The following is a 124817-nucleotide window of genomic DNA, read 5'->3' on the forward strand; positions in this document are numbered from 1 at the left end:
TAAACATTAAATGTTATAAATAATGAACAACTTCCATACTGTAAGTTGACCGGCATTATGCTGTAAATGACGTATTTCTTCCTTACTGCAAGTAAACGTTAAATATTATTGTTAACTTTTCTTCTACAAGTTAACCTAAATCGTTAAACTGTTTTTAAACTATTTTTGAATGGGGGGTCAAAATTATACTAGGACACCTATAGAATCAGACTGCAGAGCCCAAATTTGAATTAAGTCCCCAATAAACTTTTTTGGGGGGATTTAAAAATTAATTTTTACTGTTGCTCTGGTCATTTTTACCAGATCAAAGGGTCTTTTTTTACTTCGTGTAATATTGTAACTTATTGAACAATTTTATATAATTCACTTTATACTGATACAATAAAAAAAACATTACTCTGTTCAATGGAAATAATTTTTTTTCTAAAACAATTAATTTCATTGAAAAAACTGACATAATACAATAAAAAACATTATGCTGAATTTAAACCAATTAGAAATTAGAATTTCCGAAAGAGTGTTTTCACAAAGTGACTTATTTCAAACGTAGCTAAATAATTTTATTTAATAAAAATGAAAAGAATGAAAACCCTACTCATAAAAGATACATACTTTTTAAAAATATTTTTAAAGATATGTTTGAATAATCTTATTTTATATCATATTTGTATAAATGACAAAAATAAATTTGTTGTATTGCATAAACATTTGTTGTCATCTTAATTTATTTAACCCTTTACAGCCAATTTTTATGTGTTTTAATGTATAATAAACATGAAAAAAATTTATGTTAATTCATTGATATATTGTAAAGAATTAATTTTTAATTAGTATTGATAGATAAAATCAAAAGACCTAACTTTACTGTATACTAGCATACAATATTTACGAAGCAAGACACTCTAAAAGCTGAGTATTTTACCTACAAAGGGAAGAAACATCACGATTCAGTAAAAATTATTTAATCCATAGTAAAAAATAAACTTTAAAATCCTAATAAAAATTGATGTGGGCAATTGTTCTCATTTTTGGCTTTGCAGTATGAATCTACAGATGTCAAAGTATATTTTTAATATACCTTTTAAAAATAGTTTAAAAACAGTTTAAATAAATAAAGTGTTTCTTCCTTACTGTAAGTAAACATTAAATGTTATAAATAATGAACAACTTCCATACTGTAAGTTGACCAGCATTATGCTGTGAACGACGTATTTCTTCCTTACTGCAAGTAAACGTTAAATATTATTGTTAACTTTTCTTCTACAAGTTAACCTAAATCGTTATCGTATTTAGTAAAATAATTATTTACCCTGTACTTATACTATTCATGTAATTATTTTTGTAAGCAATAAAAAGTAAACAAAACATTTTACATATTTTTGTAAGCAATAAAAAGTAAACAAAACATTTTACATATTTTTATTATTTTTTTTTACTGTTATTTTTTTTAAAAAAAGTAAAAGTACATAAAATTTTTGTATTTAAGATATTATACATGTAAACTAATGATTAAAATTTATTTTTATGTTATTAATGTTAAATGTATTACATTCATTTTTGATTATTAATCAGGAAGTGATCTTGGAAAAATGAAGAACCTCGAAACGCCTGAAAAGAAAATTAATTGTAATTGCTATGTAAAAATATTCTTGCAATCTTTACATCGTCCTTCTTGAGAGGGGGAGGAATGTTGCAAATATTCTGCAACATTGTAAAAATGTCTGGCGCTTCACGCCGCTCTGACCAGAACAAGAACCATGAAAGGATTGCAAGGCAGTGTGTTTTGAAATGTGAAATTGTCTATACTTCAATGTTGTTAAGAAGAATAAAGGCTTGAATACAAAGTTTTCTTGAGTTATATGAAATGTTTAATTATATCAAACATTGTACAGAAAGCTTTTTCACATGTATCACAACAGTTTGGCTTCTCCTCTGTATGGATCCTTTTGTGTCTCGTTAAGACAATACTGTCGGAAAATGCCTTATCACAAAAATCACATTTGAATGGCTTCTCTCCTATATGAATTCTCATGTGTCTTATTAAACTACCGTTTGTAGAGAATTCCTTGCAGCAGATATGACACTTGTTCATGATGAATTATTAATTGTTCTTGCACCTGAAATAAATATTATATAAAGTTATAGGTAAATGGTTCGTACAAAAAATTTAAAAAATATACTTATACTTAAATTAAATTTTAATTATGAAAACAAAAAAGTATGAGAAAATAAGAAATATATTTTGGTTAACTAACAAAAATTTAAAATGTATAATAAAAAATACCAATTTTTCAAATATCATGATTTTTTCTTTAAAATTGATTTTGAAGAAGCAATATTATTTACACATATAGGTAATCAAATCTTAAATATGAACAAATCTATAATACAAAGTAGAATGATGTCTGTCCGTCTGTCTGTCTGTCTGTCTCTCCGTTTGTCCGTCCCTTAAGGTCTTGGTAACCACTGAACCGATCGGATTCTACTCTTCAGAGAATATACCTACTAATCCTGTGGTGGTTTTAGGCTATTTTCTTGGGGGGTGGGACACCCCCAACCCCTTCAAAAACAAAAAATCCCCCCAATTTTTTTTTTTAAAGAAATTGTTGAAGATTTTCCTGGACCTTTAACGAATTTTGCCAATTCTTTTTTGGATCACCTCTTGGCAATTTAGGTTTATTTTTTTATCAAACACTAGCAGCTACGCCCCTTGGAGGCCTCTAGGGACATTTGAGGAGGGGTGAGTTCAATCCTAACACCCAAATTATTTCGGGGGGGGGGGGAGGTACGACCACCCTCTCCCCAACCTAATCTTTTATTTTCGTTTAAAATTTTGGGATGGTGGTGGTAACCTCCTCAACATAGTTAGTAACCTTCCAGGGACCTATGAGAAGCTACCTTGTTAAGGAGAACTTGATCAGTTCAGCAAGTAGTGAGATCCTTCGCTATAAACATACAGACAAACACAAACAGACAGACACACAAACATCCTGTTACTTTATTTTCATTTTTATTTACTTAAACAAATTCTACACTCTCAATTCCTTCTTCCTCCTTTATTTCCTCTTTTATAATTACTTCCACACTTTCAGCCTCTATATTTATAAATACAGGATCTTCATCAAGGGTTTCTTCTACTTTCTTCTCTAATTTGATATTAGCTTCGCCACATTTAACAAAACTGGTAGATGTAGAGGGTGAAACTGTATTTTTAGTAGATTCTAACTTATTGAGATGTCCAGCAGATTTATTGTGTCTTGTCAAGTTTGATCTATCATTAAAAGATTTCTTGCATAATTCACAAGAGTATAGCATCTCTTCTGTATGGATCTTCTTATGACGAGTTAATGCTCTCTGTTCTACAAAAGCTTTTTCACATGTATCACATGAGTATTGTTTTTCTCCTGTATGGATCCTCTTATGGACAGTTAATTGAATAAGTTGTGAGAAACATTTTTCACATTTATCACAAGAGTATGGCCTTTCTCCTGTATGAATCCTTTTGTGTTCAGCTAATGTATCTTGTCGTGAGAAAGCCTTTTCACATGTACCACAAGTGTATGGTCTCTCTCCTGTATGAATTCTCACATGTCTTCTCAAATCACTCTTTTGAGAAAATTCCTTCAAGCAGATATGACACCTGTTCATGTTGAATTCTTAATTGTTTTAGCACCTGGGATAAATAATATTTAATGTAATACCTTTGTAGAATTGAAAATTATAAGTTTAAGCCTTTATTATTTTATAAATCTTTTTTAATGTATGGCTTTATATTTACAGCATCTCAATATTTAAGGTTGTGTTCATAGGTCTGTCACTGTGTAGAAAAAAATATTGTATTAAAGCTCTCCTCCTTACATCCATATCTTATTTATATAGCTCCTCTATAGGGGTGTGTCTGTCATTATGTACAACAAAGTACTTAAGTTACTTATATTTTTCTTTAAAATGTTGTTAGTTAATTTTTTTCTGTACTACTTAATTATAGATAAAATTATCATTGTATTTATAAACTTACTTACTTTTTTTTCTGAACTACAATCGAAGTTTTATTTCTCCTTATATTTCAATTGACTTGAGCTTTGCATTCTTGAATCTACATTCTGTCTGAAAAAAAATATTTCTGTTAAAATATGTATTTGAGGCTAGTGACTCAAGGGACTGACTGAAAGATATCCTCCTAGCTGATTCACACTCAGCTGCGTATACATACTATTGGTGAACAATTGATAAACTAGTTTTGATACTCAATATGCATATAAAAAAAATTAGTACAACTCTTGGCCTTAGCTTCTCTATAAAGATCATTACTTATTTGTGATTGTATTTCATAAATCCCCATAATACTGTTATACATTGGTTTTTACTTTTTAGTAGGTAAGAAAATAAAAATGTAATTCATGAATAGCAAAGCTATACAATAAAAAAAGACAAGCAAAGCAAATGGAAAAGAAAAAAACTGGGCAACAGACTGAAATATCATAATAAAGTAATTGCTATGGTTATATACTATATATCAGATTAATTTACTTAAACAATGTTTTTTTCATCCTTTATAAAATTGATATCGTATTCTTTCTTATTTTTTACTTTTAAGTGTTGATTTATAGGTATGTAAGTGCTTTAAACCTCCCACATATACAAGCTTACATCCTAAATACATCATCAGAGAAATCTTTCATCTCTAATAACCAATAACCTCATTTCAATGACAAGCCTTATTAATACGCAGTGTTCAAACATAGACGTCCAAGGGGGGGGGGGGGTAAGGTGGGAATTACCTCTCCCCAAAACGAATTTGTGCCGTGCAAATTAAAAAATCTCTAACAAAATTTTTGCGGGCTTCGCGCTCATTTTCAATACTAAATATTTAATAAAATTTAAATTACCCCCCCCAAAAATTTTACCCCAGGGGTAAATTTGGGGGGGGGGGGGGTAAACAAAAGAGGGGAGGGAAATGTGGTGACTCATCACACGACATACCAGCAATTTTATTTTGGGTGCTACTCCCTTAGTTTTAGAGATAATTGGGTGAAATCCTTTTTATTGTGTCACTAATTACCCCAGGTTTTGGTATCTTTCAAAATAAACGGCGGCGGGACCGCCGCTCCCGCCGCCCGCCGCCGTTTCCCGCAGCCACCAAAAAAAATTTTTTATTGTATTTCTCGCAGAATTAGGCAATTTGGAATCATATGAGACCATGTTATTTTTTCAAATTTTTTGGGGGGCAGTGGCGGAACACGGCGGCGGCGGATGGCGCGAGCAAGGTTGCTTGTAAAAGGAAAATTTTTGAAAAAAACCACTTGGTATAATTCCAAATTGCCTATTTCGGAGAGAAATACAATAAAAATTTTTTTTGTGGCGGCGGAAAATTACGGCGGACGGCGGAAGCGGTGGTACTGCCGCCATTTTTTTTTATTCAAATATTTTTTCCTTACCAACCTAAAATATTTTGTTTCAATATCTTCATAATCACAGGAGAAGTATTGTATTTAAGATATACCTTGACAAACGAGAATTTGAAAAAGGCAGGGGTGCTTGTAAGGGGAAAAATTTTTGAAAAAAATAACATGGTCTCAAATGATTCCAAATTGCCTAATTCGGCGAGAAATGCAATAAAAAAAATTTTTGTGGCGGCGGAAAACGGCGGCGGGAGCGTTTATTTTGAAAGATACCAAAACTTGGGGTAATTAGTGACAGAATAAAAAAGATTTTACCCAATTATCTCTAAAACTAAGGGAGTAGCACCCAAAATAAAATTGCTGGTAGTCGTGTGACGAGTCACCACATTCCCCCCCCTCTTTACCCCAGCCATTAGATTTCAGGGGGGGTTATTACCCCCCAAGCAAATTTTACCCCCGGGGTAAAAATTTGGGGAGGGGGTAAAAAAAATTTGCGGCGCGCTTCGCGCGACATTTCAGCCCCCCAAAAACAAATTACCCCCTCCCCCCTTAAAACTATAATTTCATGTAACCAAATTTCATTTTTGTGTTCTGAAAATATAAAAAATAATCAAGAAATAAAAGGGGGACGTAACTGAAGCTTTTTTGATGCTGGGGGGGGGGGGTTTTCTCCGGAACCACTTGATGAACCGTGCAAATTTTTTGGACTTAAGCTTTTAGGGGTATGAACATCTTATGGTTTCAAAGTCAACCCCCTACCCCCACCCCCTAGCCCCCCGGGGCTCAAAACCCCCCTAAAAATGAACCTAACCTTAATTTTCTCAAAAACCATTTGACCAATAGAGATGATTTCTTAAACTTAAGCTTTTATGGTTATAAATTAACTTCTAGTTTAGAAATCACCCCCCTGCCGCCAACTCCTAGCCCTCCGGGGCTCAAAAAAACTCTAAAAATGAACCTAACCTTAATTTTCTTAGAAACCATTCGGCCAATAGAGATGATTTCTGAAACTTAAGCCTTTATGGTTTTAAACTAGCTTTTGGTATAGAAGTCACCCCCCTGCCGCTAACCCTTAGCCCTCCGGGGATCAAAAAAAAACATAAAAATTAACCTAACCTTCATTTTCTCAGAAACCATTTGACCAATAGAGATGATTTCTTTATACTTAAGCTTTTAGGGTTATAAACTAACTCCTAGTTTAGAAGTCACCCCACTGCCACCAACCCCTAGCCCTCTGGGGCTCCAAAAAACCCTAAAAATGAACCTAACCTTAATTTTCTCATAAACCATTCGACCAATAGAGATGATTTCTTAAACTTAAGCTTTTATGGTTATAAACTAAATTTTGGTTTATAAGTCACCCCCCTGCCGCCAACCCCTAGCCCTCCGGGGCTCCAAAAAACCCTAAAAATTAACCTAACCTTAATTTTCTCAGAAACCATTTGACCAATAGGGATGATTTCTTAAACTTAAGCTTTTATGGTTATAAACTAACTTCTAGATTATAAGTCACCCCCCTGCCACCAACCCCTAGCCCTCTGGGGCTCCAAAAAATCCTAAAAATGAACCTAACCTTAATTTTCTCAAAAACCATTTAACCAATAGGGATGATTTCTTAAACTTTACAACCTTTTCCAAATTTTTGTAGAGAATAAATTAATGAAGTTAAAACGTACATCCCAATCTGTAAAGGAGACCGCCATGCCTCCTCATCAAGTGCCACTAGAGGCCTCTATGGGCGAAGCGGCTAGTCTCTAATATCCTATGAATTTATTTAAATGCCTAACCCAATAACAACGATCATCCAGAATGATACCTGTTTTTATTTGTGATATTCGTATTATTCCATGTAATCAAATTTCATTTTTATGTTCTGAAAATATAAAAAATAATCAAGAAATAAAAATTATATGTACAGAAAACAAACAAGAATTATAGATTTACACACAGAGATAACTTTAAAATCCTTATCTAATCAATTTAAAAGTAAAAAAAGTTTTTGTTTATATAACAAAGAAAAAAATAACTTGGTAGGTACGTAATATATATTGTCTTTTTATATACAACAATTTAATTTACTGAAAATTGATCTTTCTTATCAACTTACATTATATCATATAGTTAATCATATTCAATTTTATGTTCGACTATGTCAATATTTTCTATCATTTTCTCATCAGAATTCTGTTGTCAAGAAAAAGAATCGTTATCCTGAATTTCTCCATCTATTTCCTGTTTTATAGCTTCTTTTACATTCTCAGTCTCCATGTTGATAGACAGAGGATCTTCATCAAGAGTTTCTTCTTCTTTTATTTCTAGTTTAATATCAGCTTCACCACAATTAACAAAACTGGTAGAAGCTACAGCTGGAATTGTATTCTTAGTAGATTCTAACTTCTTGAGATGTCCTGCTGATTTATTATGTTTGGAAAATTCTGAATTTGATTTATAATATTTCTGGCATAATTCACAAGAGTATGGTTTTTCTCCTGTATGAATCCTCTTGTGTACAATTAATGCACTTTGATGCGAGAAAGCCTTATGACATGTATGACAAGAGTATGGCTTCTCTCCTGTATGGATTCTCTTATGATCAACCAATGAACTTTGTTGTGAGAAAGACTTTTTACATGTATCACAAGAGTATGGCTTCTCTCCTGTATGGATCCTCTTATGGTCAGTTAAATAATCTTGTTTTGAGAAAGTCTTTTCACATGTATCACAAGAGTATGGCTTCTCTCCTGTATGGATCCTCTTATGTTCAGTTAAACTACCTCGTTGTGTAAAGGTCTTTCCACATGTATCACAAGTGTATGGCTTCTCTCCTGTATGGATTCTCCTATGGAGACTTAACTCACCATATGTACGGAAATCTTTTTTGCATGTATCACAAGAGTAGGGCTTCTCACCTGTATGAATCCTCTTATGGGCAGTTAATGTACCTTGTCGTGAAAAAGCTTTTTCACAAAAATCACATTTGAATGGCTTCTCTCCTGTATGTATTCTCACATGTCTTGTCAATTCACTCTTTTTAGAGAATTTCTTGCAGCAGATATGACACTTGTTCATGATGGTTTCTTAATTGTTCTTGCACCTGAAATAAATTATTTTTAATGTTATAATTGTGTAGAATTGGAAAAATAATCTTAAAGCATTTTTAATTTTCAATAGGTAATCATTTCAAATACTAGAATTCTAGAATCTGATATACCTTCTGTATGAAAACTCCCCTCTCACACTTATTCTTATCCCACTTTCTCTTCTATCTACTCACATGTACATGACTATAGTATTATTACCCGATCTACTGTTGATGTTTAATTCAATGTCCATCTTTAGATTTTATTTAAAAGACATAATATAGAAAAACCATTCCAAACTACATTATTACAGAAAACTAATTTACTTTTATGACAGGCAGATAGACATCGTACATCTTTAATATTAATATTCTAAAGATTCTGCTACATAATATTTGTAATATAGAAATCTAACTTACTTTACTTAGCTAAACTCAAATATCTCGTGTTTTCTTTTACCTTCTTTGTGTTTTCTTACTTTTAATAATTTTAGAGTCTCAATTCATTTTATATTCAGTCTGAAAATATATATAATAATATTTTTACAAGTTACACATTTCTAAAAATGAGATCGAATTAATTGAATATAAGAAAATAAATTAGGGAACAAAAGTTACATGTACAAGGTAGCCCAGTAGGATTAGAGCAACGCAGATATATGTTTATACTAGGGATGGGAATCCGTCGAATTTTTGGGCCGGATTCGGATTCCGGATTCTGAAGGAATCCTTAAAAAAAATGACGGATTCTTGCGGATTCCGGATTCTTATTTTTGGCGGATTCCGGATTCGGATTCCGGATTCTAGCAGTATTTTAAAAGGCCGTCCGTCACAGAGGGATAGCTTTTTTCGTTAATTTATCACTATGTCACTTGGTTGAAGCCTTGATTTGTTTAAAGTGTTGACTTCCAGCATAACTAAAACATTTACATCACATTAGTAATTATTAAAATTTGTTATGTAGAAAAAAATTTAGGAGGGAGTTGTAAGAAAAAACTCAAGACGGTAATTTTAGCCTACCAATTTAGAATCCGGAATCCGCTATAAAAAACGGATTCCGGATTTTAAACAAATTCTTCACTCTCAATTCCTTCTTCCTCCTTTATTTCCTCTTTTATAATTACTTCCACACTTTCAGCCTCAATCTTTATAGATATAGGATCCTCATCAATAGTTTCTTCTCCTTTTATCTCAAGTTTAATATCAGCTTCACCACAATCAACAAAACTGGTAGAAACAGGAGCTGGACCTGTATTCTTGGTAGATTCAAACTTCCTAAGATGTTCAGGTGAACTATTATGTCTTGACAGGGATGAACTTAAGTAATAAGATTTCTGACATAATAGACAAGAGTATGGCCTTTCTCCTGTACAGAATTGTGGTGAGAAAGCTTTTTCACCTTTATCACCGGAATATTGCATTTCTCCTGTATGAATCATTTTATGTATTCTTAAATCACTATTTGTACGGAAAGCTTTCTCACATTTATCACAAGAGTATGACCTATGGGTCCTCTTATGACTAGTTAAAGCACTTTTTTGTGAGAAAGCTTTTTCACATGTATCACAAGAGTATGGCTTCTCTCCTGTATGGATCCTCTTATGTTCAGTTAAACTACCTCGTTGTGTAAAGGTCTTTCCACATGTATCACAGAAATATGGCTTTTCTCCTGTATGGATCTTATTATGTTCAGTTAAATTACCTCGTTGTGTGAAAGTCTTTTTACATTTATCACAAGAGTATGGCTTCTCTCCTGTATGGATCCTCATGTGTAACGTCAAACTACTCTTTCTAGAGAACTCCTTGCTACAGATATGACACTTGTTCATGATGGATTCTTAATTGTTCTTGCACCTAGAATATAAACAATATTTAATGTAATGGTTGAATAGAAATTATTGATTTTTAATCTTATTATTTCATTTTTAAGCTACTCTATAATTGAGATGTCCGCACATCAGTCACTATGTAGGAATAATTATTAGGTAGCTTATCTGGAGATTAATAGACCAAGATTCTACCTAAGTAAATCTCATCCATAGACTAGATATAAGAAGAAACCGATATAATAGACCAAGTAGAGAGACCTTATAATGATGTTGTAATAGACCAAGAAATATATATCTAATGAAAATCATGTTTTCAACCTGGATGAATGATTACAATGTGCTGAGTCATGCTATTTTATTTGTCCTTTCATTAGTTGCACAAAATTAATTTGAACTTGAATTTAGTAAACCACATTTTTTTTTGTTCAATTAAACTACATTTGAAAGGATTTAAATTTTCTACCCATATTCTACAAAAACATTTAAAAGATTCACTACTTTAAGTAACACATTAAATGCAATATGTGAAGAAAAGAACTTGTGAAATTTAAAAAAAAAAAAAAAAAGATGGTATGTTAGAATTGTTTGTCATCAAACTTAGAAATGAAAAGTTTGTCTCAAAAAGTAGTCTTAGTATCAACAAAAATATGATAAGAAAGAGTATTTACAAAAATAGACTTGGTGAACAAAGTCATCATTCAAATCATTTCATTTCATTCTTTTATCTGAAAGAAACATTAGGAGAAGTAATATTATTTACACATTACATCAAATCTTAAATACAGACATAATACAGCTCTTGCTAAAAGACGTTTGCAATAAAATCGCAATCTAGGTTTATACATTTATTAAACATTTTCATTTTTATCTACTTAAACAAATTCTTCACTCTCAATTCCTTCTTCCTTCTTTATTTCCTCTTTTATAATTACTTCCATACTCTCAGCCTCTATCTTTATAGATACAGGATCCTCATCAAGAGTTTCTTCTTCTTTTATTTCTAACTTTACATCAGCTTCCCCACAATCAACAAAACTGGTTGAAGCATAAGGTGAAACTTTATTCTTTAGTTCTAAGTATAGCAGATGTCCAGCTGATTTTTTGTGCTCTGACAGGACTGAGTTTGAGTAATAAGATTTCTTGCATAAATCACATGAGTATGACTTTTCTCCTGTAAGAATCCTCTTATGGACAGTCAACTCACCTTTTGTACGGAATGCCTTTTCACATGTGTCACAAGAGTATGGCTTCTCTCCTGTATGAATCCTCTTATGGGTAGTTAACTCATATCTTGTCCCGAAAGCCTTATCACATGTATCACATTTGAATGTCTTCTCTCCTGTATGAATTCTCACATGTCTTGTCATGTCGTATCTTCTAGAGAATTTCTTACAGCAGATATGACACTTATGACACTTGTTCATGGTGGATTATTGATTGTTCTAGCACCTGGAATAATTAATATATAATGTGTAGAAGTAAAAAAAATAATAACTTTAAGCCAGAATAAATTTAATAATTATTTCAAATACTGATTATAGTGTAAGGTATGTCTGTCCTTATGTAGGTTAAACGTATTCCAGATGTACTGTATGAAAACTCTCCTCTTCCATCTAATTCTTATCCCACTTTCTCTTCTATCCACTTATATGTATATGACTTATTACCTAATCTACTTTTGATGTTTCATTCAATTCCTATCTTTAGCTTTTATTTAAAATACATACTATAGAAAAAACCATCCCAAACTCCAACTTTTTTCTTTTGAAATATTTTTTTTATTACAGACAGACAGACATCCTACATCTTTAAGATTCTGCTACATAATATTTGTAATAAAGAAAACTAACTTACTTTACTTTGCTAAACTCAAATTGCGTGTTTTCTTTCTTTTTCTTATCGTAGTCTCAATTCATTTTATATTCAGTCTGAAAAAAAATATAAAAATAATTTTAAAAGTAAAACAGTTCTAATAATGAGATCTAATTAATTGAATGTAAGATGAATAATGTTCCCCATTCAATGGGAGAAGAATCAAAATAGTAAAACAACAAAATCGATACAAAGTAAGGTTTAACAGAAATTGCACAGGAGTAAAATTGAAATAGTTCTGGAATTAATTACATAGAATAATGAAAAGTATGAAAAAATATAAAGTGAGTTAGATATACATGATATCATTTGTTTAAAAGATTTGTGATTAAGATTAAATCTAGGTACTAAAAATGTATACTTTTATAAAAACATTTAGTTTATGATATCTCAATCTTGTGTTTAACAATGGCTATAGTGTTGACTATATCCTCCTCAGAATTCTATTCACATGAAAGACAATCTTTTTCCTCAATTTCTTCTCCTTCTATTTCCTGTTTTATAGTTTCTTAAACATTCTCAGCCTCCATGTTGATAGAGAGAGGATCCTCATCAAGAGTTTCTTCTTCTTTTATTTCTAGTTTAATATCAACTTCAACACAATCAACAAAACTGGTAGAAGTAGAAGGCGACACTGAATTATTAACAGAATCTAACTTCTTGAGATGTCGAGCAGTTGCATTATGGCGTGACAGTTTTGATCTTGATTTGAAATATTTTTGGCATAATTCACAAGAGTATGGCAAAGAAGGTGGAACTGTATTCTTAGAAGATTGTAACTTATTGAGATGTCCAGCTGATTTTTTATGTTTTGACAAGTCTGAACTGGAGTAGTAAGATTTCTGGCATAATTGACAAGAGTATGGCTTCTCTCCAGTATGGATTCTCTTATGAAGAGTTAATGCACTATGTTGTGTGAAAGCTTTTGTACACATATCACAAGAGTATGGCTTCTCACCTGTGTGGATCCTCATGTGCGTTGTCAGATTACTACTGTCTGAAAATGAATTTCCACATGTATCACAAGAGTATGGCTTCTCTCCTGTATGAATCCGCTTATGAGCAGTAAAATTTTTCTGAGAGAAAGTTTTTTCACATTTATCACATTTGAATTTCCTTTCACCTTCATGAATCCTTCTGTGTTTTATTAAATTACTTCTCTCTGTAAATGATTTTTCACATAAATTACATATGTATATATAGTATTCACCTGTATGAGCCCTCACATGTTTTGTCAAATCACTCTTTTGAGAGAATTCTTTGCTACAGACAAGACACTTGTTCATGATGAATTTTTAATTGTTCTTGCTCCTGGAATAAATAATATTTAATGAGTATCTGTGAAGAATTTAAAATTATAATTTTAGGCCTTTATATTTTATAAATTTTTTTTATTGCATGTCTTTATATTTACAGCAAATCTATTTTTAAGGTTGTGTTCATGGATCTGTTGTGGTAATACGACAACCAGACGGACAGGCAGTTTACAGAGTTGCTACGCTGTGACTTATCATAACAAACCCACTGCACTAATCTTATTATATCACCATCTATCTCATGACCGATGTTGACCCCGCTATCTAGCGGTCAAACTGGCCTGCCTAAATGTGGGGAGGGGCTCAAACATGCAGCTATCACGCGCCCCTCACGCGCTTATATAACCGGGAGGCGCTGCCTCCCCTTTTACCCCCGCTGCCCCCACAGCCTGTCTACCGCCGGGAGCTAAGCCCTAGCGTCCCACACCCCCTTCAAACCTAACCATTGTTATAATCTGTTGTATATATATAGTAAACATTGCTTGTAAATATTATTCAGTTAAATATATAATTTCTGTATGACTAAATCCTGCTAGTTTGTTTTGGTAGAATAATTCAAGGCTAGGGCTCGTTGAACTCGAACTCGTTACCCTGTGGGCCGAGAACGCTCGGCTTACCAGAACTTGGTGTCAGCGTGTTTCAATCGAGCCTTACAGAAACTAGCCTATTCTACCTCTGATTGGACCCTTTGGCAAGTAAGGGGACAATCAGCCGCCAACTGAGAAGCCAACTGACCCGCGAGACGGCCTTTTTAGGTCGAATTTCCATCATTTTGAACGCAATATGTGGGCCTCTGGCCTACGGCAAGCAGATTTAGCCTGCTAAAAGCGCCAGTTAAGACGCTTTTTCCGTACCGTGTAGGAGTAGCGCTAGGTGCGCAGCCACGGTAATCGGATAATTTAGCTCAGACGGCTACAGAACTGAGTCTAAATTGGCAAGTGTAGCTGGGACAAGCCCCAGGACACCCAGGCCAAACCTTCGAGACAGACAGCTGGGTGCTGGTCTCCTTGAGAAGGCAATGTGTGGCTGCGAAGCTTCAGCACACAAGTAAGCCCTACCACTGCGACGGATAGCAGATTTTGAGCCACAGGCACGGCAGGACGGGACATTCCCTGCCGCTGCCTTCCAGGATTCGAACCCGAGGCGCTGCAGGACGGGCCATTCCCTGCCGTCATTTTCGGGATTCGAACCAGCGGCGCTGTAGGACGGGTCATTCCCTACCGCCGTCACCCCTCTGAACCTTGCAGGACGGACATTCCCTGCTGCCAGTGCTTCCAGAATCACACCTAGAGCTCCTAGTGATAACAACACATAAGTGTGTATAAATGTCAACCAAGTGATAAAAATAAATATAAAATTGTTGACCCAGTGATAATTAATAAGCTCTAGTGATTCGAAGCTACAGTCTAAGCCACCATGGTAAGCGATACCACCATAGCTGCGGTTCGGCCACCACCGAAGTTTCTGCCAACCCCAGCCGAACGGGAGGCCCCCTTGTCTCAAGGGCAGGACCTCCACTTCCCCTGCCATATCAGGGTGAGGTTTCCTACTCCTGACCCTGCCCAGCATGTACAGGTTGATGCCATGATCGATTCTGGCAACCGTGTACCAGGGTCTGCTGTAATTTCTGAACACCTCATGCACGCAATGGGCGTGCAGCGCATGTTGATTCCGGACAACACCCAAATCCTGACTGCTAACGAGGAAGGCCAGCCCCTCCAGGTAATAGGAAAATTGAAAGAATTATATATGGCAGTCTCACACACCCTTATACTCCATCTTTACCACGTGACTGTGGTCCGGAACCTCTCACACCCTCTGAACCTAGGAGGGTATTTTCTCAAGGAGTTCGGAACTAGGCTCTGTTTCGACATGCAACCACCTTGCTTGTGGGTGCGTGGGGAGTTTATCCCACTCCGTGGCGTCCCCATTGACCGGGAGACAGCCGAGAGAGAGCTGAGTTATGAAGGGCCTCTGCCAGGCCCACTGCCAGAGCAGCCGCGTGTGGTCGAGAAAGGCACGCACTGGGTGGATGCTGCGCTCAACGCCCATAAGGGGGCCAACCTGCTAGCCATGGGGTTGCCCCCAGTGCCCAAGGTGCCGCGGGAGAACCTGCCAACAACGTTCCCTGAGATTGCCAGCCCTCCAGAACCAATCTTCTCCTCCGACACCTTTATCAACGGCCAGCCGTGTCCACCTGGCCCCCTCTACCTGGGACCCCCAGCCAGTCAACCAGCCAAGCCCGAGTCCAGACCCGTCAAGTCGCGGTTTGATGCACCCGGAGCCACACTCAACTCCCAGGAATCAGCCTCTCCTAGCGCCGAGCCCGTCAAGTCGCGGCCGGACGCCCACGGAGCCCAGGCTGGACCCAGCGCCTTGGCCTCTCCCAGCGCCGAGCCCGTCAAATCGTGGCCGGACGCCCTCGGAGCCACACTTGGCTCCGACACGTCAGCCCCTCCCGAGGCCGAGCCCGTCAAGTCGCGGCCGGTGGCTCCCGGAGCCGAAGCTGACCCCACACCAGCCACGTACAGGCTAAGCGCTGTCACTCCAACTGACGGCCAGCCACCCCAACTTCGCACGGCCAAGCGGGTGGTCTTGCCTGGCCGCGGTGTCATGGCGGTCCCTGTTGAGTTAGTAGGCCACCGCACCCAGGATGCCATCCAACTAGCTGCCCCAGAACAGAGGTTTGGGGAGGATCTTGTCATCCCAGAAGGCCTGTATGCCCACAGGCCTGGATCCGCCACTGTGTTTCGAGTGCTGGTGGTAAATGAAGGGGAGACGCCCCTCCTGCTGGACGCTGGCCTCCCAGTGACAGGGGAGCTGGTCAAGCCCGACATTTTAGAGGTTTCTGATGAGCCTCCTCCGAGTCTCCACTCGTTCCAAGAGCCTGTTGAGCCCCCAGACATGCAGGAGTTGTGGGAGGCCCTTGAGATGGAAGACAACGAGTTCCTGCGCAAGGATCCCTTGCTCAAAAAGGAGGTTTGGACCATGTTATCAGAATACAGGGACGTCTTCTCCAACTCTACCCCCGGCTGCACAGATGTAGTCGAGCTGCAGCTGCGCCTCAAGCCAGGGACCCAGCCGATCCGCCAGAGATTTAGGGATCTGAACCCGCGGCAGGAGGCTGAGCTGGAGAAACAATTGGACACTTGGCTACAGGAGGGAGTCATAGAGCCGTCAGACTCCGCCTGGAGCAGCCCCTTGGTGCCCATCAAGAAGAAGGACGGGAGCACCCGCTGGGCCGTCGACTACAGAGCCCTCAACAAGTGCACTGACCGCCGCCGCCAGTTCCAGAGCCCCCCAGAGACGCCATCTGGAATCCTGATACAGACATGGAGCACCTGCCAGCCAGCAGCGAGCCTGTAGGAGGAGAAGCAGCTGTTGCAATGGAAGAGGCCGCCCCAGAGGACGAGGCTGAAGCCATGTGCCCCCTGTTGATGACAGCCATCCCTATCCGGGTAGGAGCTAGGAGGCCAAGCAACCTGAACCAAGCAGGCGCCCCCATGGAATTTTATGCGCCCTCATCCATCGTCATTCCCCCCTTGGGAACCACCAGAGTTAGCCTAGGCCTCCGTGTCCAGCTACCCGCTGAGGCAGAGCTAGTCCTGCAGACGAGGCAAAATTTCCAACGCCGGGGCCTGACCGTCGCCAACCCCCGTCTAGAAGCCAACCAGGAGCTGACAATGCTGATATCCAACCACAGCCAGACCGAGCAACGAGTGTCCCGTGGAGCCTGTGTAGCCAGAGCTGTCCTCCATCGAGCTGTGCCCCAGGAAGAGCCTGTCCTGCGCAGACATAGGTTGTCGTATCCCCAGGTTCAAGGCCTGGTGGCTCGAGAGCCACGCAACCCTTGAAGGGGAGGTTGTGGTAATACGACAACCAGACGGACAGGCAGTTTACAGAGTTGCTACGCTGTGACTTATCATAACAAACCCACTGCACTAATCTTATTATATCACCATCTATCTCATGACCGATGTTGACCCCGCTATCTAGCGGTCAAACTGGCCTGCCTAAATGTGGGGAGGGGCTCAAACATGCAGCTATCACGCGCCCCTCACGCGCTTATATAATCGGGAGGCGCTGCCTCCCCTTTTACCCCCGCTGCCCCCACAGCCTGTCTACCGCCGGGAGCTAAGCCCTAGCGTCCCACACCCCCTTCAAACCTAACCATTGTTATAATCTGTTGTATATATATAGTAAACATTGCTTGTAAATATTATTCAGTTAAATATATAATTTCTGTATGACTAAATCCTGCTAGTTTGTTTTGGTAGAATAATTCAAGGCTAGGGCTCGTTGAACTCGAACTCGTTACCCTGTGGGCCGAGAACGCTCGGCTTACCAGACTGTCACTGTGTAGAAAAAAAGGATCAAAACTCTCCTCCTTACATCTATATCTTATTTACAGCTTCTCTATAGGGTGTGTTCGTCACAACAATGTACAAGTATAGTATTTTGATAACACATAATCAATTTCAACAGTTTCTTAAATTTTCCATTAAGATTTTGTTTTTTTTTATTATGGACAAGATTATAATTTTACTTGTTATAAACTAACTTACTTTTTTTCAGAACTCAAAATTGAAGTTTTATTTCTCCTTATGTTACAATTGACTTCAGCTTTGTAATCTTTAGTCTAATTTCATTTTATATTCTGTCTGAAAACAATATTATTATTAAAATGTGTATTTGAGGATAGTGACTTAAGGAAGATATCACCCTGGCAATTCTCGCCTCAGCTGTGTTTACATACTCTTGGTTAGTAAATAAGTGTCTAGTTTTGATAATCAATAGGCATGTAAAAAATATATGTTCAACTCTTGGCCTGAGCTTCTCTGCAAAGATCATTATTAGTTATTGCATTTGGGACACCTGCCATACTCAGAGAGGAGTGGTAATTGATTGATTGGGAGGTAATAAAGAGGTGCTCCTCTAAGACAACATATCTAGAACTGATGTGCTTAAACATGGAGCTTGAGGCTGCCAAATTGATAAAACTTTATGAAAACTATGGTCTACTAAAGTGTTAGGGTTACCTAGAGGCTAGGTAGCTAATAATAATATGAATATTAAGGTTTGAGAGGTGTCTATACATATATAGGTACCTAACTAATAATACCTTAGAAATGTGGTTTGAGAGGTTAAATACAAAAAGGGGTTCCTACTTAATAATACTTATGAGAATGTTGATGAGGTTTGGTAGTATAACTCACTGCTTTAATCAATTTGAGTTCAATTCTTCTTACATGAATGACATATTCATTTACAATTTGTCAATAATAGTTTCATGCAAGCTTATTTATGATGCATGTAGGTTGGTAACTCTACAAATTGAACAAATTAAATCAGGATTTTCCTAATTCCTATGAGTGTGCTATTCAAAATGGAACACCTGCCATACTCAATAAGTCCAGGGTCACAGTGGCCCTGCAGCGTAGTGTAGTGTATCTTTTGTAAACAACTTTAGTCGACGCGATATTTAGGCCAAATCCCGACAAAATTAATCCTTTTAGTAGAACTGTTAAAAACATCATATCTTTGTTCTTATTTAAGATAAATTAATAATTTTTTTTGCATAAATAGTTTAATTATGACCTCATTTATCGTTTTTTATATAAAAAAATTAATATTTAATTTTTCTTCAGGGCAATTTAAGCCATTAAATATAAGGTATTTTTGAGCGTTTATTATAAGCCTAAAAATAGAGATATCGTTACACGCAGAAAAATGCGGCAAGAATATGCGCTTATTCGTGATTGTGCAAAATTTTCATTACATTTGAACCGTGGGAAGTTCACCCCCTCTCACCCCGTGTGAGTCATACTTTAATTTAGCCGCAATTTTATGGTGATTTTTCACGATTTGCGCTATTTCTCAGTGTAGTGTTATATAAACGGGAGATTATTATTGTATTCTTAACATTATATGTCTTACTATAATTGAATTTTTATGGAATAAAAAAATTGTTTATTAAAGCAAAGATTTTCCATAAAGGAGGATGTGCATAATTCCCATTTGGGCAGGGGGGGGGGGTTTACTCGAGAACCCTTAGAGCTAGAGGGAGCTAATTTTGGAATTAAGCTTCTATAGGGCCAAAGTTACTTTTAAAATTATCTTCGACCCCCCAACCCCCCCCCCAAAAAAAAAAAAATTATCTCTGACCACCCACCCAGTCCCACCCCCCACCCCCAAACCCCTAATTTAGGGGGAGGGGCAGGAGGATTATATTATAGGGTGTTTCTCAGAAACAACTTGAGATAAATGGAGCAAACCTTAGGATAAAACTTTTGTAGGCCTATATTTGATTTTAGAATTATTGCTGACCACCCTCCCACCCCAAAACCCCTAATTTGGGGGGGGGGGGGCGGGTGGATCATACTATTGGGGGTTTCTCAGAAACGACTAGAGATAAATGGAGAAAACCTTAGGATAAAACTTTTGTAGGCCTATATTTGATTTTAAAATTATCGTTCACCACCCACCCACCCCCAAACCCCTAATTTAGGGGTGGGGGGGGCGGTTGGATTATACTATAGGGTGCTCCTAAGAAATACTTGCGATAAATGGAGCAAAAACCTTGGGATAACACTTTAGTAGTCCTATATTTGATTTTAGTACTATCGTTGACCAATGACCACTAAGAATAACTGAACTAAGTTACAATAACATATTTTATTTGGGTCTTTCCTTCTAGGGGCTTGTGGAGCAAAAGTCCCCAACATTAAAAATAGGAGTTCTCAGCTTTTTTTAGCTGGTGCCTTCGGCACCTCAGGGCTAAAAAAACAAGTTTTAATCTCATAATTGTACATTCTATATCCGCGGAAAGCATGTTATATTATGATGCGAGAAATAACTATTCTTTGATATCTTTAGTATAAGCTTAGAACTCCTATTTTCAGTTTTATGGGGTCTTTTTGTTCAAAAGGCCAATGATGAAGGAAAGTCCCAAAATAAAATGTGTAATGCTTACTTAGTTCAGTAATTTTGATAAAGTTTCTTTTAAAAAATCAGGTTGATATCTTGAAAAAGAAGCTCAGAACTCAAATTTTTAGTGTTTTAAGGGGTCTTTTGCTCCACTAGCCCCTAGAAGGAAAAAACCAAAATTCAATTTTCTAAGTTTTACCAATACATTCAGCAACATAAGAGACTTTACAAAAAGAATTAGGTTGATAACTCACGGTTGGACCCTCAGATGTCAAAACTTTATTTTAGTGTTTGGCCAAAATGACTTAGCAATTGTATCTGTAAGTACGTCTAATAACACCCTTTGCTATTTTTAAAATCCTAGAAATTTTTTTTTGCAAGAAAATTGCATGAATTCGCAACCTTTTTTAGAACCACTACATAACTCGAGTTTTAAAACTTTTTATATAAAATCCTTTTTACAAAAAATATCAATAATTACTTAAAATTAAACCTGAAAGAAAAAAAATCTCATTACACGTGTTAATTTGCATGTTTTAGGTCTTTTTTTGAGGAAAGTATAACTTCCACATTTTTGACAATAATTATATTTTTTTAACATTTCAAAGTAAAATATAATAAAACTTAAACGATTTTTCTTGAATTATCAGTTGAAAATTTCATGAAACATGCAATTTGAGTGATGAAAATTTAATAAAATCATTTTTTGAATGTTTAGAATTACCAATTTTCTACATTTAAAACAAAATGTTAACAAAATTTAAAAACATTTTAACATATAACTTAAAAAATCAATAACATTTTATAAAAAGATGTTTCAAAAAATAAATCATTAAAAGGTATTAAAATGCATTTGAAATTACTTAAAATTAAAACGAGAACATCTTTTTACACTGTATTCTGTGTTATAGAGTTTAAATGACATGATTAGTGAATGAAATATTTCCTAAACTCATTAAGCCTTTTTGTGACTACATTAAAAATAATTTATTTTGTTTTATATTATTTTTTTATTCAAATATTTGACAAAATTTTCCCTACGTCAATAAAATAAAGTCAGTTTTTTACTGTTTCCAGGTTTTTCTTTATAATTATAACAATTAAATATAATATAAATCTTCATTATCTTTTATTTGAATTATCATACACATTAAAATGTAAAGTATAAGCTAGAATAGCACTTTTTTCAACGTATATTTTAATGACATTATATCAAAATAATTCCTCTTAAATATCACACAACATATGATTGGGAAGTATAGCCATTTCTTGGAGGTATAATATTTACAAAAATACCATTAATTCTGTTTTTATCAGAAGTTAAAAAAATTGAACAATTCTAAAACAATGGTTGGCTGTCTAGATATTGAGTACACTAAGACTATGGCTCTGTTCTATTGAAATAACGTTGCAAAAAGAGGGGTTCTGAAAGTAATCTACCTAATTTTTTTTAAAGAACCAACAAGTACTGTCAGTATCTTTTTTCTTGTAATCTAGCAGACAATCAAATCATAACACAATTTTCATGATAAAATATTCAGGTTTCTACTTCACATTTTAAAAAAATATTGATCAATAAAATGTTCAAAATTTTACTTTGTACTAATTGAAAAAATATGTTGTAATTCTTATTTTAAAGTTACATTTTTATCCCTGACAAAATCATAGACGACTTTTAAAGGCATCTTATCTAAACTTTTTGAAGAAAAACTTAAAAACGTTAATTAAGTATGAAAACTATTTTCTTCGATTTTTCTGAAGTTATTATCGCATTCTATGGGTTTTTTATTATCATTTACTTATATCGAAAGTGCCAAACATTGTACCCTAACTTATTCATTTAATAAAAAACCAACCATGAACTAAAAAACAAGCATACACGTACCACCCAAAATTTGGTAATGAATTTAATTTCCTTCAAGTGTACAAACTTCCCTTCCTTAGGGTCAGTCCATCCGTCCAGAATGGATAGCTTTTTTTTGTTAATTTAGGCATGTTAGAATTGTCCTATCAATTTCAAACTTTGCATGGTGATGCCCTTAGTAGTGAGGTACAATTTAGAAAGCGTAGAAACTCTATAAGCATTACTGGTATGTCCGTACATCCATTTTGAACATGCTGATTTCTACATTTTACTAACAAATTTTTATGTGATATAATTTATCTGATTGACCTAATTTATGGTATACTGATTCCTAGGAAAACGCAAAGCAACTCTATAATCAAGTCCTAAAAATGTAAGTATGTCCAAAAACATTATTCTGTATCAAGCAGTCTTTCAACAATTTTGCTTACAATTTTGATTATCCTCTTATACATTTATATTCTGATTGTTCAGTTCTGACACTATACACGGGTTAATGTCCATTTGTCCTACCATTTCTGTGCTTTGCTTTTATGAATGTTGTCATCCTTGTAGAATACAAATCTAAAATCAAGGAAAAATCCAGATTTTAAAATTTTTGAGTTCTATCCCTAGTGTTTTTTTTTTTTTAAACACAAAAGTTTGAATAGTATTAACCACCAACCCTTTCCCCTTCAGATTAAGGGGTTTTGAGGTTGGGTGGAGGGTCAATGATATTTTAAAAGCCACTTTAGGCCTACAAAAGTTTATTACTAAAGTTTGATCCATGTATCAGATGTGGTATATGAGTAGTACACACTAGTATAAAATAGTATTAGGCCTACTAATGTTAAATCCAAGGTTTGCTCCATGGTTCTCAAGTGGTTTCTAAGTTATACACACTAGTGTTAAACACCAGCCTCCCACCTTTTTCCTTTGCCATAAGAGGGTTTAGGGGTGGGGGTGAGTGGGGGGTGAGCAATATTTATTTAAGTATTAAACCAGCCTCACAGCTCCCCTCAGTTAAGTGGGATTGGGGGTGGGTAAGTAGTCAACGATAATTCTGAAAATAACTATAAGCCTACAAAAGTGTTATCCTAAGGTTTGCTCCATTTATCTCAAGTGGTTACTGAGAAACACCCTATAGTAAAATCCACCTGCCCACCCCCCTAAATTAGGGGTTTGGGGGTGGGTGGGTGGTCAGCGATAATTCTAAAATCAAATATAGGCCTACAAAAGTTTTATCCTAAGGTTTGCTCTATTTATCTCAAGTCGTTCTAAGAAAAACCCTATAGTATGATCCACCCGCCTCCCCCTAAATTAGGGGTTTGGGGGTGGGTGGGTGGTCAACAAAAGTTCTAAAATCAAATATAGGCCTACAAAAGTTTTATCCTAAGGTTTGCTCCATTTATCTCAAGTCGTTTCTGAGAAACACCCAATAGTATGATCCACCCGCCCCCCCCTTAATTAGGGGTTTGGGGGTGGGTGGGTGGTCAGTAATAATTCTAAAATCAAATATAGGCCTACAAAAGTTTTATCCTAAGGTTTGCTCCATTTATCTCAAGTCGTTTCTTAGAAACACCCTATAGTATAATCCCCCTGCCCCCTCCCCTAAATTAGGGGTTTGGGGGTGGGTGGTCAATGATAATTCTAAAATTAAATATAGGCCTACAAAAGTGTTATCCCAAGGTTTGCTCCATTTATCTCAAGTCGTTTCTGAGAAACACCCTATAGTATAATCCCCCTGCCCCCTCCCCTAAATTAGGGGTTTGGGGGTGGGTGGTCAATGATAATTCTAAAATTAAATATAGGCCTACAAAAGTGTTATCCCAAGGTTTGCTCCATTTATCTCAAGTCGTTTCTGAGAAACACCCTATAGTATAATATTTTGTAAAAGAATTTTTTCATTAAGTCAAAAAAAAATTTTTTTTTTATACCTGTCCAGAGAGTCGATCTGGAAGTCTGCAGGATCTGAACCTGGAGGCCTATCCAAAAAATTCCAAAACTTGTAGATAATATATTATATAAAAAAACTTTTATTATATTTAAAACTATCATCTAACTCAAAAGATAAAGCCGTTACACCATGTTTAAGCAAATTTGTCAGAACTTCTGTAATGTGATTTGCGTAAAAAAGTACGATTTTTAGTCAAAATTTGGCATATTTTGCTAAATTAACAGTAGAATTTATAAAATAAATTATTTTTTTCAGACTTTCTAATTAAAATACATGTTATCCCGTTTCTAAAATGGTAAAATTAAGTCATAACTCCTAAAAATAAAAAAGTTATGATGTTTTCAACTGATGAGGTCACGATTTTTAAGCAAAAGATACGCTAGGGCCACTGTGGGGTGATGTAATAATTTAGTAGCTTTCAGAAGTAACTTATGTGCCAGAGGCTTGCCAATATTACTGTATACTTAATTAAAACAAAAGAGAATTAGGGCTATTCATCATATTGAAGTTTTCAAAATATAAATCTAAAGAAAATCCCATAAATTCACACTATCACCTATATGCCCTACAGATCACAACCCCCAATTAACAATGGCCATTTAAGTTATTCCAAAAGGGATAATTGCATTGCTATGCATTCAATGAGTTGTGGTACTTGGAGTAGTGTACCTTAAAATGGTTTTGTAGTATATGATAATTTTAGGTATGCAATATAAATATTTGAAAACAAATTTACTTTTACCACACAGTTTTGGAGGTACACTTTAAAAAACTAGTTTGTAGTTGCTAAGGTTGCCTTTTCAGAAAAATAATTGCAAGCATAAATCACCAGAATACTGTAATATATTAGTATTTCATAGGGAAGAACATAATGAGAAAAAAATGTTGGGCCATTTTTTTCAAGTTTTATTTCATGTAAAAAAAGCTATAAAATTATATTAAATATTTACAAAAATAATAAAATATTAATAAATTATAAAGAAAAAATAACATTTATGATGTAAAAAATAATATACAATCAAATATTTCTTATTTCTATATGCTTATAACCATAATTTGTAATTGATTAGTTATAAATAACTGTTTTGTTATTTGAATTGTTTGTGAAAAATGCTTTGTTTATTTACTTCGTACAAATGCCGCATTATTTATTTATTACTAAATGTCGTCTTCAAAAATTGTTTGGTCGGAAAATTCTAGGACATGTTTTCCCACTGAACATGATTTATTTTTTGATATTTCCATAATTTCTTTAAAAAAATTAATTTCATTGGCTGTTTAGAGTAAGAATAAAATTTAAAAATCAAACTGTAAAGGATATTTTGATTTGTAACCTTTTTATTTAAAAAATGCAAGGGGAATTTTTTACATTAATTTTTGTATAATAAAAGACGACATTTTAAAGTCCGCTTAAATTGTGGCATTTGAGCATTGTTTATAAACAAATATTTTTGAATAAATCTTTGTTACTGTTTTCTTCAATGGAAATTATAAATATGAACCATAAATTAACAGCAGCAAAAAGATAAAAAATCGTTTCAGATTTAGTGATATTTCATCTAATTCTAGATAACAAAAATAATTTGTATCTTTTCAATACTTTAATTCTTACTATTTGACTTGGAAACATCAATCAATTTAAGTTTATTATTTTTAAAATCTTTTTTTAAATTGGAAACTTATAGAGAACAGCTATTTAAGTTTAGATAATACAGATGCTATTTATAATGAAAGGTTAAAATTTATAATTATATGATATATTTGATTTTTTTGTAATTGTTTTAAACATCCACACATTTCTATGATCAGCACTTATAAAAAGTATCTAGTCATGAAACAAAGTATATAATTCAATCACAATTGGTATGGCAAAGCAACTTTTTAATTTGGGTGCACAAATTTTTGCCAGTCTTATATCTTTTTGAAAATGTAATTAAGACAGACCTGCATTTAGAGGAGGGGGGGGGGGGGAGGTAGTGTGAAACAGGATATTTTGAAAGCTAATAAATGTTGTTTGAAAATTTTTTAACTAACTTCAATACATTCTCAATCTCAGAAGTTTAATTAGTTAGGTACCTCCGTTTTGTATATATATGCATACAGCAAATATTATATATTATCTGTAGCTGGGCAGTCTCAATTAGTTCATTATAACTTTTCTTTTAGGGTGAAATATTGTTAGGTGAGCATGCCTTCTTTTTAGTTTATGGAAGTGTGGATGTAGTTGAAAGATGACAACATTCTCTGGTTTCCTCCTCTAACCAATTAAAGATATGTCGGCCATTTGGCTATTTAGCCTCAAATATTTTACTGAATTATGACTTTTTGAGAATAGGTACCTAGGTAATATTTTTTTGTTTAAATACATGGAGTACAGCTAATCCAATTTTATGTCTTCTTAATCCTATAGTAAACAGTAATATCTTGAAAATTAATGTTCAAAATTATTATACTTTTCAGTGAAGCTGTAAAAATCTCAAGGAGTGTAGGCTATTTATCTAATAGTATAAGTTGCAATTTACATTCACAACCACAGGTTTATCTCTACTTTTCCTAGCCAGCGGGTAAAGGCAAAAAGAATTCGGCTGGAAACGGCGGTTTTTGGCGGGAGCAGCGGTTTTGCCGCCATTTCTACAAAATTCTATATTGCACCTCTTTAAAGTAACTGCCATGCCTAATCTCAGAGCTGTAACTCTTTATTTAGTGAGTTCCTTTAACTTATACTTTAAGTTTCAAGTTCTAAAATTGTAGGTAGGTACGTTTTTTTAGTCAAAAAACGAAAAAAATAGTCATCTTGTATTTGAACATGCAGACACTATATTTCTGCAACCTTGCTGTTTCAATTTTTCATTAGGTACCTCTGAATACACAACTGCGTCTTCACCAGCTTGTTATTTTCAGGCAGCTAAAGCTTGATAAGCAGACCAAGGCTTTTCATCTTCAGGTTTAGCATTTGGCCTGGTTTTAATCAAGGGTATTATCATATAAATTAATTTTGTAAACACATTTGAGAGTTATGAAACAATTCAAATATAGTTTATGTGAAAAGACTTTTTGATGATTAAGGCCATTAAATTGTTATAAAAAAGCAGATTCTTACAGTTGTGTTGTCATTCAAATGTTATTTATGTCACATTTTCTGAAAATAGGAAGTTTAATCCAAGGTAGAACAATGTCTGTGAATCTGTCTATCTAATAATTAAGATCCTTCTAACCAATGCCGAAAAATGTAATATCTTGGGATGAAAATATCCATTTATAGTAAATATTGTGTTAGTAAATAACTCATTTAAATTATTTTCAGACTGAATGTAAAATGAAATAAGACTCAAGATTATAAAACTAAAGTCGGTAGAAACATAAAGCTATAGAAAAGACATGTAAATTGAGTTTAGCAAATTAAAGTAAGTCAGTTTTTTTTTATATATATAAAAAGTTTGAAAACATCCATAAAAGCAATATAATTTAATATCAGATTGTTGGACATACAAAAATTTCTTGAATAGATGAAAAAGTTTTAAAAATAAAGTTACATTTTTAGTACTTGATAATAGGGATGCTTTGCTTACAACAATCTACATTGTTGTCCTAGGAATTATCATTAAAAAAATCATATGAGTAAAAAATCAACATATTCTAAATTTTTATGTACAGAAATACTGGTAACAATTATGGAGTTGCTATGCTAGTTAAGATATTAATATAAGGAGAAAGTTTTCATAAAATACAATTTCCTACGTGTTGAAAGGCCTTCAGACATGATCTTAAATAAATCTTAAATTCATAGGTAAAAATGAAATGTTTTAAAACTGATGATAAATAGTTGGAATTATTATCTTTAAATGTAAACTGGTATTACTATAAATATTATTTATTCTAGGTGCAAGAACTATTAATAATCCATCATGAACAATTGTCATATCTGCTGCAAGGAATTCTCTACAAATGGTAGTTTAATAAGACACATGAGAATTCATACAGGAGAGAAGCCATTTAAATGTGATCTTTGTGAAAAGACATTTTCAGAAAGTGGTAACTTAACTAAGCATGAAAAAATTCATACAGGAGAGAAGCCATACTCATGTGAAATATGTGAAAAAGCTTTCCGTACAAAGTATGATTTGAATCATCATTTTACTGAGCATGGTGAGCCATTAACTCTACACAAGTGTAATATCTGCTGCAAGGAATTCTCTACAAAGAGTAGTTTAACAAGACACCTGAGAATTCATACAGGAGAGAAGCCATTCAAATGTGATTTGTGTGAAAATGCATTTACACTACAACAACATTTGGTAAGTCATATGAGGATCCATACAGGTGATAAGCCATTCAAATGTAATTTGTGTGAAAAAGCTTTCTCACGATCAAGTTTATTAACTTTACATAAAAGGATCCACACCAGTGAGAAGCCATACTCTTGTGACTTATGTCAGAAATATTTTTACTCCAGTTCAAACCTGACAACGCATAATAAATCCGCTGGACATCTCAAGAACTTAGAATCTACTAAGAATACAGTTCCAACTTCTGCTTCTACCAGTTTTGTTGATTGTGGTAAAGCTAATATCAAACTAGAGAAGAAAGATGAAGAAACTCTTGATGAGGATCCTATATCTATAAAGATAGAGGCTGAGAGTGTGGAAGTAATTATAAAAGAGGAAATAAAGGAGGAAGAAGGAATTGAGAGTGAAGAATCTGTTTAAGTAGATAAACATAAGAATGTTTGATAAATGAATGAACCTAGTTTGCGAATTTGTTGTAAATTTCTGTTAGCAAGTGCTTTGTTTTATATTTATGTTTTTATTTAAGATTTGATGTAATGTGTAAATGATATTACTTCTCTAAAATCAATTCTAAAGAAAAAAATCATAATTCTTTGAAAAAATGTTATTCGTAAAAATGTATAAATAGGTAGTATCTTATATATTTTGTTTGCTTTATTGTTTAAACATAAATATGTGTCGTCCTAACCCTTCAGGGCTATCTTGTACAGAGTGAGTCAAATAAAACTGAGTTTTCCGATTTTCAGAAACAACCAGATAGAATACAGAAAAAATGATTATATGTCCTTGTTCTCTGTACAAAAGCACATCAAAATTGTAAAAGGTGTTTTTCATTATCTCTAAAAATGCGGCCTCTATGATAGGTGTATGGTGTCAAAAAATGCCTTGTGTGAAAAATGTTGATCAAGAAAAATTAAAATAACTCATCTATTTTGTATATAAAAATCTTAAAATTTCAATATTTATTTAGAAAAAGGTCTAAGAAAAGTACTTTAATGAGTTTTATAGGTGAAATGATTTTTGGCTCCTTACAAAAGCATTTTTAGAATACTGCAATTTGTCATTTTTTCATATTTCTTGATTGTGATGCATAATCTTCTATAATAACGTAGCTTATAGTAAAAAGAAAAAAAAATCTTTTTATTTGACAAAAAAATCTCTTAAGATAAAAAAGTTATTAAGGTTTGAATTTTTAAGATAAAAATGCCTTTTAGAAGCCCTACCCTATTTAAATGAAGTTATTATAACACACAAGTATAATTTGTCAAAAGGGGGCGGAGATTTTTGAGATTAAATCCGGTCATAGTCCAAATATAGAGGAAATTTAGGGGGAGGGGGGAGGAATTTAGGTAACAAGATGAAATATTTCTGGTCATGAGCTGGTTTTCCGGTCATGAGCTGGTGTTCCGGTCATGGGGTGGTTAAATCTTAAGAATAGTTTTTCATTTACCTTAGTTTTAATTATACCTTAAAGCTATCAAGTCATTACAATGGTTCGTGCACAGTTTTCTCCTGAACAAAGGACTAAACTTATGCTTGACTATTCTAATTTAAGTGTGTTAAAAAAAAACTTTTGGCCAGAGCTTAACCAGCGGTATATGGAAGCATTTCCCATGTCTCGTCTGCCTGCAAAGAACACAGTGAGAAATCTTATGAAAAAACAATTGTCAAAGTTTACAATGCACAATTGTAACAGTAAAGATTCTCCAGGCAACACTCATAGTGGCCGCACACGCACGGTTGTGACAGAGAGAAATAAGCGTAGGGTTAAAAGGTTGATGGATAGAGATTCTGCAAAGGATTTAGGCCGTATTGGACGAGACCAATCACCAATCAACTCAGGCCGACGAAATAAACTTAGTATTAGTCAGACCAGCTGGCGTAGAATATCTGCCGAGTTGAAATATCATCCGTACAAGGCTGTCAGGCGCCAGAGACTATTGGATACAGATCTTCCCAGGCGAATCAACTTTTGTAACTGGGTTTCTAGACAAAGAGTGAGTGAAATGAAGAATATCCTGTTTTCGGACGAGGCCTGTTGTGATTTGAAAGGTCATGTTAACTAACAGAATGTGGGAATGTATGCTGAAGTAGGGAAGGGGCGACCAGAAAACCTTGCACATGAAAAATTTGTTTTGGAGAAGCTGCTTGTTTTTTGTGGAATCAAAGCATCTGGCTTATTTGGTCTCAAATTTTACCGCAATGAGACAATGAATGCAGCAAAATATAAGTCACTTCTCCAATACCATGTGTTGCCTGAAGTCAGGGCAAATAATGGTGGCAACCTAGACAACCTTACCTGGACACAGGACGGGGCTCAATGCCACACAGAAAGAAGAAACATTGCTTATCTTCACCGCCAGTTTGATGGCCGACTGATAAGCAAGGGAGCTGAAAGAGAATGGCCACCAAGATCACCAGATTTAAATCCCTGTGACTTCTTTCTGTGGGGTTATTTAAAAGCTCGGGTTTATTATCCTAAACCTAACAATCTGGGTGAACTGCAGGCAGCTATTCAACTTGAGGTTAGGCAGATGGATCCTGACATGTGTCGTAGAGCAGTTTTAGATATCAGAAAACGTGCAGATCTATGCTTAAATAATGATGGAAAGTGCTTTGAAACATAGTCTTTGATTACAACAAAACGTTTGATTTATAATGTGATATTTTAATTTAAATACATTGTATTTTTAAGATGTTAAATATTTACAATCTGTTGAATAAAAATTTTAGTAATCAAAATATATGGTTGTTTATCTTTTTAGGATGGTAGACATTTTTTATTATAAATAAATCTACCTAAAAAGTACAAAATAATGGCCGAAAAAGTCATCACACACACTTTTTAAAATCTTTATGCTCTAAAAAGCGCCGTTGTTTTCAGTGATATTCAAAAACACCTTTTCTATGTTTAATGTATATTTTTATAGAGAACAAGAACCTATAATTGTTTTTTCCATATTCTAATTGGTTGTATCAGAAAATCGGAAAACTCAGTCTTTTCTGACTCACCCTGTATATACCCAATTAACCCTAACCTAAGTTTGAGGAATACTAATTTATATAATATTGTAAATTTTTTTGATATTTCCACTAAATCGTGTAGATGCTGTTTCTGTCTATACAATTTTTCTGTACTTCTCTTGAATGCAAAAATGTGTATTCCTTCTTTAATTCAATTAGATCTACTTATAAAATAATAATTTTGTCTACTTTCAGACAAATATAAAATGAAATAAGATTTGAAACTGAAGTCAACATAAAAAGAAACAAACCACGCACAGTCTCAGTTAACAAAATTAAAGTAAGTTAGTTTTTAACAAGTACAAGAATAAATATGTCCATAACAATAAATAAAATAGCACAGCATATTTTGATTACTTTTATTTACATATTAATGGACTTGGACACACCCAACATATAGGGTAGCTATATTAAATAAGATATGGATGTAAGAAGAGATAGTTTTCATAGAGCAAATATGGAATACTTTTACCAACATATTGTCAGCTGCACGAACACATCTTAATTATATACTAGCTGCACAAATTATATACTAGCTTTTTTTAACAAAAGTCAGTATTTAAAAGGATTATTAAAAAATATGAAGGCTTGAAATTATTATTTTCAATTACACACAGGTATTACATTCAATATTATTTATTCTAGGTGCAAGAACAATTAATAATCCATCATGAACAAGTGTCATATCTGCTGCAAGAAATTCTCTACAAAGAACTGTTTAACAGTACATATGAGAATTCATACAGGAGCGAAGCCATTTAAATGTGATATTTGTGAAAAGGCATTTTCAGAAAAAGGTAATTTATTAAGACACAATAGGATCCATACAGGAGAAAAGCCATTCAAATGTGATACATGTGATAAGGCTTTCTCTCAACAAGGTCATTTAACTGACCATAAGAGGATCCATAAAAGGGAAAATCGATACTCTTGTGATACTTGTGGAAAGACTTTCCGTCTCAGTAAAGAGTTGACATTACATAAAAGGATGCATACAGGAGAGAAGCCATACTCGTGTGATACATGTGACAAAGCTTTCCGTACAAAGTATGAGTTTAATTATCATTTTACTGAGCATGAGAAGCCACACTCTAGTAAATTAACTCTACACAAGTGTCATATCTGCAGCAAGGAATTTTCTATGAAGAGTAGTTTAATAAGTCATATGAGAATTCATACAGATGATAAGCCATACTCTTGTGATACATGTGAAAAAGCTTTCCTATATCAATGGGAATTAAATAACCATAAGAGAATCCATACAGGAGAGACGCCATACGCTTGTGATACATGTGACAGGGCTTTCTCTCATATAGGTAATTTAACTATGCACAAGAGGATCCATAAATCCAGTTGGAATTTTGTCACACCTTCTGCTTCTACCAGTTTTGTTGATTGTGGTGAAGCTAATATAAAGATGGAAATAAAAGATGATGAAACTCTTGATGAGGATCCTATATCTATAAAGATAGAGGCTGAGAGTGTGGAAGTAATTATAAAAGAGGAAATACAGGAGGAAGAAGGAATTGAGAGTAAAGAATTCGTTTAAGTAGATAGAAATAAAAATGTTTGATGAATGCATGACCCTAAATAGCGAATTTGTTGTAAATGTCTTTTAAAAAGTGCTTAATTATGTTTATTTATGTTTGTATTTAAGATTTAATAATATGTGTAAATAATATTACTTTTCCAAAAATAAAAATAAAATGTGTAAATAGTTAGTATCTTGTATATTTTGTTTGCTTTATTGATTAAACATAAACATGTGTCGTCCTAAGATTTGTTGTAGTGTGTAAATGATATTACTTCTCCAAAAATTATTTTAAAGAAAAAAATCATAATTCTTTGAAAAAAAAACGTTATTTGTAAAAATGTGTAAATAAGTACCTAGTATCTTATATACTTTGTTTGCTTTATTGATTAAACATAAATCTGCGTTGGCCCAACCCTGTGGGGCTACCTTGTACATATACATACTCAATTTACCCTAACCTAAAATTGAATACTAATTGATATAATATTGTAAATATTAATTGCATTTCCACTAAATCATTTAGTTACCGTTTCTGTTTTCTATCCTATTGAGCAAGGTATTTCTACCATTTATAATTTTTATCATTTCTTATTTTCAATTAGTTCTTATAATTAAAATTGTGTTATTTGTAAAATTATTATTATATTTATTTTCAGACTGTATAAAAAATGAATTGAGACTCAATGATTATAAATAGAAAGAACAACCGAATTATTTGAGTTTACAAAGTAAAGTAAGTCAGCTTATATATAATACAAATATTACGTAGCAGAATCTTTAAAAGTCATAAAAGTGAATTAGTTTGCTGTAACAAAAATATCATTAAAAAACAGTTGGGGTTTGGGATGATCGTTTTCTATAGTATGTATTTAAAATTAAAGCTAAATATAGCAATTAAATAAAACATCAGAAGTAGATTGGGTAATAAGACAAGTACATGTAAGTGGATAGAAGAGAAAGTGGGATAATAATTAGATATCAGAGGAGAGTTTTTATAGAGTACATCTGGAATACTTTTACATACATAGTGACGGACACATCCTACATATAGAGTAGCTATTAAAAATGATGTTGCTTTAATTTTTTATTTTCAACTCTACACAAGTATTACATTAAATATTATTTATTCCAGGTGCAAGAACAACTAAGAATCCATCATGAACAAGTGTCATATCTGCTGCAAGGAATTTTCTATAAAGAGAGACTTAACAAGACATATGAGAATTCATACAGGAGAGAAGCCATTTAAATGCGATTCCTGTGAAAAAGCTTTCTCACAACAAGGTACATTAACTGTCCATAAGAGGATCCATACAGGAGAGAAGCCATTCTCTTGTAATACATGTGAGAAAGCTTTCCGCTCAAATGGTGAGTTAATTGTTCATAAGAAGATTCATACAGGCGAGAAGCCATATTCTTGTGATACATGTGAAAAGGCTTTCTCACAACAAAGTGCATTACATATACATACGCGGATTCATACAGGAGAGAAGCCTTACTCTTGTGGAACATGTAAAAAGACTTTCAAGCAACAAAGTGAATTAACTACACACAAAAAGATCCATACAGGAGAGAAACCATTCAAATGTGATTTATGTGATAAGGCTTTCTTACAACAAATTCATTTAACTCATCATAAGAGGATCCATACAGGAGAGAAGCCATACTCTTGTGTTACATGTGGAAATACTTTCTCACGACAAAGTGCATTATATATACATAAGCGGATTCATACAGGTGAGAAGCCATTCTCTTGTGAATTATGCCAGAAATATTTTTACTCTAGTTCAACCTTGAGAAATCATACAATTTCAGCTGAACATCTCAAGAAAATAGAATATACAAAGAATACAGTTCCACCTTCTACTAGTTTTGTTGATTGTGGTGAAGCTGATGTTAAACTAGAAATAAAAGTAGAAGAAACTCTTGATGAAGAAGATCCTCTCTCTATCAACATGAATGTTGCAGAAACTATAAAACAGGAAATAGAAGAAGAAGAAATCAAGCATAAAGATTATATTAATATCGTAGAACATAAAATTTAAATATTATGGAATACCAAATTTTGTAAATATTTTATTATTTTTAATGAAAAAGGGGGGGGGGGAGTTTTGCCACTTTTGCTTAACCCATACTTTTTTAAGCTTGATATTAATGTTACACTATATTTTAGGTTATTTGAAATAAATTACTTTTATGTTATATTGTCTAACATTATAACCTTTCCTAAAATCTCGGAGTAAGTGAAAGTGGCAAAACTCCACTCCCCCTCCCGAACATTACTTTATCTTTATGAAATCTGTATATATTATTTTTCTACTTTTTCTGCTTAATTAAGATTATTTATTTAAAATAATTTTTTTCTATTTTGCAAATGAAAACTTTTGATTTTTTTCAGATAATGGATAACAATGAAATGAAAGTAGAATTCTTGCAGCCTTTATTTGAATAAAGAGCTAAGGTAAATGTGATTACTTTCATTAATTGTGCCAGAATTATTTTTCAAAATTTCTCGCAGAATCAGACAATTTGGAAGCATTTGAGATTTTTTTTTATTTTAGGTTTTCCCCTTACAACTAACTCCTGCGAGACAAGCTAAATCTTAATTTTATTAGTGAGCTACTCACTTCATTTTAAGATGTTTAAACAAAATAACTTTTTCTCTGACATTTTTACAGTGCAGCTACCTTTGTAAGCAACAGCACTACCCTTGCAGTAGCCAAAGAGTCCACACAGGGGTTAGTTATAATAGATTAGATTCAGAATCAGAAGTAAGTAAGTTTTCAACATGTGTACTAGGATAATTTTGTCCATAACATTAAATAAAACACCACACCATATCTGGAATACTTTTACTTATTTATTGATGGACTCACCCAACATATAGAGAAGCTATACTAGTTTTCATAGTGACAGACGTACAAGAATATTTTGATTATAAAGTAACTAAAATTATTATTTTTAATTCAATACAAGTATTACATTAGATATTATTTATTTCAGGTGCAAGAACAATAAATAATCCATCATGAACAAGTGTCATATCTGCTGCAAGGAATTCTCTAGAAAGAGTGTTCTGATAAGACATATGACAATTCATACAGGTGATAAACCATTCAAATGTGATACATGTGATAAGGCTGTCCGAACAAGTTATGAGTTAACTGTCCATAATAATTTTGTTTATTTATTATGATATATGTAAATGGTAGTATTCTGATTTCATTATATTAAGGAGATTAATTTTACCTGTTCTAATCCGTACTTTACAAAAATGTTCAATTCTAAAAAAGTTATAATCATAATCAATCAAATTTGATTTTAGTTCTTTGTAATATAGAAAATCTATTTTTCTGAATATTTTTTTATTTCAGGTACAAGAACCAAAAAATTCACAATGGACAAGTGTGGTCTCTGCAAGAAGAAAATCTCTTCCAAGGGGAACTCGACATTACATATGAGAATTTTTGAAGGAGAAAAGCTGTTCATTTGTGAAAAGACTTTCTCACAGATAGATCACTTGAAAATTCCAAACACAGATGAGAAAATATACAAATGTGGAATATGTAAAGAAACTTTCCATACAAATTGTGAGATGACTCTCCATAATTCGATCCATACAGGAGATTACTCTTGTGATACATGTGAAAAAGTGTACCGTACAAGAAGAGAGTTAACTGTCCATAAGAGGTTCCATACAGGAGAGAAAGCATACTCTTGTGAATTATGCAAAAAATCTTTTAACTCATGTTCAAACCTGGCAACACATAATAAATCCGCTGGACATCTCAAGAAGTTAAAATCTACAGTTCCACCTTCTGCTTCTACCAGTTTTGTTAATTGTGGTGAAGCTAATATCAAACTAGAGATAAATGAGGAAGAAACTCTTGATGAGGATCCTATATTTATAAAGATAGAGGCTGAAAGTGTGGAAGTAATTATAAAAGAGGAAATAAAGGAGGAAGAAGGAATTGAGAGTGAAGAATTTGTTTAAGTACATGAACATAAAAATGTTTGATAAATGAATGAACCTAGTTTGCGAATTTGTTGTAAATGTCTTTTAACAAGTGCTTAATTATGTTTGTTTTAAGATTTGAAAATACGTTTAAATAATATTACTTCTCCAAAAAAAATTTTAAAGAAAAAATCATAATTATTTGAAAAAAATGTCATTTGTAAAATTGTGTAAATAGGCAGTCTCATATATACTTTGTTTCTTAATAGATTAAACATCTGTGTCGTCCTAATCTTAGAGGGCTACCTTGTACATACTCAATTTGCCCTAACCTAAGCTTGAGATTGATATAAAATTGTAAATATTAATTACCTATGAACTAAATCATGTAGATACTGTTTATGTTTATACTTTTTTTCTGTCCTTCTCTTGAATGCAAAATGCGTACATCTTCTCTAATTCAATCAGACTACTTATGAAATAATAATTTTGTCTATTTTCAGACAAAAAATAAAATAAAATAAAATAAGAGAAATAAACCACGCATAGTCTTAGTTCAGAAAATTAAGGTAACTTAGTTTTTAGCAAGTATAAGGATAAAGAGGAAAGTAGGTTGTGCTAAAATTCCGTAAAGATGTGAGTTTTAAGACTTAAAATCAGTAGTAAATCGATAATATTCACTAAATATGTGTATTCCTTATTGAAAGAACTCACGCTTTGTTTTTTATTAAATGAATAAGTTGGGGTACAATGTTTTGCATTTTCGATATAAGTAAATAATAATAAAAAACCCATAGAATGCGATAATAACTTCAGAAAAATCGAAGAAAATATTTTTCATACTTAATTAACGTTTTTAAGCTTTTCTTCAAAAAGTTTAGATAAGATGCCTTTAAAAGTCGTCTATGATTTTTTTCCGGGATAAAAATGTAACTTTAAAATAAGAATTACAACATATTTTTTTAATTAGTACAAAGTAAAATTTTGAACATTTTATTGATCAGTATATTTTTTAAAATGTGAAGTAGAAACCTGAATATTATATCATGAAAATTGTGTTATGATTCGATTGTCTGCTATATGACAAGAAAATAGATACTGACAGTACTTGTTGGTTCTTTTAAAAAAATTCGGTAGATTACTTTCAGAACCTCTCTTTTTGCAACATTATTTGAATAGAACAGAGCCGTAGTCTTAGTGACTACAGCCAGCCAACCATTGTTTTAGAATTGTAAAATTTTTTAACTTCTGATAAGAACAGAATTAATGGTATTTTTGTAAATATTATACCTCCAAGAAAAGGCTATACTTCCCAATCATATGTTGTGTGATATTTAAGAGGAATTATTTTGATATAATGTCATTAAAATATTCGTTGAAAAAATGCTATTCTAGCTTATACTTCACATTTTAATGTGTATGATAATTCAAATAAAAGATAATGAAGATTTATATTATATTGAATTGTTAAAATTATAAAGAAAAACCTGGAAACAGTAAAAAACTGACTTTATTTTATTGACGCAGGGAAAATTTTGTCAAATATTTGAATAAAAAACAATATAAAACAAAATGAATTTTTTTTAATATAGTCAAAAAAAGGCTTAATGAGTTTAAAAAAATTTTCATTTACTAATCATGTCAGTTAAACTCTATTATACAGAATACAGTGTAAAAAGATGTTCTCGTTTTAATTTTAAGTAATTTCAAATGCATTTTAATACCTTTTGATGATTTATTTTTTGAAACATCATTTTATAAAATATTATTGATTTTTTAACAATTCTAAACATTCAAAAAATGATTTTATTAAATTTTCATCACTTAAATTGCATGTTTGATGAAATTTTCAACTGATAATTCAAGAAAACCCGTTTAAGGTTTATTATGTTTTACTTTGAATCGTTAAAAAAATATATTATTGTCAAAAAAGGAGAAGTTATGCTTTCCTCGAAAAAAGACCTAAAACATGAAAATTAACACGTGTAATGAGAATTTTTTCCTTTCAGGCTTAATTTTAAGTAATTATTGATATTTTTTGCAAAAATGATTTATATAAAAAGTATCAAAACTCAATTTAAGTAGTGGTGCTAAAAAAGGTTGCGAACTTTTGCAATTTTCTTGCAAAAAAAATTTTCTCAGATTTTAAAAATAGCAAAGGGTGTTATTAGACGTACTTACAAATACAATTGCTAAGTCATTTCGGCCAAACACTAAAATAAAGTTTTTACATCTGAGGGTGGAACAGTGAACAATAAACAAAATTTTTTTTATTAAAGTTAACATAAATTTTATCGTTCTACTACTGTTTTTAAGCCTTAAAACTCACACTTTTACTGAATTTTAGCACAACCTACCTCCCACTTTTGTCCATAACATAAATAAAACAGCACTGCATGTTTGGAATACCTCTACTTACATGTTGATGGACACACCCAACATATAGAGAAGCTATACTAGTTTTCATAGTGACAGAGTAGCTGTACTAAATAAGACATGGAGGTAATGAGATAGTTTTTATAGTGACAGACGTACAAGAATACCTTGTGAGTATAAAGTAACTATTATTATTTTTAATTCTACAAAGGTATTACATTATATAATATTATTTATTCTAAGTGCAAGAACAATAAATAATCCATCATGAACAAGTGTCATATCTGCTGCAAGGAATTCTCTAAAAAGAAAAATTTAACAGTGCATATGAGAATCCATACAGGAGAAAAGCCATACTCTTGTGATACATGTAAAAAGGCTTTCTCTAACCGATGGTTTTTAAGTAACCTCTCTCCTTCCACCGGGAGACGCCCTTGTACTTGGAGACTTCAATGCACATGATAACTTATGGCACTCGAGCATTCAAGATACACGTGGCTCAGAAATTGCAGATGATATTGGAAATTCATCTTATTGTGTTATTAATGAGAATCTTCCCACCAGAGTTCCATCCAATGGTCAACCAACATCACCTGACATATCTCTGGCATCAACATCCATCGTAACTAGTACAGAATGGAAGACTAAAACCTGCCTGGGATCAGATCACCTCCCAATCATTATAAAAATTAAAACATCAATCAACCACACAAAAAGTGACTTCAGAAACTTTATCAACTTCAATAAAGCAGACTGGGAGAAGTTCACTAAAATCACCGAACAGGAAGTTCTGAAGCTACCTGACCCTACATCTACTGATCCTACCACAGGACTACCTATCATTAATATACACCAAGCTGAAAAGGCTCTCAGGAAAGTTATCAATAAAGCTGCCAAAAGGACTATACCTGGCGGCAGAATTAAAGACATAATTCCTGAAATACCAACAGCAACAGCCAACAAGATTAAGACTAGAGATGAATTAAGATCAAATGACCCAAACTCTCCAGAGATTGCCAACCTTAACAGAGACATCCTGAAGGAAATTAATATACATCGCAAATCTAAATGGAGAGAAAAAGTCAATGAAATCCACAAAGGTTGCTCTTCAAAACTATTCAAATTAATTAAAAATCTGAATGGTAAAAGCTATGATAACCACAACAATCAAGCTATAAGGTTCAAAGGTAAATATCTATCCACAGCCAAGGATATTGCTTTTGGTTTCAACAAGCAATACTCCTCCATCGTGAAACATCAAAGCTCTAAAGGCTCAAGAACCATCTCTAAGAATATTAAGAAGAACGACCTAGAGGACAACATCACCTTCAACTACATGGATACTAAGAAAGCCATAAAAGCTTGTAAAGCTTCTAAGGCAGCTGGGCCCGACAATATTTCCAACCTCCATCTTAAACACCTAGGAGATAATTGTATTAAATACCTAACCAAGATCTTTAACATCTCAATGAGCACCAGCATCATCCCCGACATCTGGAAGACCTCCATCATTATCCCTCTTCTTAAACCCAACAAGCCTGCAAATGAATCTGACTCCTACAGACCTGTTTCTCTCCTCTGTCCTGCAATTAAAATCCTTGAACGACTTCTTCTCCCAACCCTCACCAGCAACTTAAACATCCCTGTCTTCCAACATGGCTTTCGTAAAGATCATTCTACAGTCACAGCTCTAAATGACTTCAATATCCAGATATCAAATGGTTTCAATGAAAAAGCTTCTATCAAACCGGATAGAACAGTGCTACTCCAAATTGACCTTAGTAAAGCATTTGACATGGTCAATCATGACAAGCTGCTTAAAGACCTCAACCAATCCAACATCCCTGGTGCCCTAAAAAGATGGTTCTGCTGCTATCTAAAAGGACGTCAATCTAAGGTTAATTTCAGAAACCACCTCTCTAAAAGCAGAAATATTAGAGCTGGAGTACCACAAGGAGCTGTCACCTCTCCTATTTTATTCAATTTTTACCTTCGCCATCTACCAAACCCACCCAAGAACATTGTGGTTGTCCAATATGCTGATGATATTAGCATATATGCTACAGGCAAACCACATGCTGCACTCGCCGAAGCCATCAACACATACATACCAGCAGTGCTAGATTTTCTTGAAGAAAGGGAATTGAAAGTCTCCCACTCCAAGTCCACGGTCACCCTGTTTACCCCCGACACTAAGGAGTTTAAAGAACATCCCACAGTGGTAATTAAAAATGAAGTAGTAAAACTTGAATTGAAACCGAAACTACTTGGTGTCACTTTTGACACCATGTACACTTTCTGTCATCATATAAAAGCAACCGTTGATTCAGCTAAGACCAAGGTTAACATCATGAAGTCCCTGGCAGGCGCCACCTGGGGGCAAGACCAGGAGACCCTGTCCATGACATACAAAGCTATAGTCAGGAGTGTGTTAGAATATGCTGCTCCAATATGGAGCCCAATTATTTCTGACAGCAGTTGGCAGAAACTTCAATCTGTCCAAAACCAAGCCTTAAAAGTCATCACAGGCAACTTGGCTATGGCATCTGAACAACATATACATAGGGAAGCCAAAATCTTACCTATAAGAGATCATTGCAAAATGATTTCCAAACAATTCCTGCTGACCAACCATGTTCCTGGTCACCCTGGATACAAACATGTCCATAAACCTCTACCACCTAGATCTCATCTAAAACCTACCATCCAAAACATGAGACAAGACATACGAGACCTGCTACCTGTATCCAGAGACAACCTTAAAGCTAAGCAGAAAATTATACACACCAGAGAAGTTACCAAAATTCTGGCCAACTACCCACCAAATAAAGTCCTCCAGGCCAACCCCCCAGAGGTCAACAAAATGGAGGCTAATTTAACTAGATCTGTACGTTCCCAACTATCTCAATTAAGATCTGGCTATAGTAGACTTTTAAACTCATATCTACATAGAATTGACGAGAATATTGAAGATAAATGCCCGCTCTGCAACCAAACACCACACGACACTGTTCACCTGTTCAACTGCCCCAACAATCCAACGCATCTTACAGTTTTATCACTATGGACTCAGCCTGTTTTGGCGGCGAATTTTCTTAAACTTGACGAGGGCGTAACTTGAACAGAAAACACAGATTCATTCCACTGACGAGATTTCCCCTGGAGGCTAATCAATCAATCAAAAGTAACCATAAGAGGAGACATAAATCAAAATCTGTTTCTATCAGTTTTGTTGATAGTGGTGAAGCTAAAATAAAGATAGAAATAAAAGAAGAAGAAACTCTTGATGAAGATCCTCTCTCTATCAACATGAAGAATGTTGAAGAAAATATAAAACAGGAAATAGAAGAAGAAATTCTGTATAAAGATTTTCTTTCTTGTGAACAGAATTTGCATCCAGAACAAAAGTTAAGCTACCAGATAAAATCAGAGAAGAAAGAAGAAGAATCTCTTGATAATGATCCTCTCTCTATAAAGATGGAGGCTGAGAGTGTGGAAGTAATAATAAAAGACGAAATAAAAGAGGAAGAAGGAATTTAGAGTGAAGAATTTGTTTGATATTAGAATGAACCTAGATTGCGAATATTTTGTGAGCATCTTTTAGCAAGTGCTTTATGTACGTATTTAATATTTGAAAAACATACTAACTTTAAAATAGGGGTAGATGTACGAAATGCATTTGAACTTGAATATATTGAACCAAATATATTTTTTTTCAAATATCTTCATAGTTAACCAGTATATATCTCATATTTTATAAAAACATTTAGAGGTTCACTTCTATAAGTACCCCCAACTCGTTAAATGCACTTCGTGAAACTGTCCCTTATAAAAATAATTTTAAGCACAAAATCATGATACTGAAAATAAATGTTATGGGCACCTAGATAACCCCTAAAGATAAAAATGTTTAAATAAGTAGTATCATGTATACTTTGTTTCCTTTATTGTTTAAACATAAATCTGTGTTGTCCTAATTCTGCGGGACTACCTTGTCCAAATTCATTTTAACCTAACCTAAGTTTGAAGAATACTAATTGATATAGAATTTAAATATTGAGTATATTTCAACTAAACTATTAAGAAATTGTTTCTGTTTATACATTTTTTTCTATCCTATTATGCAAATTTTGTGTCTACCTTCTTTAACTTATATTATTTCTCATTTCATACTTTTAATTTTTCAGAAATCATTATTAGAAATGTGTAAAATGTAAAATTATTAAAGTTTATTTTCAGACTGAATATAAAATGAATTGAGACTCAACGATTATAAAAAGAAAACAAACGAATCATTTTATTTTAGCAAAGTAAAGTAAGTTAGCTTTTGTATTACAAATATTATGTAGCAGAATCTTTAGAATATTAATATTAAAGATAAAGGATGTCTGTCTGTCTTTAATAGAAGTGAATTAGTTTTCTGTAATCAAATTATTATTCAAACAGTTGGGGTTTATGATGGTTGTCTTCTATAATATGTATTATAAATAAAAGCTGAAGATTGACATTTAATAACACATCAAAAGTAGATCGGGTAATAAGACATATACATGTTTATGTGAGTGGATAGAAAAGAAAGTTGGATAAGAATTAGATGTAAGAGGAGAGTTTTCATAGAATAAATCTGGGATACTTTTACCTACATATTGACGGACACACCCTATAGAGTAGCTATACTAAATAAGATATGGATGTTAGGAGAGATTTTTCATACATACATTTGGAATACTCTTAGCAAGATAGTAACAGCAGCACGAACACACCTAGTTCTATACTAGCTGTTATACTAAAATAATTATTAAAAATCATCAAGCCCCAAAATTATTATTTTTATTCTACACAGGTATCACCTTCAATATTTTTTGTTTTGTTTCAGGTACAAGAACAATAAATAATCCATCATGAACAAGTGTCATATCTGCTGCAAGGAATTCTCTACAAAGTTTAATTTTACAAGACATTTGAAAATTCATACAGGAGAAAAGCCATACTCTTGTGATACATGTAATAAGACTTTCACACAACAAGGTCATTTAACCGAACATAAAAGGATCCATACTGGTGAGAAGCCATACTCTTGTGAATTATGTCAGAAATCTTATTACTTAAGTTCATCCCTGTCAAGACATAATAGTTCAGCTGAACATCTCAACAAGTTAGAATCTACTAAAAATACAGTTCCACCTTCTGCTTCTACCAGTTTTGTTGATTGTGGTGAAGCTGATATAAAACTAGAGATAAAAGAGGAAGAAACTCTTGATGTAGATCCTCTCTCTATCAACATGGAGGCTAAGAATATTGAAGAAACCATAAAACAGGAAATAGAAGATGAAAGTCAGGATAAAGATTATCTTTCTTGTGAACAGAATTCTGATGAGAAAATGATAGACAATATTGACATAGTCGAACATAAATTGAATATGATTAACTAAATGATATAATATCAGTAGATAAGAAAGATCAATTTTCAATCAATTAAATTGTTGTATATAAAAAGACAATATATTACTTACCTACCAAGTTATTTTTTTCTTTGTTATATAAATAAGAACTTTTCACTCTATTTATTTTCTTTTATATTTTTTAATTGATTAAGTAAGGATTTTAAAGTTATCTCTCTGTGTATAAATCTGTATTTCTTGTTTGTTTTCTGTACATATCACATTTTATTTCTTATTTTTTTATATTTTCAGAACATGAAAATGAAATTTAATTACATGGAATAATAAAAATATCAGAAATATAAACAGGTATTTAACACTCTGCAGGCATTGAGTTAGGCAATGAATTGAGGCCATAGGTTATTAGAGGTGTATTTAGGGATGTGTTTAGGATGTAAATTTGTATAAAAAAAGTTGTATTTTTGTGCCCAATAAGATCTTGTAAACGTCTAAAGATTTATTTTATTTATTTCTAAAACGGCTAAACGGCTGAGCTGTTAACTATTACTTTTCCAAGTTTTGTTCGATTTATGGAAAGTATACCTGCCAAGGATTAATCATGCCTAGTTTCATAACGAAATTCGGATTCTAAGTGCCATTTACACACTGATTACGAGATGGTTGCATTACCCTCCCCCACACCCTTATCCTAGAAAAAGTAAATTTCGAAATATTTTTCATTTACTTTTATAATAGTTAAGTAATATGGTATTTTTGAATGTGCATTAATAAGCACTAAGGACTAAATTGACTGGGTATATTCATAAAAAGGACGCGCACCAACTATTCTATTCCCCAACAAGGCAAAAAATCAACACATCAGGCTAAATTGACTGGGTTCTCCAGTAAAAGAAAGAACTTTAAAGGTACTTGGATGGTGGTAGGATAAATTATTTTGGAATATATTTAATAGTTAATAGGGATACTCCTCGCATTATATCATAAATTTTTTAATCGCTTACTATTTTTTATTTCATGTAAATCTATCAGAAATTTTTATTATTTTATGAAAATTTGACTCACATATTGATTTATGTTATATTTTAAATAAATGGATATTTTTAATCCTTTATTGTCCGTATATAATTTTGATTTGTTTTAGGTACAACTGATAAATATGGATACTCAACATACAAAAGAAAAACCATTCAAATGTGAATCATGTCCCATGACATTCTCACAAATTGATAGCTTTAACCGACATAAAACAATACATGGTGTGAGACCATTCAAATGTGATTTTTGTGAAAAGGCATTTTCAGACTGTAGTAAATTAAAAAGACACAGAATGATCCATACTGGAGAGAAGCCATACTCTTGTGATACATTGAAAAAGATTTCCGTTCGAATAGTGAGTTAATTATTCATAAGAGGAACCATACAGGAGAGAAGCCATACTCTTGTGATACATGTAAAAAGGCTTTCTTACAACAAGGTCATTTAAATGAACATAAGAGGATTCATACAGGAGAGAAGCCATTCTATTGTGATACATGTGAAAAAGCTTTCCGTACAAATAATGAGTTAATTCTGCATAAGAGGAGTCATACAGGAGAGAAACCATACTCTTTTGATACATGTGATAAAGCTTTCTCACACAAATATGCGTTAGTTTATCATAAGAGAATTCATACAGGTGAAAAGCCATTCAAATGTGATACTTGTAAAAAGGCTTTCACACAACAAAGTACATTAATTGAACATAAGAGGATCCATACAGGAGAGAAGCCATACTCCTGTGATATATGTGAAAACGCCTTCTCACGACAAAGTTTATTAACTAAACATAAGAGGATCCATACAGGAGAGAAGCTATATTCCTGTGATATGTGCCAAAAAAATTATAAATCAAATTCAGAATTTTCAAAACATAATAAATCACCTAAACATCTCAAAAAATTAGAATTTAATACAGTTCCACCATCTGCTTCTACCAGTTTTGTTGATTGTGGTGAAGCCAATGTTAAACTAGAAATAAAAGAAGAAGAAACTCTTGATGATGAAGATCCTCTCTCTTTCAATATGGAGGCTGAGAATGTTGAAGACACTGTAAAACATGAAATAGAAGGAGAAGAAATTAAAGATAATTATTCTATCGATATCATACAACATAAAATTGAAACATGATAAACAATTGGCTTTCTTATATGAAATACCAAATTTTGTAAGTATTGTATTATTTTTAAATATTAAAGTGGGTGGGGGGTGGGGGGGGGGGACTTTTGCCACTTTCGCTTACTCGGTCATTTTTAGGCTATATATTAATGTTATTTGGGTTAAAACTTTATCTTTAGGTTATATTGTCTAACATTAATACCCAGCCTAATTATCACGGAGTAAGTGAAAGTGGCAAAACTCCACCCCTCCCCTGCCAACCAATATCTGTATATATTATTTTTCTTATTTTGCTGGTTATTTAAGATTATTTGGTTGGTGGGTAAAACATATTTTTTTCTATTTTGCAAATCAAAATCATTTTTGTATCTTTTGATTTTTTTTCAGATAACAATGAAATGAAAGTACAATTTTTCCAGTTTTTATTTTAATAAATAGCTAAGATAAATCAGGTAAATGGGATTACTTTCATTAACCATTAATAGTCGGGCCCCTTGCCGCACCTTTATAGGTCGGAGCGGGGGGCATACAACGCCCCCTCCCCCCTATTATCTCAGCTACTATTAGATCTAGAGGGCTAAAAATTGTTGTGAATGTCCCCTGTTTCATGAATTTCTGACTATTAGTGAGTCAAAGTCAATTTTCGCTTCCTTCACCCTTTTATTTAGCAACATTTGTTTTTAGGTCCTTTTTTACTTAAACATAATTTCTAGAATACTAGCGGCTGATATTCAAAGACTTTATTCAAAGTTGAACATGCAGTTATCTAACCTCTTTAAGACAATGGCTAATAGATTGACAAATATAATTACACCTCTTTTAGATTAAAATTAGTGGTTGAAACTTTTAAACACTCAACTTAATAAACCAATCATCCAATCAAAATTCAGTAAAAGTCCCCAAAAGTTGTTAAGCCAGCCAAATAATAATTAAATGTTATTGGGAAACTTTGGAAACTATTTTAATAAACAGCCCTTTGTCCCCTCTCTTGCATCTTTCGAACTTTTATCGAAGATATATTGCTCAAGTTTTATGTAAATTTTCTGACATGCTGTTTTGTTGAGCTTGGCTTTTATACCTAGATGTTGTCATTAATGTTTTTCTTCTATGACAACAATTTATTTCCAGTTCTATGTGAATGTATTTATTTATATTCACCGCCCTAACTCATGTAAGTCCTGGGATGGGGGTAAAGGGGTGCTTACCCCAAACTTTGAAATCCCTTAATTTATTCCCCTGCCTAAAATATTAAATTCTAACTCCGCCCATTTATCACTGATTTAGAATAATTAAAGTAGGAGGAGTTGCTAAATATTATAAAAACTAAATCTGGGGAGAGGAAGGGGGTGGTTGGGTTATATAACCCAAAGATAGGGGGGAGGGGTAATAAAACCGTATCAACTTCTGTTTGTGTCATCCTTGTTTATTACTTTCTTTCTACAATTTTAAAGCGAAGCTTTCTTACATTTGTCTTTACGGCTATAACAGTAGTTCTTATCGTACATTTAGGCATTTCAGAATTATCTTGATGAATCCTTTAACACTAAGGTACAATAAATATGTAAAATTGTGACTATAAAAGTCGTTTGTACTTTATAAAGATGATTATTTAGCATTTTAAAACAACGACTTTTTCTGAAAGTATCCGTAAAGTTTATGTGTTATAAGTTAAAAACAGTAGTAGATAAAATGATAAAAATTTATTCTAACTTTAAAAAAAAATTTTGTCTACAGTTCTTTTCAATAAGAAATACACATATTTAGTGAATATTATCGTTCTACTATTATTTTTAAGCCTTAAAACACACACCTTTACGGATTCTACCAGAAATCTACCCCTCTTTCTATCGTTATTGTTTTAATACTAAATCATAAAAATAATTTCAGGAGATTGAGAGAGGATATACCAGCATGAATACTTGTGATGTTTGTAACAAGAATTTTACGCGGAAATATTCTTTGGTTCTTCATATGAGGGTTCATGCTGGAGAGAAGCCATACTCTTGTGATAAATGTGAGAAGACCTTTTCTCAAATAAGTAATTTGACTGTACATAAAAGGGTTCATACTGGTGAGAAGCCATACTCTTGTGATCAATGTGTAAAGACATTTATAACTGGTGGTGAATTGACTCTCCATAAAAGAATCCATACCGGAGAGAAACCATACTCATGTGATCAATGTGAAAAGACTTTCTCTGATAATAGGAATTTGACTAGACATAAAAGACTTCATACAGGTGATAAGCCATATTCATGTGATCAATGTGAAAAGACTTTCTCTGATAATAGGAATTTGACTAGACATAAAAGACTTCATACAGGTGATAAGCCATATTCATGTGATCAATGTGAAAAGACTTTCTCTGATAATAGGAATTTGACTAGACATAAAAGACTTCATACAGGTGAGAAACCATACTCATGTGATCAATGTGAGAAGAACTTTGCAACTAATAGTCAATTGACTATGCACAAAAGAATTCATACTGACGAGAAGCTATTCTCATGTGAACAATGCGAAAAGACCTTTAACAGAAGTAGTCACTTGACTGCCCATAAAAGAGTTCATACTGGAGAGAAGCCATACTCATGTGATCAATGTAAAAAGACATTTTCTCACAATGAAAGTTTGACTTACCACAAAAGAGTTCATACAGGAGAGAAGCCATACTCATGTAAACTTTGTGACAAACATTATACCTTTAGTTCCTTGTTATCAACCCATAATAAAACCACTAAACATTTAGAAATGATGAAAAGCAGTAATTCTACAGTTCCACCATCTGTTTCTATTAGTTTACTTAAAAGTGAAGAAGTTGATGTTAAAGAAGAAATTAAAGAAGAAGAAATATTTGATGAAGATCCTCTCTCTATCCAGATGAGAGCTGACAATATTGAAGAAAATATTAAACATGAAATAGAAGATCCTCTTTCTTGTGAACAGAATTATGATGAAGATAGAATTGCTACTATTGATATTGTTCATCATAAAATAGAAATATAAACATTTTATTGTCATAAGATACAAATGTTTACTTAGAGAGACATGATTAATGCTCAATAATAAATTCTAAATCTCAATTACACTGTTAAAACACCGCAATTGAATCTTTGTTTATTAAAAAAGAAAAATAACTTTTGGATAAATATCTAAAAAATCTGATTTTTGTATTATTTTCAATTGATATGTGAATTTTCTTGTTTAATGCTATCTCTCTTTTTATTTTGCTTACAACTTACTTTTTAACACATACATACATACATAAATATTTAAATACATAAAAATGCCCCAAGTATATATAGCAATGTTACAAAGAAAACAAGTTTCCTAACAATATTGTTTCTAAATACACAGGTTATTTATTTTTATTCAGACTAAAGGCTCCACCTTATTCTCTAGGGGCTTCACCTTAAACTGTTGGTTCTAGAAAGGGGGAGTTAGCTTTCGCAAAATTCCGCCGCTCCCGGCGATTTTTTTTTTCGCGTTTTCTCGCCAAATTAGACAATTTTGAATCATTTGAGGCAAACTTTTTTCCCTAAAAAATTTACGCTATATTTTCTCCTGGCACTTTTTTTTTGTAGAGTTGGGACATGTTTTTAATATTAAAATAAAAAAAATCAGAGCAAATAAAAGGTATTCTTTATTAGAAAATAAATTGGTGGGACATACCGGTTTTCGGCGTCCGAGCGTTTTTTTTTCCCGCCGTTTCTTCACAGTTCTGTATTGTATCATATCAGAGCATTACTCACACCATTACGGAATTTTGCAAAAGCTACCTCCCCCTTTGTTAAATAGATATTAATTTCCATATTTTTTATCGTAAATATCATATAACAATGATGAAAACATCCATAAAAACAAAGTTCTAAAATCAGAAGATTATATAAATAAACATAAATGCTTGTAAGAACTTAACAAGAAGAATATGTATAGTACAGGTGTAAACAAAATTGTATTTGTTGCAAAGTTGCTAAAATATGCTGACACCGTAAAAGACCTAATCTTACAAATGACCAAATTCTACAAAAGGCCTAAATTACAGCATCCATAAATCTGGAGGCCCTAACCCTGCGGGGCTACTTGACATTACTTAACCTAACTTAAGTATGTAAGTAGGGTAGACTTGGTCTTTATTTATTCAAAGTCTTTTTTTTCATAAAGATAAAAATAATTTCCCACCTGAATTAGGATTAGGTATTAGTAGGAGTCTGCGTTGAGCGAGCATCATAATTAATTAGATGGTTTAGCTTTATTTTTATAAATAAGTTAAATATTGTTTATATTTTAGGTTGATAATTTTATTTATATCAGTTAGCAACTAACATTCACAGTGAACATAGAGAAATCTGCAGAGGAATTTTTTATTGTGGAATCAACTCATAAAAGGTATTTTAATCTCTCATTATATTTTATGTGCAAAGTCTTTATCCCATTTTGACTGTCTGTCTATATTAAGTTCACATTTATTCTGTTTGAGCCGCTAAATTACAATGAAATTATATGGTGACAAAATAAAATACTTATATTTTAAAAATGTATATCATCAAATAATGCATGATAGATAATAATTTGCCGCCAGAATCTTTAATCATTATAAGATAACATTACAACCTTTTAACAAAAATAATTGCTTGTCCAGTTTCTCATGGGAAGTGGGAGGAGTCCGCGCATTGAGCATCATATTTGAGTAAATGGGCGGAGATTTAGTATAATATAACAAGGGTTAGATAATGTTTATGATTTAGGTTGACAAAAGTATCATTGCCAGTCAGCAACTAACTTTCACTGTGAACAGAGAGAAACCATTTTACAGATCTTATTTTTATTATAAGGTATTTGTATATTTATTATTTAACTGCGAAGATTTTCTATATTTATGGTCGGCCCGTCCATCCGTAACGATCAGCTCTTTTCGTTAATTTTTACACGTTAAAATTGCCCTTTAATTTCAAACATTGTATGGGTATTCCTGTAGCGTAGCAACTGTATAATCATTACCAGAATGTCTGTACGTCCATTTAAAACATTATGATTTTAATCTTTCTGACATAAAAAATTTATGTTGTATACATCTGAATTTTGGAATACTGATTCCTAGGACAACAAATACAATTTTGTTTAGACTTATACATTTATATTCTTACATTCTTAATGTGTTAAAGTGCATTTGTCCTACCGTTTAAGAGCTTCGCTTTTATTGATGTTGTCATACTTGTTTTGTAAATAACTTGCTGTCAATTTCCTAATTTAGCACCTACTCTATATATCACTTGATGTATTGGTCTGTATTCGTCTGTACTACTCTGTTTTAAAAAAGAGGACAATGCGAATTTTCATTACAATTAAACCTAAGGTTTTATAATAACTTTTTCTTATTAGTTTGCTTAACAACTTTTGGGACACTAGTGAATTTTTATTGGTTGATTCATTAAGTTGAGTGTTCAATTGTTTCAACCACTTATTTCAAACTACAAAATGTGTAATTATGTGCATCATCATAGGGAATGCACATAATTTTATTGACAATTGTCTTATACCTTTAGATCCTTGGATTTTTCTTCTAGTCTGGTTTATTTGAGTTTGGCTTTTATAGATGTTGTCATCAATGTTTTTCTTCTATAAATAAAAAATATTTCCAGTGAAAGTATTATTTATATTTACCGCCTTAAATCATAGACGTTCTAGGTTACCACCCTTACTCATATACGCCCTGGGATGGGGGCAAAGGGGTGCTTACCCCAAACTTTGAACTCCCTCATTTTACTCCCCTGCCTCAAATATTAAATTCTAACTCCGCCCATGTATCATTATTTTAGAACAATTAAAGTAGGAGGAGTTGCTAAATATCAAAAGAAATAATTATAAAAACAAAATCGGGGGAGAGGGGGGTTCGAATAGGTTTTAAAACCATATTGACCTCTGTACACAAATATAAATGCTGTCATTCCATGTTTATCAGCTTTGCTTTTATCAATGTTGTTATTCTTGTATATTACTTTCTTTCTACAATTTTCAAAGCGAAGCTTTTTTACTTTGTTGATACGTAAAATTATTTAGCTTTATTGACAACAACTTAAATATAACTTTTATTATTTTTATTGCTTGTCTGACAGGCTGTTTTTTCTTGCTTTGCTTCTATGGCAGTTGTCATCCTTGTTTCAGTTTGAACCTGAATGTTGTGATTATTTAAAAATATCGGAAAACCAATTTTGTGTTTTTATTAACAAAACTAATACTTCAGGAGATTGAGAGAGGAAATACCAGCATGATTACATGTGATATTTGTTACAAGAATTTTACACGGAGACATAACTTGGTAGTTCATATGAGGGTTCATACTGGAGAGAAACCATATTCATGTGATCAATGTGAAAAGACATTTGCACGGAAAGATAAGTTGATCTTTCATGAAAGAATCCATTCAGGAGAGACACCATACTCATGTGACCAATGTGAAAAGACTTTTACAACTAGTAGCAACTTGACTGTCCATAAAAGGATCCATACAGGTGAGAAGCCGTACTCATGTGATCAATGTGAAAAGACTTTTTCTCAGAATAGTGCTTTGAATTTACACAAAAGATTACACACAGGCGAGAAGCCATTCTCATGTGATCAATGTGGAAATAGTTGTAACTTGAATGTCCACAAAAGGATCCATACTGGTGAGAAGCCATACACATGTGATCTATGTAAACAGACATTTACAAAAAAGGGTGATTTGTCTAAACATAAAAGGATCCATAATCTGATCAATGTGAAATGACATATTATCAGAATAGTGGTCTGAGTAGACATAAAAGAATTCATAAAAAGTTATCCCCTGGACATTTAGAAATGATGAAAAGCTGTAATAATACAGTTCCAACTTCTGTATCTATTAGTTTAATTGAATGTGAAGAAGTTTATATCAAGGAAGAAATTAAAGAAGAAGAAATAAATAATGTAATATTAAATTAACAATATTTTTATTGTTTTTTAGTTTAAAGACACATCATTAATTTGTTTATTTATAGTAGTAGTACAAATAAAATATTTGTCTAATGTAAATATATTATTTTCAGATTAATCTATAAACAAATAAAAATGCACAGAGTATAGATATGAATAAGAAAGAAGTTTTCTCCTATTTTTGTTTACAAACACACAGGTTATTCATATTTTTTATTACTAAAGAGTAACAACTCCCTTCACCTTCCTAAGAGCTTAAAAGCGATATTTTTTCTTATTTTTGGTCAATGCTAAACTTCCCCAATTATTGTAGCTGTTTACGAGATCTTTGTCTATATTAAAATTTAGCCAAGTAAGGGGCTGTAAATCCTTGCAGATTTAAATGATTGTCAAGGACGTCAAAGTTTTTTTTAAAGAGGGGGTAATTTAAAATTGGTTGGGGTAAATTGCGGGGAAAAAAATTTATACCTGGGGTAAACTGAAGGGGGGGGGGGATTAATTCTAATTTTTGTGACGGGTAACAACCCGCATTTTAAAATGGATATTGTACCTACTTATTTGCTAAAGCCAAGGGCTTCTTACCAAGGTGAGAAGTGCCAGCAAATGTTTTTGAGGGATTTCCAAACATTATATAGTGCTTCACTCCTTCACAAACTTACCTATAATATTCATTCAATTTAGATGACTTTTTCGTGTCACTTTTATTAATCCATTTCTTTTCTTGAACCTATTCAAGTTTCTCATTTATCTAAACAATAATTTGCCGCCAGAATTTTCTTTAAAATAACTCCACACCCTTTATAAATAAAACATTTGCTTGTCCAATTTCTTATTTAAAAAGGGGAGGAGTCTGCGTTGAGCATCTTGATTAAGTAAATGTGCGGAGATTTTGTGAGGTTTTATTATTAATAAAGAAATAACTATTGTTTTTAGTTTAGATTGATTATAGAATCATTGTCAGTCAGCAATTAACTTTCACAGTGAACAGAGAGAAATCCGCAGAGGCATAAACTCATAAAAGGTACTTTAATTTCTTATCATATTTTATGTGCAAAGCCTTTTTCTGTGTAAAGCAAATCTATAATATTTTTTTCCTTTGCATTGGTCTATACATACACAATAATATTACATTTGTTCTGTTTTAGCCTCTATAATACATTAATCTAATATAATAATATATTTACATTTAAAAACCTACTCATGTAATAATGAATAATAAACAATAATTTGCCGCCATAATTTTTATTTAAATAACATCACAACCCTTTAACAAAAGTATCGACTTGTCCAGTTTCTAATTAAAAGTGGGAGGAGTCTGTCTTAAATATCATATTTGAGCAAATAGGCGGAGATTTTGTGCAATTTTATTTTAATAAAACATGAGTTAACTATTGTTTATGATTGAGGTTGATAATTGTATCAAAGTCAGTCAGTAACTACCAATCACAGTGAACAGAGAGAAACCATTTTACAGATCTACTTTAAATCATAAGCTAGATATTTATAGTTCTTTTGTTATTTATTACAGAAATAGTTAGGTTTAGATTTGTTGTCTGATGTTTAAAGGGGGAGGTAGGTTTTGCTAAAATTCCGTAAAGGTGTAAGTTTTAAGACTTAAAAAAAGTAGTAGAACGATAACATTCACTTAAAATGTGTATTCCTTATTGAATAGAACAATAGACAACAAAATTTTTATATATTTATATTTAGTGAATATTACCGTTCTACTACTGGTTTTAAGCCTTAAAACTCACTTCTTTACGGAATTTTAGCACAACCTACCTTTCAATTTATAAATATAGATAAAGACTCAGTGGTGGGAACCTTTTTATTCTGATAGCAAATTTCTTTTTCCTCTTTTATAGCTGTGTTATTATTTCCGATGTTATTGGCTGATTTTCAAAGACCCAATTGACAGTCGGCACAGGTTTCCGCCCCATATTCTTTTACTTTATTATTTTATATGAAACCTGCATTAGTTAAACTATTATCAAAAATTGCAAAATATCAAAATATATTCCGGATTTAACAATTTATGCCTTATTTAAAGTATTTGATTTTAGCATACCAAGCTAATTACTCTTATATTGAATTTTTAAAGTCTTTTCGTCCATCTATTAGAAAGAAATGGATAGAATGGGGGAAATGTGAATTTTTTGGCTGCTATTCAATTTAGACTATTTTTTGTTTGTGAAGATTCCCTATTTCAATGAACATCAAATATTTAATTTACATGGCCCTTGGGTCTGTTGGTAATGCTCTGGGGAATACTAAATTTCTAGAAGTTAAATTTATTGCGGATTTTTTTTTTGTGGTGATAGACAATCTAATTTAAACTCACTTTCTTATTATGTTAATTTCTTTTCTATAATTTTGTCATGTTACAATTGTCCTATAGATTTCAAACTTTTCATGGTGATACCTTAGTGGTTAGGTACAATTTAGAAAGCGTAGCAATACTATATTATGTCCATACGTTCATCTTAAACATGTTGATTCTTAACCTTTCTGACATAAATTTTTTTTATGTTACAGTCTACGTTACAAAAAAGGACCGGTCTTTAAAATGCTATTGCCCCCCTTCTAATAAAGTTTTAACCATAATTTTTGTGTGTGTGCTCTTTATACATATGTATGCTTGTGTTTGTTGCGGCTAATGAGATTAAAGAACATTTACCCACATTTGGCAGGCTATAAAAGAAGATATTCAAAATGTCAAAAATCAACCAATTATGTATTTTGAGTGAATTTTTTCCTACCTCTACTGAAGCGGTCTCACTAAAAGTTGTCTCAGCGCCTTGATAGTTGAGATATCAAGCTACCAAGCTAGGATAGTACACTGAGATACAACAGTGAGATGGCAGAGAAGACTAAACTCCAATATCTCAACCCTAGCTCCACTTAGAGCGAGCTAAAGTCAAACCAAAGACTCATATCTGGAATCCTGAAAGTTGAAAATTGAAAATGTCTCGATTCTAGCCTATAAGGGGCCCTAAGGGTACTCTAAAGTCATTTTAGACTATGGGTTCAATTGGTAACTGCCTTTTATTCCTTCTGCCATTACCAAAAAGCTAAAGAACTTTTTTCTAGCCCTTCTGTGGGCTGAGATCTGAAAATTGGACACCCTGGGCACAAAGCCAAAATTTCATTGATTTTGAGTTCTTGATACATGCTTTTTGTGCTCAAATGACTTGTATGAGAGCTAGGAAGCTAAGTAAGGTGTCTATAGAAGCAGAATTTTATGCTTAAGATAAAACTCTGAATAACCCCTAGTCTAAAATTAATTTCACTATGTGATTTTTGGGTTTAAGTAAAATTCTCTTAAAATAATAATAGGTTGAATTTTGACATTTTTAATTTTTTCTTTTATAGCCTGCCGGATGTCGGTAAAAGTTCTTTGATCTGATTGACCACAACACACACAATTATACATATATATAAAAAGCACACATACAAAAAATAGGATTACAACTTTATTAGATGGGAGGCAGGAACATTTTAAAGACCGGTCATTTTTCGTAATGTATACTGTATAATTATCCTATTCATCTGAATTTTTTCTCATTACAACAAGGTACAATATTAGAAGGCATTTCCTGTAGTTAAGCAGTTTTGCAACAAATATACTTACAGTTTTCTTTAGACATATAAATTTATAATCGGCTTTTTCAGTTCTGACGTCCATTATGTGTCAACTTTTGTCCTGCCATTTCAGAACTTCAGAACCTTTATGAATGATGTCATTCTTGTTTTATCAATGTTTCTAAAAATTTGCAGTCAATTTCCGAATTTCGCGCCTACTCTATATATCACATGATGTGTCTGTCTGTCTGTACTACTCTAATGCAAATTTGTATAAAAAATAGGCCATTCCTCAGCTTTTATAAAAGATAGATTGCAGATTTTTCTCAGAGAGACTCTGGGGACATTAGTGAATTTTGATTGGTTGATTCATTAAATTCTGTGTTCAATCGTTTCAACAACTGATTTTAATCTATAGAAGGGGTAATTATGTGCATAATTATATGTAATGCACAGCAATTTGTTGGCCAATGTCTTATCCCTTTAGATGCCAATTTTTTTGCTTTTGATCAATGTTTTTCTTGTATAAAAATTATTTTCAGTTAATTTTATTTATTTATATTTACCGGACTAACTTATATATGTCCTGGGATGGGTATAAAGGGGTGCTGACCCCAAACTTTAAAATCCCTCATTTTACTCCCATGCTTCATATATTAAATTCTTACTCTGCCCATTCATCATTGATTTAGAACAATTAAGTAGTAGGAGTTGCTAAGTATTATAAGAAATAATTATAAAAACTAAATCTGGGGAGAGGGGGGGGGGGGTGGTTGGGTTATATAACCAAAAGATAGGGGGGGGGGGGTAATAAAATCGTAACAACCTCTGTTCTTTGCTTTTATAAATGTTAACATCCTTGTTTATTAATTTCTTTCTACAATTTTTAAAAGCGAAGCTTTTTTACATTTTTCTGTATGTCTACATATACATATACATACATATATAACACTGTGACTGAAGATTGCTTAATGCATGAAACATGATGTTTTACAAATAAACTTTTGTTCATTCTATGTGGACTATAACACTGTGACTAGCTCTTATCGTAAATTTATGCATGTCAGAATTGTTCTGATAATTCCTTTAACAATAAGTGAAGAATCTTTTGTCATTGTAAAAATATTTAGCTTTATTGGCAACAACTTGGATATGACTTTTATAATTTTCTTGCTTGTTTGAACGCCTTTTTTTTCTTGCTTTGCTTCTTTGGAATTATCATCTTTTTAGTTTTTACCTGAATGTTGTGTTTTTTTGAAAATACTGGAAAAACTATATTTTATGTTTCTGTTAATTAAAATATTATAATTATATCAGGAGATTGCGTAGGATATACCAGCATGAATACCTGTGATATTTGCAACAAGAATTTTATACGGAGAGATAACTTGGTTGTTCATATGAGGGTTCATGCAGGTGAGAAACCCTACTCATGTGATCAATGTGAAAAGACATTTGCACGGAAAAATAAGTTGATCCTTCATGAAAGAATCCATTCAGGAGAGACACCATACTCATGTGACCAATGTGGGAAGACATTTTTTCGGAATGGTGATTTGACTAAACACAAACAGATCCATACAGGTGAAAAGCCATACTCATGTGATCAATGTGGAAAGTCATTTTCTCATAATAGTGATTTGACTAAGCACAAAAGGATCCACACAGGTGACAAGCCATACGCATGTGATCAATGTGAAAAGACTTTTACTCATAAAAGTAATTTGACTGTCCATAAAAGGATCCATACAGGTGATAAGCCATACTCATTACTCATGTAATTTTTGTAGCAAACATTTTGCCCATAGTTCAGCTCTAGCACAACATAAAAAATCCTCTGGTCATTTAAAAATGATGAAAACCTTTAATAATACAGTTTCAACTTCTTTATCTATTAGTTTTATTGAATGTAAAGAAGTTTATATCAAGGAAGAAATTAAAGAAGAAGAAATATTTGAAGAGGATCCTCTCTCTATTGAAATTCAAATGAATGAGAGTGTTGTACATAATTGCATTATAGAATTATAAATATTATTTTACTGTCTCATATAAAAATCCAAACATACAACTTAAAATATCATCCAGTTTTATTAATATCGGTAAAGCTTTAATTAATCATATTACTAAATACATCGTCCCTTGCTTAAAGACTTTTTCTCAGTTTAATACCAGACTTCCTAAATTAGTGAATTGTTTATCCAGCCGTTTATGAGATGAGAGTATTGACCATGCATACATACATACAGAAAGACATCCTATAATAAGGTATTTGTATTTAAACTTAGAATTAATTTATTGATAATGACAAATCTTTTGTTTTAATTTTGACGACAATAAATAATGTAAAATTAATGAAACTTTATTTTTATGTTTTTTGGTATGAAAACGCTTCATTGATTTGTTTATTTATCTTGTAGTGTAAATAAAAAAATTGTTTAATGTAAATATATTATTTTCAGATTAATTTATAACAAACACAAAAATGCACAGCGTATAGATGTCAATAAGAAAGAAGTTTTCTACTAATTTTGTTTAAAAACACACAGGTTATTCTTTTTTAAAATCCTGACATGCGTAAGTTGGTACGTCCGTTCCAATGTTTAAGTAAGTTAACAAAAAACTCTTAACTTTGACTAGGTATACTAGGGCTGGAAGAATGGTTCTTTGAGCCGGTCATTCATATGTCGATATGTCCTTCTGTGATTATAGTTTAGTATAGCTACAAGAATGGATTTTACATTTATAAAATCTATCAATCAATCTTGTACACTTCAACCATCCGCATTCTGCCATTTGTATGTCCATCAGTCCATCTAATAGGCATACGTTATGTGCAAAGTAAATATTATTGTCTGTCAGTCTGTAATCATTAAAATAAACCTTGAATTGATGAAACAGCAATAATACAACATAAATTGACATGTGTAAATTTTAAAAACTATTTCATACAAATAGACAATAATTTGCCGCTTGAATTTTTAAAAGTAGGAGGAGTCTGCGTTGAGTATCATATTTAAGTAAATGGGCGGAGACTTTCTTTATTTTCATATAAAACAATAGTTAATGATTTTTTATAGTTTAGGTTTATAACAGAATAAATGTCAGTCAACAACTAACATTCACAGTGAACAGAAAGAAATCCACAGAGGAATTTGGATTGTGGAATAAACTCATGAAAGGTACTTTAATTTCTTATCATATTTTATGTGCAAAGCCTTGCTCCAATTTTGACCGTCTGTCAGTATAAAGTTCACATTTATTCTGTTTGAGACGCTAAATAACATTTATATTAAATAATGTAAAATGATATATGTACAGTACCATGTACATTTTAAAAACCTATATCATGTAAAAATGCATGATAAAAAATAATTTCCCGACAGAATCTTTATTCTCTTTAATAATTGATTGTCCAGTTTCTGATTAAAAGTAGGAGGAGTCTGCATTAGCATCATATCTAAGTGAATGGGCGGAGATTTCTTTTTTTTTTACATAAAAAGAGAATAAACTATTGTTTATGATTTAGGGTTATAATTGAATCATTGTCAGTCAGCATCTAACATTCACAGTGAACAGAGAGAAATCTACAGAGCAATTTTGATTGTGGAATAAACTCATGAAAGGTACTTTAGTTTCCTAGGTATTGTATGTGCCCAGTTTACATTTGTCCTGTTGGAGATGCTACATTATATTAAAATACATATATGAGGACAAAGTGGTTCATTTTTTCTCGTATTTTCCGTAAAGGTGGGTGTTTTAAGACTTCAAAATAAGGATAGAGGAGTAAAATTTGGCATGGAAGTTGCTTTAATGGGATAAAACATGTATTTTTGAAAAATTGCGGCTTAACATCCGCTCCTGCTAAAAACCGCCAAATTTTAAATCATTTGAGACAAACATCCATATATTTTCTCCTTACACTTTACACTTAATATTAAAATAAAAAAAAATCACGTAGGTATGTCCAGAGCAAATAAAAGGTCAACTTGATGAGAAAATAATAGGTTTGTCTTTAATAATTCAAAGTGTAATTTAGCGAGAAAAGAAAAAAAAATTGCGGGATATACCAGTTTTCGGCGGCAGCGGCGGTTTTACCACCGTTCTATATTGTACCATATTAGAGCAACTATATACTTATTTATACCTTATAAAAATTTATATAATGTATTAGTAATCAATTATAGACAGTAATTTGCCGTCAGAATCCTTTTTGCTTAAATAACATCACAACCTTTTAACAAAAATAATTGCTTGTCCAGTTTCTGATTAAATGTGGGAGGAGTCCATTTTGAGCATCATTTTTAAATAAATAGGCGGAGATTTTGTTGCACGATTTTATCAAAACATGAGTTAACTTTTGTTTATATTTTAGGTTGATAATTGAATCAATGTCAGTCACCAACTAACATTCACAGTGAACAGTTTGAAATCCATCATACAGATCTACTTTATATTATAAGGTATTTATAGTTTATTTTTTACTTTTCGTTATTACTTCAGAGATTGTTAGGGCCACCCACCTAGCCCGCTGGGGTCGGTCCCCGACTTGGTGGATCATCTAACTTAAATAAAGTCCTCATTAATAAACACAGTTTATTAAAAAAAAACTATAACAATATAAGTAAGTTTCTAGATTAGGTTAGGTAAATGCTCTTAAGCCCTGCAGAAAACCAACCCAGCCCGGGGGGGGGGAAGCTTCAGGTTAGTCTGATGCTAATTTTCGCTCAGAATTTGAGTTCTTTGACCTAAAAACCTATAATTTGATGTATCATAACATATATATTGGGGAAAATACACTTAACCCCTGCGGGCAACCCACCTAGCCCCCTGGGGTCGGTCCCCGACTTGCTGAATCATCTTAAATAATGTCCTTATGAATAGACACAGTGTATTTAAGTTTAAACCCTAAGAAAAAACAATTAAAGGTAAGTTTCCACATCAAAATAGACCAAAAAAGCCTAAAATTCCCATTTCCGCAGGGTTTTTCATACCTAACCTAACTTAAAATTAAAATTTTTTGGATTTTTTGCCATTTAGATTTAATACCTATAGGACTAGGCTTATATACCAAGTTTGAAGGGTGTAGCTAAATATTTAGACCATTTTGCTCACGGTTTAAGAATACATGTCATTACGCCCCCCCCCCCCTTTATATATAACTCATATACGTCCTAGAATGGGGGTAAAGGGGTGCTTACCCCAAACTTTGAACTCCCTCATTTTACTCCCCTGCCTCAAATATTAAATTCTAACTCCGCCCATGTATCATTATTTTAGAACAATTAAAGTAGGAGGAGTTGCTAAAACTATTATAAAAACTAAATCTTGGAAAAGTGGGGCGAGGATGGTTTGGTTATAAAACCATATCAACCTCTGTACACAAATATGAATGCTGTCATTCTATATTTGTCAGCTTCGCTTTTATTAATGTTGTTATCCTTGTATATTACTTTCGAGACAGTGCAACATGACACCAAAAAAATGACGTCATACGATAAAATAACCAATGATAGGCAAGTGGATGTTATGTTGGCCGCTTCTACGCAGCACATCTACCTCCAACATCAGCAGCAACACCATCAGCAGCAGACGTGGAGCCAAGAGCCAACGCTTACAATCTCCCATCCTTCAACATGGGAATCGTCATCAAATCCACATCCAGAGGTTTTTTAACATCAACGACAATGAGGCTCACCCCTCAGCTGAACTATATTTTTAATTTGTACGACAAAGAATAAGACAACTCCAGCCTGTCTTGTTCGGCTCCTTCTCATCCGAGCTGGTATTGAACAGAATCTGGGTCCCTGGTTCTGCTCAGTATGCAACAAATCTGTTGGCTCAACAGCAGTTCAGTGCTCCAAATGCTTGGCCTGGCTCCACGTCAAATGTTCTCAACTAAAAACATCAAGTGAACGCAGAAAATACACCACCTGGACCGGAGATCAATCAAAAGATCAACCAACATCGGAAGAACAAGTGGCACGAACACCTTGCCAGCTGTAAACAAGGATCCAAAAAACTATGGTCAACAATCAAGAGACTAAACAACAAACCTCAACAACCTGACAATCAAGGTATATATTTTGATAACAAGGATTTCACAGATGCGAAGAAAATAGCAAATAAATTTAACCATCAATACACACCTTCATCCAACAAAAAACCTCTACAACAGCTGAGGAAAACTCTTCGTTCTCTGAAAAAGAAATCAAAACATCAACCTGTTGTTTTCTCTTCTGCCCAGACACTAGCAGCCATCAAGAAAGCCAAATCATCTAAAGCGCTTGGACCTGATGGGATCTCACCCATCATGCTAAAAAATCTTGGACCTAATGCCATCAACTTCCTTACCAAGATTTTTAACAAGTGCATGGCTACATCCATCATTCCCAGTATTTGGAAAACCGCCAAGATAATTCCCCTTCTGAAGCCAGGTAAAGCTGCAGATCTCGGTCCAAGCTATTGTCCTGTTTCTTTACTTTCACCTGCCATCAAGATCCTGGAAGCACTTCTTCTTCCCATGATCAATGATGCTGTTGTACTTGCCGACCATCAGCATGGCTTTCGGAAAGGGAGATCTACCAACACTGCACTGCAAACCATCCTTGACCATATTAACACCGGTCTGAACCGCAAGAAACCTGTCCACAGAACCGTTTCAGTAGCCATTGATCTTTCACGTGCCTTCGACACAGTTGACCATCAAATACTCCTGGAAGATATTAATCAGCTCAACATGAATGACTACATCAAAAGGTTCCTGTGTTCATATTTACGTGGTAGGCAGACATTTGTTATGTTTAGAAACTCAAAATCTAAATATAGGAAAGTTAAACAGGGTGTACCACAAGGAGGGGTTCTCTCACCCCTGCTGTTTAACCTCTACATGTCCAAAATGCCTTCACCACCTGGAAACATCAAATTAGTATCATACGCGGATGATGGTAACATTCTTAACTCTAGCCCTCTGATTGAACCTGTTGTTAAGGAGATCAATGAATATTTGATCACCCTTGATTCATGGTTTATATCAAGGAATCTCTTCATCTCCCCCTCTAAATCATCAGCCACAGTGTTTTCAACATTCTCTGGTGATGTTGGAAGAGAGCTTGATGTTGAGATTAATGGAGAACCTGTGCCTACTGAAAAGAAGCCTAAGATCCTAGGAGTCACTTTTGACGGTCTTCTTTCCTTCAAAGAACATGTCAGCAACATTAAGACCAAGATCCTTGCTCAGAACAATGTTCTGAAAGCTCTTGCTGGCTCCACCTGGGGGAAAGAAAAAGAGGTAATAATCAACACCTACAAAGCAACAGGTCAGTCCCATCTTAACTACTGTTGCCCTCTTTGGACCCCTTCACTTAGCAAGACATCATGGGATGAACTCCAGGTAGCTCAGAACCACGCCCTTAGAGTCGCCACTGGCTGCCACAGGATGTCTAACATAGACCATCTCCATGACGAAACTAAGGTGATGAAAGTGCGTGATCACTGTGAGATGATCAGCAAACAATTTCTACTTGCCACCCAGAAACCTGATCATCCCAACCACACTGATCTCAGCAGACCTCCCCCCCTCCGCCAGATGAAACAATCCCTATCATCTAAATTTGGCAATGAAATAAAGACAATTGCTCGCAATCTGACGGAGGGAAACTACAAACAAAAACTCAAGTTTATCCACACCAAATCTGTAAAGGAGGCCCTTAGCAGATATGACAACAATAAAGTTCTGCAAACACGACCACCAGAAATCAACGGATCTGAGAAAAGCCTCCCCAGAACCACCAGATCAACTTTGGCCCAACTAAGATCTGGCTACAGTAGCTACCTAAACAGCTACAAATCCCGCATCGACCGCAGTGTAATAGACAAGTGCCCCCACTGCGATAATAGTCACACTACTGCCCACCTTTTTAATTGTCCAGGCAACCCCACAGACCTCACTGTCACCAGCCTCTGGAACAAACCCATGGATGCCGCCAGATTTCTCAACCTGGCAATTGATGACGAAAATCATGAAGAAGAAGGATAAGGGCTACAGAAAGAAAGAAATGATAGGCAAGTATAAATTTTACCATTGGTCAATTACAATGTAGACTGGCCTATCATTGGACAACTTTATTTTATGACGTCAAATTTTTAGTGCCAATTTGCGCTGTCTCATTACTTTCTTTCTACAACTTTAAAAGCAAAGCTTTTAAAAATTTGTTTGCATATACGTTTATAACACTCAGGGGCGTCCAAGCTTTTTTATTTGGGGATGGTAAAATTTTTTAAGGGGGTGTGGTAATTTGCTTTTGGTGGGGGTAAATTTTTTTACCCACCCCCCCCCCGCCCCAAAATTTTTACCCCGGGGGTAAAATTTGCTTTGGGGGTGTAATTACTAGGGTGGGTCGATTTTGGAATTTCACATTAGCAGACATTGGCAAGGGTTACTGGGCCAGTATAAAAACCTGTGAAACTTGAAAGAGGTTTTTTAATCCAAAAACAACGGGCGCGCGGGGGGTATAAAATGTGCCCGCCCCCCTATAAAACCAAAAATTGAAATTCCTTCAAACACAGGCATGTTGCATATCAAAATGACCGCATTGAAATGCTGATTACAGATCTGAAACCCGTTTTGAAAAATATTGATTCAGTCAGAAATGATTTTCAAATAACCTACCAAAATGAACAATTTTGACCAAATCAGCTGTTTTTAGGTACTTAATGAGATCTTATTCGAACTAGGAGCAATATTATTCAAAACGGTTTTCAGATTCGTAATCAGCATTTCAATGCGGTCATTTTGATATGCAACATGTCTGCATTTGAAGGAATTCAAATTTTTGGTTTTATAAGAGGGTGGGCACTTTTTAAACCCCCCGCGCGCCGGCAGCCATTAGAGCAAAGTAACTTTTGAAACTTGAATGGGGCTTATCATACATATATATGACTTCCACAACTTATGATAACATGAAATCTAAAAAAAGGGTGAAATAGGCCCACCCTAGTAATTACCCCCTCTGAAATCTGTTGGCAGGTGTAAATATTGTTTAACCCCCCAAAATTTACCCCTAATAATGTATTAATATTTTGTACCTAGTAAAAATGCGCGCAAAGGGATTTTTATTTTGTGGGGGGGGGGGGGTATTTCCCCCCCTAAAATTGTTTGTGGGGGGATGTAAATACCCCCTCCTATATGGTATGGGTAAATATTAAATGGGAGGGGTAAAATGAAAAATATTTTTGGCACCCCCAACTTCGTTTGGTGGGTTAATCACCCCTTAACCCCCCCCCCCCCCTCTTGGACGTCTATGATAACACTAACTCTTATTGTAAATTTAGGTATATCAGAATTGTTCTGATGATTCCTTGGATATGGCTTTTAAAATTCTTTATTGTTTTTTTGGCCGTCGGCGTCTGCTTTTTCTTGACTTTGCTTCTATGGAAGTTGTTATCCTTGTTTCAGTTTTAACCTGAATTTTGTGTTTATTTGAAAATATTGGAAAAACAATATTTTATGTTCTTATTAATAAAAATAATATTTTAGGAGATTGAGAGAGGATATACCAGCATGAATACCTGTAATATTTGTAATAAGAATTTTACACGGAGAGATAGCTTGGTTGTTCATATGAGGGTTCATACGGGAGAGAAACCATACTCATGTGATCAATGTGAAAAGTCTTTCTCTGTTATTAGTAATTTGACTTCCCACAAAAGAATTCATACAGGAGAAAAGCCTTTCTCATGTGATCAGTGTGAAAAGTCATTTACAACTAGTGGTAAATTGACTCGGCACAAAAGAATACATACTAATGTGAAGCCATACTCATGTGATCAATGTGAAAAGACTTTCTCTCAGATTGGTACTTTAACTGCCCATAAAAGAATTCATACTGGTGTGAAACCATACTCATGTGATCAATGTGAAAAGACATTTTCTCAAATTAGTAATTTAACTGCCCATAAAAGAATGCATACTGGTGAGAAGCCATACTCGTGTGATCAATGTGAAAAGACATTTACAACTGGTAGTAATTTAACTAAGCACAAAAGAATCCATACTAGTGAGAAGCCATACTCATGTGATCAATGTGAAAAGACATTCAGACAAAGTAATGAATTGACTAAACACAAAAAGATCCATTCGGGCATTAAACCATTCTCATGTGATCAATGTGAAAAGACATTTAAATCTGTTTGGGAATTGGCTGTCCATGAAAGGATCCATAGAGGTGAGAAGCCATACTCATGTAAACTTTGTGACAAACATTATATCTCTAGTTCAGATTTATCAAGACATGAAAAATCCCGGGGACATTTAGAAATGATAAAAAGCTGTAATAATCTATCTATTAGTTTCATTAAATGTGAAAAAGTTTATATCAAGGAAGAAATTAAAGAAGAAGACATATTTGAAGAGGATCCTCTCTCTATCCAGATGAGAGCTGACAATATTGATCCTCTCTCTATTGATATGTAAATGAATGAGAGTATTGTAAATAATTTAATCGGAGAATTATAAATACCTATTATTTTACTTTCTGATATAAATATCCAATACAACATAATTTATTAGATAATTAAAAAAATATCCGTAACATTTCTACTTTATAATATTACTAATTGCATCGCCCCTTGCCTGTAAGGATTTAAAGAATTTTTTCTTCTTAGTTTAATACCAAACTTCTTAAATTAGTGAACAGTTTGTCCAGCCGTTTATGAGATAGTATTGATCATGCATACATACACAAAGAAAGACATCCTATTAGTTCATATAAAATTTGTATTTAGAATGATAATTATTTTGTTTTTATATTGACAACATGTTTCTGTAATGTACAATAAATATTGTATAATTAAGTAAACAATTTTTTGCTTTTCAAAGCTTTTCTATAACTAGGTTCTGTACGTCCGTACTCACGACACAGTTAGCTCTTTTCATTATTTAGGTATGTTAGAAATGTCAGGTCGATTCCAAACTTTGAAAATGAATTCTGTAACAAATAGGTACGATTTCAAAAGCATAGCAACTTTATAATCTTTACAAGAAAGTCCGTATTTTTGACCATAGTGATTTACTTTTCTTAAAACAACTTTTTATTCCACAAGGTAAATAATATTTTAAGCGAAGATTCTCTATAATCAAGTTATAACTTTAAGTATGTTTTAAAACATAATCCTGTTTATAAGCAGTTTTGCATCGAGTTTAAATACTATGCTAGCGGCTACGCAACTAGAAGTCAAAAGGGAGATTATATCAAATAATATTTTTTGGTGGTAGAAGGCTCTTTTTTATATACTAAAACTAATAAAAACCATCACTGTATAAAGGAGAGCCATATCGTTCCAGCAGTTCTTGAGATTTTTCGGTGCAAACAGACATAATATGTTAGTTTATAATATTAAGTTCATAATTAAGTTCATTAAAAGAAAAAAATATTTTTTTAGGGGGTGATACATTTTTTTCCAGGGGATATATATTTCTTCGGATGGTGATGATTATTAATCTTTCCTGGACTTTTGAGAAGCTTCTTTGTAAAGGAGATCCATATCGGTTCAGTGGTTAAGCAAGATCCTTCGGTACAAACAGACAAACTAACATAATGTTACTATATAATATACAGATCAATAACGAAAGTAAAGAAACAGTTTGAAAAAAATGATATTAATAAAAAACCTGTCGTGGAGGTGTCGGGTTTGAGACTGAACTGCAAAATACTAGAGACATCAAAAATGCCATGAGTAGTAGGTGAATGCGATGGCTTGAAAACAGGCACTACCATGCACAGTTAGGACCTTCAGACAAAGGTGGTACAATCAAAGGGTTGGTTCTCAAGGATGACAAAATCCATGAGCAGGAAAAAAACAGAAATATATAACAAATAAAGTAAACACTTGTAAACAATAAAATAAATTATCTATTAATATTTTAAAATTGTGTCTTTTATTTAAAACAACACATTATTTATGATGAATTATATACAGAATAGTTCCATAGCAGATAATTTACTTTTTAAAATTCAAGATAATCAGCGATAAAAAGTTACTAACTAATCTATGTAAATAATGAAAATACATATATCACAGGAGAATAGGTATTCCAGAATGGCTTCGAAACCGATTAATATCCGCTGGATTAGAACCGGTTCTTAGCCATACTTAAAATCATGTGTAGCATGTATTACAGACAATTTTTCACGAATATAATAATAAAAATTTGGGTATAGTCCCTTTCGAGGCGCAACGTCGAGGCGCATATATAATTCTTCATTTTAATTTTTAGTTGTAAATTATAATTACAAGGTCTAGCAATAGCATTGTTATGGAAAATTAACTGACATCATATAGATATGTGCGTACTTTTTTTCCTTAATTTAAATTAAATTTACACAGTGGAAATTGACGCAATCGCAATTACCTCATATATTACACAGTTTATTTAAACACCTAGGCTTCAGTTCATAAATTGCTAACGGCAGCGACACTTTTTTTTTTACAACTAAACTTAAAGTTGTTTATGCAAACACCTTATATTTTGTCGAATAGATTAAGTAACGCCAAAGTTTACTCAGCCGAATTAAATACTTATTAACAGCAAACAAAAATTTTTCTCTTCTTTTTTCAAACGAACAAGATTAATTAATTATAGAGCAGCTTTGGATATATCTATCTAATAAGTTAAGTTTATTTAAACTCTCAGGCCACAGTTCATAACTTGCTAACGGCAGCGACATTTTTACCAATTAAAAGTTTTTTTTTTTTTTTTTTTTTTTTTTTTTTTTTTACGCAAACACTTTATATTTTGTCGAACAGATTAAGTAATGTCAAAGCTCACTCAGCCGATTTAAATACTTAGTAACAGCAAACAAAAATTTTCTCTTCTTTTTTCAAACGAATTAGTTTAACTATAGAGCAGCTTTGGATCTATCTATCCAACAAGTTAAGTTCAACAATTTCATTTAGTCGCAGACGTAAACAATCCATAATTTAATAATTATTAAATCGAATCTTTCATGGTGCTAAACACTCAATAACAGTGGACTAAGTATAATTATAGAATAGCTTTGGATCTATCTAACCAAAAAAGATAAATATTTTGGATGACTAGTTTTTAGCCGAATGAGTCTTTATTAATATTATTGTTCGTTTTATTATTATTATTCATATAGGAGTATTCAAATTAGTTTAATCATTCTGGTACATAATAGGATGGTGAATATATATATTTATTTGCTTTAATATGTTAAATAAACTAATCCAGAATCTCGACGCTTGGCTCGCGTCGCTCCTCGTGTTCTGACTCGGAATCCTCCTCGAAGGTGGGGCCGTCGGAATTCTCGGATTCAGCACGGGAGTCGGCGTCGTCTCCAGCGGCATCGTCTCCAGCTTCGCCAATATCGGACCTAGCTCCGGCGGACCCAGCCTCTGACTCAGAATCCATGGACCAGTCATCATACTGGCCATCCAGGCCGGGCTCGCTGTCACTGATCTCAATGGTCGACTCGAGGTCCAGCACAATATCATACGCAGAGGTAGCCATTAAGACCGCCTCCTTGTAATCATTGCACTGAGCCTCGAGGACCGACAACTCATGCTGGTTGTCTTCACGCGAGCGATCGACAGTAGGCATCGCATCGCCTAACAAGCGGTGCAGCCGAATGCCTTCGTCGACAAGTCTGAGCGACTCGCGGTTGGGAATCTCTTGCAGACCTGCGCGAAAAGCTAACCTGCATGCATCGCGGAAGCTAGTGCGCAGGCCCTTCCCAAAATAATACCAATCAGCAATTTCACTTGAGTAAACTATCGGCGGAGCTGGCAGAGGATCTGGAACCGCAAAGGGAACGGGGCCGCCAACATCGGGTTCGGGAGAGGGAGCCAAGACTTCCTCTGCAGCGTCGATCAACAGTCGCAGGTTGCTATGATCAACCATGACAGAAAAACTTATTATTTAACTTATCGGCAGATTTAAATTAAACGTAACTTGATGGTAAACGTATGAACACCGGAAGAGCAATGATTAGATAACAAGAAAGTCGCAATTAAATAGAATTAATCATGTCACGTGACATGTCCCGGCAAGCCTTTACAAATAGGTCTAATTTACCCCCATTTTTCATATTAAATAATAATAAACAAAGACAGAAACCGGCCGGGTCAAAAATCAAATTGCGCAAAGGCAGCTTCCTCCCCCAATGTCGGTATTTTTTCTCCACCCCCTTTTATATTACCACCCGGGTCAACCATTTTTTCAAGACGACACTTTCGGCTTCTTTGACCTCACTGACACCTCTAGTGAATATTAAGTCTTGTTGTCAAAGGGATAAAGGGGAAGGGATGCTAGGGACGGATTTCCCGGGAAGCTAGCAACAACAACAACGCATGCCTATAACATATGGGTCGTATGCTCGTCAAATACATCGTTGTATAAAAAACGAATGCGTGTGTTTACGTTTATGTGTATGTTTTTTGTGTTTGTGCGTATACAATAGCCTCACTGGCCACCCAAAGCTCCTTAGCCTCCCCAATTTGCACGTTTCCTGCCCCACCCCAATACTAATATTAATATCATCATACTACCCAAAATATTTTAAATTCCTGGAAATGATAAAGGTTAAATTGAAATTCAACGAATTTTTCTACACATATTTTTCAATTCTTTAAATATGTTTTACAAAAATCTAGCCCAAGGTCAATTTTTTCTTCATTCTTTGCTTTAGTCTCCACAAAAACTTCAATATTCTAATAATTTTAAAAATGTCTTAACGATGCCTTGAATTCAGAGATCGAATCACCGCTACACAATTTACAATTTTAATCAAATTAATTTTAGTCGACACTGGGGGTCATGACTCGGTCACTTCTACATGACCGAGCCAAACATAACCAACGATTTCACTAGGAACCCCACCTCCAACCCCCCCCCCCCCCCCCCCCCGTCAACCCACCAATGGGAAACCAACGGTCATATGGTCACACCGTGTTCTTTGACGCTTGGATCTGGTGCACGTCGCCTTTTTCAGGATAAGGACAGCACGGTGTGTGGACTAACCAAATGGCATGTCGGTCCTATGGACCATAATCACAGCAGTGATTGGTGTGATATTGACATATTATCACAACCACGACATCCCCTATAGGCAACCAGTAGATACATGATATATGGATGCAATTATACTTTAAATATAACTTATAAATTTAACTGTAAATTGTAATAGTACTCTTGTAAACGGATGGACTAACAACACGCACAGTGTTTTTACTCTATCCGTATAGCCACACGGCTATTTTCCATTGTAATCATTGTATTCTTCTGTTTTTCCGAAATAAATTATATTATATTATATTATATTATTTTTACAATGGCTATAAAAGGTTATGTTAGTTTAGGTTAGGTTATATTGGGTTAAGTGATTGCCCCGCAGGCTTAGGCAATTGACCCTGCAGGGGCTTGAAATAGGAGAAAAGCTAATGTGAAAATACGAAGATTTGCCCCTCAAGGGGCGTTGTTACTAAAGGGACTATACCCAAAAATTTTAGGATTTATACCAGTTTTGTTAGCCTGGGTCTTCGGCCCCTAAAAGCTTTTAATATCTGCGGAAAGCTTTGAATAATACGATGCAATAAGTAGTAAGATAGATTAAGATTAAAAACCTTATTGTTTAATTCTGCGTCTGAAAATTGAAATAAAACTTTTAGGTAGCTAACATGGAACTCATTTATTGGTCATCCAGCAAGAGAAGAGGGGATAAGGCAATGGGGGTGGGAGTATCGTTATTTCAGCCTGCTGCAAGTATTACTTTATCGGGGTACATGAAAATCTGGTGTAACATCCAAGTAATAATATATCTATTTATTATAAAAATCAATGCTATGGCCTTCTTATAATTTTTCTTGCGTCGGGGTCTTGTGTCGTCGGAAGTGAATAAAACACTACCCTTCTCCTCCACTGTAGACTTTTTGTGCTTCGACATATCCTAGATAGATAACTAGGTAAATAAATGGATAGATGGATAGATAGATAAATGGATGGAAAGATTGATGAATAAATGGATATTAAGGTAGGTTGAACAGGTAGACTCCCCTACTCCTCCCTCATGTTTTATTTATTTTTTAAAAAGTGGATAGGGGTTTCAGTGCTCAACAAGGTACTTTGTATGAAATCGCCAAAGATATTGCAAGTTTTTAATTTACATTCTGTTCAGACGAGCTGTTATATATGGTTTCATAGTCAGTTGGCCGCGGATGTGAAAATAATAAAAGGATTTATTTCATGATTTTGTCTATGCTTCTGTGGACAGTTTTACAACAACCCAGTGTTTTATCACCTTGCAGAACTGATTCATATCCAGTGGATATGAATCAATTCCGGAGGAAAAAATGTCTAATTTTAAATATTTCTTTTTTGCTTATCTTCGTTTGAGCAAATAAGCAAGGTTTTTCTTTAAAGCAGAGATACTCTGTGGGTTATTTTTTAATATACGTCTCTCTCTTCCTGTATTCATCTCTCTCTCTCACTATCCTCATCTCATTTGCTTTCACTCTTTTTTGCCTTAATTCTCTCTTTCACATTGCAAAAAACATAACACTCTATATTGCAACAAAACTTTGTTAGCTGCGCTACTTGTAGACATGTTAGTCATTGCAGTATTTGTTTAAAATAAGGAACATAGATAGTTCTTCAGAAATCTTAATCTATTTAAATCATGTAGAGTTAGATTGTTTACAAACTTTATCTTGATCATATTTCCACAAAAAATGTGTATTAACCCTATAACTTACATTTGTCTGTTCTTTTGTTAAAGTGCAATGGACATCATTTGGAAATGTTTTTAAAATTTTAAGATAAATTTTTTTGGTGTGTAATCCCTTTACAGTGTTTTATCTACTGTATACATTATTCTGTCTGTTTGACTGCCAGTGGTTTTCCTCAGAGGACCTTGTCAAGCACAGCAATCCCCCCCCCCCCTCCTTTTTTCCTTTTTATTTGATTTATATTAAAAATGGGGGGTAGTTGGTTTATCTTTTGTTTAAATTGTATCTCCCCTCCTTTTCCTTAAATAAACTCTTTAAAAAAAAGAGAAGGTAGTTTTTATTGCTAAGCAGGCACTTTTATTGTTAATGTTTATTTTAGATAAAGTCATTCTTCATTTGTTTTTACAAGGTTGTGTCAATTTAAAATTACATTTTACAGACATATACGTTTTTCACATAATATTGTGAAAGTTGGGAATAATTTTCATTTTTTTATCTTTATTTTGATATTCATGAAAAATTGTCGGATCTACTGCAGTTCACGGTAAAATATTGCTGGTAACGAATATTGCCAAAAATCTATGAATTTTAAAGGCTGCTAGCTGCCAAACTGCTGAACGTACAGATCATACCCGCACACCATTTTAAGCGGCATAAGAAGGCCTACAAATAATCTGGAATAGCCAAGATACAATGTTGCACAGGGAAAGCTTCACTAAAGAAAACACGCATAAAATAGGCCTTTTTCGCGCATTTCTCTGCACTGCGAGATAATTATGCATTATTGATTTATGGCTATTCCAAATTATTTGTAGGCCTTCTTATGCCGCCTATAACAGTGTGCGGGCATGATCTGTACGTTCAGCCGTTTGGCAGCTAGCAGCCTTTTAAATTGTCTTTTATACGTTGCTATACATATTTTTCAGTATTGCTGAGAATCTAAAATCCAGTGGATTTTAGTCGGTTTTAAAGCCATACTATAAAATAGTTTATCTATATTCCTATCCTGGATTTTTAAAAATAAAATAACAAGGCTCGACAGCCGCAACTGAAATCAGACACTGCTACCAAATATTCGTCCACTGACATCTGGAAGGGAGAGGGACATTGAACAGTTTATTACACTGGTCCCAAGGACGTCCAAGGGGGGGGGGGGAGTAAATGGGTGATTACCCCTCAAAATATTCATCCTTTTACCCCCACCACTTTAAAATTTACCCCTACCTTGGGGGTGCCATAGGCACCCCCAACCATTTACGAGGGGGTATTTACCCCCCCCCCCAAGCAAATTTTACCCCCGGGGGGGTAAAAATATTTGCGGCGCGCTTCGCGCGCCATTTTACTCAGCCAAAAAACGCATTACCCCCCCCTTAAAATTTTTTTACTCCCCCCTAAAAAAAAAATCTTTGACGCCCCTGACTGGTCCCCAAAGTTTTGTAATACTATTTTCTTATTGGTTGGATCAACAACTTTTATCAAATTTGTATTGGTTGGTGTCCAAACGTTTCAATCATTGGGAAAATTTGTGTTTCGTCATTGGGGGTGTACATCAATTTGAACACCAGTATCTTATCCCTTTAGATCCCTGGCATAACAAGCTTCTCTCCTCTGTTCTGAGCTGTTTTTAACTCTGCCAAAGTTTTCAGCTGCAGCCCTAGCCGTGCAGCTGAATGTGCATTTTACACGTCCTATTAAAAATTAAACTGAAAGATAAGGAAGGAATATTGTTTAGTTGTTTCTTTACCGTCGTCGTGACAATATATCATTCAAAAAGGTAAATATTAAAATGTTAAAGCAAATAAGAATATGACAAGAATGGCAACATCCCCAAAAAAAGTGAAGCAAATATGTAAACATCATTTTGGCCATATCTATGTATTCATCTATTCAACTAAAAGTATCGTATTTAATTTTTCTTTCATCATTTTGTGTAAAATAAAAAGAAAGCCCCCCCCCCCCTTTAATGTATATCTAGTGTTATGTTCGTCAGTTGTGGTACACAAAAGATGGATGGACGTGATAGCTAGTTTGTGGAGAAGCTTTGATTCCAACCCCAAAATAACATTCAAAATTTGTACACGTTTATTGAACTAAAGTGGTCACAATACTAAATCAAGGATATTTTTAATCTAATAATTTAGGTTAGGTTAAAATAGAACTTCCCATATTTATATTTAAGGGTTCAAAGGATACTTTTCATCTTAAATTCCTTTGGTTAGGATGGGTTAAGCGGGATACATGTCAATTTTCTGGTATTAACCTCTTAGGATTTTTTCCAATTTTGAAAATTTATGAACCCCCTCCGACAAAACTATAAAACCTGGCTGTCCGGCCCCCTAGCCTGTAACATAACCTAACCTAATTGTGAAAAAAGCGACGTAAGAATCTGACAACAAATAATATAAAAACAAAGAAGATTACATGCGTACACTAATTTTTAGTTATAGAGAAGCCTTACTCCTTATGAATAACTCTGGCGTTTGTGTTATTTTTTATTGTTAGGTAAACAGTAGAATTATTCATTTTCTTAAGGATCGCACCTAATCGTTAACCAAATTTTGTCTGTCCTTTCCTCTAGATAGCTGTTTTAATCATTTTAAAACTTTTTCTCCTATTCATTCGAATCCGGTGTATAAGAACTGGTTCTCATCCATACAAAAAAACTATGTCTAGCATCGTATGATATCCAGTTTTCTTCGACTATAAAAATGTTCAATCATAAGATTAAATTCAATTTTTTAGCCCGTGCCTTCGGCACCTCGGGTCTAAAAAAACTGGTTTTAATCTTATAATTTAATATTCTATAGCCGCGGAAAGCTGTTTATAATACGATGCGAGAAATGACTATTATTGGCCTTTGAATTAGAAAATTTAACAACAAATTATACATACAGGAAAAGTGATAAAACAAGGCTCATAGAAAAATGAAGAATATTATATACAAAAAATATAATTAAGAATGGATATATTTTTATTTAGTTAGAGAGAAGCTTTGCTACTAAGCAGAAATTGGACTTGTTGTTAACTTTTATGCTGAGGTAAGTGTTTAAATTAGTCATTTTCATAAGTAGCGCTGCTATTCTCTATAAATAGGTTATGTCTGTCCTTTACTCTAAATAGCTATTTTAATCATTTTAATACTTTTCTTGTCTTTGAATTTCGAAATCCGACATCCTTATAATAAAGTAACAGGGTGTTTGTCTGTGCATTTGTGTTTTTGTATGTTTGTACCAAATGAACTCGCTAACCACTGAACCGATCTGGTTCTCCTTAACAGGGTAGCTTCTAAAAGGTCCCCGGAAGGTTTATAACTATTTTAGAGGAGGGTTCCACCACCCTCCCAAGAGAAATCACAAAAAGACTTGAACGCAACATAGAAAATAATTACATCTTTGAAATAAAAAAAAAACATTTAAAGTTCCACTTGAGGCCTCTAGGGGCGTAGCCACTAGTTAAATAATATAGGAAAAGTCTTAAACCAAGGTTCATACAAAAATAAAGACGATTAGATTAATTGTAATTATTAATGGATATTTTTGTTATTTTAGTTTTAGAGAAGCTTCGCCTTTGGATTATCTTTGCAGTTTAGGTAAGAAAGAGTAGAATTATTTATTTTCATAAGTAGCGAAGGTACTCTTTAATAACTAGGTTATTGCTTATTTTAAAACTTAAATTGCTTTTTGACTTTTAAGATCTGACAACAAACAAAGACGAAGCCCAATCTGTCCTACTTTTGATTCCTGTGACGTCATAAAAATGAGAGAGATGAGAGGAGAAGTGGGAAAGAAAACCACTATAAAAGAGATGGATTATCTCTCATTTTTATGACGTCACAGGAATCAAAAGTCGGACAGATTGGGCTTCGTCCAAATATAGAATAAAATTGAAAACAATCCTTATACTAAAGTAACAGGATGTCTGTTTGTGTGTTTGTAACAAAGGATCTCGCTAACCGCTGAACCGATCAGGTTCTCCTTAACAGGGTAGCTTCTCATAGGTCCGGGAAAGGATACCAACAACCTCCCAAGAGAAATCAAAAAATCGAAATTGTTTATACGTTTCTCGATTTTACAAAGAGATTCCAACGCAACATAAACTCAACCTAACACAGACATATTTTAAATATAAAAAATAAACATTTAAAGTGCCCACTAGAGGCCTCTAGGGGCGAAGCCGCTAGTAATAAAGATATAACATAGGAGATACATTACATATGTTATATTATATATGTATCTTTTTTTAGTTATAGAGAAGCTTTGCTACTAAGCAGAAATTGGACTCAGTGTTTTCTTTTATGCTTAGGTAAGTGTTAAAATTACATTTTTCGTAAGTAGTGCAGCTACTCTATAAGATATATAATATATATGCCTTTCAATTCCACTCAATAATTTTTTACTTTCTTAAAACTGTTTTGATGTTCTATATCTGACACTACATCATATTAAAAAGTTATAAAAGTAATTCCCATGCAAAGATAAAGAAGATTATATACATAAAGTATATTTAATGGTGAATGTAAGTTTTAATATTTATAATTATTATTGGCACAGCTACTCTATATCTAAATGTATATCTGTCAGTTATATGTTCTTCTTAAAATCAAAGCTTTTCTATAATTAAGGTAGGTCCATACGTCCATCCATACATACCTAATGGTTAACTCTTGTTGTCACATAGATTTCAAACTTTGCATGATGATTCCTATAGCATTTAGGTACGATTTAGGAAGACCTCTTTCGTCTGCTTCTAAATTATTTACTTCTACTTGGCTGTGTTAATATAAGCAATGCCATTGGTTGATTGTCTATGACCCAATAGAAAGGTTGCGCAAGACGGTTGCAATGGGGAGATACATTTATTCAACCCTTTCTCCCTCTAGTGTTTAACTCTAATGTTACCAGAAAGTCAGTACGTTCATTTACAACATGTTGATTTTTACCTTTTTTAACAAAAAAATTTTTATGTGTTGTAATTATCACATTCATCTGATTTTTTGAATATAGATTCCTATTACATCAAGGTATAATGTTATAAGTGAAGCATATATATTATCAAGTCCTAAAATGTAAGTATGTCCTTAAACAATATCCTGCATTAAGCAGTTTTGCAAATAAATATTTACAATTTTGTTTAGACTTATTTATTTATATTCTGCTTATTCTACGAGTGTTTTTTTAAATAGCTAGTCGGTACTTTTAGTAAGTATTAGATGTAAAATGATCTAGAGAATTTAGATATACATTTGGTTTTTTTGTACCTCTTATTTTTTAGACCTCTTATTTTTGAAGTAATTTAAGTTTTTTTTTTAAATTAAGTTGGTTTTAAGGTACAGAACGCAACAAAAATATAGTAAATTGCCATTATAAACAAAAATAGAAGATCTTTAATTTGAAACCTTACTTTTAATTCTGTTGAGTAATTATTTAAAAATCTATTTTGTTGAACCCTGATGAATCAAAACTTTTAAACTGCGGAGCTCTACACGAATGGGTTAAAAAAGTTAGGACACGTTCTTTAGGAAAATATATGTATTTTAGAGATATTTATGAACATATTTATTATTTCGGTTATAGAGAGGCTTTGCTCCTTTGAGAAACTTAGCCTTGGTCTTATCTTTAATGTTTAGGTAAGTGTTATATTATTCATTTTTACAATTTATATTTTAACAATGCAGCTACTCTATAGCAAGATTTTGCCCTGCCTTTCCTCTGTTTTACTTAATTTAAAACTTTTATTGGCCTTTGAATTTCTAAATCTGACAACAAATAATATACAAATATAAAGAAGATTAAATACATAGGCAATTTTTAATATGTATTTCATTTTAGTCAAAGAGAAGCCTTACTTCTTAGAATGACTTAGCCTTGGTCTTATCTGTAATGCTGAGGTAAGTGTTAAATTATTCATTGTCATAAGTAACGCAGCTTCTCTTTGTTTAGGCTGTTTCCCTCCCACTTTTTTGTTATTCCCTTTTTACACTTCCATGTCAATAAAAAAAGTATATATATAAGAGAAACATTTTAACAGTATATTAGTGTCATATCAAGTGTATTTTAATCAATGACAACCCCACCCCCTTTATTTGAAAATGAAGGGGGTGTTTCCATGTCTAAACCCAGTGGGAAGCCAAGTAAAGTACTCAATAAAACCCAACCTAACATGACCTAGAGAAATAATCAAATGAAAATCTAACCTATTGTGTTTTAAAGCTAGTTTATATATACTTATTAACTAACGACTATGCCTCTAGAGTTACTTAAAATGGTGGGGGGTTGATCTCGACCCCCTATTTTTTTTTAATTTTAATAAAAAGAAAATAGGCAGGGTAGGACAGGGGCGTCTAAGCTTTTTTTTTGGGGGGGGGGGTAAAATGGCGCACGAAGCGCGCGTCAAAAATTTTTTTTACCCCCCCCCCAAAATTTTTACTCCGGGGATAAAATTTGATGGGGAGGGGTAATTATCCCCCTGAAATCTGTTGGCAGGGGTAAATTTTGTTTACCCCCCCCAAAATTTACCCCTGGGGTAAAATTTTTGGAGGGGGTAAACAAAATTTTATTAAATATTTAGTATTAAAAATGCGCGTGAAGCGCGCAAAAATTTTTTTTGTTAGAGATTTTTTATTTTAGGGGGACGGTATTTACCCCCCCAAAATTGTTAATTGTTAAGGGTAGGGGTAAATTTTAAATGTGGGGGGGGGGGGGGGGTAAAATGAAAAAAAATTTGGTTGTTCACCCCAAAATTCGTTTGGTTGTAATCCCCACTTTACCCCCCTTCCCTTGGACGTCTATGGGGTAGGATTTTCCCCACAAAAAGTTATAAACCTTCCAAGGACCTATGCAATTCTATACTGTAAATGAGAACCATTTAGTTTTAGCGGTTATCAAAATCCTCTGGTACAGACAGACACAAATCTTGTTACTTTCATATAAAAATAAACGTATTTATTGTTTAGGTACAGAGAGGCTCCTAAGAATATAGCCTTGGCCTTCATTATTATCTTTATTGTGTAAGTAAGAGGTAAAATAAAATTATTAGCTCTTATATTCTATAACTTAAGTGTATCTGTGTACACGTCTGTATATTCCTCTTTTTCTATATACTTGCGGCCACGACCCAAGATAATCAAATTCCCTTTGAATTTTTGGGTACTTTTTAAAATCTGTATTGGTTGGTTCAAGCTAGCAATGTCGAAACTTTTAATGTATACATGAGGTATTTTGAAATCATGATAGTGAGTGAACAAAAATTTATCGTCCATTGTCCTGTCCCTTAAAATTCCTGTACTTGCCCAACAGTTTTTTATTGCCTAAATAAAAAGAATCATGGTGTTCAAGTTTGTAATTATAAATTAAATTTTCTAAAAAATATATATATGAAATATATCTACAATTCTAAAATTTTTATTTTGTCTGAAGCTATTAATATACTAGTTTAGATTGGTTGTTATGCATAGGTAAGCTTTATAAATGTCTTTTGGGGAGGGGGTTTTGGCTATTTTCCTGACCTCATAGATCTTTCCCTAGAGGCAATGCTATAAGGTGTATGTGTGTATGTCTATAAAGATCTTGTAAATTGTTAGACAAATCATTTTAGATAAGTTTTAGCTTTGGTCCGAGGTAGGATTAATGCTATTCAGAGTAAGGGGGGTAGGACGAACCATCCAAACAAATTTATTCAATAAAAAAGATATCAAAAAGCTTTTTCTATTATATTACAAAGTAATGAAATTTCTCTCTCTCTCTCTCTCTGTCTATCTTTTCAGATAAAGCTTAAGATCTTGCTAACCGCTGGACCAAGTAGGTTATGTAACATGTTTATATAAAATATACTAACTTGTAATTTCTTGGTACTAGGCTATTTTATTACAAGGATGAGACACCACTCCCCCCAAAAAATATAGTGTCTCTAACAAAATAGAAAAAGTAGACAAAAAATGTTTAAATTTGGCAACCTTAACATTCATTACTAATATAATATACTCTGACTCAGTGCATTAGTTGCTTTAAAAGATGAAATATCATTCCAGTTTGTGTTTATTTTATCATAAACGAATAAATTGAAAACAGTTTACTCTGTTAGTCATAAGATTTGTTCAGACTTATTTATACATATACTATATTATTAGGTGATACAAGAGGTATGAATAGTTATTTATCTCCTCAAATTATAAAAAGTTTTCAACATATATTGAAGCTATACGTGATTTTTGAGAACTGTTTCTAATCCAGCTGATATTAATCGGTTTTAAAGTCATACTGGTAATATTATTAAAAATTGAAAAGTAAATGAAAAAATCCCATTATCCTATTATATAATCTACAAGCGTTTACACCCCTAGAAGTATTGCATGAAATTAGTTTTTAATGCTCACGTCCAATCACACCTTGAATATTGCTGTAATATTCTAGGTATGGCACCTGAAAAATATTTAAAACCATTAAAAATTGTTCAAAAAAAGCCATACGCATTTTTAGTGGAGCTTCATACAATGAACACACTCTACCCTTGTTTAAAGAAAATAAAATTCTTCCTCTAGCTGAACTTATCAATTATAATATATTCAAATTTATGCTTGATTTTAAATTAGAAAGACTCCCAATTTCTTTTTCTGGCACATGGATTCAAAACAGTCAACGAGGAACTTATGCTCTGCGCAATACAGATGATTTCTACATCCCCAATGTTCGATGCATTTCATTTTTTAAACACCCTTTGTTTAATTTTCCTCGTGTTTATAACGAGTTACCTAATGATTTTAAAAATCTTGAAACTAATAGAATTCTAAACTTGAAAAAAGTAAAGGATTACCTGTTAAATTCGATATAAATTTTTGTACTTTTGTTAAAGATAGAGAACACCATACTAAATTTTTTACCAACAAATATTAATATTAACATCATACGTGACTACTATAGTTTAATACTTCTATACCTGAACCAACCCACCTTGTCCTGCTTGGGCCACCACCAAGCCATCACTCCTGACAACAACATCACCATTTTACTATTAATATTAATTACTCTATTCCGGAACCAGCTTTAAAGGCAAGCTTTCCTTGTAACAGTTGATAGCTTACATGCCTTCTTGGAATCTGGATCACATGGATCATACCTTTTATGAACCCGACCATAATCATCATGATTTACAATATATAACAATGGTAATAATTAATAAAATATTTTATTTGTAAACATATTGTCAAATTGATCTCATGTAATAAATATTTTTGTATTTTAGTATTTAGTATTTAAACTGTAAAAGTATACTTCCATTTTTTAAAGCTAAAGATCTCGGTAACCACTGCACCAATTGGGCTCTACTCTTCTAGGGAATATAACTCGTTTTACTTGGGAGATGTGCTTCTCATTACGTCTTAGGGCAAAGTCCCTATAGGCTAGGGGCTAAGCCACTAGTATAAATTGAATTATTGATTGATGTTTTTGTTATTTTAGTTGTAGAGAAGCTTTGCTGCCAAGTAAAATTTGGCCTTGGGTTTATCTTTTGTTGTTAGGTAAGCAGTAAAATTAATTTTCATAAGTAGCGCAGCTACTCATTGATCAGATTATGTCAGTCCATTCCTTTAAATAGTTGTTTTAATCATTTTAAACTTTTTATTGGCCCTTGAATTAAAAAAATCTAACATTGAATTATTGAATGTTTTTGTTATTTTAGTTATAGAGAAGCTTTGCTACTAAGCAGAAATTGGTCTTATCTTTTGCTATAAGGTAAGCAGTAAAATTATACATAATAATAAGTAGCACAGCTATTCTATAATTATGTCTTTCCCTTAAATATCTGTTTTTATCATTTTAAAACTTTTTATTGGCCTTTCAATTACTAAATCTGACAACAAATCATATAGGAAAAGTCATAAAATCAAGGCTCTTAAGAATTAAGAAGCTTAGATAATTTAATATTAATGGACAAATTTTTTATTTTAGTTAGAGAGATGTTTTGCTCCTCAGTATAACTTGGCCTTGGTGTTATCTTCTGCTGTTAGGTAAGTTGTAAAATTATACATTTTTGTAGGTAATGCAGCTATTCTATAACTAGGTTATGTCTGTTCTTTCTCTTAATTAGCTGTTTTAGTTATTTTAAAACTTTTTGCTTTGATTTACTAAATCTAAGAACAAATCATATAGAAAGTCATAAAACTATTGCTAATACAAAAAGATAGAAGATTAGATACACTAAGTTTTGTTATTAATAGACATATATTTGGTTTTAGATATAGAGAGCTTTACGCATAAAGAAAAAAGTTCGCCTTGGTCATATCTTCTTGATATTAGGTAAGTGTAAAAATTTCATATTCATTAAAGGCACAGCTACTCTTCAAGTTATAACTAAAGTATGTTTGTCTATTCCTCTATATAGCTGTTTTACTTTTTTTAAAAACTTTTTATTGGCCTTTGAATTTCTAAGTCTGGACAAAGCCCATATTGGGGAGAGGAGAACCCCATTTCTCTCAACTCCTTTTAAGAGATTTTATTACTAACTTTCCCTTCTTCTATCCCGAATTATATGACGTCACAACAAGACAATATTTGGCTTTGTCTAAATCAGACATTAGATAAAAAGGAAAACGTCATAAAACCAAAAGAAGATAGTAAGGGGGAGGGGGGTAAGTTTTGCCACTTTCGCGTAATCAGTGTTGTGTGGGCTAGGGATTGATCTGAGATTATAGGTTATTTAGGATAAAAGTTTACTTTTGGGTAGTAGTTCACGGAAATTTAATCATTTTTTGAATAGGTCTCCAGGTTCAGGTGCTGCAGGCTGGAAGGTCGTTTCTGGAAAGGTAAAAAATTTTTAAAAAATTAGTTTGAAGAGTCAGAGAGCAACTTATAAAACAAAATATGCTTCTTTTTGAATGTTATTAACATATCTGCAGAAAAAATAAGATCGGCCTCCAGGTTCAGGTGCTGCAGGGCTCCAGGTTCACTCTGGACAGGTAAATATTAAAAAATTTTATTTAAAGAGTTAGAGGTACACTTATAAAACCAAATATGCGTATTTTTGGATGTTATTACCATATTTGAAGAAAATAATGACAATTGGCCTCCAGGTTCAGGTGCTACAGGCCTCCAGGTTCACTCTGGACAGGTAAAAATAAAATTTCTTATTTGAAGAGTTAGAGGTACACTTATAAAACCAAATATGCGTATTTTTGGATGTTATTACCATATTTGAAGAAAAAAATGACAATTGGCCTCCAGGTTCAGGTGCTACAGGCCTCCAGGTTCACTCTGGACAGGTAAAAATAAAATTTCTTATTTGAAGAGTTAGAGGTACACTTATAAAACAAAATTTGCATATTTTTGGACGTTATTATCATATTTGCAGAAAAATTAAAATCAGACTCCAGGTTCAGGTGCTGCAGGCCTCCAGGTACACTCTGGACAGGTAAAAATTAAAAATTTTTATTTGAAGTTACAGGTACACTTATCAAACAAAATATGCATCTTTTTGGATGTTATCATCATATTTGCAGAAAAATTAAAAATCGGCCTCCAGGTTCAGGTGCTGCAGGCCTCCAGGTACACTCGGGACAGGTAAAAATTAAAAAATTTTATTTGAAGAGTTACAGGTACACTTATAAAATAAAATATGCATCTTTTTGGATGTTATCATCATATTTGCAGAAAAATTTAAAATCGGCTTCCAGGTTCAGGTGCTACAAGCCTCCAGGTTCACTCTGGACAGGTAAAAATTAAAATCATTTATTTGAAGAGTTACAGGTACACTTATTAAACCAAATATGCATCTTTTTGGATGTTATTACCATATTTGAAGAAAAAATGACAATTGGCCTCCAGGTTCAGGTGCTGCAGGCCTCCAGGAACACTCTGGACAGGTAAAAATTAAAATTTCTTATTTGAAGAGTTACAGGTAAACTTATTAAATCAAATATGCATCTTTTTGGATGTTATCATCATTATTTACAGAAAAATTTAAAATCGGCCTCCAGGTTCAGGTGCTGCAGGCCTCCAGGTACACTCTGGACAGGTAAAACTTAAAATTTCTCATTTAGGTATTTTTTGATATTAGAGGAAAGGTTAGAAATTGTTAGAATATAATAAAATAACAAAATTTATCAAGTAAACTTTCTATTTGTGTTCCAGGCAGGCTCTGGTGGCCTCCAGGACCCTGCAGGATAGCTAATAATCCTAATACGTAATTTTTTAATTTAGAGAAAAGGTTATAAAATAGGAAATGGTTAAATATCATTATCAAAAAAATACATATTATTTAATGTCCCTAAATGTGCTTTAGACAGGCTCAAGGTGGCCTCCATGAGACTGCTGGACAGCTTTAAAAAATTAATTTTATTATTTTTTATTTAGATGAAAGGTTTGAGTTATGCTCCAGACAGGGTCAAGTTGGCCTTCAGGGGCCAGCTAGATAGATCTGAAGTATTTATTACTTTTTGTTTATGTATGGTTTTCCATGCATATGCAAAATATAATTCTGTTTTAGATATTATAATATAACAGATACTCAGAATGGGGAATGCACCTGAACCTGGAGGCCGATTGTCAATTTATCTTTAAATATGATAATAACATCCAAAATTACGCATAAAAAAAAACAAAAAAAACATTTATTCAGTGACAGATTACGCCCCGTCTTATGAAGCAGTACATACAATAGTACACCAAGCTACTTCTTAGTACCAGGTGTACTTTACAATTTTTCATAATTTTTATAAAATTTAAATTGCATGACTAACACTAGATGTTATGTGTGGCACTGATTAGGCTTCCCTAAAAGTAGGAGTATGCGTATCCGAGATGTTTGCATTGCCTTTTTTAGGTTGGCATTAAGTTAACAAGAAAAATAAAAAATAATAATGTCAAAATAAATGTAGGTAAAATTAAATGGGCAGGGGAAAAAGAGAAGGAGAGAAGGGTTACAACAAATTTCAAGGCTAGTTTTTCTTCAATTTAAAACCATTTCTGTAATTAATAATGTAAGGTTTTTAATAAATCCAGGCAAATCAATATATTTTAAGTACATTCATTACATTCTTCAATATTACATATAGATTTAAAAAGTTCATCTTTAAGATTTAATGCAAATATTTTTTAGAAATATTCTCATTTAAAAGATCTTTTTCATGACAAAAATTATTCCATAGTCTTTGAAATGAAAATAATGGAAACCTTTCAATTTTTTAAAATTTGGCTATTAGAATATAAAACTCATTAGAATTTCTTAGTTGTCTCTGATTTCTTAGATTATTTCTAATCCATACACCATACAAAGAATTTGGTAGCCTCCAGCGAATAAAATCATAAAAAATAGTAGTTTTGTATAAATAGATGCTCCTTAATAGTTTAATAAGTGTACCTCTAACTCTTTAAATAAGAAATTATAATTTTTACCTGTTTAGACTGGACCTGGAGGCCTGCAGCACCTGAAACTGAAGTATGATTTTAATTTTAACTGCAAATATGGTAATAACATCCAAAAAGATGCATATTTGGTTTAATAAGTGTACCTGTAACTCTTCAAATAAAATATTTTATTTTTACCTGTCCAGAGTGTACCTGGAGGCTTGCAGCACCTGAACCTTGAGGCCAATTGTCATTTTTTCTTCAAATATGGTAATAACATCCAAAAAGATGCATATTTTGTTTGATAAGTGTACCTGTAACTCTGCAAAAAAGAAATTTTAATTTTTACTTGTCCAGAGTGTACCTGGAGGCCTGCAGTACCTGAACCTGGAGGCCAATTGTCATTTTTTCTTCAAATATGATGATAACATCCAAAAAGATGCATATTTTGTTTAATAAGTGTACCTGTAACTCTTCAAATAAAATTTTTTAATTTTTACCTGTCCAGAGTGAACCTGGAGGCCTGCAGCACCTGAACCTGGAGGCCGTTTGTTAATTTTTTCTGCAAATATGATGATAACATCCAAAAAGATGCAAATTTGGTTTATAAGTGTACCTGTAACTCTTCAAATAAAAAAATTTAATTTTTACCTGTCCAGAGTGTACCTGGAGGCCTGCAGCACCTGAACCTGGAGGCCGATTTTAATTTTTTTTCTTCAGATATGTTAATAACATTCAAAAAGAAGCATATTTTGTTTTATTAGTTGCTCTCTAACTCTTCAAACTAAATTTTTAAAAATTTTTACCTGTCCAGAAACGACCTTCCAGCCTGCAGCACCTGAACCTGGAGACCTATTCAAAAAATGATTAAATTTCCGTGAACTACTACCCAAAAGTAAACTTTTATCCTAAATAACCTATAATTTCAGATCAATACCTAGCCCACACAACACTGATTACGCGAAAGTGGCAAAACTTACCCCCCCCCCCTTATTAATGGGCATTTTTTTATTTCAGTTATAGAGAAGCTTTGCTCCACAGAATAACTTGGCCTTGGTGTTATCTTCTGTTGTTAGGTTAGTTGTAAAATTATACATCAATTTTTTTATAGAAGTAAATTTTCATTTTTATTTTCTTAACAATTAAATTTTTTTTAAAAAGTATATAGTATAATTGGTATAGTACCTTTCGTGACAATGCCTCTTAAGGGGTGTTTCATAGTATTTTCACAATAGATTTTCTCCTATTTCTGGCGCCTGCGGGGGCTCTAACCCTGCGGGGTAATCACCTAGCATAACTAAGAAACTGGTTACAGAACAACAAATATAAATAAAAACTGGCAGATCTTATTTCCTCTTGACTCAGTGGCTGCTACAACGAAAGCTGGGAGCGCTGTTACTGCTCCTGCAAAGAATAAACTTCTTTTCAATGAGATAGCTGAATATTTAGTTGGGGTAAGTCTTGCTCAAGTGTTAAAATTATATACACTTGGTGAAATTATCAAATTCTCTCTGTAGAAAAAGATCTCAATAATAGCTGCAATTTTATTTCTACTTTACAGTAAAGCTTCAAATGACTGAAACAATTATTAAAAATGTAAGTTAAAAATTATTTTTGACCTTATTGTGTTAATTAAAATTGAAATTTGATAACAATAAAAATTGCTTATTTCTACTGGATAGAAGAGCTCCGAAATTACTTGTGCATTTAGTTACATAATCTTAAATTTTATTATTTAGCAATGGAGGAATTAGGCAGTGGAACTGAAATGGATGAAAACACAGGTTGTGCAGGTCATGGTAGTGATAATAAAAAGGTATGTATTCTGTCTTTAGTCATGGAAATTATACAAAGATATCTTATGACTTTAACAAAATATTGAAAGTTGTTAGGCTAAAAGCATATTCAGAATAAGTATTAATCAAAACTTATTAGCAATCCCATTCTGAAAAATTCAAATTCAGTGAAAAGCTGATGCTATTTTTCTGCTGCTTTCTAGCAAAGGCCAAAATCCTACTCTATTAATTTCTACATAGAAAATAATGATTTAAATTTTACATAAATATATTTTACCCAGTTTTTTTAAAAATGAGTTAGTTATTTGCTTTTAGAAAAAAGACCTAAAATTTAAGATTGCTAAATTAAGGGGTTAAGCAAACATGATTGTATTACAGTCAGAAATTATTTGTAAAGGTACCTAAATGATAAGTGTTAACACAGAATATTTTTAGAAGCAAGTTGAGATTGAGTCTACAATTCCTTCTACCAAGTGTACTTGTGGATTAGAATTTGGAGTTTGCCCTTTATCATCACAATCATCAAATTTAGCTAAAGAATTTAGTAACTTGAGTATAAACTTTCATGGAGCTGCAGGAGAAAATACAAAAATTTTGGTTAAAGAAAAGATTGCAGAGATAAAACAGAAAGTAGCTGATTATTATTATGATCCAGACTGTAAGGTTATAGCTATACCAAATCATTTTGTAACACCCAAGAAACCAACTGTGTTAGGAAACAAGGGCAGGGAAAAGCAAGATGCCCAGTTTTTGGATAAACATCTTGAAGAACGTTTACATCATGAGCTTGTCAATGCAGCAAGAGAATCAAATTTAGAGGCTTTCATACTCAATAGTTTTCAATCGGGTGATTGTATAAAACAATTAGTTGAAAGAGGGAAAGGAAAAAGAGGAAAGGATAAATATGCAGAAATTAATGAGTATGAGAAAAGAGTGATGAAGATCCTTGACATTGAAGAGTATTCAGATAAAGAACTTGAGTCTTGTATTGAGGAACATAAAAAGTGGAGGGAAAATCCATTAAAATTTCAAAACCCACAGAACTGGCTGTTTAAACAGGAATGATAATATTTCATATGATAAACTACATTTTTTTCATTAAAACCATATATTCACTTAATCATTTAAGGCGTAATTATTTTATTTTGATCAATTAAATGATCTTAATTTGAGATATCTAAAACTTACTTTTCATCAAACTTGCTAAAAATTCTTTTTTGTCTTTCTATTGTGTTCTTTTTTATTCAATCATAATATTAGTTAATATTTAAACAACAACAAAAAATTAAAACATGTGAAATATTAGCTTCATTTATGTTAGGTGCTAAAAAGTCAGGTAGATAGAAAACGTTGCAATAATGAATCAAAGCAACAGGCTATAGCTGCTGAGAACAATCAATCTGTTTTTCAGAATATTATCACTGAAAGCTCAAACAAAGATCAGTGTTCTTCTAGTCCAAGTCCTAAAAGAAAAAAGTTGTCTAGTAAAATTGAAAATACATTCCTGTACAAGATCCCTGACGATAAGTTAAGAAACTTTTACAAATATCAGTATTACAATTTTAGCCTGCAAGAAAAAAAGACTGAATGGGACACCATCATGATTATTCCTAAGCATAATGCTATTATAAATATAGAGGTTAAACTTGGACCTAAAGATAAAGGAGATAAACTCAAGTTACTAAAAGATGCTTCAGATCAAACAAAACAGCACTTTTTTTTCATGCATAAATTATTTGGAGATATGCTTTCCAACAGTTGGGTGTTTGTTAGGGCTGCATGTGTTCCACATTTGAGTATTCATGAAGAAACCACAGTTCCCTGTGTAAACTGTCAGCAATTTATTCTACAAGATGTTGATGATGTAACAACTTGGTTGAAGCAGATATCTGATCAAAAGCTTGTTTCATCTGATAACCATGATCAGACAGTATATGAGGAACTTGTAGCTGAATTGATATATCACATTTCAATAAAAGAATCAAGCAGATTTGATAAATTGATATCAGATCCATTGACAATTAGCAGAGAAACTGAGGAAGCATTAACAGGAAAAATAGATGGAATATCAGGAGAAAGCTATATTCCAAAATATATGCTAACTGATGAACAACTAAAATTAACAGGAAAGACTGAAAGAATATCCGGAGAAAGCTCTATTCCTAAAAATATGCTAACTGATAAACAACTAGAATTAACAGGAAAGACTGAAAGACCTACAGGAGATGGAAATATTCCTAAGAATATATTAACTGATGAACAATTAAAATTTTTAGAAAAGATTGAAGAGCCATCAGAAGATAATAATGTTCCTGTATACATGCTCAACAATAAACAACTGCAAGCAGTACACTCACCAGCTAAATTCCTTATCATAGATGGTGACTATGGTACTGGTAAAACTTATGTACTAAAGGAAAGAGCTAAAAAATGTACAAAAGGTAATAGTAAAGATCAATTATTTTACATTGATATGACAGCAATTACATATGAAGAGTATAATACATTTCCTGATTTTAAAACATCTGAATCATCCATTATGAACATTATAGCTGTAGCAGATTTTGACTATTATCCTAATATCAAAGTTATTACTACTAAAGATTTAAGGATTAATGACAAATACAAATCCCTAGAACAAACTGAAATAATCAATGCATTAAACAAATTTTTAAGAGATAATCACTGTGATCATTTATTCATTGATGAAATGATAATTGGAAAAATTGTTTTTCCTGCCTCTATACAGACAATTTGTGTTAACTTAAAAGTATTAGATAAAGAGACACATTTAGAAACTGAGAAAGCAAAGTGGTTAGAAACTATGAAAGTGAATCATGACGCTGTACATGTCAATCTCACCAAAAATATGAGAAATTCTAAACAAATTATTCATCTAGCTAATGCTTTAGGACAGGATTCTACTCAACAAATGTCTTGTTCTCCTGATACTAATGTCATGGGTAACCATAATTTTTACTACAGAAATATTTATGACATTGATCCTAGTTTATTAGTTGTTGCTGCTGTAAACAAATATTTCTTAAATAAACCTAAAGAGAGTGTTGTTATATTATCAGATGATATAAGATATATTGATAGATTATTTCAATTGTTACACAAACACTTTTCCTCGAGTACATCAATTGTCAGAGATTTTAGAGAATACATGAAAAGACCTGAAGGAATATTGGTAACAAGTATAGAGAAATTCCAGGGTGCTCAAGCAAGAAACATTATCATATTTGATATAGGTAATGTTTACTTGACTGACCAAATAAGGAATATGATACTTAGAACAATGGCCCATGCAATTATTATTTTGGAGAACAAAAACAATAAACTAAATAGTTCTGTAGCATTTGAAGATAAAAATCTACATAAATTTATTTATCCTGAAGGAAAAGTTCCAAAGTGTCATCACTACCATAATGAATATAAACATAATATTAGTGCCTTAACAATGGCAATATTAGTTAAGTACAAATTATTAGACCAGGATGAGAGTATTGCAATCATTACATACTCAAAAGTTTCTAAAGATATTATCAGAGAGGCAACTACAAAGGAGTTTCTTAGTTTACCTAAAAGAGAAAGAGAGAAACAAGTAGAGGAGAAAATTAAATTAGAAAACAAAGAACTATATTATGATGTAAAGAGATATATTTCTAGGAATTATCCTGATATATCATGGAGCTACTATCACATTACCAACGCCAAAAGAAACTTTAAAGATCTAGTAAACAAGCCAAGACACATCAATTATATCAATATGATGAATGCATACCCGTTTAAAGATATTTATGTTGAATTAAAGAATATCATTGTATTTGCTGACGAACATATTGATCATAAACGTGAATTTGCAGCTTGGGGAGATGAGTTTTCACTAAAATATTCAGATGATGAGACAGATGATGTGACACCTGATGTGACAGCTGATGAGATAAGCATATATGTTGAGTGGAGTAAGTATACAAGAAATGAATATGATAAATTTTGTAGAAATTCAATAATGTTCCATCAACCAAAGTTTGCCATAGTTGTTCATGATGGCAATTTAGAAACATTCAGTAAACCCAAAAAATCATTAAACCTAATTGAGGATGATAATCTACATGAACACATACCTGTAACAAACACTGACAAATCAAATCAATAAAATCACATAGTGTAGTGTTTCATATTTACTATTTTTAAGAAAATATTATTATGCCATATTTTCAACAATAATGTATAAATACATTTAATTTAGTATAATAAATAATGATTATTTTCAGTCTCTTTATCTAATTTTTTATATCTACTCTATAATTTATCTTGTAAGTAAGATTTAAGAATAAAGGTATAAATTCTTTTAAATACAGTTGTAAGGTTTTTTGTCTTTGACTTACAATTTCATACTAAATTAATTGCATTTTTCTTTTTAGGGAAGTTTCATATAGTTACTGGGATGGTTTTAGGATATTTTATATTTAAGCCATTGGATGGTTTTAATACATTTTTCTGCCCATTTTTACCCAGTTGAATACAGAGCCCTTAGATTCTAAAGTTGCAGCCGCTAGTCCTCTAATAGAAATTAGAAATCTTTATTGTTTGAAGCTTAAGATCTCTGGAAATGCTGGTTCCAATTTGTTATATTTTTCAGAGAATCTTTATGAATGTCTTTGGTTTGTTTTATGCTATTTTTCTAACCTCCCCCACCCTCTACTATAGGCTAGGGGCCAGGCAGCTAGCATTGTAATCAACAATAATAAGATAACAATATTCTTATTCAAATAAATGGTTTTGTGTTGTTAAAAGCAATGCTTCTTTAAAATTAGGGTCCATCTGCCTGTACGTTTGTCCGTAATATATAAGAATTGTCCTATCTACAAATGATAAAAAACTTACTACTTTATATTATAAGATAGCTGTTGCGCCCTGTTGTGTGAAAACTAGATCACGCAACATTAAAACTACAGGTCTTTTATGATCTTACAACATTAAAACTACAGGTCTTTTATGATCTTACAAAATTAAAACTACAGTTACCATTACCCTTTGTGTAAATTTTTTGAAGAAAATGCAATTTTATAGTTTGACAAATATACATTAAGAAAAGTCTGACATTCAAAATGGATGTATTGCAGTCATTAAATTATGAACTTTCAAAGGGAATTCCTCATTTTCTAACATTTATGAATACTAAAATTAAAGTTTTTGCAACTAGGGCAAACATTACTGATCCCAGTAGGGGCAAAAACAGACAATTTTCAATTAAAATACATACCATTGTACTTAAGTTAAAGGAAAGATTATATCTACACATAAAATTTATAAATGATATCATTGCTGATGATAAGTTGGATAAAATTTGTGAGTCTGACCTTGAAGAATTGTTAAATGTTTCCATGCAACTTACTACTCTAGCACGTCAATATGATGACCATGATAACATTTATAAATCAATACATATTGATGTTAAGGCTTTTAAAAAAAGTAATTTTAGAATGCTTGTTGATGAGCTAAATATTGAGACCGTTGGTGATAAAGCAGATACTGGTATTAGTACACCAGCCAGTAGTTTAGATGTAAGTGGTACTAATGCTACTAAGATAGTTGATTGTAGTATTAGTTCTTCTGATTGTGGTAATGATTATCCACCTGCTTGCTTTTTAGATGATTCAGGTTTTATTTCCTCTGGATGTCTAAATAATAATTCACTTTTTGATTCTGATTGCAAACTTATTGATTCAAATAATATTCAGGTATTCTCTGATGTTTTAAATGATGAACCAAATAATTCTGATGAGTACATATTTGAGGGTCTTATTCCCCAAATATCTGACCAAAGTGAAAATGATGATTTGTTTATTATTTCCCATGATTACAGTGAAGCTTCTTCAAATGCTAGTTTAGATATTCCTCTATACTCTTCATGCAATGTTGTACTTAAAAATGATCCTGCTTGTATTATTGAATCTGGTCATGAAAGTATTGATCAGGAAATTGATTCAAAATTGGAAAATCAATCACATATAAACAATTTTGACTTTCCTTTGATTGATAATGGAACTACAAACGCAGAAATTATGTTCATAAAAGATAGAACTAATTATCTTTTGTCTTGCTCTTCCTTTGAGGCTGATAGTAAGTCTGCAATTACAGACTTGAATCTCTTAGCAAATCTGTTTATTTGCCAACATATTTTGAAATTCAGTAAAATGTGCTTTACTGTAAATAGTCTTCTCACAAAAGGTTTGGAGAGTGTTCAACATTATATTAATCAGAGATTTAAAAATGCTCGTAATTTGGAATATCAAGTCAAGAATGATGATGTTTTCATCAATTATACTTATTCACTTATCAAGAAAGTGATTTTGTTAAAGCTAATGAGAAGCTAAAATTTCAAAATCTTGATATCAGAGTCTAATATCATGGTTATTTTCTATCACTTTCAGCACAAATATTAAACATGTTTTAAATATGGCTAATCAAGTTTTTAAAAAATTGTATTAATAAGCTAAAGATTGTAATAGCATAGATTATTGTTTTTATCTCTGGCAAATCTTTTTAATATTTATTTATTTTTACATTCTTTACCTCATTCAAAAGTTAGAATAATTGCATTTAACAATAGCTTACTTATTTAATATTATAATGAATTAAAGTGATTGCTTTATATTTATTTACATTTTTTAAAAAAGAAAATTCTATTTCCAAAATATTCTCTACATAGAATAACAAGGAATGAATGATATTTCATTTGATTAGCTATGTCACTTAAGTCAGAAAGTGATTTAGTTATGGATATTGAGAAGCTTACTTGTCCTGATCATGTTATAAATAATCCTTTACCAATTCATACTCATTTTTTTAGTTCTGTCATAATAAGCACAGAAAATGAGAAGGTTTATAATTTTAACTAATTAATATTCAAATTATGTTTATCATATCTTTTTTAATCTAACTCAATGTTTATATCCTATATAGGTATTGTTTTCATACCAATATTAATTCCTTTCTCCTAATGCTCTTTTTTTTAGTTCTGTTAAATAAGTACAGAAAATGAGAATGTTTTTGTAATTTTCAAATCATTTTATCATATTGTTGCTTAATCTTGTATAGGTATAATTTATCATACCAATATTAATTCTTTACTTTACAAATATTTAAAATGTGAATTTATTTTTATTTTAATAAGTTAGATTGATTGCCTTAGACAATACTTATCTTATTTAAAGTATTAAATTTAGTTAATTGCAATAATTTGCTTTCTATGGTTTTACAATATTTTTGAACATTTCTTTAATCCTGAGCAATTATTGCCTATTCCAAAGATGTCAAAATATAAATACTAATAATAAATGATATTAATTTAAAAGGATATTACTTTTATCCTTGACATTGGATATTAATTTTATCCTTGAAGTGTCAAAACATTAATATTAATCAAATAATTTAAAAAATAAATAAGGGTATTACTTTTATCCTTGACATTGGATATTCATTTTATCCTTTAAGTGTTGAAAAATTTTTATAAATAATTTCAAAATATAAATAGTATATATATTTAGACTTTGGATATTTTCTCTTTTACTGTCAGAAGTGTTCTATCTTGTGTCATTTTCAAAAGTCCTTGTTCATACTTAATTTAATTACTGAAAAGAAGGATTGATATCAATTAGATTTGAATTGTATTATATTAATTATATTCCAATATAAATGTGTTCTCAAAACATGAGGATGTCAATTTTAACCCATATGCTTACATACCAAAGAAATACTGTTTGTATTTTCTCAAAATCTTTAGGAAATAATTGTTATAATGTTTCAAAATACTTTTACCAAAGCAATTTTTAGATTTGCTTATTATTCTATTTGACTCTTAAGTTAAAAGATAATCAAGAGTTGATCATATGCTTTTAACATTTAATGTTTTTTATAATGTGTTTTTATCTTCCCTCATACTATTTTTTAGCATAAACAAGTCTTATAATAGAAATAGATTTGTTAGGTTTGCTTGAATATTATCTTTTTTATTAATTGAATATTCAGCTGTAGGTTTGCATCAACATTTTTGTTCTTTACTCTCATTGATATGTGTTGTATATTCTCCTAAATCTCCTTTTTTTGTGTGTTCTTTGTTAAATTCTTTATTGTCTTGGCTTGATCAAATCCTCAGAGACACTCCTGATTGTATTGTTGATCTTGTTGATATCAATGCCTTAATTTATGCGTTCCCTATTCATTTATCTTGGCTACAATCATTCTTCAAGATAGTCTTGATAGTTTGCTGCTCTTCACATTAATACTGTTGTGAATGGTTAGTTTATGCATGATGAACTTACTCTCTGATGTTATGGATTCTTCTGATGCTATATCTGCTGAAAGTACAGGTAAAGCAATATATTTTGCATCCCTTTTTGGGGCCAATGTGGTGTGAAAAAATGAGATATGCAAAATATATATTGCTTAATTTTATTATTTTATTTAGATTAAATTTAATAGTCTTGATATTTTGCTGAAATTTTAATAAAAATCATACAAAGAGCTCAAAGTATGTTAAATGATGCAAAGAGTTCGCCTATTTTATAATATGATATCTTTATTTTCTTTTAATTATTATTTTAAAATACCAACGACTTTTTATCTATTTAAATGGGATATTTTAATCATATTTTAATCTAATTTTATCATTTTATTATTTTAATTTAACTTTAAAAATCGCTGTACACATATACTGTCAATATCTAAAACGTCAAAACTAGTTTTAATTCAAAACAATAACATTACTGTCGCCTATAAATGACAATGTATCTTTGAATACATTATCAGTTGATCATTCTTGGTCAATTTGATCACTTCTTTTTTTATCATTTTAATCACTTGACTATATCATGTCATTTTGATTATTATTTTTACTCATTTCATTTCATTTCTTGATCGATTTCAATTGAGATCAAGTTTTTATTCCTTTTACTCTTTTAATCTTATTTTAATTATAACATTTTTTATTTTACTCTTATTTTATAGTTTTAGTTATTTTATGTACTTTAATCATTTTATCTCAATTATATGCATTAAACATTCAACATTCGTTGTAATTAAATGGATTTGATTGTTTAATGTATTTTTATTTATCTTTCTTTTATATCAAGTACATATAATAATCTAGAACATTTTACCTTTTATAATAGTTACCTAGGCTTAGTGTATCTGCCATTCCTGAGATTTGTAGTACAGTCCAAGTCTAGTGGTCTAGTGTTTCTTTTACCCAAATCAGGCATCTGTAGGTAGGATTTCGTTCCAATTATAGCAGATTTTGATTTTTATTTGATTTTATCTAATTTTAACTATATTTTATTTGCTATTCTGACGCATCTTTTTAGTGATATTTTATTATTTTTTGGTCATTAAGCATGTTTAAGTCTTATGCCAGTTTTAGTCCAGTTTTTATCTTATTTTATGGTTTTATCCTATAGATTTTACTGGTCAATGTTTTATATTTTATCACAAAAGTCATTATTTTAGCATTTTAATTAGTTTATTTTTAGTTTTAACACACCTGGAGTTCAAAACCAGTCCTGGAAGGGGAATTTTTATATTTAATAACTTTTCTATATTTATACTTTTATACTATTTTATTCTCTTGTGATTTTCATTGTTTTCTTACTGTAATAAATTATCTAAATTTTGAATTGGTTTTATTTTTCTTAATTGTTTTATGTTTTACTATAAATTGCATATTCGCATTTAACTAGATCACGCAACATTAAAACTACAGGTCTTTTATGATCTTACAACACGCCCCTAGTATCTAGGAGCTCTGAAAAAGGGGAGGGAAAGCCAAAAATTCCAAGATGTAGTTCAAAAACTGAATAGTTTAAGACCATCTTGTGAAGAAAGAGCTCAATTGGTTCAGTGGTAAATTAAATTCTTAAGCTACAGCCTATAAACACCATACTACATTATATAATAGGATGAGACACAAGGACAATTTGATAAATTTATTCGTAGGTAGCGCAGCAATATCAATATTAGTAAATATATCTATAGCAATAACAAATTAACAATGCACACGACAGCTCCTAAATGGGTGATTTGAATGTTTTACAAGTCTTTAAAGTTGTCAATAAACAAGGGTAATGACTCAATGAATCTTTATAGTATTTTAAGGTTTAACAGGTTTTTAAAAATCTGTTATAATAGCTTTGCAGTTCACTAGATCATAAAGTACATAATCTCATCAATTACCTCTTATGATTGAGGCTAATGTAAAACACACCCTAACATCAAGCCCAACAACCAAGGATAACTAATGGGAAACCATATATATCTCCTTTTCTGACCAAACACCCGGGCTATTAGGTTAAGTAACACCCAACAAGCAAACAACTCTTTGATTGAATGACCTTTGTCTGGAAGTCCTAAATGTGCATGGTACTGAGTTGCGCCTGTTTTGGGCCAAGACATTCATGTCACGTATCTGACACAGCAATACTTTTTCAACATCTTTAGTTATGACATGGTTTTAAGACGATTGATTATTTAGAGTGCATACACACAGATATCATGTTATTTTAGAAGGTAAAGAGTATAATGATTTGTAAATAAATATTTTTCAACAGTATAATATGATTAGATATGAATAGAACAAGACTGATTGACAAGGTTATTGTTACAACAGAAGAACTTTAAAGATTGGTAGCAGCTGAATTGCTGGCAGCACAGTGTCTGTTCGCACAACTATAGTACTGGGAGTTTTATAAATCTGGTAGAACCAATTATCAATTTTACCATCCGCAGAAAAATCTTATTATTCAATGCGATTAATAAATATTATTTATATTTTTAAAAATATTCACGCAACCTCTTTATGTCTAACAATTTATTAAATATCCAAATAGCCTAAAGCCTGCCCAAGATAAAATATAAGCAGTATTGTAAACAGTGGATTTATTGTCCAGCCGTTTTTGAGATCGAATGTGACAGACCATTCAATTTTCATTGTCAAACAAAAATCATCTAAAATTGTTCAATAATATTTATCCATTCTTCTAATAAGCAAAGCTCTTCTATTTTTAGGGTCTATGCTTCCGTCTGTACATGTACATTTAGGCATGTTAGGATTGCCCTGATGATTCCTGTAACAATCATATACAATTTATAAACAAATTTATAAGCAAATTATTTTCAATGTTCAGTGAGGTACAGAACAAGGATCTAAAGAGATAAGACAATGACTGATAAATTTAATTACATCCCCAATGATGATTCACAAATTACCCCTTTGTAGATCACAATTAATGTTTGAAACGTTTAAACACTCAAAATTGAAAATAGTACCCATTGTTTTTGAGCCAACGAATAAGAAAATGTTATTATATAACTTTGGTTGCCAGTGCAGTGTAATAAACAAACAGCCCAATGTGCACTCCGTAAATGATTACAGAATATCACTCATAAGTCCAAACACATATTTCTTTAGATGCAGAAAAGCTTTGCTCCTCAAGAATTACTTGTCCTTGATAGTGTTTTCTGTTGTGTTTAGATAAGGAATAAGATTATACAAGTAGCGCAGCCATTCATAAAAGCAAAACTTACCAGAACAGACAAACAAAAACAAATGTAGTATCAATGCTAATTTTAGAAAAATGGAAAAAAAATAATTCTTTGGGGGATACTTAGTAGCCCCCTAAGGGTAAAGGAAAGAACTGCCCCTCCCCCCATATAAGAATGTTGCCGAGAGTGGTGGTGTCTAAACTCTCACTTTAAGTGAAATCACTAAAAATTCTGTGCTCCAAAATTGTTTATGTTATCAAAAATTTATCATCCCACACACAACTAAAGGCTCTTGAAAAACTAGGATGACAACACAGAGCACAGAATAATGGTTCTACAAACGGCAGTTATAGAGCAGATGTTCAGTGGTTAAAATTAATAAAACGTTTATAAAGTATAAATTATGACAAACAGACTGACAGACCAAGCAAATTCTCTACTGGAGGATAATGAATAATAAAGAAAATCTTCATATAAAAAGATGCAACCTTTTATTTTGAATTGAAGCCATGAAATTTACGTTTTCCCGTTTCTAACAGACGGACATTTCGATTTATAGAGAAGATTTGCTAGTATTTGACCCTTTCATTGCAGGTACCTAAAGGGATAAGACAATGGCCAATAAATTGATGTACATCTCCAATGAATATAGACAAAAATACCCATTCTGTAGATAACAACTAGTGGTTGAAACGTTTGAACTCTCATCTTTATGAACCAACTAATCATAATTTACTAAAGTCCCTAAAGTTGTTAAATCAACGAATAAGAAAACGTTATTATAAGTGTAATTAATTGCCCAATGTCCCCTCTCTCTCTCTACCTTCATTGGCCCACATAAATATATCTTTTTAAGTTACTTATCGCATCGTATTATAGACAGTTTTCTGCAGATTTTAAAAGGAATATTTTGAGATTTAAATCAGTTTGTTAGTCCCGAGTGAACCACAAACAAAAATAGATTACGTTTATTATTTTGATTTAGAAAATTCTCTGTAATACGATGTTTTACTTGAGTTTTAAGATTTGCTGAGAACCGGTTATAATCCAGCGGATATCAATCGGTTTCGAAGCATTTCTTGAAAATTCATTCCACAATATAAACAAATGTATCAAGGAAGTAAGGGCCGGAACAATGAAAGTATAATTAATCTGCTGTCATTTCCTCCCCTCACCCCCTTTCCCTCCAAATTTATAAGTTATATAAATGCTGAATTTTACTATAATTCGAGGGATTGATAATTTACATTCAATTGTTATATCTCTGAAATCCCTGCACAGACAATATACCGCTATACCCACACCCTTCTCACTTATTCAGGGAGAGAGGCATACTTGTACCCAAAGTTTTTCTTTCGAGTTTTGGATACTTTTTAAAGTCTTGATAGTTGGGTTCATACTAGGAATGTCTTTTATAAAAGAGGCAATTTTGTTATCATGATTAAGAGTGAAGATAAATGTATGGTCCTTTGTCTTATCCCTTAAAATCCTGCACTTGCCCAACAAGCTTTTTTTTACTGCCTGATGGTGTCCAAATTTGTTAGATCAAAATTTAATTTTTTTTAGATACATACATTATATCTGTAATCCTATATTAAAAAGTAGGAATTATTTTTTGTCTGAAGCTAAAGACATACTGGTCCAAATTGGTTGTTATTAATAGGTAAGCTTTATACATGTCTTGGGGTGGTTTTAGACTATTTTCCTTGAGGCTATGGCGAAGCAACAAGTAATACTATAAGGTGTTATAATATATGTGTAATGCCTATTAAGATCTTGTAAATATTTAGACAATTCGTGTTAGTTAAGTTTGGCTTAAGTCCAACCAGGTTTTAGGCTATATTTGAGCGGACACAAAATAACCCAAGTAATTTTTTCAATAAAAAGTTACCAAAACCTTTTTCTATTAAGAAGTAATGAAATTTCTCTGTCTGTCTATGTTTTCAGATTAAGCTTATGATCTTACTAACCACTGAACCAATTGGGGCATATGACATTGTATAAATAAAATATAATAATTTATAATTTCTGGATTTAGGCTATTTTATTGCGGGAATGAGACACCACTCTCCAACAATATATTGTCTTAAAAAAGTAAGTTAAAATGTTATTGTTTTCTTTTAGTAAGTTAAAATGTTTTTGTTTTCTTTTAGTAAAGTTTTAGTTTGGCAACCTTAACATCCAATACTAGTCTGACTCAGTGCTTGGGTTGCTTTAAAAGTTGAAATATCAATCCAGTTTGTGTTTATTTTATCAAAAAGGAAGAATTGAAAACAGTTTACTATTTAAGTCATAAGATTTGTTCAGACTTATTTATACATATACTATTTTATTATGTGATTTGCAGTATAAGGTACTAATAGTATTTATCCCATCGAATTATTAAAAGTTTTCCGCAATTATTAAAATTTTAAACTAAGATTAAAATCAGTTTTGTTAGCCCCTAGATTCCGGTGGTCAGGGCAATGAAAACTGGTGTTAATTTTAAGATTTTTATTTTAATATTTGTGGAAAATTATTTGTAATATGAAGCAATACATGATTTTTTGGAATGACTGAGAATCGGTTCTAATTCAGCAGATATTAATCGGTTTTGAAGCAATACTGGAATTATTATTACAGATTTAAAAGTATATATAAACAAGGATGACAACATCCATAAAAGCGAAGCACTGAAACGGTAGGACAAACGGACATTAACACCTGTATGGTGTCTAAACTGAATTATCAGAATATAAAAGTATAAGAGTCGAAGCAAAATTGTAAGTAAATTTGTTGAAAAACTTCTTGATACAGGATAATGTTTATTGAGTTCATGGACATACTTACATTTTTTGGATTTGATTATAGAGTTGCTTCGCTTAAAATATTGTTCTTTGTCCCAGGAATCAATATACCAAAAATCAGATCAAACGGATAATTAGATCACATAAAAATTTACTGTTAAAAAATTAGAAAAATCAACATGTTTAAAATAGACGTACGGACATTCTGGTAATGATTATAGAGTTGCTACGCTTTCTAAATCGTACCTAACTACTACAGGAATCATCATGCAAAGTTTGAAATCGATAGGACAATTCTAACATGCCTAAATTAACGAATAAAAGCTATCTATCTCGGACGGACGTACGGACGGACGGACGTACGGACGGACGGACGTACGGACGGACGGACGGACCAACCCTAATTATAGAAAAGCTTCGCTTTTAAAAAGCATATTATCCTATCCTTATAATAAAGTAACAGGATTTCTGTTTGTCTATGTGCTTGTGTGTATGTTTGTACCGAAGAATCTCGCTAACCGCTGAACTGATCGGGTTCACCTTTACAGGGTAGCTTCTCATAGGTCCCGGGAAGGTTTATAACTATTTTGGAGGAGGGTACCACCACCCTTTTAAGATAAATCACAAAATAATTGAGAAAAAGTTACGTAGAGACTTAGTTGCAACATAGAAAAGATTACATATTTTAAATAAAAAAAACAAACATTTAAAGTGCCACTAGAGGCATCTAGAGGCGTAGCCGCCAGTAGTATATAAAAAAAGTAAAGTTTTTCCTGTCTGAAGCTTAAAATTTCCATAACTACACTGAACAAAATGAGTAAGGGAAGCTTCACATCGGTTTTTAAAAAAGACTTTGGATGGTTTTAGGCTATTTTTCATCATTAGGATAAAAAGCCTCTAGTATCTTAAAATTTGATTGTCCACATAAGAAAACTTGGGTCATGTGAAGGAAACGAAGTTGCGGGTTTTGTCGTATTTTCACAGTAGCTTTTGAAAGATTATTTTAGGTTAGGTTTGGTGATTGCCCTGCAGGCTTAGAGCCCCCCGTAGCGGCTAGAAATAGGATAAAAGCTGATGTGAAAGTATGACGAAACCCGCAACTTCGTTTCCTTCACATGACCCGAAAACTTTACTAAACCTTACAAGGGATCTAGAGGGATAGGACAATGACCGATAAATTGATGTCCATTTCCAATGCAATAATTATAAACAATCTTGCCCCTTGTGTAGATTAAAATTAGTGGTTGAAACGTTTGAACACTCAACTTAATGAATGAACCAATCGAAATTTGCTAAAGTCTCCAAAGTTTTAAGGCGACGAATAATAAAACATTATTATAAAACTAGTGTAATAAACAGGCTATCGTTCTTTTATCTCTCTTTGTCCTACTTATATATATCCAAACTGTTGATAACTTATAATGTTGTTATTATGATGCGTATGAACAAAATTGTCCTTATTTAACAAACACATCTTACATATAAAAGTACCAGAATGTTTGTCTATCTCTGTGTTTGTACTCAAGGATTTCGTCAACAGCTGGATTGATACGGTTCTCCTTTGCTGTAAAGCTTTTTATAAGGTCATAGAAGATTTATAACTATTATGGGGAAAGTACCTTAACCCTGCACTAGGAAAATAATCTCACCCCCCCAAAAAATTTTCTCTTTCTTTTTTATTTTTTTCTCAAAGATTTCTTCTTAATTCTATGTATTGCTTTATCAAAATATTAAGATTTTCTATTATTAGGGTCAGTCTGTCCGTCTCTCATTGTTAATTTTGGCATGTTTTTTTTGACAATGATTCCTTGGACAAAACCATATGATATTTTAAAAGTTCTTAAAAGTAAGTGTTAATTTACATACAATTTTGTTTAGAGTTTTAAATTTATATTATGCTTATTAAATTCTCACACTCTATAAATGTTAATGTTCATTTGCCCTAATGTTACATTGCTTCGCTTTTATGGATGCTGTCATCCTTGTTATTTTGTAAAAACCCTTTTGATGCTTACCAACACCCCTTCCCCATGTAAATATCTGTGCACGCAACTGGTTGTGAATATGTATGTATACACAGAGAGAGAGAGTCTACAAAGTTTTTGATAACGTTTTTTTTATTCGTTGGCTTCACAACTTTGGCGACTTTAGTGAAATTTGATTGGTTTATGCATTAAGATGATTGTGCTTACGTTTTAATCAACCAATAATTTTGATCTATAGAAGGGTAATTTTGTGTATATCTGATGTATACAGCAGATATTTCAATTTTTGTTGAAATAGTGGCCCCATCCCTTCCCCTTTCCCCGGTAAATATCTGCGCAAACGCCTAACCTAAAGTTATACCACAGCATATATTTCATTTGAAGATGAAATAATAAACTTGAAATGGTCACTTACAACTGTGTACGCAACTGGCTTCAAAAATGTATATGGCACCAAATATTTCATTTTATGTAGAAATAACACCCTTAAATATTATCTATAATACAAAGTAGAACGATGTCTGTCTGTTTGTGTGTTTGTGTATTTGTGTGTTTGTCTGTTTGTAGCGAAGGATCTCGCTAACCGCTGAACCGATCGGGTTCTCCTTTACAGGGTAGCTTCTCATAGTTCCCAGGAAGGTTTTTAACTATTTTCTTGGGGGGTGGGACACCCCTAACCCCCCCAAAAATTAAAAATACCCACCTCAAATTTTTTTTCTTTTTAAAACTAAAATTAAAATAGTTGGGTCGACTACCCCCCCTCCCAAAAAAAAAAAAAAAAATTTCTCCCCCCAAAAAAATTTTTAAAACATTTTTCTTTAAATCTAAAATATGAAAAATTGGTTTGATTAAACCTCTCAGGGCAAAGCCTCTAGAGGCTAGGGGCGAAGCCGCTAGTCCTTTTTATAAAGTAACAGGATCTTTGTGTGTCTGTATGTGCACTGAAGGATATTGCCACCCTCTGAACCGATATGGTTCTCCTTTACATCAAAGCTTCTCATAGGTCCTGGGAGAGTTTATAACCTATATTAAAAAAGTACACCCCCCCCCCTCCTCAAGAGACTTAAGGGGTTCTAGGGGCGTAGCCGCTATTAGTATAATACAATAAAAAAATTTAAAGTGAATCTTTTCTACATTTAAGAATTGGTTAAATCCGTCCGTATGTATAGTATTGTTCTTAGTGTTAATTAAGGCATGTTGGAATTGTCCAAAGGTTATCAAACGGTTTTTTCTTAGACCATATCTCCGACATGATTAATTGAAGCATCTACTAGCCTAAAACCTGGCCTTGATTAATAACAAACTCTCCTAAAAATTGGTCTAATAAATTCTACTTTATAATGATATACTAGCAGGTGCGCCCTTAGTATTTTAGAGCCCTATATTCCAAAAGTTGAGTAAGAAAGGGGCAAAAAAATAGCCTAAAACTATCCCTGGACCAACATGAAGCCTCTCTAAAAATAAAAACTAAATCAATTCAGTAGTTGTTGACTTCTTAAACTTTAGAGAAAAAAAATAATACTGAAAGTAACAGGATATCTGTGTTTCTGTGATATTGTGTCTTTACACCGCTGAACCGATATGGTTCATAAAAAAAACCTAGGATACATATTTAATATTTATGCCTCAATTTATGTACTTTTAATAAAATAACACACACACTTCTATCGCACACACATAAACATACACTTTCAACGCACACACACACACACACACACACACACACACACTACGTTCTTTACACACTCACTTCCAACGCACAAACACACACACTCACACACCCCATCTTGCGCACACAAATATCCAAACACCCACACTTAATCAAAACTCACTAAATTTCATAAACAAGTGAAATGCCTATTTTTAAAAGCGAAACTTTTCTATAATTAGGGTCTGTCAGTCCATACGTAACGGATAGCTCTTTTCGTTAATTTAGGCATGTTAGAATTGTCCTATCGATTTCAAACTTTGCATGCTGATTCCTTTAGGAGTTAGGTACAAGTTAGAAAGCGAAGCAACTCTATATTTGTTACCAAAAAGTCCGTACGTCCATTTTAAACATGTTGCTTTATAAATTTTTAAACATCAAATTTTTATTAGATAACTATCCGATTGGTCGGATTTTTGGAGTACTGATACCTAGGATAACTGATTATTCAGTTCTGTCACTTTACAAGTGTTAATGTTTGTTTGTCCTATCATTTCAGAGCTTCGCTTTTATGGATTTTGTCATCCTTGTTTAATGTTAATTTGGATTTCAACAGAAAACATTCAAACTTATAAATTAAAATTTAGGAACTTGATATATTAATAGAATTGCAACCAGTTGTGTGCATATTGTTGTACCATGGTGGTGTTCAATCATAAGGGGGTGGAAAAAGGATGACAGTAGTTCGAAATCTCGGATTTTTAAAAACTTGTTTTGTTCCCCCCCCTTTTTTTTGTGCATTAACTGGTGTTTATACAAATGCGCCAATTTCAAATCCCCTACCTAAAATTTTTTTATAATATTTTTTATTAAAACTCAAATTAAAAAGTAGAAAGGCGGTTGACTTATCCCCCTCCCACTTTAATAATACCTAAAGGCTTCTAGGGGGCGTTGCCCCTCGTCTATCTTAAAATAAAAGCTATATCTTGCATTATTTTTTTCAATTAGGTGTTTGAACACGAATTGCATATAGTAAAAATATTTTTCTTTTTTAATTGTTATCCTAATAAGATAAAAGTTATACTTAAAAATTGTTTTAATAGTTATCATTATATTTAGCATTTTTAAAAAAACAACAAAATTGACCAAAATATGCGTATATATTTTGTACTCACTTGCGTCATTTATATTTCAGATTTTATTTACCCGTCATCGGAAAAAGGAGGAATATAGGATTTCAATTTTAAGGGAGGGGGGATGACACCCATAATTATACACCCCCCCCCCCCCCTACAACATGCCACTGACTGATTGTAACTGGTTTACATTAACTATATTGTTTTGTAATCTAAGGTTTTATGAAAGAATTATCTTTAATCTAATTCTGTATTAATGCAGTTTTTAAAAAAGTTTTATACCTTTAAATTAATATTCTGCTTAATAAATTTGACATTCTTGTTCAATTTATGAGCTTCGCTTTTATAGATGTTGTCATCCTTGTTATAAATATATTTATATTAAAGTTATTGTGAAAAATCTAAATTTAATTTTCAGAAAACATGTAAAAATGTTGAGCCATTGATTACATAACGTTGCATTGGAGTAAATTTTACTTATCTCAGGTAAATAAATATTGGGCGGTTTTCCTTAAAATGCATAGTCAAGCACAGAACCCACCATCTCCTTGTTTTGAAAAAAATTAAACATAAGGAAGTGGGTGGGGAGATTAGAATTTCTTGAGTTGGTTAATATTTAAATAATATTATGTTTTGGCACCTCAATTATGGCCTCCTTAACCCCTTAAAGTTTAGGCTAAAAGACATTACTAACCCCACTTATTTTCAAATTATTTCGAAAAAATGTGAAGGAGAGGGGTATTCTTTGCTTCCTTAGCAATATGGGGAAAAGAACCGAAATAATTATGTACTTTTAAAACTACAAAATGTATTTTGAAAATGGTAAAATCTTACCTAGGTAGCAAGATCACTATGTTTTAAGCAATAAATAGAGTAACCTTTTGTGGATGCTAGACCTGCAGGGATACCTAGTACACGATTGACAAAGTTCTTCCTACATTTTTTTTTCAATTTATGTATAAATAAGAGGGATTGTTCTACTCGACTAGGCACTTTAGGGGTTATTTTCAAATCAGCAATGGCTAAAAGACCAACCAAATAATTAAATAATTAATCATTATATAAATTTTTAGTTATCAAGTTTTGAAGAGAGGAAAAGAAGTTGGCTTTATGGTTGAAAAGTCAGAGAGAAGCTACATACTATAGGATCTTGACATCTATTACATGTATACAATGTACAACATAAACTCTCATCACACCTAATATTATATGTATACAAATATATATAAATATAATCTCTGGATTATATTTAGCAGGTAAAAGTTCTTCTATAAAATTTTATTGTGGATAGAGTATAACCTTTTCAAAAAAACAAGGGTGACAACATCCATAAGTATTGAAGCGCAAAAATCATGGATAAAATAAGGTCAAAGTGATTTAAAGAAAATTTGTTAAATATTAACAAAGGCATTGCCAGTTAAGGGGAAGGTCCGTGGTGGAATAATTGCATGGGATGCCATGTTTACTATTACATAGATATTTGAGTTATAAACAACCTTTGCTGTATAAAACTTTACTTTAACATTATAATGATTAAAATAGCATTAGACAGACAGCCCTATTCGATCATAGGAAGCCAGGGAAATGATCTTCCTTATATGCTAATACTAGAGTTTGCTCGATATAATTATCTCCCTATTGGCTAGTTTTCTATATGCATATCTATTTCTCAATAAATCTATTTTCCTCACCTGGCATTACTTTCTAAAAGAAAGTAAATATTTAATAATCTAAATGATTTTTAAAAGATTTTTTTAAATTATATTTTTTTCTTTACATTACCATCACCAAAGGGTTAATGATGATGATTACAATTTTAGTTTAATATTTGAACACACAAAATGTCGCCACAATCGAACTCTTTTAAAACATAGTTTTCTTAAATTTATCATATTATAAATTTAAATTTTCTTTTTTATGATTAGAAATTAAATACATCAATATAAGGTAAATAGCAACATGAAATGAAAAAATGTATTTATTTTTAATATAGTAAAATAATGGGTCTTATCGTTCTGGGCAATGAGAGTTTATTATGGATTATTGAAGCACTATGAGTTTTAATCATATATTCCTTGGAAAACTTGAGCTCGTTTATAGACATTTATTTCCTATATAGATCTGACATGGATCTTGAAGCAATTAAGCAGGCTGTTTTGTACATGTTAAAAATTGGAAGATTTCATTAAATAAAAGTAATCGCAAATATACTTAGTAAAAAATAGTTTTTTTTCTGTCTGCACCAAAGGTTCTTGCTAACTGCTAAACCAATATGGTATTTTTCTTTAGTGTAGCTTCTCATAGGTCCTGATAAGGTTTATAACTTTTTTTGGAAGGGTACCAATATCTTCCTTGTAGATTTTACCCCAAGAAAAAAATCCCCTCCCCCATTTTTTTCACTTTTACTTTTTAAAACTACTAGCGGCTACGCCCCTAGAGGCCTCTAGTGGCCTTTAAATGTTTTTTTTTATTTTAAATATCTAATTTGAGAAATAACTTGTTTATGTTATCAATTGTTAAATTCACGCGTCTACGCAGCGCGACTACGTAGCGCGACTATGCTAGCGACACTATGCGGCGGAAATATTTAATATTTTTGATTTTATTGTGATTTCTCTTGGGAGGGTGGTGGTACCCTCCCCCAAAATAGTTATAAACCTTCCCGGGACCTATGAGAAGCTACCCTGTTACAGAGAACCCGATCGGTTCAGCGGTTAGCAAGATCCTTCGGTACAGACACACAGACACACAGATACACACACAGATACACAGACAAACAAACATCCTGTTACTTTAGTATAAGGATAATTAAAAAAGGGGTGGTTGACAATTTACATTTGATACTAATAGCAGCAAATAAAATTAAATCGGGCCAATACCACCAAAGATATGTAGATAAAAATAAAAACAGCTTAAAATCTGTTTTAAAGCAGTCGGATTGCCATAAATATTATTTATATAAATATGCTCCCTAAATCAAATATCTAGATTTAATAACAGCTGAGTAAATCCTATTTCCCCCATAGCGTTACGGACTGACTGACGAATGGATAAAGTCAATTATAGAGTAGCTTTGCTACTAAATACTTATATATAAATAACATTTGTCTGTTTTAGGATTCCTGCAACAATAAGACTTAAATAAGTACAACAGTCAGGCGGATTATCAAGTGGCAAGTAAGTTCCTTTGCAGCTCACCTACTCTTTAATTTAGGTTTGTCTGTACATCTCTGTTACATAGAATCTCTGAATAAAAAGGTATTTTAAAAACAAAAAAAAGTTGTCTTTTGTTCAAGATTTTTCTTCTTCAAATTTTGACCTTGATAAAGAGAACAAAAATATACAAAATGATCAGTAATTGAAACAAAACCCTGTAAAAAAGACCCATATTGTGTATCTAAAAACAATAATGAATGTATAATAAACAAGGATGACAACATCCATAAAAGCGAAGCTCTGAAACGATATGACAGACGAACATTAACTTTTGTTGAGTGTCAGAACTGAATATACAAAATATGAAATTGTAAGATTTGACAAAATTATACGTAAATTTGTTGCAAAACTTCTTAAATACAGAATTATTTAATACTTGATTATGGAGATGCTTCGCTCATAATATTGTACCTTATTGTAATAGGAATCAGTAATAAAAAAATCAGATCAATCGGATGATTTTATCACATAAAAAATTGCTATTAAAAAAGTAAAAAAATCAACATGTTCAAAATGGACATATGGACATTCTGGTAAGGATTATAGAGTTGCTACGCTTTCTAAATCGTACCTAACTACTACAGGAATAACCAGGCAAAGTATGAAATCGACAGGACGATTCTAACATGCCTAAATTAATGCATAAAAGTTAACTATCTCGGACGGACGTACGGACCGACCCTAATTATAGAAAAGCTTCGCTTTTAACAAGGATGGCAACATCTACAAGTGGCAAAGCACAAAAATTGTGTATGGACAAACAGAGAGAGTGAGTTAAATAGTAGAAATTCATTGATTTAAATCAACAAACAAAAAACCGCTAAACCTTTTTGAATAAATTTCATATGTATTTGTCTTAGAAAACGCCTATCTCAAAAAAAGCTTTCCTCAATAAATTCCTATCTTATAAAATGCATACTACATATTAATTTTAAAATGCGTTGTTTCATTCCTAGCATTTGTTTTAACAGATTAATAAGACTATATTTTATATCATGCATGTGTCACAATTTTATTCATTTAGTATAAAGACATTTTTAGTAGCGAAGCTACTCTGTAAATTGAAATGTCCGTCTGTATGTCCGTCTGTCTTAGTTTTGGGGAAACGTGATTTTCTCGGCTCCTAAAAAAGATAAAAGGCTAAATTTTTTTGACAACATTTCCATTAGTAAGGAGCACAATTTACTATAAAACATCAATGGTAGTCGGACCGCTTTTTAGCAGGTTTTAGGCTATTTTTGTATTTTTAACATTTTTCTCCATATCTTTTGTGTTTATGGTCCGATTTCCAAAATTTTTTCAGTTATAGATATCAAAATTAAATTTTCTGTCGTTTAAAGAAAACAACTATGACGGTCAGACTCCCTTTAAGCAGGTTTTAGGCTATTTTTGTATTTTTCACATTTTTCTCCATATCTTTGGTGTTTATGGTACGATTTCCAAATTTTTTTCAGTTATACAAATCAAAATTAAATTTCCTGTCGTTCAAAGAAAACAACTATGACGGTCAGACTCCCTTTAAGCAGGTTTTAGGCTATTTTTGTATTCTTCACATTTTTCTCCATATCTTTGGTGTTTTATGGTCCGATTTCCAAAATTTTTCAGTTTTAAATATCAAAATGAAATTTCCTGTCATTCAAAGAAAACAACCATGAAGGCCAGACTGCCTTTTTGCAGGTTTTTAGCTATTTTTAAATTTTCCCCTTATTTTTCCATATATCTCATGTATATAGTCCGATTTTCCAAATTTTTTAAGCTAAGGATATAAAAATTTTAGCAGGTTTTTGGCTATTTTATATGTTTTACATGTTTCCCCATATCTTTGGTGTATTTGGTCCAATCTTAAAACTTTTTTGGGATATAAGTATCAAAATAATTTTTCTCATTTTTATGAGCATCTTTTGTGTAATTTACTTTGACCGTCATCATTAAACAAAATATGTGTTTATTTTCTCTAAAAAATCTATTCTTGATTATAAGAAATACAATTTAAATCTAATTGTACGTATTCCCATCAATGATTTTTTGTGCTTCGCTACTTATGGATGTTGTCATCCTTGTTATTTTATCCTTCATGAGCTTATTCTACATTTTTAAAATGAATAAGAAGTATGGATTTTCTAATAGGGGTTATTGTCAAAACATTTATGAATGAGATTAATGTCAACATTATAACACTTACTGGCAAATTCAATGAGCTTTGAAATGCATTCTTATGAATTAAATATATAATCATAGGAATTATATTCTATTATAAAAAGTTGGCTTTTCTTCTTACTTTTATATGAATCCATTTTACAACTTGCTGATGTTGTTTAGGTATGAATGTATATAGAGAAGGCAATACAATGGTCTAAACTGACAACAAAATGGTTTTGAAACTGGATGAAACTAGAGATAGAGAGCAAATAAAAGAGAACTAAAATACATTAATATTAGCCATTGCACTAAGCACACTTGTGTGGTGTATTTACAGGTAAATATTTTCTCATAACTACTCCATTATTAAACAATTTATTTTGTAAAGAAATAGATATAATATAATATAATATAATTTTAGATAAAACAAATAACCTATAATATTTCTAAAATAAAAGATCAAAATCAGAAATGAAAATGGATAGCGCAGTATGTATTTATATAAAACCTGTTGAGTTTAGTAATAATTGTCAATTAGTCATGAAGAAGATGTTTTAATTATTAAGGTGAAAATGTATATTTACATAATAGATTTGATGATAAAAATATCTTTCAATACACAAAAATGTATTTTAGTTTGTGAAATGGAAGGAGCTGGCCCAGCAACAAATTCTTCCTGCACATGTGGTTTTCAATTTGGGGTATATACTCTATCTTTACAAGATTCTCAAGTATCAAATTTAGCTGAAGAATTTAGTAACTTGAGTATAAACTTTCATGGACCTGCAGGAGAAAATCATAGAATTTTAGCTAAAGAAAAGATTGCAGAAATAAAAAAGAAAGTAGCTGATTATTATTATGATCAAGACTGTAAAGTTATAGCTATTCCAAATCATTATGTAGTACCTAAGAAACCAACTGTGTTAGGAAACAAGGGAAGGGAAAAGCAAGATGCTCAGATTTTGGATAAATATCTTGAAGAACGTATACATCATGAGCTTGTCAATGCAGCTAGAGAATTAAAGATGGAATCATTCATCTTCCTTGGCTTTCAAGCAGCTGATTGCATTCACCAATTAGATAAAAAAGGAAAAGATACCAGAGGCAAGGATAAATTTGCAGAATTTAATGAGTATGAGAAAAGAATGAAGGAGATCCTTGACATAGAAGACGTTGAAGAGGAGAAACTGAAGTCTTGTATTGAGGAACATTTGAGGTGGAGGGAAAATCCTTTGCAATTTCAAGGCACTGATAACTGGTTGTTTAAACAGGAATGTTCATATTTCATAAAATAAATTATTTTGTCCTATCAATCTTAGATTCTCTTAGCTGGATTGATCAGTCATTTAGGGCAAACATTTTTTTTAACATTTTGTAAACTTTAGTTTAAAATATCTCCTTAACTTTCTTTCTTCTTTTCTATCTTTCCATCATTGTTTCACCTCTTTTAACTAATAAATACCTTTTTAATAATATGTGAAATATTGGCTTTATGATTGTTAGGTGTATAAGAGTCAAGTGGACAGTAAACGTTTCAAAATTAATTCAAAGCAAGAGAAAAAAGCTGGTGACAACAGTCAAAATATAACTACGGACCAATCAAATATAGAACAGTGTTCTTCTAGTCCAAAATCTAAAAGAAGGAGGATAAATAACCAAACATATCAAACAGGCAATATCAAAGAATATCATAATTGTATTGAAAATACTTTCCTATATAAGATCCCTGATGATAAATTAAGAAAATTTTACAAATATCAGTTTTATAATTTTAGCCTGCAAGAAAAAAAGACTGAATGGGACACCATCATGATAATTCCTAATCATAAAGCTATTTTCAACATAGAGGTTAAATTTGGACCTAAAGATCAAGGAGATAAACTCAAACTACTTAAAGATGCTTCAGATCAAACAAAACAACACTTTTCTTTCATACAGAAATTGTTTGGAGGTATGCTTTCCAAAGATTGGGTGTTTGTCAGAGCTGCCTGTGTTCCTTATTTGACCATTCTTGAAGAAACCACGACTCCCTGTGTCAACTGTCAAAAATTCATTCTACAAGATGAAGATGTTAATAATGTAAAACCATGGTTGAAGCACGTATCTGAACACAAACTTGTTACATCTGATGATCATGATAAGACAGTATATGAAGAACTTGTAGCTGAATTAATATATCACATTTCAATAAAAGAATCAAGCAGATTTGATAAATTGATATCAGATCCATTGACAATTAGCAGAGAAACTGAGGAAGCATTAACAGGAAAAATAGATGGAATATCAGGAGAAAGCTATATTCCAAAATATATGCTAACTGATGAACAACTAAAATTAACAGGAAAGACTGAAAGAATATCCGGAGAAAGCTCTATTCCTAAAAATATGCTAACTGATAAACAACTAGAATTAACAGGAAAGACTGAAAGACCTACAGGAGATGGAAATATTCCTAAGAATATATTAACTGATGAACAATTAAAATTTTTAGAAAAGATTGAAGAGCCATCAGAAGATAATAATGTTCCTGTATACATGCTCAACAATAAACAACTGCAAGCAGTACACTCACCAGCTAAATTCCTTATCATAGATGGTGACTATGGTACTGGTAAAACTTATGTACTAAAGGAAAGAGCTAAAAAATGTACAAAAGGTAATAGTAAAGATCAATTATTTTACATTGATATGACAGCAATTACATATGAAGAGTATAATACATTTCCTGATTTTAAAACATCTGAATCATCCATTATGAACATTATAGCTGTAGCAGATTTTGACTATTATCCTAATATCAAAGTTATTACTACTAAAGATTTAAGGATTAATGACAAATACAAATCCCTAGAACAAACTGAAATAATCAATGCATTAAACAAATTTTTAAGAGATAATCACTGTGATCATTTATTCATTGATGAAATGATAATTGGAAAAATTGTTTTTCCTGCCTCTATACAGACAATTTGTGTTAACTTAAAAGTATTAGATAAAGAGAGACAAGATTTAGAAACTGAGAAGTGGTTAGAAACTATGAAAGTGAATCATAACGCTGTACATGTCAATCTCACCAAAAATATGAGAAATTCTAAACAAATTATTCATCTAGCTAATGCTTTAGGACAGGATTCTACTCAACAAATGTCTTGTTCTCCTGATACTAATGTCATGGGTAACCATAATTTTTACTACAGAAATGTTTATGACATTGAACTTAGTTTATTAGCAATTGCTGCTGTAAACAAATATTTCATACACAAACCTAAAGAAAGTGTTGTTATATTAGCAGAAAATTTAAGATTTATTGATAGAGTATTTCAACTGTTACAGGAACACTTTTCCTCGAATACATCAATTGTCAGAGATTTTAGAGAATACATGGAAAAACCTGAAGGAATATTAGTAACAAGTATAGAGGAATTCCAGGGTGCTCAAGCAAGGAACATTATCATATATAAAATAAGTGATCACATGAGGAATTCAATACTTAGAACAATGGCCCATGCCATTATTATTTTGCCGAAAACAAACAATCAACTAAATAGTTCTGTAGCAATCGAAGATATAAATCTACATGAATCTATCTATCCTGAAGGAAAAGCTCCAGAGTGTCATCACTATCATAATGAATATAAACATGATATTAGTTCCTTAACTATGGCAATATTAGATAAATACAAACTATTAGACCAAGATGAGAGTATTACAATTATAACATACTCTAGAATTTCTAAAGATATTATCAGAGAGGCAAATACAAAGAAGTTTCTTAGTTTACCTAAAAAAGAAAGAGAGTATCTAGTTCAGAAGAAAATTAAATCAGAAAATACAGAGCTATATGAAGATGTAAAGAGAAACATAGATAGAAATCTTGATGATATATCTTGGAGTTACTTTGACATGGATGACTTCACACTAGGAAACGATCTAAACAATCTAGAAAACAAGCCAAGACATGTCAATTTTATTCATATGGAGTATGCATCAGTTATATATGATTATGCACTCATCAAATTAAAGAATATTATTGTATTTGCTGATGAAAATATTGATCCAAAACATGAATTTGCATCTTGGAGAAATGAGTATTCACTGAATTATTCAGATAATAAGACAAGCATTGATGTTGCGCGGAGTGAGATGGAAAGAAATGATTATGATACATTTTGTAGAAACATAATAATGTTATCTCAACCAAAGTTTGCCATAGTTGTACATGATGACAATTTTGAAACATTCAGTCAACCTGAAGGAGCTCTAGACCTAATTGAGGATGATAATCTACATAAATTCATACCTGTAGAAATCACAAACCAATTGAAAGAGGAAGAATATACGAATATACAACTACAGCAGCTGGAAACCCTTTCAAATTAATAAAAAATCCCAAAAACTGTTGTCTTCTTTAAAATCTAATACATATTCCAGAAAAATTTGTATATATTTAATCTTTTTATTTATTATGTATTATTAATCTGTATAGGAAAAATAAGAGCTAAAAAATATCTTTTTTTTCTCGATATTTATGACTTCCAATACTCTATAATTTATTTTGTTTGCAAGTTTTTAGGAATTATAGTTCTATTAATTATTTTCATTTAATGGCTTTTAATTCTAATTTATATAATTAAATTCGTATTTGTTGGTTGAATGATTTCAATTAAATGTTGCGCGTTTTTTTACATTCATGTTTGACATAATTAAAATTACCACTGACAATCTTGTCTAGAGGTAGCTTCTTTATATAGATCTTAAGACTTAGAAAAAAAATCTTACTACTTTATATCACAGCGCCATTATCATATAATATCTCTGTATAGAGGAGGGAAAGCAGGAAAATAGCTTGACACCATGGATCTATGTTAAACTTATAAAACAAGGGAGATGACTAAATGAGTCATTTTATGGTTTTACAGGTTTTTTCTCTTGATATTTATCAAAGTGGCCTAGCCGTTCAGTAGATCTTACAGTTTGTTATCTTATCAATTACCTCTTATGATTGAGGCTGATGTCCATGACACTCTATATATAATGTTGGGTATAACATCCAAGGTTAGCTAAGGAAAATGATGTCTCTCCTTTTCTGTCCAAACAACCGGGGTATGAGGTTAGGTAACAGCCAACAAATAACCAACTCTTTGATTACACAACCTTTGCCTGGAGGTCTTAAATGTGCATGGTACTGAGTTGCGCCTGTTTTGGGCCAAGACATTCCTTCTAATTTGTCTATTAATGTCACGTATCTGACACAGCAATAGTTTTTCAACATCTTTAGTTATGACATGGTTTTAAGACGATTGATTATTTAGAGTACATACACACAGATATTATGTTACTTTAGAAGGAATAGAGTATAATGATTTTTAAATAAATATTTTTCCAGAGTATGTTATTATTAGACACATAATTAACAAGGTTTTTGTTCCAACAGAATAATTTCCATCATAGATAGCTGCTGAATTTCTGGCAGCACAGTGGCTGTTCACACAACTATATATAACTGGAATTTTAAAGGTTTAGAAATCTGGTAAAACCAATTATTAATTTTACCATCCACAGACAAATCTTTTAATTTGATGTGATAAATAACTATTACTTTTATTTTTATAATATTCACGCAACCCTTTAAAAGTGAAGCTTTTCTATAATTAGGGTCGGCCCGTCCTTCCGTTCGTCTGTAACGGATAGCTTTTTTCGATAAATTAGGCATATTAGATTTGTCCTATCGATTTCAAACTTTGCATGGTGATACCTGTAGTAGTTAGGTACGATTTAGAAAGCGATGACATCTAAACTTAAACCGTGAGCAAATGGACTAAATATTGAGCTAAAATTCTAAAATTAGGAACATAAGCCTAGTTCAATTGTGTACAACATAAAAATAAAAAAAAATATTTTTAGGTTAGGTTAGGTAAAAAAATCCTACTGAAATAGGGTTTTCATTTTTTTGGTCTATTTCTCTAGGCTCTTTTAAGCGACGCTATTGACTGTTATTCAAAGACCGAATTGAAAGTCGGCACAGGGTCCACGGGTTGGGGACATACATTAATTAAACCCATTCCCCTCTATTGTTTTACTCTAATAATAAAACAAAATACATTTTACATATTTATTTAGATAAACATCTATTAAATACATTATTTCAAATACATAGAAATTGAATTAAAATACATGAAAATGAATTGCCATTATAAACATACTTAAATATTAATATCAATTTTTAGACTTTTTTGTAGCATTAGCAGACTATTTTATACTAGCGGCTACACCCCCTAGAGGCCTCTAGTGGCATTTAAAATGTTTTTTTTTATATCAAATATATAGCTTAAGAAATAATTTCTATTTATGTTGCGTTCAAGTCTCTGCGCGAAAATGTTTTTGCGATTTCTCTTGTGAGGGTGGTGGTACCCTCCCCCAAAACAGTTATAAACCTTTCCAGGACCCATTATAAGCTACCCTATTAAGGAGAACCCGATTGGTTCAGCGGTTAGCGAGATTTTTCGGTACAAAAACACAGACAAACAGACATCATTTATAGACAGGCAGTGTGTTTTTAGGATTTAATTCTGAAGGAAAAATGTTCCTGGTTACGAATATCTCAAAAAAATATATGAACCTCAAAGGCTGCTAACGGCCAAAAGGTGTAAGGTATAGATTTTGCTCTTACAGAATTTTAACCCTCAAAACAGGGCCTACAAATAATCTGAATTAGTCAAATAGTCATTAAAAAAAATGCACAGTTATCTCGCAGTGTACATAAATGCGCGAAAAAGATTATTTGTAGGCTTATCATGGTGTGCGGGCATGACATGTACTTTCAGCTGTTTGGTAGCTAGCAGCCTTTAAAATTCATAGATTTTTGGAGATAATCGTTACCTGGAACATTTTACCGTGAACTGGAGAAAATTTCAACTATAAAATAATACATAAACTTTAATAAAAGAAACAATGATATTCATTTAAATGTAAAGTTTTAATTACACTATAAAAATACAAATATAATACATTACTACACAGAAATGATGATTTTTAAAAAAATAATGTTTAGAGTAACAAAACATTTTTAAAGATGTTATATTGAAATAAGTCAGCATATTAGAAAAATATCTTAAATAAATAGACAGCTTTCCGTGGATAGTAAAATAAAAAAATAAAATTAATTCCTGTTATGTTGGCCATTAAGGGCCAAAGGCCAAGGCTAACAAAACTGGTATGACTATTATGATTTCTATTTTATTGTTCGCGAAAAGCTGTCTATATTACGATATTTTCAAATTTGCCAACATAGGTAAAATTCATGAGATTAGGAAAGCTGCTTTGTTACTAAATAATTTCAGAGATAGGGGGACAATGGGCGTTTAATACACTAGTCCCCAAAGTTTCATACTAGTTACTCATTACAATTATTTACACCATTTGTTCATTTCTGGCAGACGGAGGTCTGGAGCTGCTGCCGCCAAACTGACTGCCGCCCATCTGGGAGGGCGGATAGCCGCCGCTCTGCGAGGGCGGATAGCCGCCGCTCTGCGAAGGCGGATAGCCGCCAACCTGGCTCGGCGGATAGCCGCCAATCTGGCTGCCTGGATAGCCGCCAACCTCCGACGGCGTCATCTCGTCAAACTGGATGGAGCTGTTGGGATCCTGGAAGCCGCCGCCGCCGCCGCCTGGAGCTATACCTGCCCCTGGGGGGAACATGATGTCATCCCCGACTGGATATTGTTGGTCGTACGGGTCCCCCATCATGGCACCATCGCCGTAATTGAGGCCCTGAAAAAAAGAAGAATAGATTTAAATCCTTTTTTGGGGTCAATTTACAAATTTAAGAAGCATCATGCATTTTATGAAAAGCAGAAGTAATAAAGAATTAGAGGCTGAACCAGTGAACAATGTGCAAAATTAGAAAACTGCCACTGAGGATTTTCTAAAGTAGATTACTATAATAGGCGAAATACTTTTTTTGTATTGTCAGGAATATACTATAGCCAATAAGCGAAATAAAATAAAATAACATTTTGGGGGCAGATATAAAGGTCGTTAATTCAAGTCAAGTGTTGCCCCCCAACGACAGCTGAAAATCACGTATGTGTTTCAAGATTTTTTACCAAATTAATTCCGCTGTTGGTATAAGCTGCAGAGAAGTACTTTTTATTAGCATTAATAATTACTTTTAATCTTATTTATTTGATAAATTTATATTACCTACTTAAAGAATCCTTCAATTTAATAAGAAAATATTCATTATTATTTGATTATTTAAAGTAGTAAGCTTTTTTTCTGTAGCAAAATATCTCGCTAATCGCTAAACCGATATGATCCTCCATTACAGTGAATCTTCATATAGGTCCAGAGATGGTTTTAGGCTATTTTATCGTTAATTTGATGATGTGTTAAATGGGTACTTTCCTTCAAAGAATATGCAGAGCGAAGAAAAACCCTTCCTTATTTAAAACAAAATTAAATTGATACCTAATGTTTTTCTTATGCCTAACCTATTCCTAAAGTAAAACACAAATACACGAAAAATTACTACTAACCTTATTTTCAATTTATTTTAAAATAAGGGGGTTCGAGGTATCCTTTGCTCGACTAGACACTGTGAGGGAAACTGCCAATAATTTGCGGAATTGAACTCGCATCTCTTATATTTATCAGGGAGGGAGGGGACATTGTACTGTTTATAACATTAGTCCCAAAGATTGAATTTTGATTGCTTGTTTCAGTAAGTTGAGTGTTTTAACGTTTCCACCAATAATTTAAATCTACAAAAGTAGTAATTTTGTGTATCACAATTGGGAATGTACACCAATTTATCGGCCATTGTCTTATCCCTTTAGATCACTGCTTATTTATCCTTCCTGATATTCTAAAAAGTTGAAATTGATGGGATCAGTGGAAAAAGGGGATACACAAATGATAATTTTTTTTATTTATTTTAAAGGCTACCCTATCATCTAGGGACTCTACATTAAAGGGGGTAAGAAAGAGTGCAGAAAAATAGCATAAAACAATCTCGGAACCTATAAGAAGCTTCTCTAAAAAGGAGAACTCACTTAGGACCAATAGGTATATTCCCTGAAGAGTAAAGCCCAATCGGTTCAGTGGTTACCGAGATCTTAAGGAACGGACAAACAGACACACAGACAGATATCCTGTTACTTTATTATAAGGATAACTAGCGGCTATACCCCTAGAACGTCTAGGGTACTTAGGGTGGGATGGCGAAATCCCCAACCTATTTTCTATTTGAGTTTTAAGAAGAAAGAAAAAAGAAAGTTGGGAGGTAATATCTTATTGGGAGGATGAATATATCGGTTCAGCAGCGGTTGGCGAGATTTTTAGCTACAGAAAAAAGCTTACTACTTTATATAATAGGACAGGAGGCGTTTTTTAGTCCTTGGATACTTGAATTATATTGTGTTAAACCTATAGTATTGATTGTTTTCTAAAAATAGTTTATTAATAAATTTCAATACAATGTAATTATCATTTATTAATGTTGATATTAAATGTTTAATTATGTCCTTGTGCTTTTTAGTAGCGTAGATACTCTATAATTTAACATAAAAATTATTAAGTTTTTAAAAGCGAAGATTTTCTATTTGCTCTTTTCGTTAATTTTGACATGTTAGAATTGTCCTTTTGATTTTAAACTTTAGATGATAATTCCTGTTATTAAATTTAGTGTAGCAACTCAATAATCGTTGCCAACAAGTGCGCCTATCTATTTAAAACGTGCTGGTTTTAACTTTTTTTACAACAAATTTTGGTATGTAATAATTTAAATTTCATTGTTTTAAGCAAAACATCGCACTAATCTAATTCTAAAAATATAAGCATTTACAAAATTTTGCAGCAACTTTAAAAATGATACTATAAATACTTTTTTTGATTAATATTCTGCCTATCAAGTTTTGACACTCTACAAGTGTTCATGCTTGTTTTTTCGACAGTTTGATTTCAGAGCTTCGCTTTAAAGGATGTTGTCATCCTTGTTTTAAATAAAATTCACTCATTTTTAACTTTTATTTATTTTTATCAATGCTTTTTACTGCTACGCTACGTTAACAACATAAATATAACTGTTCTTGTTATCAATGCTTTTAAACAAGGATGACAACATCCATAAAAGCGAAGCACTGAAACGGTAGGACAAACGGACATTAACATTTGTATAGTGTCTAAACTGAATAATCAGAATATATAAGTATAAGAGTCGAAGCAAAATTGTAAGTAAATTTGTTGAAAAACTGCTGGATACAGGATAATGTTTATGGACATACTTACATTTTTAGGACTTGATTATAGAATTACTTCGCTTATAACATTATACTTTGTTGTCCTAGGAATAAATAAACCAAAAATCAGATCAATCGGATGATTAGACCACATGAAATTTTTTTTTTAAAAAAGTAAAAAAATCGACATGTTTAAAATGGACGTACGGACATTCTGGTATTGATTTCATAGTTGCTACGCTTCTAAATCGTACCTAACTACTATAGGAATCACCATTTAAAGTTTGAAATCAATAAGACAATTCTAACATGCCTAAATTAACGAAAAAAACTATCCGTTACGTACGGACGTACGGACCGGCCCTAATTATAGAAAAGCTTCGCTTTTAAAAAGCATCATTTAAGATTTGTAAGTTTAACGCTCAAATCCCATAATTTTTTCTGTGCTTCTTTGTCTAGAGCTTGTTTTGCAGGCGTCTTCACTCTATAAACAGATTATATCAGTAAGAGAGAGAGATAGGACAATGGGATGTTTATTACACTAATACCCAAAAGCTTCATAATAACGTTTTCTAATTAGTTGGCTTATCAACTTTGGGGACTTTTATTGAATTTTGATTGGTTGATTCATTGAGTTGAGTGTCCAAATGTTTCAACCGCTAATTGTAATTTACAGAAGGGGTGATTTAGTGTATCATTATTGGGGATGTACACATCAATTTATAGGCCATTGTCTTATCCCTTTAGATCCCTGTAA

At 32.5% G+C, this 124817-nt stretch overlaps 7 protein-coding genes and 3 long non-coding RNA genes across 11 annotated transcripts; 7 read left to right on the forward strand and 3 right to left on the reverse strand.

Moving 5' to 3' along the window:
• Positions 1-7455: 7455 nt before the first annotated feature.
• On the reverse strand, positions 7456-8492 carry LOC145311336 (uncharacterized). Its single transcript, XM_080150538.1, has one exon. It carries the CDS (start codon positions 8469-8471, stop codon positions 7593-7595), a length of 879 nt encoding a protein of 292 aa, XP_080006664.1. The 5' UTR covers positions 8472-8492; the 3' UTR covers positions 7456-7592.
• A 2543-nt stretch (positions 8493-11035) lies between these two features.
• LOC145311334 (uncharacterized) lies at positions 11036-18161 on the reverse strand. Its single transcript, XM_080150535.1, has 3 exons — positions 18064-18161; positions 12698-13493; positions 11036-11740 (listed from the first exon to the last, which is right to left on the reverse strand). Exons 2-3 carry the CDS (start codon positions 13466-13468, stop codon positions 11183-11185), a joined length of 1329 nt encoding a protein of 442 aa, XP_080006661.1. The 5' UTR covers positions 13469-13493; positions 18064-18161; the 3' UTR covers positions 11036-11182.
• A 9953-nt stretch (positions 18162-28114) lies between these two features.
• On the forward strand, positions 28115-29212 carry LOC145311329 (uncharacterized). Its single transcript, XM_080150532.1, has one exon. The coding sequence runs from the start codon at positions 28131-28133 to the stop codon at positions 28929-28931; it is 801 nt and encodes a 266-aa protein (XP_080006658.1). The 5' UTR covers positions 28115-28130; the 3' UTR covers positions 28932-29212.
• A 4502-nt stretch (positions 29213-33714) lies between these two features.
• Positions 33715-35364, forward strand: LOC145311328 (uncharacterized). Its single transcript, XM_080150531.1, has 2 exons — positions 33715-33802; positions 34202-35364. The coding sequence occupies exon 2, from the start codon at positions 34227-34229 to the stop codon at positions 35112-35114; it is 888 nt and encodes a 295-aa protein (XP_080006657.1). The 5' UTR covers positions 33715-33802; positions 34202-34226; the 3' UTR covers positions 35115-35364.
• Positions 35365-49350: 13986 nt separating this feature from the next.
• On the forward strand, positions 49351-53894 carry LOC145311335 (uncharacterized). The gene is made up of 2 exons (XM_080150537.1): positions 49351-49959; positions 53201-53894. The coding sequence occupies exons 1-2, from the start codon at positions 49426-49428 to the stop codon at positions 53723-53725; spliced, it is 1059 nt and encodes a 352-aa protein (XP_080006663.1). The 5' UTR covers positions 49351-49425; the 3' UTR covers positions 53726-53894.
• A 7968-nt stretch (positions 53895-61862) lies between these two features.
• Positions 61863-68274, forward strand: LOC145311330 (uncharacterized). The gene is made up of 2 exons (XM_080150533.1): positions 61863-61952; positions 67028-68274. Exon 2 carries the CDS (start codon positions 67052-67054, stop codon positions 67961-67963), a length of 912 nt encoding a protein of 303 aa, XP_080006659.1. The 5' UTR covers positions 61863-61952; positions 67028-67051; the 3' UTR covers positions 67964-68274.
• A 13845-nt stretch (positions 68275-82119) lies between these two features.
• LOC145311326 (uncharacterized) lies at positions 82120-88647 on the forward strand. Its single transcript, XR_013876622.1, has 6 exons — positions 82120-82372; positions 83688-83746; positions 83908-83960; positions 84177-84235; positions 84464-84524; positions 88587-88647. It is a non-coding gene; the product is annotated as an uncharacterized LOC145311326 (long non-coding RNA).
• A 9533-nt stretch (positions 88648-98180) lies between these two features.
• LOC145311327 (uncharacterized) lies at positions 98181-99048 on the forward strand. 2 transcript variants are annotated; one of them, XR_013876624.1, is made up of 3 exons: positions 98181-98398; positions 98509-98643; positions 98905-99048. It is a non-coding gene; the product is annotated as an uncharacterized LOC145311327 (long non-coding RNA). The 2 variants fall into 2 exon arrangements; XR_013876623.1 differs by having other exon boundaries at positions 98187-98398; positions 98526-98643.
• A 12532-nt stretch (positions 99049-111580) lies between these two features.
• LOC145311333 (uncharacterized) lies at positions 111581-115990 on the forward strand. The gene is made up of 3 exons (XR_013876625.1): positions 111581-111644; positions 114003-114159; positions 114459-115990. It is a non-coding gene; the product is annotated as an uncharacterized LOC145311333 (long non-coding RNA).
• Positions 115991-119920: 3930 nt separating this feature from the next.
• On the reverse strand, positions 119921-121596 carry LOC145311332 (uncharacterized; the record flags this gene model as incomplete). The annotated part of the gene is given in 1 exon segment (XM_080150534.1): positions 119921-121596. A coding segment is annotated over 1 exon segment (336 nt). The 3' UTR covers positions 119921-121232.
• Between the last annotated feature and the right edge of the window lie 3221 nt (positions 121597-124817).

Source organism: Acartia tonsa, unplaced genomic scaffold (assembly GCF_053477335.1).
Source record: "Acartia tonsa isolate MP-2025a unplaced genomic scaffold, ASM5347733v1 sca5, whole genome shotgun sequence".
NCBI classification, from domain to species: Eukaryota; Metazoa; Arthropoda; class Copepoda; order Calanoida; family Acartiidae; genus Acartia; species Acartia tonsa.

Excerpts from the sequence above, each read along its gene's own strand:
- LOC145311330 (XM_080150533.1), top strand. The coding sequence starts at position 67,052 with ATGAATACCTGTAATATTTGTAATAAGAATTTTACACGGAGAGATAGC.
- LOC145311328 (XM_080150531.1), top strand. The coding sequence starts at position 34,227 with ATGAACAAGTGTCATATCTGCTGCAAGGAATTTTCTATAAAGAGAGAC.
- LOC145311336 (XM_080150538.1), bottom strand. The coding sequence starts at position 8,471 with ATGAACAAGTGTCATATCTGCTGCAAGAAATTCTCTAAAAAGAGTGAA.
- LOC145311329 (XM_080150532.1), top strand. The coding sequence starts at position 28,131 with ATGAACAATTGTCATATCTGCTGCAAGGAATTCTCTACAAATGGTAGT.
- LOC145311335 (XM_080150537.1), top strand. The coding sequence starts at position 49,426 with ATGCACAAAAGAATTCATACTGACGAGAAGCTATTCTCATGTGAACAA. Across the intron at positions 49,960-53,200 it reads TTCATCATAAAATAGAAATA|GAGATTGAGAGAGGAAATAC; the intron begins TAAACATTTTAT and ends CTAATACTTCAG.
- LOC145311334 (XM_080150535.1), bottom strand. The coding sequence starts at position 13,468 with ATGAACAAGTGTCTTGTCTGTAGCAAAGAATTCTCTCAAAAGAGTGAT. Across the intron at positions 11,741-12,697 it reads TCAACATGGAGGCTGAGAAT|TCCACCATGAACAAGTGTCA; the intron begins GTTTAAGAAACT and ends AACAATCAATAA.